The sequence below is a fragment of the Phaseolus vulgaris genome, chromosome 3 (genome assembly GCF_051622355.1).
Source record: "Phaseolus vulgaris cultivar YP4 chromosome 3, ASM5162235v1, whole genome shotgun sequence".
Classification (NCBI taxonomy): Eukaryota; Viridiplantae; Streptophyta; class Magnoliopsida; order Fabales; family Fabaceae; genus Phaseolus; species Phaseolus vulgaris.
Window position 1 is genome coordinate 44,489,103 of NC_143500.1, and position 144,179 is coordinate 44,633,281.

General features: G+C 30.4%; 18 protein-coding genes across 32 annotated transcripts; 8 read left to right on the top strand and 10 right to left on the bottom strand.

The window, feature by feature from the left end:
• The first annotated feature begins 8,050 nt into the window (after positions 1-8,050).
• Positions 8,051-9,320, top strand: LOC150028864 (uncharacterized). The gene is made up of 2 exons (XM_090299578.1): positions 8,051-8,238; positions 8,603-9,320. The coding sequence occupies exons 1-2, from the start codon at positions 8,091-8,093 to the stop codon at positions 9,151-9,153; spliced, it is 699 nt and encodes a 232-aa protein (XP_090155704.1). The 5' UTR covers positions 8,051-8,090; the 3' UTR covers positions 9,154-9,320.
• Positions 9,321-12,246: 2,926 nt separating this feature from the next.
• Positions 12,247-14,909, top strand: LOC137807914 (plant intracellular Ras-group-related LRR protein 9). Its single transcript, XM_068608765.2, has 3 exons — positions 12,247-13,220; positions 13,317-13,483; positions 13,923-14,909. The coding sequence occupies exons 1-3, from the start codon at positions 12,423-12,425 to the stop codon at positions 14,554-14,556; spliced, it is 1,599 nt and encodes a 532-aa protein (XP_068464866.2). The 5' UTR covers positions 12,247-12,422; the 3' UTR covers positions 14,557-14,909.
• A 16,759-nt stretch (positions 14,910-31,668) lies between these two features.
• On the top strand, positions 31,669-36,385 carry NBR1 (ubiquitin-associated (UBA)/TS-N domain-containing protein / octicosapeptide/Phox/Bemp1 (PB1) domain-containing protein). Of its 2 annotated transcripts, none has more exons than XM_068608766.1 (7): positions 31,669-31,968; positions 32,846-34,392; positions 34,475-34,601; positions 34,684-34,923; positions 35,057-35,203; positions 35,306-35,890; positions 36,038-36,385. In XM_068608766.1, exons 1-7 carry the CDS (start codon positions 31,945-31,947, stop codon positions 36,128-36,130), a joined length of 2,763 nt encoding a protein of 920 aa, XP_068464867.1. In that variant the 5' UTR covers positions 31,669-31,944; the 3' UTR covers positions 36,131-36,385. The 2 variants fall into 2 exon arrangements, with proteins under 2 accessions (XP_068464867.1, XP_068464868.1); XM_068608767.1 differs by having other exon boundaries at positions 31,731-31,968; positions 34,475-34,577.
• A 3,791-nt stretch (positions 36,386-40,176) lies between these two features.
• On the top strand, positions 40,177-40,722 carry LOC150028865 (uncharacterized). Its single transcript, XM_090299580.1, has one exon. It carries the CDS (start codon positions 40,271-40,273, stop codon positions 40,547-40,549), a length of 279 nt encoding a protein of 92 aa, XP_090155706.1. The 5' UTR covers positions 40,177-40,270; the 3' UTR covers positions 40,550-40,722.
• LOC137807916 (uncharacterized) lies at positions 40,218-41,483 on the bottom strand. The gene has a single exon (XM_068608768.2). The coding sequence runs from the start codon at positions 41,280-41,282 to the stop codon at positions 40,854-40,856; it is 429 nt and encodes a 142-aa protein (XP_068464869.1). The 5' UTR covers positions 41,283-41,483; the 3' UTR covers positions 40,218-40,853.
• Positions 41,484-42,738: 1,255 nt separating this feature from the next.
• On the bottom strand, positions 42,739-45,537 carry LOC137807917 (pentatricopeptide repeat-containing protein At3g48250, chloroplastic). Its single transcript, XM_090299579.1, has 2 exons — positions 43,550-45,537; positions 42,739-43,244 (listed from the first exon to the last, which is right to left on the bottom strand). Exon 1 carries the CDS (start codon positions 45,462-45,464, stop codon positions 43,569-43,571), a length of 1,896 nt encoding a protein of 631 aa, XP_090155705.1. The 5' UTR covers positions 45,465-45,537; the 3' UTR covers positions 42,739-43,244; positions 43,550-43,568.
• Positions 45,538-48,059: 2,522 nt separating this feature from the next.
• Positions 48,060-50,735, bottom strand: LOC137807918 (pentatricopeptide repeat-containing protein At3g48250, chloroplastic). The gene is made up of 2 exons (XM_068608771.1): positions 48,656-50,735; positions 48,060-48,325 (listed from the first exon to the last, which is right to left on the bottom strand). Exon 1 carries the CDS (start codon positions 50,666-50,668, stop codon positions 48,758-48,760), a length of 1,911 nt encoding a protein of 636 aa, XP_068464872.1. The 5' UTR covers positions 50,669-50,735; the 3' UTR covers positions 48,060-48,325; positions 48,656-48,757.
• Positions 50,736-56,998: 6,263 nt separating this feature from the next.
• LOC137807919 (protein DEHYDRATION-INDUCED 19 homolog 6) lies at positions 56,999-62,547 on the top strand. Its single transcript, XM_068608772.2, has 5 exons — positions 56,999-57,471; positions 59,524-59,666; positions 60,006-60,083; positions 60,760-60,971; positions 62,214-62,547. Exons 1-5 carry the CDS (start codon positions 57,396-57,398, stop codon positions 62,317-62,319), a joined length of 615 nt encoding a protein of 204 aa, XP_068464873.1. The 5' UTR covers positions 56,999-57,395; the 3' UTR covers positions 62,320-62,547.
• A 3,125-nt stretch (positions 62,548-65,672) lies between these two features.
• On the bottom strand, positions 65,673-67,549 carry LOC137807920 (elongation factor Tu, chloroplastic). The gene has a single exon (XM_068608773.1). The coding sequence runs from the start codon at positions 67,341-67,343 to the stop codon at positions 65,904-65,906; it is 1,440 nt and encodes a 479-aa protein (XP_068464874.1). The 5' UTR covers positions 67,344-67,549; the 3' UTR covers positions 65,673-65,903.
• Positions 67,550-75,432: 7,883 nt separating this feature from the next.
• On the top strand, positions 75,433-77,467 carry LOC137807922 (uncharacterized). The gene has a single exon (XM_068608775.2). The coding sequence runs from the start codon at positions 75,873-75,875 to the stop codon at positions 76,845-76,847; it is 975 nt and encodes a 324-aa protein (XP_068464876.1). The 5' UTR covers positions 75,433-75,872; the 3' UTR covers positions 76,848-77,467.
• Positions 77,468-78,332: 865 nt separating this feature from the next.
• On the bottom strand, positions 78,333-83,507 carry LOC137807921 (uncharacterized). Its single transcript, XM_068608774.2, has 9 exons — positions 82,347-83,507; positions 81,649-82,220; positions 81,375-81,565; positions 80,730-80,810; positions 80,526-80,612; positions 80,250-80,382; positions 80,081-80,152; positions 78,824-78,952; positions 78,333-78,649 (listed from the first exon to the last, which is right to left on the bottom strand). The coding sequence occupies exons 1-9, from the start codon at positions 82,763-82,765 to the stop codon at positions 78,522-78,524; spliced, it is 1,812 nt and encodes a 603-aa protein (XP_068464875.1). The 5' UTR covers positions 82,766-83,507; the 3' UTR covers positions 78,333-78,521.
• Positions 83,508-85,320: 1,813 nt separating this feature from the next.
• Positions 85,321-88,121, bottom strand: LOC150028866 (uncharacterized). Its single transcript, XM_090300158.1, has 4 exons — positions 87,225-88,121; positions 85,850-86,956; positions 85,681-85,743; positions 85,321-85,377 (listed from the first exon to the last, which is right to left on the bottom strand). The coding sequence occupies exons 1-4, from the start codon at positions 88,119-88,121 to the stop codon at positions 85,321-85,323; spliced, it is 2,124 nt and encodes a 707-aa protein (XP_090156284.1).
• Positions 88,122-89,536: 1,415 nt separating this feature from the next.
• WR3 (nitrate transmembrane transporter) lies at positions 89,537-90,813 on the top strand. Its single transcript, XM_068608788.1, has 2 exons — positions 89,537-89,877; positions 90,049-90,813. The coding sequence occupies exons 1-2, from the start codon at positions 89,748-89,750 to the stop codon at positions 90,540-90,542; spliced, it is 624 nt and encodes a 207-aa protein (XP_068464889.1). The 5' UTR covers positions 89,537-89,747; the 3' UTR covers positions 90,543-90,813.
• LOC137807928 (manganese-dependent ADP-ribose/CDP-alcohol diphosphatase) lies at positions 90,047-93,455 on the bottom strand. Its single transcript, XM_068608787.2, has 2 exons — positions 93,296-93,455; positions 90,047-92,282 (listed from the first exon to the last, which is right to left on the bottom strand). Exon 2 carries the CDS (start codon positions 92,249-92,251, stop codon positions 91,274-91,276), a length of 978 nt encoding a protein of 325 aa, XP_068464888.1. The 5' UTR covers positions 92,252-92,282; positions 93,296-93,455; the 3' UTR covers positions 90,047-91,273.
• A 15,312-nt stretch (positions 93,456-108,767) lies between these two features.
• Positions 108,768-110,805, bottom strand: LOC137807923 (phenylacetaldehyde oxime monooxygenase CYP71AN24). The gene is made up of 3 exons (XM_090300159.1): positions 110,493-110,805; positions 109,956-109,962; positions 108,768-109,477 (listed from the first exon to the last, which is right to left on the bottom strand). The coding sequence occupies exons 1-3, from the start codon at positions 110,726-110,728 to the stop codon at positions 108,869-108,871; spliced, it is 852 nt and encodes a 283-aa protein (XP_090156285.1). The 5' UTR covers positions 110,729-110,805; the 3' UTR covers positions 108,768-108,868.
• Positions 110,806-117,350: 6,545 nt separating this feature from the next.
• Positions 117,351-121,285, bottom strand: LOC137807924 (serine/threonine-protein kinase AFC2). 7 transcript variants are annotated; one of them, XM_068608778.2, is made up of 11 exons: positions 121,027-121,278; positions 119,975-120,167; positions 119,480-119,660; positions 119,328-119,376; positions 119,124-119,238; positions 118,811-118,902; positions 118,356-118,506; positions 118,187-118,251; positions 118,005-118,102; positions 117,818-117,920; positions 117,351-117,716 (listed from the first exon to the last, which is right to left on the bottom strand). In XM_068608778.2, the coding sequence occupies exons 1-11, from the start codon at positions 121,123-121,125 to the stop codon at positions 117,570-117,572; spliced, it is 1,293 nt and encodes a 430-aa protein (XP_068464879.1). In that variant the 5' UTR covers positions 121,126-121,278; the 3' UTR covers positions 117,351-117,569. The 7 variants fall into 7 exon arrangements, with proteins under 7 accessions (XP_068464879.1, XP_068464880.1, XP_068464878.1 ...); XM_068608779.2 differs by lacking the exon at positions 119,975-120,167 and having other exon boundaries at positions 121,027-121,285; XM_068608777.2 differs by having other exon boundaries at positions 118,005-118,251; positions 121,027-121,232.
• Positions 121,286-123,922: 2,637 nt separating this feature from the next.
• On the bottom strand, positions 123,923-127,681 carry LOC137807926 (serine/threonine-protein kinase AFC2). 8 transcript variants are annotated; one of them, XM_090299583.1, is made up of 11 exons: positions 127,405-127,657; positions 126,685-126,877; positions 126,158-126,338; positions 126,007-126,055; positions 125,812-125,917; positions 125,522-125,613; positions 125,134-125,284; positions 124,923-124,987; positions 124,737-124,834; positions 124,549-124,651; positions 123,923-124,450 (listed from the first exon to the last, which is right to left on the bottom strand). In XM_090299583.1, exons 1-11 carry the CDS (start codon positions 127,501-127,503, stop codon positions 124,304-124,306), a joined length of 1,284 nt encoding a protein of 427 aa, XP_090155709.1. In that variant the 5' UTR covers positions 127,504-127,657; the 3' UTR covers positions 123,923-124,303. The 8 variants fall into 8 exon arrangements, with proteins under 8 accessions (XP_090155709.1, XP_068464883.1, XP_090155710.1 ...); XM_068608782.2 differs by having other exon boundaries at positions 125,803-125,917; XM_090299584.1 differs by lacking the exon at positions 126,685-126,877.
• A 5,380-nt stretch (positions 127,682-133,061) lies between these two features.
• LOC137807927 (cytochrome P450 71A9) lies at positions 133,062-135,882 on the top strand. Its single transcript, XM_068608786.2, has 2 exons — positions 133,062-134,003; positions 134,978-135,882. The coding sequence occupies exons 1-2, from the start codon at positions 133,131-133,133 to the stop codon at positions 135,590-135,592; spliced, it is 1,488 nt and encodes a 495-aa protein (XP_068464887.2). The 5' UTR covers positions 133,062-133,130; the 3' UTR covers positions 135,593-135,882.
• The last annotated feature ends 8,297 nt before the right edge of the window (positions 135,883-144,179 follow it).

Consider the following 144,179-nt stretch of genomic DNA (forward strand, 5'->3'; position numbering starts at 1 on the left):
ATCCAGGATAGTTTCAAAGACAACATTAGTGACAATTTTCTTCTCCTATGTTCTGGAATTTCTAAATTATTTTTTTGGAAAGTATGTAGTTCATATATAATTCGTTTTATAAAAACATATGTATAAATAATTATATTTGTTTATTAATGTGCTAAGTGAAAATCAAGTATGATGTTTAGTAATGATAGAAATAAGAAAGGTTAAAGCTGACTTTATCTTAAATAATTTTAGTGTTAGTTTTAACGTTTGATTATTTGGCACAAGACTTCTAAGTAAATTAATGTTTTTATATAGCTTATTAAATTTAAACTAATAAAAAAATTAATTACTATTTTTATTCATACCTTATGTTTAACTATAATTTTTTTTATATTTATTTAAATAACGTAAAACTCAAATGACTTTGTATAATTTAGGACTTATTTTAATTAAAATTTGGAAACAAACTTAATTTAGCCGTAAGAATATGAAACTCCACGTTTTTTATCACATAAGTTATTTTAATCTTATTAATAAATAATTTATAAATATTTCTATAGGTCTTCTATATTATTTGATGTCTGTAACAAACTTTATCTAAAAAAAAATTCATAACAAAAGATAGAGAAGTTTGCTATGCAACACGACTTTCAACTTTTGATAAAAAGGAGAAAACTTTTAAAAGGTTGATTGCTGGTTCGCCATCCTAGGTTACCAGCCAAGTAAAATGAACACCTGGCAATGTGTGGCATGTCCTGTATTGCCACGTGTTGACAACCTTAGCATATTATTAATTATATAATAAATAATAAATTTTAAATAATAATTTTCCAAATTATTTGTATCTGCTCAATTTATCATAAAATATATTAATGTTGAAGTTAAATTTGTTAATTAAATAAATATACTAATATAAATATAAAAATTAATCAATATATATATATAAATAAGGATTCTCTACTTTAATCGCACTTAATTTTTTTTATCTTATATTAATATTAATATTTTATTATTATGGATATTATGTTATTTTTTATTTTTTTAAAATATTTGGTATATGTGAGATAAAAAAGTTATATTTTTTATTTTTTAAATATTTACCAAATAATTAATTATTTTTGTAATTAATTAAAAAATTATATCTCTATTTCTCTTAAAAATTATAGTTTTTAAATTATTATTTAATTTAGTTGACATTTTTTTTATCTAATTTGTAATATTAAATATATACAAATAATAAAAATAAAAAATATAAATACACATACGTTATTTTGATTTAATTTTTAATATTAAATATAATTATATATAAAAAATAGAAATAAAAAAGCGAATAACTGTGTTTCAGTTAGTATAAAATAATAGGCTTTCTTAATTATTTTACGTGTTTTTATTTTTTAATTATTAAAAATGATCTAATATTATTTGGATGAGTGAGTGTTTTGTATTTTTTCAACAAATTTGTATGAATAAAACACAAAAATAAATACCAAGACGAAACTAGTTTAAAATGATTTGATGAGGAATTGTTTAAAAATACACAAAACTTAGATTTGTGGATATACATTTATTTATCATTTGAATAATGTCTTGATTGAAAATCAGATGGCTTCAGAAAAAACTATTTTTTTTAGACAATCATGCAACAAAGTTTAAGATTACTTTTATCATTTACACATGTACTATTTTTCTTACATAGATACAGATAATAATTTTCTTTAATAATTTTTTAAAATACTTTGAATTGTTGGTAAAAAAACACGGATTATAAACATCTATACATATTTTTTATAATAATTTATATTATTATTTACTATATCATTTTATTTTTATTATATGTTTAATATAGTAGTCGAGATTAAAAATATTTTATATACATTTTTCTTTTTAAATTTTTTAAAATATCTTTTAAAAAAGCATAATAAAGTTTGAAAGATAATATGTTAAATAGGATAATTGATTTAATATTATTACCTTAACGAATTTAAGATATCTGATGAGTGACCATAATAATTTCGTGTACATCAACTTAAGTCTAACTTAAAAGTAATTAATTTATATATTTTATTATTTTTATAAAGTTATTTATTCTTTTGAAAGTGTTTAATAGAAATGCAAGTACATCCTATCCAGAAAAAAAGAAGAAAGGATAACTTAAATTGTTTGTTTGAGCCATTGGGCAACGACTTCGGATGTGCGGTCTGTTTGATGAGTGAGAATGAGAGGCATGTGAGGTGCGCCCTGAGGCAGCAGCATATGGAACCGGGTCGGTTTATATTAAATCATTAAACTACACGCGTCGCAAACACATGAAATAAGGACAAAACAAAAGCTTACACTAATGCGTGCATGCTGTGTTCAGATGTGATGACTGGTGAAGCACTCAGAAGATGTCTGAGACACCCACTGAATTTTTTAGTAATGTCGTAACACTGTTTGATTTGGTAACTCATCGTAACCATTATAACACAGTGCCTGGTTACGATGTCCACGCCTCCAAACTAATTTGGGAATTGAAAAAGGATGCGGAGACATGAAGCATCACAAAGTTTAAGATGGCTCTTTGATGTTATATGTTTCGATTTTTGTTGAACTGAGATAAGGACAACACAACGGAGGCTCTTTGCTTCAAAGGTTGTCACGCCGAGCTCATTCCAGATGTTTCTGTGTATTTATTTATGAATTATGCATTAAGTAAAAAAATAGTTAAATGAAATGTTTTTATGAAAGGTGAATTATCTTTCTTTCAAAGTGTATGCGTGAGTATTGTAAATTTTTTAAATTCTTGGTGAGACATTTTTCGAAAGAATGAAAATATTTATAAACGTTAGACATAAATAAAGGTTTAATAAAATAGTTATTTTATCATAACTGCTACATCATATTTTTATATATTATTTTAAGTATTTGACAGTTAAAGTTGGTTCACTAACAGTTATATTTTAGGTATGGATATTACATTAAGAGAAATCAAACAAAATTTCAAACATCTTTAATAAACTGTTAATGTTTTGAGTTGAAGATGTCTCTTATAACTAAATTTGTATAACACAATGCATATGTTTTGACACATCACAAATAAATAAAAGAATCTGTTTTGAGTTAGATTTCATTGTGTTTGTGGTCATGATTGAACAACGATTGAAAAGTGTGAAAATAAACAAGCATTTTTAAAGAGAGTATATAAAGTATCATCTCCGCCTAACTTAATAATAATTTCTAATAATAACTAAGCTCGAGAGAATATATGTAATCTAAGTGATATATTTAACTACCAGTATTTAACATTTATATACCAACTTACTTTTATTATTATATGAAATAATTCGTTTTTTTGACAATTTCTTTCAGGTATAATTTTCTCTGTGAGTGTTGGATTAACTTTCCTGATGTTTTTCCTCTCTCTTGTTTTCCTACTAACAAAGCAAATTAATGAATTTTTAATTTATTTGTAAAATACTTTTTTAGTTTTATTAAAAAGAGGAAAAATATAATTTTTATTTTCACTTATTTAAATATTTCATAAATTTTTATATTCTTTATTTAATATGATTTAATATAAAAGCCTTTAGTTAGAACTTGTTAATTTTAACTTTTCATGCTTAACTAATAATATATTTCAGTAAATACACATCATCTAAAACTTTTCATTTTTAAATTTGTTTTCTCACAACTAATAATAAAATATTTTAAAAGAAATATCTATTAAAAGGGAGTAAATGTTAACAAATCATGCGAATATATTTAAATATAGTAAACGGTTTTCATTTTCATATAAAAATATACTTAAATTGTACTTCTTTTAATCCTTAACAACTGATTGAATGTGAAAAATCACTTGTGAAGAGTTTAATATGGAAGTAATTCAAATGGCTATTCCACAACAAATGAAAAATTATATTAAGTTAATTATATTTCCAATACAAGTATGAATATATTACTTATATTAATAAGCATTCTCAATTGCATGTTTAATTCGATTATGGTTGTTTGAACTTAACTGATTGTTTTGAAAAGTATTTTTCACATTAAAATATTTTATAAATAAATTATTATTAAATTTAATTAAAAATTATATCTATTTGGAACTAGAAGCTTTCAAAACTTCATTCATTAAAATATTATTATAATAAATAACATGTTTTATGAATAATTTAGTACGATAATAACCTAAATAGATTTTGAATGAAAAATACTGTATTAAGCTAACTAAAAATTTAAGCGAAATTTTAAAAAGCCTTTGATCTTTAATTCCATATTTTATTTCGTATTTAGTATTTTTGAATATTTCATTTTTAAATAAATTATTTAAAAAAATTCCATATACTTAATTCCATATTTTATTCTATTATTATTTGTATTTAAAATGAATTAATTTAAAAAATATTTTTATATTAAATTATTTCACAAATAAGTGAGCATTCTACTTTTATTTCAAATTTACTTTATGTTTTAAATATATTTTCATTTGAAAACTCTTCTTAGAAAAATAATGTTACAACTCCTGGTATCTATACCTATATATATATAGGGGATTCCCCTCTTAACTGCTCTTAATTTTTTTTCCTATTTTATCCTTATATTACTATTTAATTTTATTATTGTATTATAGTCATTGTGTCATTTCTTATTTCCTTCTTAACTGCTCTTATTTTTTTTTCCATTTTATCCTTACTTAATAATTTATTGTATTAATTTATTTTGGTTATTTGGACATTTTATAATTTCAAAAATTAATAAATTAATTTTAAAATTTATTTTATTTGTTATTATTTAACTGGAGAGTGGAGAGAGTGATTAGTTACTTTTCTATTTTAAAGATCTTCTTCTCTATTAAATAAAAAAAATTAAATATATTTGTAATATTTTGTGAACCACTCTAGCGGGAGAGTGGAGATTTGTTACGTTACTTTTTTTTATTTAAACTGATATTCTCTTTTATTAAAATTGTAGAATTTTAAAATTGATTTAAGAAACGGATTTTATGATTCTCCACTACACAACATAAACCACGTATCCTACTTCTCACTCTCTCATATATACACGTACCTACTCCCCACTTTCTCTCTCCACTACACATAACACATTTTTTTTTACCATACTTCTCACTTTCTTTTCTCTTTCTTTTCACTTTCATGTAAATAAATAAATTCATTCATTATCTTTGTCATATGTAACTTTTAATTACCGCTCTCCACTATTTTATTAATATACTCTTTAACAGTATACTCTTTAACTTCTCATTTTAATGTTATTAAGAGAAATTGTTTTTGAAAAATAAAAAAAATACTAAAGAAAGAGAAATAAAAAATGCGAATACACACTACTCTTTAATGGTATACTCTTTAACTTCTCATTTTTATTTTATTAAAATAAATTATTTTTGAAAAATAAAACAAATACTAAAATAACAAAAATAAAAAATGTGGATAGACACGTGCCTGTGTTCCCGCTAGTTTATTATAATAGAAATATAACTGCACTTTGCAAATTTAATCTTGAAAATTATTTTTTCTAATTTTTTTTATAATATATTCTGGTATTCAGCAATAAGAAAAATCAAATTAAAATCTAAATGTTATTTTTTTTTTCTCCTGCACCACCTTTTGTCTTTATTTCTTATCTGATTTTTTTTTCTCATATAATACTATTTCCACTTTTAAATATTTATAAAATTATAATAAATTTAAATATTTATAAAATTAAAATAAAAAAAATTGAAAATTAAATATATAAAAAATTTATGAAAAAATTGTCAATACAAGGAGAATAAAATAAAATATTATATAGATATTTTGATGTAAGTAAATACTATGGATAAAATAAATATAAATCCTAAAATCTAAAATCCAAATCCTAAACCACAGACCCTAACCCATAAATCATCAATCATAAACCCAAATTATAAAAAATATTATATAATCATATTTCTTATTATAATTTATAACATATATTTATATATAACTCATTATTTTACCTAACCTTTCAATTTAAATATAAATTTTTAATTTTTATTTTAAAATTATAATTTATACAATTTTTTTCATTAAACCTAATAATAATTTTTTTCACTTTGCATATATTTTAAATTTCAAATGAAATGCTATCAATACACGAGTCCGCGAGCTAGTGAAAAGTCAAAAATAAGAGAGGATTTTTTTAATACAAAATAAAAGGTAAAATCAATTATGAATATAATTAATGGAGTAAAATAAGTAAAAAAAGAAAGTGGAAATCAAAATAGAATATTATGATATTATCTTTATCATTGCTGCATTTAACAAGAAGTGTGGATTGGGTTCAATTTATTCGGAACATATATTTTCTCTCAATTGAGCGTAAAACAAGTAGCTATTCATTAAGAGAATAATATATACAAAACATGCATTAAAAGTCTCAAACTAGGTATATCTGGAGTTTCTTCTTTTTGTATGAACCTTTGCATACCTGAGTCTCAGAATGTTGACAGGTAAGTGTGCTCATAATCTATCTTTGGATCCATTAATGACAATGAAGACATGAGATATGAAAGAGGAAAGATTACTTATTTTTATAATTAAGAATACGAGCTCTAATAATAAATATCGATTTAAATCATAATTTAGGTCAATAGTTAAGCTATAAAATATGTTTTTATTAAAATAACAAAACTAACCTAACAAAAAACAAATAATAAAATATAAAAAATCAAAATAATAGGATTTGATTATTGTGACCTAATTACTATCTAAAAAAAATAAAACATCATTATACATGAAAAAAACAGCACTTTAGAAAGACATAATTCTAAATACTAAATGCCCTAAAAAAATCTTAATATCTCGAGTAGAATGTTACTCAGTTAAATATTTCACCATAGATTTCCAATATTTACTTTATGTTTGAAAATGCTTTAAATATTCTAAAATCGACCACAAAAAAACTCATTTATTAGAATGTGGATTTAGTGGGTCTAAATTTTAAAACGATAAACATTACTTCTTTCCAAAAATTTAATTGTGCATTTCGAAATAAATGACACCCGAGTAAAAATAATTTCCAAATGAAGGGTTTATAAAGAGATCTGATATCAATTATATTTGGAAAAAAAGCATAGCATGTTCAGGGTATTTATAAATCGGATTCCTAGTTTTTAAGAAAAAAATGGTCGTGTTTTAAATGTTTTCCACCTTCTACTTTTGTCACCAATTATATATAAGATTCAAATTCAAACATGATATACCTATATACATTTTAAAAATCTAATATTAATGTATTGATGTCTAATAAAACAATTTGTTCATTATTAGTGGAGGCATTTACTTTAAATATAAGTGATATAATACATTTATAACAAAATTATATAATTAAAGTGAACAAAGTTTAAATTAGAAAACTAAATTCAAAATTTAAATTAAAAAAAATTAATTAATTCAATTTTTTTTATAAATTATACATGTGTGGATGTCAGGATTTTCACGTTAATACACAATTTGCTGTCGTGCTAGTAACTCCCTAATTCTTCAAACTTTTTTTTTCTTCGCGCGTACACTCGTCCGGTCGGCGGGTACCTGCGAGATTAGTTTAGTATCTTAGGATATAAAAAAACATACCTTTTCCTCTTTCAGAAGTTCCTATACGTGGGTTGGATAGTTGATTGTCAAAACATGTGTCGTGGCTAGTAGTCTCCAAGTCGTGCATAATGGTTTCAACGTGTCTTTGACTTGTTCAATGTTATCAAATGTTAAGTAGTAACTACCTTTGCCACATATTTATCATTTGATATTATTCGTTACCTATTAATAACTTCAGTCGTTCGGTATCCGATCGGTACATAAATAAATAAAATAATAAGATAAGAATATAAGAGGATAATTGAATTAGTTTTTATTAAATGTTTGAATCAAATATTGAATAGAATAAAAATCAATTTTTTATTATCACCACAAAATATTTTCCCTAAGTTTTTTTTTTAAAGTAAAAGTGAAAACGTGGGGTACGGTGTTTCCTATTTTCAATGTTCTGACTCTTCCCTGCATCTGCCTATAAATGTGGATGAAACTCACTTACAAGAGTTTTCAGGCACCACCGTTCATACACACCCAAATTACCAAACATTCTTGTAACACTCAGCCATGGGATCTAAACTCCTGCATAATAATACTATTAAGTTCCTCTGCAGCTACGGCGGCAAGATTCTTCCTCGCCGCACTGACGGCATCCTCCGATACTACGGCGGCCACACCAGAGTCCTCGCTCTCCATCCTTCCACTTCATTCTCGGGTCAGTAACTCTTAATTCGCTTCTTCAATTTCATCAAGCTCTTCTGTTATTGATAAAATATATTTTCATAAAGACTCACTCTGCTTATTAAAACTCAATTCTATCACTTGTATAAAATTAAAAAAACAATTTAGAAATATAATGTTTTTATCATTGTAATCTCGTCCTCAGAGAAAAAAACTATATTTTAAGATTTTTAAATTTTAATATTTTAAAGATTTAAATAGCAGTGAATCACATTTTTGAGAATTTAAATAATTATTTACTGTCTTCTTTTTATCTCTTAATATAATTCTAGTTTTAATTTCTATAAAATAATACGTTTTATTGGAGACGCGTGTGCTTACATTTTAGTGTTTTGTAGAGATGATGGTAAAGATTAGCGAGCTGTGCGGTTCGCCGGCGACACTCCGGTGTCCATTGCCGAATGGAGACTTGGACACCTTGATTTCTGTCAAAAACGACGAAGATTTGGCGAATATAATCGAGGTATACGATCGAGCTTCTTCGTTCTTACCTCATCGGTTGAAGATCAGAGCCATTCTTTTGCCGCTAAACATATCCTCTCCTTCTCCGTCTTCTTCGTCCAGCGCCTCTCACACTCCGACCGATTCGCCTCACTCCTCCGCCAGTTCCCCGCCGCGTTCTGAGGCTCACCGGTTTGGCTGCCGGAATTGCTCGCCAACTGCGTATTCTATAGGCCTCCGTAATGGAGCGGCAAAATCCGGCTCGCCTCACTCCTACCCCGGTTCCCCGCCGTGCCCCGCGGTGCACCGGTTCGGTTGCCGGAATTGTTCCGCGGCTGCGTATCTTACTGGCGTCGATAACGGAGCGGCAAAATCCGCCGTACTCCGTGGCCCACCGGTTCGGCTGCCAGAATTGGTCGCTGATTCGGTAGTCTATTGGCGTTGGTAACGCAGCGGCAGAAGGATGTTGGGTACATGGACTTGTTTCTACCAGTTTTGTCAATTTAAAAAAAAAATATAAAAAATAGCTTTTTTTGTATACTTAAGATGAATTTATGTATAAAGTAATAATTTAAAAAAAAAACTATATAAGAAGCTTCACTACGAATTAACTTAATTTATACGAGAAAAAAAAAACTTTTATGCATTATTTTAAAAGTTGCTTTACAAACCCGTCCAATATATTATGAAGAGGCAAGCAGTTGAACAAAAGCCCAAAATTGCTTTACCGTGGGCCTCGCTTCAATGATTATTTATTGCTACTGATCAAAGTTAATTTTGCAGAAAAAATTGAAGTAGTGGTTTAGATTTTGAAGATAGTGATAATTAAAATGACGATAAGGAATCTCAAAATGATGGATGGAAAGTTAAATCCTAAAAACATTTGCTGGAATTTTTTATATGGAGGACCTAGTTAAAAATTAAGATTTGTACGTATTACCTAAATCTATTTTTCTAATAGGATCAAGTAACCATTAGTGATTTATGAAATAATATTGTAACACATCAAAATTATTAAAATAACATAGTACATATTATATTATATTATATTATATATATAGATATATTATCCTCTTTGTGTTTATATATATATAATATTCTTTTATTTGTTTATAAAGAATTACTTCTCATGTATCAAAATGCAATTAAAGTAAGATGATAAAACACACAACAAAATAAGGATCAACTAACTATTTAATTAAACAAATAATAATATCTATCAATGAATATATTATTATAATGTCTTGTTTATTTGATGATCTATCATTTAATCTAAATAACAGCATACTTTGTCTATATGAATCAATGTATTTTAGTAATTTTTAAAATTTCATCAAATCTCTTAATTTAATATTCACACAAAACATTAACATTATTTTTTTATTACCATTTATATAATGCATGTATTTATCACTCTGTTTATTACACTAATATTATTATGATAATTACTTATAAAAACATAAAATCTTTTAATTCATGCATATAATAATAGAAAATAACACAATCAATACTCAACAAATCTTGATTAACTTAAATTTCAAATAAAGACGATTAAAGGAAAAAAGTGTATACAATTTAAATTAGATATACTCCATGTATTATATGTTTCTTTTTTATTAAAGTATTTTTATTAGGTGAAGTAAATTTCATTAAGAAAAATGTCTATTGTTTGAGTTTTGTTAAGTGAAATTAATTCAAAAATTAGTCCTTTACTTCTTGGATAATAGATATAGTCTATTTATGTATCATTTTTGTTAGTATATGAGTTTTGGTCTAATCCTCCATATTTTTATATTTTTTTAATAATATTTTTTTTGTATGTGATGACAAATGATTGTTGTTGTTTGAAGTGTCAGTCTATCTGAAATGTCAAGTTATATAATAATGTTTATCATGAAATTCTTTATAAAAAAAAAAAACTAAACCAACATTAACAAATATGTTAATACAAAACTAAAAAACTAAATCAACATTAACAAATATGTTAATACAAAACTATAGAGATTTAACTTAATTCAATACTTTTTTTACTAATTTATACACATCACCCTTTTAAATAGTCATTCAATATGAATTTGACTAATTAAAACCTTTAAATATATTCAAGATTACAATACCCAATTATATATGTAATTTCAAAATAAAATAAAAAGTACAACTTTCAATATCATCCATTAATATGGTTAATAATCTTTGATCATTAATACTACCAAAATCAATTTAGCTTCCCTTATATTTGAGTTTTGCTTTCTTTTAAACAAAAGAAATCTCTAAGATAGAAATAAAGTTTAAAATACACCAAACGTGTTAAAGAAAAAAAAAATTAACTAATTTAGATAGTACTTTTTTAATTGGTCGAAACTATGAAATATTAAAATATTCACGGAAAGAAGGAAACAAAATGGAGATACTTTAACAAAATTAAACTTATTTCAAAAGAAATTATGATAAATTAGAAATTTTCTTTACTCCACCATCATATCATTGATAGAATTCATGAAAAAAAATAAACAATCATAGCAAAATAAAGAAAATATAGAGAAATAAAAGAAAAAAAGAAAGATGCAAAAAAGAAATTTCACAAATAAAAAAAAAGAGTATAGGATGCTTACAATTTTATTTGTGCATGTATATTGAACGCATCTTATACTTAACGATCTTATAAGTTTTGGATTAAGACTAAGATTAGTGTATCTAAAATAATAATGTAATTATATTTTTTAGCATAATTCTCACTCCGCTTGTTACCCATTTTGGAGTTATAAGTAAAATGTTGCATACAAACACTTAATATTTGAGTAAATTAGATCATATAAAACTTTTATCTTCTGAAATAACCCAAAAAAATTACATTTTCTTCCATAGGGAATTCAAGAAACAAATAACATTAGTATTATTGTAGCCATTGTTTCCACTTGTGTGAAAATACCATTATTCTCTTCTTATCTGATGTACAAAATTTCTATATATTTTGGTAAAATTATTTTTAGATAAATATGCATATCTCATCTAAAAAATGTAACTTGAGTCGTTTTGAGAAGTAAGTTGATGGAATTTAAAGAGATGAAGTGCTCCCAAGATATAAATCACAAATGTTTCATTGGGCCAATTAAATTGTAAGAATTAAATTCTGGACAAAAATCAAAGCCATTGGCCCATTGGGCCTTCCAATAAAAAATAAGTCATAGTAAGAAAAAACTAAATATGCTATATGAAAGTGGTCGCACTTACCCGTAGTTTCTCTTCTGCAACATTTAAGAGAAATTGTTTGGCCAGAGGGAAATAAGAATAAAGAAGGTGAAGATTAATTGTTTTGATCAATGAAAATAAACAGATAAATTGTATGAAAATTAGTCTATTTATTAATGTAAAACTATTCATTTTTTTATTTTTCTTAAAATTAAATAACTTTTCTATTGTTTCACTTCACTTTAGATGACACAATATTTTTTGATAAATTGTCCAAAAATAGGTTCTCTTATTTTTATTTTTGTTCACCTGGAACATGAATATAATCCTTTTATCTCTCTCCTTCCTATTTAGATGTAAACGAATTTGAGCAAAAGAAATAGAGTGAGTGATTTTGTCCCACACATTCAAAGAAAATAACTAACTAACTAACTGAATCCCAGGTATGGAGGTTGATCTATATAGCGAAGCGATATCACATTGATTCACATTTTGGCTCGTGAGTTGCTCCCTCCCATTGACGCCACCATGGATCCCCACCCAGGAACCTTCCCCGTTCTCTCCTACGTCATGTCCCGTCTCCCTTCCTTCGGCCCTAGATCACCCACCTCCTCCGCCTCCGCCACCGCCACCGCCTCCTCCTCCGCCTCCACTTCCAAATCCCATCACGTCGACATCGAACAGCCATCTCCCTCCTACCCTTCCTCTTCCTCTTCCTCTTCCTCCATCGTGGGCCAAATGCCCAATCTAGCCGACCCGGCAATGCTGGCTTCCATGACCCGCGCCATTTCCGACGTCGCCCAGGCCCGATCCGTCTTCAAGGTCATGGGGCCCCGGCCCACCCATGAGGAGGTCGACGAGGCCAAGGCCAAGCTGGTGGACCTCGAAGCCCACCTGTCCCGCCAACTGGAAGAGATCGTGGGCATGCCCAGGCCCCCGGAGATCGACGAGGCCCGCTGGGTTGCCCACCTCGCGGAGAAGGAGAAGGCCACCAAGGAATCCACGGAGAAAGAGAAGCGCATTTTGAAGTCCCTCATTCAGCTCGACAACATGCACGACGCCTACGGAAAGCTCCTCAAGGACGCTGAGAAGCGCTTGGTCAAGATTTACGAGAACGCCAACAACGACGACAATGAGAACGACGAGGTCGAGGACGACAAAGAAGTTAGCCAAGTGAAAGAACAGGTTGAGGGGATTTTGCAAGAGGCCTACGGAAAAGGGGTGGAACGAATCGCTCTCTCCGGCAAGCGCCTCAAGTACCTTCCTGAAGCATTTGGCCACATTCCTGCATTGGTCGTCCTCGACGTCTCCACCAATCAACTTTCGGTAATTACGCCCCTCCATTCCCACAACCTCCGTTTCCAATTCTTTATTCACGCACATATATATGTACATGTTCCACAATTGTTTACTGCATCATAGGTGATTCCTGATTCCATATGTGGATTGGAAAATCTCGAGGAGCTTAATATCTCTTCCAATGCTCTGGAGTCTCTGCCAGATTCAATTGGCTTGTTGCAGAAGTTGAAGGTCCTCAATGTTTCCGGAAACAAGCTGTGTGCTCTTCCTGATTCCATTAGTAAGTGCAGGTAATGCAAGAAGAAACACTATTTTACATTTTTTTTTGTACACTGTATCAACTAATGTAACTAGTACAAATACTATTTTTATGATTGAACGATCTAGAAGTTTTTTACATTCTCGGTGCTACACTGTTTACTCTTGTTTCCGGTGTGTCAAGTTGGTTAATAACTCTGGTTTAGTTTGACTTCCTTGTAAAATTTATGTCCGACATCATGACAACTCTCAAGTGATGATTGTGTATATTTTGAAAGCTATACTTGATACACATGCAACACATCAAGGGAAAAACTGTTTCTGGTTTAAGTTCTTGAATATTAAGGAAAGTCTTAGCATGATTTGTGGTTTAAATCATATCATCTATGCATTTCGTGTATTTTGGAGAATATAATATTTTTTATTTATGCGCATTCTCGAAACTAAGAATGCTTTATATTTAATGATCAGTTCATTGGTGGAGCTAGATGCAAGCTTTAACAGCCTGTCGTATTTGCCAACAAACATTGGATATGAGTTGCGTAATTTACAGAAGCTTCTGATTCAGTTGAACAAGATTCGATCTTTTCCCTCATCAATCTGTGAGATGAAATCCTTGCGCTATCTGGATGCTCACTTTAACGAGCTGCGCGGGCTTCCTGTTGCGGTTGGGAAATTGACTAGTCTTCAAGTTCTAAACCTGAGCAGTAACTTCAGTGACCTCAGAGAACTTCCAGAGACATTTGGTGATTTGATCAACCTCAGGGAGTTGGATCTCAGCAACAACCAAATTCATGCACTTCCTGATTCTTTTGGTCGCCTTCATAACTTGACCAAGCTAAACTTGGATCAGAATCCTCTTGAAGTGCCACCTGTGGATCTTGTGGATCAAGGGGTCCAAGCAGTAAAGAGCTTCATGTCTCAGAGATGGATTGATATATTGGCGGAGGAAGAAAGAAAAACCACCCAGGAAATGCAAGAACAGGGAGATAATGGGTGGTTAACGCGAAGCACCTCTTGGCTGAAGAATGTTTCTGATAATGTATCTGATATGATTATGTCCCCAAAAACTCCCAAGGAAGCGTATCTTAATCAGCAGCTATGAGCCTATGGCTGGGGACTTTCTTTGATGCTTATTGTGAGAAGAAGATCATAACACGCAGACACGTACTATTCCCAGCTCATCAGTCTTCTTTGGTTGCTGCATAGCATCTTATGGAGGCTGGAAGTTAACATCATTTCCTTTTTTCGCTATAAACCATAGTTTTGTTTGCAGGCAATTGGTAAATTCAATAGAATTTACTATTTTCTATTACTTTTTTTCCTCCAATCCTCCAGTTGTTTTATACAGTTTAATCCGAATAAACTCAAAATTTGAAAAACATTCTCTACGTGTCATCTACCCGTCTAAACCCAAAGCCATATAAATTCCATTTAATAATAATAGAATAGTATGTCAAAAAAGGTGTTGATTCAGATATTATACTTCCAATATCCATGTAATTGTGGGAAAGTATAGTGTTTTAAATCAAGGAAAAAGAAAAGAAAATAATTAAAATTAAATATAATTAGTTATTTTATTTTTTTATTGAGTTTATCAGAATGTTTGTTATTATATATAGCCTCTCTCTTTTTATATGTAAACAATATATTTGACTAACTAAATTATTTTATACCAAATAAAATTGTATTTTAATGGATTTTTTTTTTCGTGAAATAGTTTTTTTTTAAAGGAAATGATTTTGTCTAGACATTTTCCTTGTTTAGTGATGATATGATAATTCCTTTGCTTATTATTGATAATTTGTCTATTGATATTTTTGTTATCCATCACTCTAATGAGTCTTATTATACATATGAAACATCAATGTCTAGTATTGATGAACTTGAAGTCTGCATTCGAAGATCATCTAGAGCACCTAAGAAACCCTTTTATTTGTGTGACTATGTGTCTTACACCCTTATCTCATTCATAGTTTTTATTTTCTGGACAAACTCAATCCAAAATACAAAACTTTTATCAATCAAAAAGAAGAGTGTCATACATTGCATATTTAAATATCAAATTTGAACACACTTTCAAGAGCTTTCCTCGCCAACATTGCTCTTACCCTCCATATTTTCGACATTGTCACTAACATTGAAAAGTTCATCTTTGCAGCTCAGGACACTTTTACTATAAACATCTATAAAACTTCATCTCTTGTCGAATAAAAGAGTTTATGTTGATCCCACGTGGAATTTTAGGATTTCCAACCCTCATCATTGGTTTGTGAAAATTTTATATGGTCCTGGTGGATCCACCACACGACAACACCTATGCTACATCTATTGATCACATGCTCTTTCATATGACTTATTGCGTACTTGCTAAGGAGGTAGAACTAGAAGTAGTACAAGACATGCAACAAGTGGCAATTGTAGTTGTAAGAGACCATAAGGGCATCAACATGGTTATGGACATACTGCATGGATTTTATTTCCTCATGGCCGTTGGTATTATTAGGCCATTTCTATGTCCTACATAATAGTTGGTCAATAAGTTGTGGGGAGCAACATGCATTTGAATCATCAGGCTCTAAACACACCAACTCTACCTCCGACTCTAAAGACAATATGGTAATAAAGAAAAAAAAACAGACAAGTAATTTTATTCATGGTTTATAAATATTATATAACACCTTCCAACATATGTGTGTAACATATTCAAATCAACAACAAACCAACATCACTTCCTAAAATTTTTTATTACACAATTTAAAAAAATACTTTAATTAATATTTTCAATACAATATCTCAACTTTTACTTTAGATAAAATGAACTCGTCAAAATAACTATATTAACTATTCTAGTATAATTTTAAGCAGATTATACTAAAATGACATAAATTTTTCTTAAAGGCTTACATGGTTTCGCTTAAGTAAATACTTAACAATATTAAAATCCATTAATCCTCATTAGATTATATAAAACAAATGAAGCACATATTAAAATCCTCTTAAGAGTGAATGCTCAAAGTGAAGCACTTTGAAAAAATTAAGTTTATATATTGTGTGTCATTGTTGAAGTGTCTACTAAGGATCACTTTAAGCAATTATTTTTCAATGTGAATTTAATCAGCTTTCATTTGTTCGCTTAAGCGTTCACAAGTATCTGCTTAAGCGTGAACGTTCAAAGTGAGACACTTAGACAATTTCAAGTGTTGTAGTGGTATCACTTGAGTGTATACAAAATGTCAATTTAAATGGTTATTTTAAAATAGGAAATTCATCAATTTACATGTGTTTGCTTTGTTGCAAATGACATCAATTATATCTTGACGTAGATCAGGTGGGTCAAGTCACAATCGAATCGTGGTGCTTAGACTATTATGCTTTAAGTAGATAGAATTGTATCATCACTATTAACTATAACTTGTTGCATGTGACATGAATTATTGCTAAGTCATAATCAAATATTGAAGCTTGAGCTGCTACGATGTTAAGTTGAAAAAATTACACCAAGATTATTATAATCATAACTTTTGGCCTAGTGATAAACATTACATGTAATACACTTAAGCGCACACATATTGTTGTCTAAGTGTGAATACTTGAATTGAAAGACTTAGAAAAATTTAAGTTTATTCTTCTGTCATTTAAAGTGTGCTCCACACCTTTTAAGCAACAATGCTTAAAATAGGAGATATGACACTTAAGCTTAAACATACGTAGAATGTCATATATTTCACTTTTAGGGTGTGCTTGGATTGGGGAGGAGATTTGAAGGAGTGGAGAAAAGTGAGGTTGTTTGGATTAGGGTATGTTAGAGTAGATTTGTGAGAAAAGTTTATTGAAGTTGGTGAGTGATAGAATGATGGTGTAATTTTTTTTAATTTTTTTAAAATATGTAAAATGTAAATTTACAAATTTATCCTTACTTTTAAAATATTTGAATAATAAAAAAATAATAAATTAATTTATATATTTATTTTTTATAATTAATAATAATATTATTATATAATAAATAATTATTTTTATTTTTATTAATAATATTATTAAATATTTGATACAAATAAAATTAAGGGTAATTTTGACTTTTTAATAATATTATGTAAATTAATTATAAAATATATATTTAATATAATATATTTAACCTTAGTTTCTTCACAAATCTTTGCATATTTGCAAAGAAAGATGAATCAACCTCCTTTACCTAGGTTTCTGGAATTTATTAATATTTTATTTCTTGATATTATCACTTTCCATGCCTTTATCCGCTTCTAAACTTTCCACGCCCGAAAACAAACATGGCATTAGCAATACACTACAATAGTAAGTGACACTACATTTTAGGTTGTTCAAAGCGAAAATTGACTCACTTAAACGATAAATCATTTTTGTGAAGTTTTTTTGTGACATACGTGATTGTCATCACAAAGTGATTGCTTTTATGCATAATTTAGTGAAAGAGTAATGGTGTCACAAACATTTTTCACTATTTACTTTTGTGATGAAGTTTTTAGGAATGACACACTTTCATAAAAAAAATTCTTCACACATATTTACTCATTTATGTTGTTACAAATTTTAACATTTTTTCACAAAATTTATCATTCTTTGTGATGAATTGTGCATAGTCAAGAATAATATCCCAACTTACTTTTATATTGAATATTTAATATGTTTTACCTATAAAGGAAACAATTTATTATAAACTCTCTAAAAATGGACTTAATCACTTATCAATACATTTTTTATGATTGTAATATTTTAATATATCACATGTGCTATCAAATAAATCGATTAAATAAGTCTCAAATACATCACATTCATTTAAATAGTTATTTACATTCAAAAGATTTAGAATATTCTATTTAGTAAGAGCAAATAATATTTGAAAATTAAAAAATAATATTAACATATATTTTTATAATATTTTTTCCCTCCTCTTTCTTGTTGTCCCTTCTTTTTATTAGTAATTAGTTGTTAATACTGTTTTATTGAACTTTCAGTATTTAATTAGAGGTTGAATCAGAGACATGAAAAATATATAAAAGTTTATCAAATTCTAGTTATTGATAATATAAAAAAGATCATATTCATAATATAGCATGTGAAAGTAAAAAGCAATCTTAATCATTTATGAATAAAATAAGAAATACAGTTATAGATAATTGAAATCCCTCATGCTTCATTCTTTAGTCTCCATTATTTATTGATGATCCACATCAATAGACGAAACTAATTAAACTAATATTTAAGATGGTCGACGTAATGAGTAACCATTTATTTACGCTCAATTTTTATGATTTGCTTAGCAGGTAAAAGAGATGAAGGTAAAAAGTGGAGTGTAGTAGCATTCCTCATAGAAAGAGTTTTAAAAAGATAATACAAGATAAATATCTTAGAAGGGTAATTTAAATGCTAATTAACATAATCTACTTGCAAGAGAGTACATAAACCAAAATAGATGGCCTAATACTTTATCATTTCCTTGTGGTGGGGTTGTTATCAGTGAGAAAATAAACCAATTCATTGTTTTTGCATATTGGGCACTTGAGGCCACCCTTATAGATCATCACATACATAAGGCAATTAGGGCACCCTACTACCATCATAGAAGTGGCTTCAAGGTGGTGCTTCTTATTATTGTCATCTTGCTTCAGCTCAATGGAAACACATGGTTCTGGTGGTGAGGTTGGTGACACCATTGTTAATTGAGTTAGGGACTCAAATCTAAGGTCACCATCCCTTGGTGGAGATAAGTTCAAATCAAAGTCAAGTTTCAAAGGGCTTCCAATTTTTCCACTCATGCTTCTGTCTCAGATATTTTTCCAAACTATGTTATCTGTTTTGACTCAATTTTTATATATAAAAAAAGTACATAAAAAAGTACCCATTAAAAAAAGATGAGTATCTATATACCTTAAAAGCCTGAAAGAACAAGGTTTGACTACAGGTAATGCAAGGAGAAAATGAGTGAGTGAATGACAACAAATTTTACCACCAACAAAGTGATTTGTGTTCAGGCTTGGACCTTAGGCCATTTTATAAGAAGAAAATGTAATGGCAGAATATGATTGCTCATTCTTCTTTGTTTATATTTGTAGTTTGAATAATATATAATTTAATATATTTTTTTTTAATAATAATTAATTAATTTAGGTTCACATGATTTATTAATGACTCTTTGACCGAGAAAACCAGTTTTCTTGTTGAATATATTTAGATGATTGACTTGATGAGACAATTATTTATTAAGCATAACGTTCTGATAAAAAAATTGACTCAAATAACTTTTCCTGATAATCCATTAAAATTTTATGAGTGTTGATTTTGCATTGTATCCATCAGGTATCAAATAGGCTTATTAAATAAGTCATACACAACATGTTACGTGATAATCATGTTATAAACCATGATTATTTTTAATTTTCTAAAAGTTGATTTATTAACATACTATTATGTGGTTAATTACAAATTTGAACCAATAGAGCATTCTAATATGTTTTGTGAATGTTTCAACTTGGAAAGGCAAAAATAGTTAAAGGTTTTCATTAAAGAAAACTCTATTTATACTTGAGTGAGATGCAATTTGAAGATGTAGAATATAAGGTTGGAATTATTTAATTGTCAAGTTTAAATGAGATTTGAAAAAAAACTAATCACTTTTTTTATTATTTAGGTCTAGTCGAGTTTTTGCTATAAATAATTTCAAAAGAAATGTTACTTTTGTCATGCACAAAAAATTCAAAATTTTTAAAGTGACGATAAGAAAACATGTCTTCGAGTTTTTATCATATAGGTTAAATATATTTATAGTTTTTGTATTCTTAACAAAATTATTTTTTGTCTTTAGTAAAAACTTTAGACTTTCTAGGTACTTGTAGTAAATAAACTATTGAATTAAGTCATTGTCAGTTTTTTTTACGTGGTAACGAATTTTTAATGTGGACTAAGACTTATTCCAAAAGTTTCCTTACTACAAATACCTTTAAATTTAAAATTTGGACTTGGAACCTAAACAAATTTCACTTTATGCCACATATTAACTTAATTGATTATCTATGTTAGTTGAATAGCTAATTTTTAAAAATTCATTGTTAGAATTGAATGTAATAAGACCAAGCACATGTAATTTTATAATTTATTTATCTAATTTTTTATTTAGTCATATTCCTCATTTTGTTAGTTTGTGACACACTTTTCATGTTTCTGGTTGAAGTTTCTATGAGCTGGACATTCCTTCAAGAGCAAAATTGACCTATACCGCACAAGGAAAGATCTCAATCGGCGTAGGGCGAGGGTCAAACTTCACTACTGGGCTGGGGAAGAGTGCGTGTAGCCGACAAAAAGGTGAATCAGTCTTCGAACGTTCAGCTCTACGAAGACAAGGTGAATCAGTCTTTGAATAGGTGAATAAGTCTTCGAACGTTCAGCTCTCTCACGTTTTTACACATTCCTCAATCTTAGAAAATCATCTTCAACCTCTTCGTTCTTCCCTTTGAAGCTTCATTTCTCACTATGTTTTTGTCCTAGAAAATCATCTTCAACTTCTCCGTTCTTCCCTCTAAATTGAAGTTTCATTTCTCACTATGATTTTATTATATTTGGTATTCATTTTCGTTTTTCCCTATTTGATTTTTCAAATTTGATTTTCATCTTCTCCATTTCTCATTTCCAGAGCTAATTTCATGTGGAGAAAGATAGAGATAATAATTTCAATAGCTTGCACATTAGTAACCTTCTTTTGTGTCTATGTAGTTAGATTTTCACCTACTTTTTTTATATATGAATTTCCTAAAAGTAACAGAGGTTTTCAAATTGCCAAAAATATTTGAAGTTTTCAAACTGTCGGGAATAGCGAGGGTTTCAAACCACAAAAAATAGCGGGAATTTTCAAACCGACGAAAATAACATGTGTTATCAAACAACCGGTAATGCCAATAATCAGTTAACGACGTTGGATCTTCCATGAAAAAAGTAAATAGCAAGTAACACACTTAATGATAGTTAAAACCAATAACACCAAATATAACTATTAAAAATATATTTTTTAGTGATAATTTTAATATGAAATCCCTGATTAAAAATAGTCAATAATATATTTAATGAGTAATATTTTATTATTTAATTCTTCTAATAAATTACTGTGAAATTTATTACACAAATAAATATATCAATAAATAGTATTTTTAATTGATTTAGTACATTAATTTCAAATACTTCAGTTTACTGTTGTTAAAAATGTTTCAACAGTTTATTAAAATTTCGTTTCTATAACCGACTATACTAATTATCTTTGTAATTGATTATAAAAATTAATGGTATATAAACTGAACTTTTTATTATATTTATTATACAGTGTGTAAATCATACACGAAAATCCACGATAAAATAAAAATAAAAAATATACACGAAAAAATCCAAAAATTAATACTCTCTTGATTACCATGTAGCTGATTATAGAAGTTGATTACATATATTAAACTGATTGTATTTAAATATTATAATCGTTTTATATATTCAATTTTAAATAATATATTATATTTATTTATACATTTAATTTTTACAATGTATATATTAACTCTATGACGAGTTAATTTCTAAATCTGTTAAACAACTATCTCACTCCAATATGTTTTAAATGTTATCTATTATGTCCATTATAGCCTATCATTATCACGTCATAAATATATTGGTATAAATTTTTTTTAGAGTAATTATGGTATAATTTCGATTATAACATAACTAATTTTTCTTTACTTGTCTTCATATATTACTAATTATTATGTTAAGTATGCAATTCCTACTGTTAATATATTAGTATTAAGAGACTAAATGTTTCTATGAAATTTTAAGTGATATATGTGCTTTAAAGGTACTAGGTTTGAAAAATGAAGAGATAGTATTATGTGAAAGATATGTTGGTATGAGGTAACATATTATGATTTAATAAATCATAAGAAGAAGGCAGAAACTAAAAGAAACATGAAGGGCCTTTTCTATATTGTTCCTAAACCTAGGAAGGTGTTAAATGTGGTGGAGTGCTTCTCTTCTCTTTATGAAATATGAATATTTAAGTACAAAATTTATAAATATAAAAATTAATTATTCAAATTTTATTTTAAAACACTTTTTTCTGTTTTTTTTTTAATTTTTAAAAGATTTATTCATCTATCACAATAAAATCACTCAATAACAACTAATTTTAAAAATAAATTTTTTTAATTACTATATTGACTAAATTAAATATTATTTTATAAAGTAAAAAATTAATTTATATTATTAATAAAATTTATAAATTAATTTATACATTAATCATCAAATATTTTAATTATTAACTATTTTAGATTTTAAATTAGTTAAAATATTATTATTTTCATTATACTAAATGCTATATCTATAAAAAAAATCTAAATGTTAATATAATAGTTGCAAAGGATTATTATTTTCAATATACTAAAAGATATATTATTTTAAAAGATGATAATATTTTAAAAATTATGACACTTATAATAATGACAGATTATTATAAATTATCATCTTTAGTAATTTAAATGATAATATATATGTGATACAAATGACACATTATATAATAATTTATAATAAAAATACTATTTTTTATAATTTTAAAAATAAACTATGACAGATTATTATACTAAAATATATGATAAATTGTTTGTAATATAAAAATGATAATTATAAAACGAAATATATGTATTAAGCTTATATACATAAAAAGTGTTTTCCTTACATTTTTGCAGTCATGCTCACACTTTGTTTTACGACCATATTTTATATGTATGGTTAAACATATAAAGGATCATAATGATAAAACTTATTTATTAAAATTTGACTAACTAATTTATAGTTTTATCATTGTTTTATAAATCCCACTATTAAATTTTTTTATTATACTTGATGGTATATAATTCATTTTATAATGTTCAAATGAGATAGAAATATATTGAATTTTTTATGGTTGAAATATTTCTGAAATGTTTTAATTTATTTATTTTATTATTTGTTGATTAAAAAATATATTAAAATTAGAGTTAGAAGAATAATTTATTGAAATTTATGAAGTTAATATCTATTTTTTTTATCGGCGTCAATATCTTGTATTATCATGTTGTTTATATTTTACTATTATTTTTATATAAAAAAAATATTTATATATATAGATATAAACATATTTTAAGTTTATGTTAAATTATATATATTAGTGTTAAATTTCTTGAAATATTTAAAACCATTTTAAATATGTGTAAGATGTGACTCAATTTTTCATATAGAACTATTTATACTCTTATTTTCTCATCCACCACCATTTTGTTTTTATTTTCCTATTAATCACACTTTTGTTTTTATTTCTCTAACATTATTTCAAAAGTAAAAAAATAAAATTAATAAATTAAAAAAATTAATAATTTTAATTTTAAATACATTAAAATAAATATTTTTAATGTTTAAAATAGTTATAAATATAATTAATGAATATAAAAATAATTTTTTACAAAATAAAAATAAAAAAGTAATAAATTAAAAATGTTATTTTATTTTTTTAAATGAAGAAAATAAAAAGTTAAACCCTACAACAACATAAAAGTTGAATCTATAAACATAAATTAGTATTTATTTTTATTATTATTGATGATATAATCATGTTAATTTGAAGTAAAAAATATATGACATAATTACAAAAAAAAAACAAAGTCAATTAGTATTAATTAGTAGTGGACACACAAATAATATTAAAGAACTAATGCAAATGTTATACTTAAGGCTTAAAAATAAGTAGACACTTCAATATTATATCTATGTCACTACTAATTAATATTAATTGACTTTGATTTTTTTATAATTGTGTCGTGTATTTTTTACTAACATGATATCAATAATAATAAATAAATAATAATTTTTGTTTATAGATTCAACTTTAAAATTGTTGTAAGATTTAATTTTTATTTTCTTCATTTAAAAAAAATTAAACTAAACATTTTTAATTTATTACTTTTATTTTGTAAAAACTCATTTCTTTCTTCATTAGTAACTATTTTAAACATTAAAAATATTTATTTTTTTAATGCATTCAAAATTAAAATTATTAATTTTTTTAATTTATTAATTTTTTTTTACTTTTGAAATGGTGTTAGATAGAAAAATAAAAATAAAAAGATGCTAAATAGAGAAATAAAAACAAAATGGTGATGGGGAAATATATATGTAAATAGTGTTATGTAACAAATTAAGTCGTAAGAGTATTTAATTTTATACTAATAATAAATATAATTGAATCATATTAATAGTTGTTTGTAAAATTAAAATTTGAATAAAAAAAATTAAAACTCGTATTGATCAATATAACTCTATTAAATATAAACAATTTAAAATGACTTATATAATTACTTTGTATGGAAAAATATATTTCACCAATTATATTCTTTCATATATATATATATATAAAGATAAAAATAAATATAATATTTTTATTTAGTTATAAATATAACATTAAAAATGAAACTCTTAATATATTAATTCCTTCTTTTTGTGGTTTGACATCATGATTCATGAATTCCTGATTTCCAATGTCATATAATGCGGTTTAAATCCTGATATTGGCCACAAGAAGGATCAATTATGACAGATGGATTCGACAATGATTGGAGGTTCTTTAGGCTTTAGGTCTAAAAACTTTTTTTCACATCCCCTTTTACACCATTATTGTTATAAAACCTCACTTACCTACCACTGGCAACCACCTCCATGTGCACCACATGCCTCTCATTATATGATTAACACACTTCATCAATCATACAATACTTAAAGCACCAGCGCTTCCTCGTATACATATTTCATGTAAACACCCAGGCTTCTGTGTTTTCTGAGAGCTTGCGGAACCATGACCAAGGCTTCCGTAATCTCAACGTTGGTGGTCGCTGTCACGGTCTCATGCTTTGTCGGTGCGTTACGTGATCCAAAAATGGAAAGGTTCTATTTGATAGTGGCGCTTCTGACCATTGCATCAGTGATGTTGTTAGCTTTCCGAGTTACAATGGTGACATTTATCACAGTGTTGGTGCTGCTGAGGTTTGCAGGTTACCGTCGCAAGCTTTTGATTCAACGAGGAGGGCTAATTACGCTTGACGTGGCGTGGTCTTTGTGCAGCGCTATCTTCAGATCACAGAAGGGACTCTTCGCTCTGGTTTGTGCTACCCTTCTCAGCTTGTTTGCCACCTATCGATGAACGAATGAAGTAGTGATTGGGGATAAAATCTTATTGTAATAATTTAGAAAACAAGCTATAGTAATTAACAAACAATATTTACTCAGTACTCACGATAAAAAGAAAACATGTAGTAGCATGCAATTGACAAATTTTTGCATCATTTTCCTTGTTTCTTTATTTTTGTTGTTGGTTCTGCAAATTGTTCCTTGATTGGAACAGAGTTTATTTATATAAGCCTTTAAAAAGACCCATAGCGTGGATTATTAGCGCATTTTGTTTGTGAATTGTAATCTGAATAGACTGCTTTGTGAAGTGTGAAGCACACAAATCAAATGCCATTGCTGTCAAATATATCAGCAATACAGTAATTGTAGGATCAAAGAGTGAGACCTATTCCAACATCTCAATACGGAATTATGGATCAATCTTCGTTTTATAAAGGATTTAAAAAAAATAAAATTAGATGCAGTATTAATAGACACAGAACATCCTGGTCCGTTTGTTAAAGAATGGTTAAAGAAGCATTTGAGACGGTATTCTCTTACCTGAATACATCATGATTCTTGACAACAAAGAATTCTTGTTAATCGTGAATATTTTTCAAAATATTTATATAACATGGAAATTAAGTTATATGATATTTTAATTATTTAACGTATTAAATAATCTAATAAGAGTGACATGATAATATATATTATTTCATTAGTATTTTTTATTTATTATAAATAATTTAAAATGAAACTTTTATTAATTAATTATGATAATATTTTTAACTAAAAGAACTATGAAACAACACAATCAATTAATTATCTTCGTAGTTGAACATTACAATATGATCAAGTGTCCCTTTCTTCTTTTTTCTATGTTTTTACAAAGAAATCCAAAGAAGTGCCCCATACACAATTTTGTTTCCTCTTCTTTTTCCATACTAATTCATTATTTTCCTTCCTTCTTACCTGTTTTTCACTGGTTCACCTCAAGTAAGCCAAGTGTAGATAAAAGAAAATATGAAATTTTGCTATATTTATAATTTTTTTAGTAAATAACTATTTTAGTATTCATTATAAAACTTTGAAGTCTTTGAAAACTAATTTAGTAAATGTGATGGGAAAAAAATTACATAAATAGCATAGTTGACACCTGAATAACTTGAAAAACGTCCATCTTGCGTCGGTCAAAAAACTTAATCTTCATGGATACGGTGATCTTTGTCTCAACTTTTAATAACAAGCATCGACTAAACTCATGCTAAGATAAACACTATATCTTAAAATATTCATTAATTATTGGAACATATCGATTTTGTTGACTAAAAAATTATAAAACTTAATTATTTATTAATAGATAATGTCTTTTAATATTAATTTAATTTGTCCATACGAAAGACATGATAATAATTAAATTTTGGAAACTATCTTCACATGTAATTAAAAAAAAATACTTTATTTAATCTAAAAGCTCGAACTTAATATTTAATTATGCTAGACACATCAACCTCTTGTGTCTACATTGTTTGAATTCATATCCATGATCACATAATTGTGGGGTGAGATGAACTTGTTAATCTAAGAATGAAATAAAAACTCATCATCTTTGGTCTGACATAGATAAGATATCTTAAAACTACCAATAAACATCCATGACTGGTCAATTTGCATCCTTAATTCTGTCAAGTAGGAGATTTTTACCATTTAGATGCAATTTCATAAGGTAATTATCAAAATGGATAAAAATTTGAAAATTTACCAAATGGATAAGTCGTACCACCTTGATACGACCTACCCATTTTGGTAATTTTTTAAAATTTTATCCATTTGATATTTAATAAGTGAAATTGCACCTCTTCGGTAAAAGCATTGTTAGGTAGTCCCACAATTGACTGCATTGAACACACAAAGACTAACACAAATTTTTGAAATTAACAAAAAAAAATCTAGAAAAAATATGTAAGATGATGCATAACATTATGCATACTAATGTAAAAAAAAAAAAAAAAAGACAACCCTTTCCTAATCTAATTAGCATATAACTCCAAAATCTATGCTTTGCACATTGCAATTAAAGACTAAATTGTCTTCCTTTATAAAACTATAATAGCCATATGATTAGAAATAGAGAAAATTTTGATGACAAAGTTAAATTAGACAATAAAATAAAGAGTATGTTGAAATAAAAGGAAAAATCTAACATTGAAGTTACAAAAGACAATAATGTAAGATAACTCATGATATTTTTTTACGTGCCAATTAGACGAATTTTTTTTAAGAATTCGACAACTTGTGGAGCATTATTCTATTTGATTTTAAGAATTTAAAGTGCAATTTTTTTTATTCAAAAAGAATAATTGGTGTTGTGATGAATATAAAAAAATAACATTTTTTTTTCAGTTTCTCTTAATTATGAGAGAAAATTCAACCTGATGACTATAGAAAAAAATTATTATTATTTATGACACAAGAGACTTAGACATTTAAATTATAATAATCTTATGTTGTTTTCTTAAAAGAATATGATTTTAAGTGCTTGTTTATAAAGATTGAAACACATTATTTAATGTTTGTTTATAAATATTGAAGTGTATTTTTTAATGCTCATGGAACTTTTAAACATTATATAAAGATTGTTGGTTAGTGCCTTATAAAGCTTAATGCACAATAATTAGTGTATAGATTGATGCATAAGGATTTGTACACAAAGATTAGTAACCATGAATATATGGGTGTAAACTTTTATCGTCTAATTAATTAGATAATGCACAATTTTTAGTGTTTAACTTAGAAGAGATGAGTGAAAACTTGTTATTGCTTAACTAATTGGGTAATACACATTATTTAATGATAAACTAAAAAAAAAATCACTACAAACTATTTATTATCATCCCAATTGGATGATGCACTTTAGTGTTAAATCAAGGAAAAGTGTGTGAATTGTTTTGGATGTATGAATTAAATTGTCTAATTTATTTAATGTTTAATCAAGAAAATTCACTTATGATTTTAATAAAACAACAATGGTTCATGTTTTCATATAGAATAAAAAGGTTGAGCTAAAGATACTCAATGTGTAAGTTAGAGCTAAAAATTCTTAACTTTAAAAAATTATGTTAGAAATGTTCGACATAAAACTGAACTAAACATATTTTCATATTTGTTAATAAAGTATTGTTCAAGGCATGAAGTTGAACTAGATATATTTAAAGATAAACGAAGCTAGAGATGCTTAAAGCACAAGTCAGGCTACAATTGCTTAAGGTGGAGCTGAACTATCAATGTTCAAGGCATGAGGTGAGATACATGTGCTCTAAGCATGGAGTCAAGTTACAAATACTTTAGACGTGGAGTCCGACTACAAATGCTTAAATCAAATATTGAATAATAAACAAGTTAACAACTTGTTAGACATAGGTCCATCTTCACAAAGTAATATACTAGTCAACATTTTTTCTTTTAAATAAATAAAATAAAAGCATAAGATAAAATATATTTTTTAATATTACTAAAATGATTTTAATATATCCATCTTAATAATTGAAAGTGATGATAAACTTGTAAAAAAAGGGAAGATTTTTTATATATATACTAGCGCAAACACATGCGTTATATCCACATTTTTTAGTTTTTATTTTTACTATTATTATAATATATATAAATATAAATTCATGTGTATTTGTATGTCTAAGAGATATGTTATTAGATTTTAAGAGATTTGAGGAAGGAGAAAGATAAAATAAGAGAGAAAAAAATTAAGAAACTACTCTACATTCAAAACTGCTCATGATAATTTTTATAAAGTAGGGATGGCAATGCGGGCTTGCCCGCCCCGCATAGGTCTGCCCCCCACTTGGCCTGCAAAAAGTGGGCCGAGTTGGCTCATCCCGCATAGAATTTGCGGGCTGATTTTTGTAGACCATTCCGCATAAGGGTTGACCTGCATAAGAAATATTTTTTTTTAAAAAAAAAAAAATTTAAATAAAAACTTTGAATTTTTATTATTTGGATGCATTAAGTAAATGGTCTTATAATATTATTTTCATGAGACATGCGTAGTAAGATGTTATTAAAAATTTTGGAATATGAAATATGAGGCTACATGAAGAAAATGGAGGTGCATAAAAAAAAATTACATTTTAAAGTTATGTGGGTTATGCGGGTCAACCTGCCCGCCCCGCACTTGGTCCGCGGACTGCGGATTATGCAGGGCGGGTCTAAGCGGGTCAACGGGCTAAAATAAGCAACTCGCCACGCGTTTTTTTCAACGGACCGCGGGCCGACCCACACGACCCGCCCCACTATGTCACCTCTATTTTAAAGAGGAGAATCAATATCTTCACTCTCTTGTGAGTTAAGTTACCACAAATCAAATAAAATTAACATACTAATCTCTCACTTTCCAGCCAGTTAAGTGAGAACAAATAAAATAAAATTTCAAAATTAAAAAACTGCTTATTTAATAAAGGAGAATATCAGTTTAAAAGAGAAAAGTAATCAATCTCTCCACTCTTCTTGCCATTATTATTCATACAGGCGCGTCTATGCATCCATATTTTTTAGTTTATTTTTACTATTATTATATATATATATATATATATATATTTAAATATAAATTCATGTGTAATTGTATATATGAGAGATATTTATTGAGTTTCAGGATATTTGAGGAAGGAGAGAGATAAAAAAAGAGAGAGAAAAAAACTACATTCAAAACTGTTTATGATAACTGTTTTAAATAGGAGAATGAATCTCTCCACACTTTCCTGCTAGTTAGGTGACCACATATAAAATAAAATTAACGTAACAATCTCTCCACTTTTCTGTCAGTTAAGTGAGAACAAATATAATAAAATTTTAAAATTTATTTAATAAAGAATCAGTTTAAAACAGAAAAGTAACAAATCTCACTTGCCAGAGTTAGGTGACAACAAAATAAAATTAACGTAACAATCTCTCCACTTTCCTGCCAAAGTGAGAACAAATATAATAAAATTTTAAAATTAAAAAACTGCTTATTTAATAAAGAAAAATATCAATTTAAAACAGAAAAGTAACAAATCTCTCCACTCTCTTATCAATTAAGTGAGAACAAATAAAATAAAATTTTAAAATTAAAAAACTGTTTCATTAATTTTTAAAATTATAAAATGTTGAAATAACCAAAATAAATTAATAAAACAAAATATTAAACAAGAATAAAATAGAAAAACAATTTAGAGCATTTAAAGTGAAAAATCCTTTTTATATATAGGTATAGATATATAACCAACTTATAAAAAAAATCAAAATAATTACGATGAAAAGTTGTTATCACAATAGTGAATATTAAGAAAATGAATTTGTAAACCATAAGAATTAGAAGAATCGTGAATTGTTGTTACCATCTAACTTATTATTTAATAATTATAGCTAGAAATGACTAAAATATAATTTGATTTGTTAGAAATATTATCTAGAATATTTAAATAGTTTTTCTAGAAATTAAAGAATAATATAATATTTTTTATCATAATTTTGATTATTTATCACATTAAATTGTTTAATAAAAAACATTATATCTGCATCACAGTATAAATAATTCAACTAGAGAAAGTTATATTTATCTGCATCACATTATATTCTTACATCTATAAAAAAATAACTTCAGAAAAAACTTAAAAACATTTTTGGCAGAAATATTCCCAACTTCAAATTACTAGAAAACTAAAACTCCTCACCAAGCGCTCTCTATAGGTTGCTCCACAAGTAATTTAATTATTTGTCTTTACTAGGATTACTCTAGCAGTAATTTAACTCCTCTAGTTATTTATATATAATATAATTACAGATTAGTTAATTTTTTTTTTTTTTTTTCAAAGTGAAATTTGAGTAATTTAATAAAATGGTTTTCGATTATTGATTATTGAATTCTAAATTTTATTTAATTTTTAGTTTTGTAAATATATTTTTCAATATTATTTGATTTGATGTTTAACAACGCTAATAAAAGAGATAAGATACGTGGGAGGATCGTACCGTTACCTTTGCCACGAAGTTATGTATGCATTTAGGAGAAAAGAAAAGTCAAAAATAAAAAAATTTCTTGTTACCAAAGTCACAATAGTGTATATATATGTCACTCTCCGGCTCGCAAAGCTTTTAAAGTGGCTAACGCTAGCCGTGCAACTCTCTCCATTTTCTGTTCCGAAGAAGAAGCTTCGTTACCCATTAGGGTTAGGGTTTCAGTGTTTTCTTTTCTGTATAACTGCCACTCCTCCCTTTGTCGTTTCTCTCTTTTGCTCCGAGAGCTATGGAGTCTGCTCTAGTGATCAAGGTTTTTATCTTAATTTTCCTTTTCCCTCATGTTTTCGTTTCAATTTTTGGTCCTGAATTGTTTTCCTTCTCTTAATCATCACTTTTGTGGTGTAATGATGCGTGTTTAGTCATCTAGATATTTCTTGGAGAAAAGGAAGACGAATCGTTTTTTTTTTTTTTGTGACGATTTTGCCAGTTGATAAAGTCTTGAGTCTGATAGTCATTATGGTGCTTTCATGTTGTTGTTGATTTTTTTACAACCGTGTTAAATTAAAATTACATACACCCCTTCTAGTTTCGCCTTTAATTTTATTATTTGAGTAATCGGAGCACGGAATTATGGTTTTATTATATGTAGTAACTTTTGGAACAACGATGTGGCTGAAACCCCAACCATTTCTTGCTGGGTTTCGGTATAAACAAATTGTTTTTTTCCTAGAAAACAATTTAGCGTGAGTTTCACGAAAATCAATTGATTCCTAGCATCCGCTAGATGTGGGTTGAATTAGTTTTATTCTTTTGGCTAGGAGTATTGTATGTAATTAGAACGATTCTCTTTTATGAGTTTGTATTGGAATTAAAACTGTTGTGCATAGTGGAAGTTTCATTTTACTGTGGCTCTGTTTTTGTTCTAGTATTGATGGTATTTTACATTTTGGTTTAATATATCAAGGATCCTGCCGAACAATATATGATTTTACATTTTGATTTAGACGATACTAACTGTAATTTTGATTATACCCTACATTAAATTTTGGTGCAAGAATCTGCTGATATTTTTTGTGGCTTTTTGACATATTATAACCCAACTTTATTTTGGTAAAGTCTTAATGTTCGGTTCTGTAATCATGCAAATCTTTGCTTATTGCATCAATACATCCCTTTTTTTTGGACAGGTGAAATATGGGGATACCCTCAGGCGCTTCACTGCCCGTGTGGACGAGATTAATCGACTGGATCTCGACATGGTTGGGTTGAGACAGAAGATATGTTCTATCTTCGGTTTCGGTGCTGATGCAAATTTAATTCTGAGATATGTTGATGAAGATGGTGACTTGGTGACTCTAGTTGATGATGATGATTTGCGTGATGTGATGAGGCAACAATTGAAATTCTTGAGAATTGAGGTACTTATGAACAATGACGACGGTGCTAAATCAAATGCTTGGTCTAGTGGAAGTGCCACCCCCTCAAAGTCTCCTGTCACAAACCCACCTCTGGGTAGAAATCCTATATTACATGCGGCTCTTTCTAAATTGTCGCTTTCAAAAGCAGCATCTTCAACACCTGTGGTTGATAATCTTGCCAATTCAATTTTGAAAATGGGACAAACTGTTCTAAATTCTCATTTCCAGCCTCGTGATGCAGCTGGTAGAAGTTCAAAAACTGGTATTCCTGAAGATCGTGTCACTTCTAAAGCAAAAGGTTCTCGATCTTCATATGTGGACTCAGCCTCCAATTCTGCTGTCCATAGTGAGAGTGCCTCTCCCTTAAGATCTCCTGTTCCAAACCCATCTTTGAGCGGAAATGCAGATAAAGTTGACATTTTATCTTCTTTGCACGAGCCAGTACATGAGCTTATTTCCAATTTATTGTATCCAAATGCTGCATCTTCTAGTCAGCTTCCCGTTAATCTTGCTGATTTAATTTCCCTAGTGGGACATTCTGTTCTAAATTCTTATTGCCAGCCTCATGTTGCAACTGGTCCATTCTCTAAAAATGGTGTTCCTGAAGAACCTATCACCGGTGAAGCAAGAGGTCTACAAATGCCATCTGTAGACTTGGCTTCCAATGCCACTCAACAGGTGGAGACTGAAAACCTAATTAGAGATGCAGCCTCTTCTTCCAATGCCAATCCACATTGTGAAGCAAGAGGTGTACAGATGCCATCTGTAGACTTGGCTTCCAATGCCACTCAACAGGTGGAGGCTGAAAACCTAATTAGAGATGTAGCCTCTGCTTCCAGTGCCAGTCAACATTTGGAAGCTGGGAATGTAATCAGTGCAACAACAGCTGCAGAATTTCCCACTGTTGATCTCAATGTCCCTCCTTGTGATCCCTATTCATCTCAGTCCACAAATGTGAATAAGGATTCACTTTCATCAGAAGTCCCTGACGATGGTGGCAGGAAGGGTAAAATGTCGAATGTCTATACTTCCGCTGGTAGGGTTGACAGCAGTGGCACATCCTCAATTCTTGCTGGTCCTAATAATGGTTCAACCGAGACAGCTTCATTAAGTGCTGGTGCTGGTGCTGTCTTTGACTGTTCGTTTTCTGGGACATATATCAATTCTTGGACACCACATGTTGGAAACTCTCAAATGCCCCCGTTTAAAAGGAGCCATCGTCACACTGAGGCAATGACTGGTATGTTCCACAAAGGTGTGCGCTGTGATGGTTGTGGTGTCTATCCAATAACTGGACCTCGTTTCAAATCCAAAGTGTAAGTACTTTGATTTGTTTAGACTTGTTTATTGTTAAATTGTTTTCAGGGGCGTTTCCATGATATTTTGTTCTTCATGCAGAAAGGAAAATTATGATCTCTGCCACATTTGTTACAACGAAATGGGTAATGGGACAGACTATATCAGAATGGACCGCCCCGCATCTGCTCGTTTCCCTCGATGTGTATATGAACAATCCAAAAACTTTGTAATCACTTTTGACTACTGCTGTCTTTTCTTTTCTCCCTATGCAAGTCATTGCATTTTCACCTGTTTTTTTTATGGTGCAGCCAACATTACCACCACATACTTTTAAGAAAAGTTCCATTTTGAAGCATGCAAGACCAAAGTTAGATAGTCGGTTCATTTTGGATGTCAATGTGATAGACGGTACAATGATGGCTCCATCTACTGCATTTACAAAGATCTGGCGAATGCGCAATAATGGCACTGTAGTATGGCCCAAGGGAACTGAACTTGTTTGGATTGGAGGAGACAAGTTTAGTGACTCTCATTCAGTTGACTTGGAGGTTTGATAAATATTCGTATTGTAGTTTAATTATTTCCTTAAGGTCTATTATCCTTTCTCTAGGTTTGTCTTGCTCATCGTAGAATCTGTGGCATGCTAGTTTCTTCAGTGCTCTCTCTTATTAAACGTTCCAGGTTCAGAATGGTGTCCCTACGGAGAAGGAACTGGACATTGCAGTTGACTTTACAGCACCTCAGATACCTGGTCGATACATATCATACTGGAGGTTGGCAACATTATCTGGACATAAATTTGGCCAACGTGTTTGGGTCCTTATACAGGTAAAATGATTGTGTTGAAGGAATATCTTTCCCCTGGGAGGGACACTAGATTTTAGTCTTAATGGTGTAATAATAAATTTGCCCGCATTATCGTACACACAGGTTGATGCCTCTCTCAAGGACTCATTTTATGATAACTCTCAAGGATTGAACTTGAATATTCCCCTTGATGTCAGTGGCTCTGAAGGACCTCTGCTTATAGATATCAATGTTCGGCCTACCGAGGATGATACTTTTCTTCAAACCCGCATTCCTAATGCTCCGATTGAACCTGCAACACAGGTTGACAAGGAACCAAAGTTGGAACTGGAAAAGGAGTTCCCTATAAATGAAGCTACATTTGTTGGCCCTGCCGCCTCAGCCCCTGCTGCAACCTCCGTGGCACCTTCATCGGTTTCTTATCCTATTATTGATTTATCTGAAACAACCGAAGCTGTTCCCTCTAATCAGCAGTCATCCACTGTAGATTTGCCATCATCATCTGTTGTAGGGACTGGTGGAATTAACTCTGTGGAGGAGAGCCTACTTAGAGAACTTGAGGAGATGGGTTTCAAGCAGGTTGATTTGAACAAAGAGATCTTGAGGATTAATGAGTACGATCTGGATCAATCCATAGACGATCTATGTAGTGTTGATGTCTATGGTATTTCTGAGTGGGGCCCTATCCTTCTAGAGTTACAAGAGATGGTAAGTTGTTCGGTTCATCTTTTATCATTAAATGCCTGCAATTTGAAGTCCTTTCTCTTCTAATCCCCCTGCTCCCATTCGGTCCTCTGACCAAGCAATATGTTGTTCAACTGGATACTGTTTTGATTAGTTATGGGGTTTATGCAGGGTTTCCTTGACAAAGAGATGAATAAGAAGTTGCTTAGGAAAAACAATGGAAGCATAAAGCGTGTTGTTATGGATTTAATCCAAGGAGAGTAGAATTTGTTGAAATGTCGGTTAATGGTTAGTGTAAAGTTGGCGACTTGTGCTTCTCTGGGTGCTTCACATAATTATCTACCAGGTAGACATAATTATCTAAATTCCTATCTATCCCGATCTTTGTGTTTTTTTGGTGATATTGCCATCATAATTCAACAACTTTAACAATCCAGTGTCGGATTTAAGCATGTATCAACTACTATGCTTGTGTATGTAATTAATTCTATTGCCAAATCGCCATCCTGCACTTTTTAATCCTTGTTGTTTTTTCTCTGAAACAAATTTTAGTAACAATTTTCATTAAGAAATAAATTTTCCTACATTTGACTACGTAATACTAAAATATTTAATGGGATATTTATAAAATTATAGCCAAAAATGTTAAATGGATGGTAAGATAATTGCTTTATATGGGTAGTTCCAGTCCAACTATAAAAAATTGTGCTATGACTAATTTTGTTTTCTGCCAATGAGTTCGAACGTGGTTTCTTCGTTATATATGGAAAATCTGCATAATATGTGGACATAACATTGTTATATTGTCTTGCGATTTATTAAATAACATCAACATTGCATACTGCACTTTTATCGTATTTATTTTTCTTATACAAACCTAACACAATAACATTCCCGATACTAAGCATTTTAAGAATCAAACTAGCCCTTATTTTTATTATAATATGCCTAATAAAACAAGTAGGCTCAATTATACTTTTCATTCTTATATTTTTGAAAACTTCGTTATTTTAGTGCTTAATTTTTTATATGATTTTCATCTTTATTTTTTTAGTTGTTCAAAATTTTGTTTAATTTTTTAATCTAAAAATGGCTGTCGTTATATTTACGGTTGACCAACTTAATAATAAAATTAATAGATTTTTTAATTGATTAAAATATAAAAATATTTGAAAACTAATTATTTTTATGTATAGATTGTTTTCTCACTTCAGTCAGTTCACCATATTTTTCGTTCTCACTTAGCTTAGGCAAAACTATCATTAAAAAAACAATTGATTTCGAAATAATTCATAATTTGCTAAGGTAAAAAAAGGTTAATTAAATGTTTTAACAAATTATCTTTTTCAACTGCAATGCAATTTAATTCACTTACATATAAATTTCATTTTTATTTTTAAGATAATATTTCATTTTCAATCTCATAACGAATGAATAATTCTAATTGATTAAACAAATAATGTAAGAGTTCGTTAATTTGAAAAACTATTTCAACAAAAGCATTTGTTTTAATTTTAATTTTAGTTTAAAAACTAGTTAAAAATTAAAAATGTCAAATTATGCTAGTTTGTTAAATTATAAGTGTTTATACGATATAAATTTTCTTTTATCGATAAAAGATTATTTTGAAGTTGTCTATAGTTTTAAATTCTTTTATTGATCAATTATTTTAATTATATTTTTTTTATTTTCAATTGATATATATATATATATATATATATATTAGAATATGCTTATTTTTTTATCAAAAAATTTAAAATAAAATAAAAAATATCATACTTTTAAATAAACGTGACACTTAATGGTTGAAATCTCTAAAAGTTTTATGTTCAAACAATATAATATATATCGTATTTAAAATACAGTAATATAAAAATATTTAAAATAAATTTTATTTATCAATATTAATGTTTTGAGAGTAAAATAAAAAGTTATAATAATATAATAATTTAAATCAAAATATAATATAATATATTCAAACAATAATAATAACTACAATATAACATAAATTCATTTTTTTCTATGCTTTTTGATACTTTATGTAATAATAATAAGAATACTCAATCTTACATGTGACTAAAAATTGATATATGAGTATTCTAAATAAATTCATATATATATATATATATATATATATGGGCACGAGAATGGAAGAGTTCTTAAATTTTAAAATCACAGGCACGAGAATGGAAGAGTACTTAAATTTTAAAATCAGCTATGTGAAGGATATGCACTCTCAAAGTTTTATATTATTAAAATACCTTTAGTTTGTTAGTTAATTTAAAAATTTATTTTTATTTTTTATCTATTATATTTAATTGTTGGTTTCATTTTATTTTATATTTTTAAAATATATTTTCTTGTCACAGCCTTGATTATATTTTAGTTTTTTTTTTATTGTATGGTTTCATTTAAATGATGTATGAAAACATAAATCACAATTTTATTTAATTAAATCTCTATAAAATATATATTTAATCATTTATATTTATTTTTAATATTTTTATTGTTATTTGTGAAGTATGAGAGTATTTAATTCTCAATTTCTGAATATTCATTTGTCGAAATCTTTAGTTTATAAGATAACATTTTGTCTTTTCTCTTTGTTTTATAGTTTCATTTTATTTAAGTAATATTTTTTTATATATTATTTTATTATCTCTTAATAGTTTGACTAGTTGAATATCACGAATTTCACTTGATTATCATGGCATTTTTACTCTCGAGATTTGCAAGAGTACAATAATGTCTAGTTTTGCAAGAGTACAATAATGTCTAGTTGTCATAGAATTTTAATTATGTATATTTTTTTTTATAACTACCATATTTATATAATTGTAATTGTTATTAAAAAAGAAATTGCATGTCTTCTTACATTGAATCATATTATATATATATATATATTATGATCTTCATTATTTTTAAAAAAATTATTTGATATTTAGGATAGTACTATGATATTCTTAGTACTCAATTGAAATGAAAATGAAACACAAATTTCATATAAAAAAATTATGTGTATGAATTTTTATTTTTAAAACATATAAAAATGAGTTTCATTCTCATCTCTATTCATAAATAAGACAATAAAAAAAATTTGATTATTATATATTGTTCTTGAATAATTCGAGTTGGTGGTCGAGCTAATCATTTTAGTCTTTTGAACTTTGATAAGTCTTATCGCGCTAAACAGTTTAAGATTGAGAGTTGTAAATTATCTGGTTTGTGATGTACTAATCATCAAGTGATGCAAAGATTGTAGTCGAGGAACGTGTGTATCCAACATTAAGGGAGATCGCGAGAGTCCTAAAATATCATAATTGTAAATATCTTCGATCTTCTTATGTATTAATATAAAATTTTTGTATTAACTTTTATAATCCAATGGTTTATTTTCTTAATATAAATGAATCAATAATTCTTTTGATATCGATAAATAATTTATAAATTATTTGACAATCAAATTTAATGATGCAATAATAAACAATAAAAAAAATTGTATCCAAACCACAACTGTGAACAAATACATCCTTAATAAGAAGATTAATAGTTAAAAAGGATAAGAGAGTCATTCTAGAGGACAGAATACTAATGGACTAAGGACTCAAAGATTCTTAGATCATATCAGTTCTTAATGGTGTGTGTTGTGTTGTGTTCTCACTTCCCAAAATAGCCGTTCTTTTATGACAGTAAGACGCCAATTGTGGCTAAACAGTGTTCTTATGTGATGGAATCATGTTAGTGCTTACAGGAATTTTAAAAGATTAGTGTGAACTGACATCCAAATTAAAAAGTTATCGGAAAGGAATTTCTCCAACTCTAAATAACTTTCTACTTGTTTGGCCCAAAATATGTCTCTCCAACGTGCAGCTACTTTCAATTTTTCTCATGTCATTCTGGCCGTATATCAGAACCATTATCTATTTTCTTTTTCATTACAGTACCAGAGGTATATTATTAACCATTTGGTCGTGTAACTTTAACTCCAACTTTCTATAGTCTGCATCTTTCTACTCTTTCTCCCAAATGAAAATCTTTATTAATGCACTGTTAGGTTATGAATCCTTGTTCATAATTTTGTTATTTTTAATGAACTTTAACTAATAAAAGTGAGTGTATTTAAAAAGTGGGTCGGAGAGTACTTCCCCCTAATGTGGCTTGCTTGCTTGCCATGGAATTAGATTCCCTGGAGGAATGGAATCGAGATTAGAGGTAGAATCTGCTTCCTGCTTTTGGAGATGATAAATGTAAAAGGAATTCGATTCAAAGCAATCAATTTAAGAATAAACAGAGGTTGTTATACCTGCCATTCTGTCTATAAATTGCAGTGGTGTGATAACAGATGAATCGTGTAATTGTGCTTATTATATAGCTGTCCTTGTGAGAAAAAAACATCAGAAAACAATGCTGCGATCGGAGGACTACCACGCCCACATAACAAAAGTTCACAGGTCAGAGAGTGTTCTCACCGATGTCCCTCACTACCCCAATGCTCACCTGGCCTTCAACAACGCCCATAACAACCCACATTCTAATGAGAGGGTGGAGATGGTAGAGCATGATCAGACTGAGGATGATGAAGCCATTTTCCAAGAAAGAGTGGATGTTAACAGGGCTCAGCGCAACCCCGGGAAGAACAAGGCTCATTTTGAATTGCACAAGTGGAAGACCTACAGGCCTTAAGAAGATCATGAGCAAGAACCTAGTTTGCTACAAAAACTACCTAATACATCAAAATCAGCAGTATGTATGATTGTGAAATAAATGTCTGCTTAGCAGGCTATTGTGTTTTATATCAGTATTGAACAACACCATGTATGAATGAACTATTAATGAAGCATATTTGAATTATAGCATGATATGGTTTATGATTTGTTTATTCCAACTTGACTTCTTCCGACTTATGAGTAATACATATATTAAACAGAAGTAAATGAGTGAGTAAATGAAAGAGGGGGTTATATTAAAAGAGAAAAGAAGATAAAAGTCAAGTATGATTTTGGTGTGGAATATTGGGGGCATTAAAGCGCCTAGAAGACATAAGATTGAACAGATTCCTGAGGCTATTCTTACTCTCAGGCTTGGGGTTGGGTTGGATTGGAATGGAACCACATAAGTCATGAAAAGGGTTATCTAACGTTAACCCTGTCTCTATCCTTCTGGAGACTGTGACAAGCTCATAGGAGTCCCAGAGAGATTGCTGAAAGTCCCAATAACTGTCTTGAGAAGAAGTTGGAGGCTTGTTCAAAGCTTCGAGCTTAAATCTTGAAGGCCTGCCTCTGAAATTTCTTGGATGAGCGTCAAATTCGTTCATGGGCTTGGAAGTGGCGGAGTGGCTGTACCAGGCCTGTGCAACGGCTTTCAAAACTTCCAAGTCTTGGGGTTCCTGTTGCTCCAGCTCTGCCCTCTTCTTCATGGCACTGAGACAACATTTTCTTCAAGAGGCCATCTTCCTGCTCTTGCTCATGCTCACTTTCGTGGAAACCACGGCCTCACATATGCCATATGAAAAGGGATAAGCTGATGCTGATGCTGATGCAATTTTTTTTTATTTTTTTTTATTTTTTTTTCTGGTTACTGAGAATGCATTTCGTCTCTTTATCCTAATTTCTGTGAACAATAGTTTATTTCCGTCTCAATGAATGAACGTTAATTCGTGACGAATTTATCGAGTATGTATGATAAAGAATTCTTCTGAGTCTTGAATTTATAATAAAAATGAGTGGAGTATGATTTTGGTACTCTTAAATATCATTAATTCATTTTCAGATTTTTAATTTTTTTGTTCATTTTTTTGTATTTATTAAATTAATTTTTTATAACTTTATTAAAAAAAATCAAATGTGTAAAAATTATTTAAAATAAAATATGTTTTTATCCCTATGTAGGTTTGATCTCTCAACTATATTTTATTTATTTTTATTCTTGTAAAATTAAAATGTGTCAAATTCGGTTTGGATTAACAACTCTTTGCAATAATAATTGTATGCATGACAATCTGTCCAAAATATGTATTTAATTACTTACTATTTTGGTCTATATTATTGATTAGTTAATGAGATAGGTTGAGATATAATGTTTTTTTTTTTTTTTTTTAACATTGCTTTATTTACTTTCTGTTTAACATTACTTTATAAATAGGATTGAGTAGGAAACCTAGTTTAGACATCTTATTTCTTCTCATAAACAAGTTTGAAATTGTTCGCATGTTTATCTTCCAAAAGCTCTAGGGTTTGGTAGCAGAAGAACATTATTCTCAAGTAATTTTAGAAATTCTATTTTTTAATAAAGAAAAAATATTCTATTTTCAATATTTGATATTTGAAATCCTTCAATTTTATTAGTGATTTTCCCTTCAGTTTTGAGAGGCTAAAAATTAACCTCTTATATTATAGAATTAAAAGTAATTTACTCATAGTTTACATATATAACTATGTTTGTCACAGATCCTTATTTAAGGAGTGTAACATGATTTAACAAAGTTATTGACAAAAACTAAATTTAGCACATTTTATTTTTATAAAAGCAAAAAAGATGAACAAAAAATTTTAAAGGGACCAAAATCATATTTTACCTAAAATAATATCACAAGAACAAAGCTAAATCCATGAAATTTTCATCAACTCATAAAGAAACTTTTTAAGCTCAAAAGATCACTCCTAATATTATCATCTTTTTCAAGAGCCGAAGTCCTAGACAACTTCACTCATCTATAACTATTTGATTTGTACCTTAATTCAATCTATAAATAACCCTCTCTGTGACACAACATTCAACAAAACACCAAATTGTTAGAGTAAAATTACCTTGATTCGAGGTCAAGGAACGTCGTAAGAAAAGGTAATGGGGAAGAAGGGAACAACTTCTTGATTAGTTCATTAATCACTCGAAAGAGATATATAACGAAACCACAACCACCAATATTCAGCACTCTGCACCATCGGCAACTAATAATAAACTCCTACAATCAGTAATAAATCTTCAAAAATTGGACACATCACACTTCAACATACATGGGTAAAATATGCTAAATTACAAGGGATGCTTGCAGACTGTTCTAGATTTTTCTTTACACAAACATGCTTCAGCTCCTCACTGAACTCTTCTTGGGACTCCTCATTGGGCTCTTTGATGGAATGCAGACTAAAAGTAGCTGAATTTCTTACACTATCAACTTCAGTCAATAATTCTGACATCTTTAATAACATTGCCGCTTACCGGCATAAGTAATTTAAGACGGCAATGAGAAAAGATGCAATAGAAAGTTATGAAAGGCCATGGTTCATTAAAAATGATTCGATAATAACATTCTTGTTCCAAGGTGCATAGTCAAGCATTTGTCTCAACACGGTTGAAATTCAAAATTGAAATTACAAACCTGGAGTCGACATAATAAACAATGAACTAACTTAGCAGCCAACACAACCTTCCCCTCAAATATTTTCCATGTTATGAATTGTCAAGCATGTACATCCATCTCCGTTAGAAAAAAAAAAACAAACTAGAAGCTACAATAAGAATCTTCTGAAAAATAGCCATTGATAATAACTTTACGGTTCATAGATGAAAATTTGTTATAATTTAAAAATAACCTGACATCACGTCTTGTGTCCAGTGTTTCCACCGGCTAATGATCAAACTTGATAGTATCAATCTTTTGAATTTAGGAGAAAGAGGAGATACCTACTGAGAGAAAAACGTTCTAGGGATCAGGCAGCAGCTGAGTCTGATTGACCCTTTCAGATGAACCAAAAAGTTTAGAGATTTTACTATGTGTACGGATATGGTGAGGAGTCTTGTACAATAGATCTTTGGCCTCAGAGAGTCTACCCTCTTGGAATAAGGATTCAAAAACCTGAACGTAAACAACATGGGATGGGTAACTCTTTGCACTCAGTGCCTTCAGGAACGCCTCAGCATCTTCCACAGACCCAAACTTTGAAATATAAGGCACAAAGGGTAGATGATATGGAGGGTAGTTGTGGGTCTTCATCAAACGAAGAAGTTCAAGTGCTTCCTCAAACTTCATGACTTCCAAAAGCTTTTCAATAAGTTTTTTATATGTAGCTTGCCATGGAGATATACGACACTTCCTACTAATCTCTATAAAAACCTCGTACGCACCTTGTATTCTCTTTTGACTAAAAAACCCGTCAACCAGAACATCCAATAAATCAGCATCCGGATTGCAGTCCTTTTCAATCATCTTAGAAAAACAAAGTAACGCTTTTTCTAATTCATTGGCATCGCAATGCCCTTGGATCAAGATGGTCCACGTCTTAATATCAGGGATGCATCCACAAGATTCCATCTCCTCCAGCACTTTACATGCTTCTTCAAACCTTCTCATCTTGCAAAGTCCATAAACCACTTGACTGTAGGTGATGTTATCAGGCTTATGACCAGCATTTCTCATAGTCCTAACAATATTTTCAGCTTCATCAAATTTCCCAGCACCCGTCAAAGACCTGTGGATTCCATCATAGATAGCCTTGGAGAGAGTGTGCCCTGTCGACTCATATTTCCTAGCAACCCTGAAAACTAAATCCAAATTTGGCTTATCACTTGCGGAGATACTCTTCAAAAGGAGACTGCAATCCTGAACCAATGGCTTATATGAACCATCCATCATATGCTCATAAAGCTTGACAGCATCCTCCATCATCCTATTCTTTTGAAGCTGCCTCGATATCTTTATGTAAGTATCAATATCCAATTCATGACCCACACTCTTCAACTCCTCAATAACACTCCAAAACTCCTGAATTGAGTCATTCCTCGCGAGAACACTTGCAACTGCATTGTAAGTGACAGTATTATGCTCATAACCAGGTTGTGTCCCAACCCAATGAAAGAACTTGTAAGACTTTAGAGGAGTATTTCGAAGATCTTTCAAAACCCTTATTACAAAATTATCCGACAGCTGAATTTTAAGCTTTGCAAGTTCACCCATAACCTCCTCACCCCATTCAGACACTGAAATGATACCAACCACCTTGGTGACAACACTTTGCATTGCATTCTCCTCTAGCATCCGATTATAGAAGTGGGTCAAAGCAACGGAGTCACTGTTCATCTTTTCCCTTTTAAAGCGAACATAAATTGTGAGATATGTTTCTTCGTTGAGGTAAAACCCCTGATCCTTCATCATCCTTAAAGTAATCCAAAATTGCTTCATAGTATCCTTGGTGGCCAAGATCCTAATAATTAAGCTAAACACTGAAGAGCTTGGCCTAAACCAGTCTTTCTTAATGACCCAATTGAAAAAGCACGAAGCTTTTTCTGGGTTTTTATCCAACCGCTTTATGACGTAAATAACGGTTTCATGGGACATTGATGGGCAGCTATTTTCTAAATTGAGCTCTAACGCTTGGGACCAATCGTTGGTCGAAACAAGCTCCACAATAGAACTCGGATTGGTAGAAAAGTGGAGGCTACGGTGAGTGATGGGAAATTGTAAAAAATGAGACGAATCCAAACGGGGTAATGGATTATGGAGAGAGAAGCGAGTCACCTGATTCCGAGTCACCAGAACTCGGGTAGCGAGTGAAGACTCGAGCACTCTGAGAGAAGCGGCAACTGCTTTCACGCGGTTCATCGTAACGCCGAAATGGGTAGTGTTGCTCTAAGGGTTAGAGAGGGTTTAAGGTAACCACTGTCCACTGCCACTTTGTATTCCAAGGTAGTTAATTACTGAATTCACAAAAAATAATAGTCATTTTATTTTTTAAGTTGATTTGTAAAATAAAATTTATAGAAATAAACAAATTGCTTCTTTGAAATTAATTCGCATTTTTTACTGTATATTATACATAATACATATTTATTTTATGTAATTAAAATCATAATAAATAAATATTATTGAATTTAATTCATATATATATATAATATTCAAATAAATTTTATTATTAATTATTTACAATTTCTTTTAAAAATATTAAATTTCAAATTAGAACTTAATATATTAAAAACTGATCAATTGAAATTTTTTGCCCAAAATAAATGTCTCCAGACTAAACTCTTTGCCACATTTTTTATAGAAGTCTATACATTTAATATAACAAACCAGAATTTTTGAAGAAGTTGAATTCTTAATCAGTCTGAATTAGGATTTTTTCTTAATCAACTGGAAACAAAAAAAAAATGGCTTAGTGGGATCCCTTCTCATTCTATTCACCAAACTAAATTTGTGTCTTTTTTGGGAAGAAAAACACTTTCTAGGCACACCAGTTCCCAAGAGCTAGTTCAGTAATTTTGTATGAGAAAAAATTTATTTCACACTACTTTTTTTTATCTACGTCCATTTGAAATCATTATTATTTATAATAAAATATTATATTATAATAATAGAAATAAATATAAATAAAATATTATAAAAAAATAATAGTTATTGAAGTTGTAAGTTGTAGGTATTTTTTAAATATTTATACAAGTATTTTGATAATTTTGAAATAAATATTTTGAAAATTAAACTTATTTAATAAATTATCTTTTTATGATTATTAAAAATATGTATAATTACTTTAAAATGTATTTATAAATTATAAAAATATATTAATTAATATAATATAATACAACAAAACAAAAATATATATATTGACTAAAATAAAATCCTTTTATTATTAATTTATAAGTTTTGAATTTTTTCTAAATAATATTAATTTTTAAAAAATAATTACATAATATAACTTAATAAACAAAATTAGTGTATAACTAAAGATAAATTAAATGACATGTATATAAATAAATAAATAAATAAGATCAATATATAATTAGAGATAAATTAGATAATAAAAATATAAAGAATTAACAATACAAATGTAAGAAGGTCATGGACAAGTGTCACCCAATTAATAAAAAAACTAAAAACTAAAAGGTAGGGTCTTGATTAAAAAATATATAATTTAATAAGAACTTAGTTGAAAATACTCAAATTTATCCGTAACTTACAACTTAAATAATTTTTTAAAAATTTATTATTATTTCTTCTTCTTATTATCATTATTTTTTATTTTATTTTCATTTTATTTTATTATATTACTTCTTAAAACAACTTGTTTTGTTTTCAATATTGGACTTTATCTGGTTATAGATAATAGTTTTAGAATATGAATTTAATCATACGAGTTAAGTTCTAAGATTTTTTAACACTTATTTTTAAAGTAAGGATAAAATAAATAATATAATTATTTAAAATTAAAGATGTTACAACCTTAGAGTAAATAATTACAAATAAGGAAAGTTAATTTATGTTTTTTTATAGAATATTAGGATAAATAATCTGGATTTGAAAGTGATTTGATCACAGTATCTTAATTTTGTATAAGGATTATGTTTTGTTTGAACACAATTTAAAAGTATAAAGTTGAGTGAGAATGTTATTTGTGTTTTTGGTTAATAGAGGATTTAAAATGTTTTAATTTTGATTTTCTTGTTGATATATTAATATAGTGGTTAGATTTATACATGTTAAGATATAAAGTTTCTTAAACCGAATTCTGAATATGTTTTAGATAAGTAGAATTTGTTTCTTATAATTTTTACATATTAATATATATATATATATAAAGTATATGATTTTGTATGTTTGTGTTCTTACGAAAATAATTGTTTGTGTATTATTAATTAAAATGTTTCATTTTATATATATTTTTCTCATGAAAAATTATTTCAATAATTTATCCTTATAATTGTTCATGATAATATGCTATTAGTACTTATACAAGGAGAGTATAGGTGCATGAGCACTACATGAAAGATATTAGAGATTTACTTTTTACTTTCTTTTTGTAAATATTCGTGAATGTGTATTGTTTATATTTAAATTATATTTTGAAATACAAAAACTCTTCATAAAAATATACTAGAAAGTATTTTAATTCTTTGGATTATTTACTAAATAAAAATAACTTATCTACATTTTGTCCATTCGATATTTTTATCATTTTTTAAAACTTTTGCATATAAGGTATTTTCTTAACAAATTTAAACTTGAATTGGTTTAAATTTTAATGTGGTAGTAAAAGAAATAGATTACCCGACCTACAAGACCTTGAATGCACTTTATTTACTGATCCAAATTTCTAATCTCCAAAACCTTACTAAAGCAATTATTGTTGGCACAAAATTTAATAATTTTTTATCATGATATTGACATGAATTAATTATTCATCACAAAAAATAACAGTTAATATTGTGGAAAACATTCAAAATTATTTTAAAGATTAAAAATTAAGAACTGGACAAAGTATTATTCATAAACATCACGTAATTACAGTCCAGAGTAGAATTTCTTCAGCCAATTTGGTTCCTTTATATTACTGTAGCTCAAAGCTCATCAGAGTGTCCTTCCTCTCAACATGAGCTTTTATTTTCCCTCTTCAAATTAACTTCAAGACCTCCTATGCAACTAGATATCTTGTAATTGCAGCAGTAAATTCCAGAACATCAAATCATGTACTGTACAAAGTTAGAAAAAAAAAAATTAATCCCCTAACAAACTCGTCTAAACATTAGCATTTGCAAAAACAATGAGCTAAAGTTAGCATTAGCAAAGATGGAAATCTTCTAAACAAAACAAAAACAATAACAATGAAGAGCTTAATATACATTAGAAGATCATCATTGGAAATAATAACAACATTCTTTTTCCAAATTGTGTAGTCAACTCAGGCCCTTGTCGAAACACATTTGAATATGACTATAAAGTTAAAACATTACGTGCTAAAAAAGATATCAATGGAACATAAGAAAATGAACAAATATTGGAAGCCAAAACAGTAATTCTACCTCAGTTTTCATTCTATAAATTGCCAAGCATGTATATATCCATCTCTGTTAAATGAACAGAGAAAGGAAAATAGCAAGTAGAACCCTTCTTAAATAATGACATTACTGACTGCTATTGCCGAGGCTGTGCACCGTGCAATTCTCCATTGAATTGAAGAATTCAAGGATTTCTTTGCGTTTACTTATATAGGAGGGTATCTTGCTCAACAGATCTTCAGCGTCTGAGAGTCTACCTTTTCCAAGTAAAGATTTAAAAACACGAAGGTAGATCAAATACGACCGGGAACTTCCCTTACTCTTCAGGAATTTCACAGCATCTTCAACAGACCCAAAATTAGAAATATACTGCACAAAGGGTTCAAGAATTGGTGTGCATTTGTGTTTCCTAGTCAAACAAAGAAGGTTAAGAGCCTCCTCAAATTTCTCAATTTCCAATAGATTTACAATCAGTTTCTTATATGTACCGTGAGACGGAGATGCACCGTGTTTAGTAACAACCTTTACAAGCAACTTGTATGCATCATCTATTCGCTTCTGACCAAGAAAACTGTCTGTTAGAACACTTAAAACAGTAGCATCCAGATTGCATCCCTTTTCAATCATCTTATGTAAACATAGTAATGCCTTGTCAACTTCACTCGCAACACAATACCCTTGGACCAACAGGGTCCAAGTCTTGGTATCAGGGATGCAACCACAAGATTCCATGTCCTCCAGTACTTTACATGCTTCTTCAAGCCTCCTCATCTTACAAAATCCAACAATCACTTGACCATATGTGATGTTATCAGGTTCATGACCAGCATTTCTCATACGATTAACAATATCCTCAGCTTCGTCAAGTTTCCCAGAACTTGCCAAAGACCTGTGGATCCCATCATAGATTGCCTTGGAGAGAGTGTGCCCTGTTGACTCGTATTTCTTAGAAACCCTGAAAACTAAATCCAAATTTGGCTTATCACTTTCAGAGATACTATTCAAAAGAAAGCAGCAATCCTCAACTGAAGGCTTATATGAACTATCCATCATAAGCTCATAAAGCTTGACAGCATCTTCCATCATCCTATTCCTTTGAAGTATTCTTGATATCTTTAGGTAAGTATCAATATCCAATTCATGATCCACACTCTTCATCTCCTCGATGACACTCCAAAACTTCTCAATTGAATCTGTCCTCGCCAGAACTCTTGCAAATGCATTATAAGTTATTGTATTATGCTCATAACCAGATTGTCTCCCAACCCAACGAAAGAACTCGTAAGCCTTTAAAGGAGTGTTTCGAAGCTCTCTCAAAACCCTTATTATAAAATTATCCGAGAGCTGAATATTAACCTTTGCAAGTTCACCCTTAACACCATCACCCCATTTAGACACTGAAATGATGTCAACCACATTGGCAACAACACTTTGCATTGCATCTTCCCGGATACTTCGATTATAGAAGTGGATAAGAGACGACCGATCCTTGTCCATCTTTTTCCTTTTAAAACCGGCTAAAATTGGAAAATACATTTCTTCGTAAAAATAAAACCCCTTTCTCTTCATAGTCCATAGAGTAATCCAAAACTGTTTTATCGTCTCCTCAGTGGCCAAGACCCTAAGAATTAAACCATATAGTGTAGAACTTGCTCTAAACCATTTTTTCGTACTGACCCAATCGAAAAAGCACCATGCTTTTTCTGGGTTTGCTTCCAACCGCTTCAAAATGTAAACAACAGTTTCATGGGTCAGGGATGGGTAGCATTTTTCTAGCTCATGCTCTAACCCCTTGGACCAATGGCTGGTAAAAATAAGCTCGGGAATGGGATTTGGTTTCGAAGAAAAGTAGAGCTTCCGATGAATGTTGGGAAAGGGAAAATTGTGAGAATGATCCAAAAGGGGAGATGGAGTGTAAAGAGAGAAATGAGTCACCTGATTCTGAGTGAGTTGGATAGACCGAGTTGCAATGAGTCCCCTGGCGAGTGGCGAGTCGACGGATCTGAGGTTAGCAACAATTGCCTTCAAACGGTTCATAGTATATCAGATTCAGTTCAGAGGGACAGCGCGGACTTTGGAGCATTGCATTACGGGCAGCTTAGGCGAAATTCAAAATGGGTTATGTAGGGTTTAACATTAGCCACTTTTTTCGGGAACGGGTCCGGGTCCGGGTCCGGGTCCATCCACGGGTTGCCATAACCGGATTTTGCTAATCTTATTTATTCCGGGTCCATTTTTATAACAATTTATTATTTATTATTATCATAATAAAAGGGGAAAGAGTTCATAGAAAAATATATTAAAAGAATAATCCACTAAAGGGGTTCCGGAAACAGAAAAAAAAAAGTCTTAATCAATTTTGAAAAATTAATTTTAGTTTAAAGATAAATAAATTTAGTACTTCCTTTTATCCCAAATCATTATAAACTTGTTTTGCAATAGTAATGTTTAAAACTATTTTCAGAGTAATTTATAATATGTTTCTTTATTATCATATTTTAAGAATATTTTTATTTTTAATTGTCTAACTTTAAACAAAAATTAAGATTATATTAATTACATTTTTATTAACTATATCTTTATTTTCTTTCTTTAGTTAATTTAAACTCATAAAGAGGATACAAAAAAAAACTGCATTGCTATTTTATAAAGATTGAGAAAAAATATTTAGTTTCTACATAAAAATCTTGGAAGTCGTATAGGAAAAAAACGCATAAATAGTTTTTTAGCTTTTAAACCCAAAAAACCACAACATCTTTAAGTTTGTTTTTGTTACTTCCATTTTTTTTATTACTCGTTATTCCATGCTTTGTAATATCTTTCTCTCTTCATCTTCCCTTCCAAATTTTTTGAATAGTTTAAAGCTTATAAAACAAAAACAGAATCAAAGACAGCCTACATTTTTTTATTGTATAATTTATCTGTTTGCTTTGAAGTTTATCGACAATGACATGATATGTCGATATATAAATAAGACGAATGTTGTGCTTAATTTTGACTTTTAGTTAAAAAGTCATTGAATTATTTTAATTATTTTTAAAAGAATAGATTCTAGATATAACTGAATTATTTTAATTATTTTTAAAAGAATAGATTCTAGATATAATTGAATTTCATAAGATTGATATTCAAAATTTATATTGATTATATTTTTAATTTTTAACCATTTTTTCCCATGGTGATATTTTTTTTTATAGTTTAACATTTAATAGGTATTAATGACAAGTTTCTCAACCTATTTCTCATTCTAGGTCGAGTACAAAACATGTTTCTTATGTTAGGTTGAGTCACTACACCATTTTTTACCTTAGATAACACCTAGAAAACGTTATCTTAACTTTAGACAATGTTTTGTCAGGTGTGGAATATGCAACCGTGAGTTTAGGTTTAGACAATTTTTTTTGCAGTCATAGCCTTATACTGGTAAAATAGACAACGTTTTTGAGAAAAAAATTTAGACAACGCATTTTTAATGTTACCTATTGTTTAGGCAACATTTTTTTAAATGTTGTCATTGGTAAAGGCAACACTTATTTACATGTCGTCTATCTTTTTAGGCAACACTTATTTACATGTTGTCTTTTATACAACATATTTACGGATTTTTTTTTCATAATGTTTAAGCAACACTTATTTACTCGTTGTCTGTCTTTTTAAATAATATTTTTGTACATGTCGTAAGTATTTTTGGACAATTTTGGACAACACTTTTTTAACGTGAAAAATTATGAAATACAACTTGATTTATAAAATTACACAATATGCAACATTTTCAAACTACTTTAAATGTGCAAGTTGCATTTTCCATTGTATACCAAAATAGTATAAGTTGTAATCATTACAACTAATTAGAGTTAGGGAATCTCTCAAAATTTCTACATTTCTTCAATCGATCATAAATTTTTCTCATGTGCAATGTTAGTATTATCTTAACGTCCATCCTTGAACAATTAAACAAAATGTACAAACTTTTTAAAATATTATTAAGCTTATAAATAAAATAAGATAAATACAAATTGAATGCAAATTATATGTCAATACCTGATCCAAATAAGGATCATGAGTGGAAGTAGATGAACCTGGAACAACTACACTGTTTTCTTTCCTTAAAACCCGTGACATCATATGTTCTATATCCCCTCTTTCAAATTTAGGTTTTGTTGCTTAAGCACAAATTTCACAACTTCTTCTAAACCCTCAACCTTTTGAGTCAGAGAGTTCACTTCAATAGCATACCTTTTATGGATAACGACAATTTCTTAATTCCTTTTTAATATTGGTGGTGTCACAGTCCTTCCATAGCAACGAACTTGATCAATCCTTTCTTTTCCAAACATTGATTCAAATGTTTTTTTTTTTCATATTTCACTTTATGCGTTTTGCATGGAACCTTCAAGCATAGACTGAAATATATGTACATATATCGAAGTTAATGATTAAAAAAAGAAGCACATAGACACGTTTTATAAATTAAAATAAACTTACAGTGATATCTAGTGTTTCTTCATCCACTGCTTTTCCTTTCGTAGTAGGACGACTTTGACGTGTTTTTATAAACATTTTAGCTCTAGTGACTTCTTCACCGTCCTTTTTTGCAGCACTCTATAAGAATTGAAAATTAATAGTAGGCATTTGCCATTTTAAGCTGCAAAAAATAATGATATAACTAGATTTATACGATGAGAGAGAAACAATTAAAACAATACCGATTGAGCTCGAACTCTAGCAAAGTTTATTGGTCCTATTCGGTGCATATTCTTTTGTGTTTGTCTATTCATTGCGTTTTTTTTCACTAATGTTCTATATTTTGGGACAAGAAAAATTATCAGTATACTAAACAAGAGTTCTAAACAGAAACAAAAACAAAAACAACAATAGCAACAGAAACAAAAACAACGACAAAAACAAACAAAACAGAAACGTAAAAGAAAACGAATATGCGATAACAACATTATAACACCTGGATAACAACATTTTCCCGATATGCAATCAAATTCTTGAAATGATGTTCAGGAACGAATGGTGGTCGATGTTTCAGTCGTTCCTTCATGGTGAGATATTTAAAAAAATATTGTCTCTTGATATAACATTTGTATTGTCTCCATGCATCATTTATGCCACAAAATATTGTTTTCTCTCCGTTCTTAGAAATATAAGTTGTCTTCCACAACTACGCATACAAATCCCAATTCAGTAATTATTTGGAACCATAAAATATAAAATTGGTATTCTGACTCAGGTTTAACATCAACAACAACATCAAGTCATTCTCTCTCATGATGAAATGAAATTTTGTAATATAATAATTGTGATTTTATAGGACTACATAATTTTGTAATGTGATAATTGTGATTTTATACCACTACATAATTTATGACGAATTAAAAAATTCCAAAATGCATACCTAGGTAGTCCATCTTGTAACTTCCCTTTCAAGATGGAGATTGTTAGCTTTTGATAGTTAAAACAAAAGCATTTAATAATCTTCTTCTTACATGTTTATTGAAATAATTAAGAACTTGAATCAAAATTAGAACAATAAAAAGTATACCAAGAACATCTGACTTTAACCTAAAAGAAAGAAAGAAAAATCTAAAGGCAAAATAAAAAGTGGGCCGTTTAGGCTTAACGTGTACTGATGTACTCTTCTTGGGCTATAAAAATATTATAATGCCTGGATTTTAGTCTGGGGACACCTGCGCGACACATCCATACCCACTCATTCTTATTCCTATTCAAAGATGGTGATGGCTCACTGCATTATTTTCCCATATTTCTAATTTCCACCATTTTCTAAAAGGTTAGTTTGTCTCATTATTAATTAAATTTTTTAATAATTATTTTTTTATTAAATTTGTCTTAAATAGAATTTCCTTATTTAATTGTGTTTTCTATTCATAAGATTTAAATTAAAAATGTTTAAATTGCTCTCAGATAAACCTAAACATTGTGGTCTCTTCCTCTAAAAGGGTTGACATAACATGTCATGAAAAACGCAGTGTAAAAAAGGCTGAAAAACTATCATAAATTTAGGCTTTGCCGTGTTTTCCATTGCACATAACAAAACCTATCAAACTAGCTTTTGGTATGTTTCTAGCAAAAGACCACCTTAAAGTTGAGAAAGCTTTTTAAGGTTGGGTATTTTGGCCACTTGATGCATAGTCCCTATGTGATAAATTGTCACTGCCACGCATTACCTAGTTTCCTCCATACTAAAGTACCTTTTTTCTCCAACTCCTTAACTCACAAGTTCTTATATTCTTTCTCCTACTTTTACTTCTCTCATCCCATTGCCTCTTTTTCTTAGATCCACTTCACACGGCTTTATCCGTACACATAATTTTCAAGTATATTCTGCTGTTTCTCTTTTCACTTAAATACCTAAAGTAGTGGATGAAATATTAAATGTATTTACTATCTTAATCCTCCTATGCTTAACATACATAGTGTTATTAAAAAATACAAAAGAATTTCAAATTATTTAAGGTATGCATTTTTTTTTATCTTAGTCTGCATTCCTCTAGAGAATGGTATCTTAAATTAAGCATTCGATTACTTTCTGGACCACTTTCACTGACTAAGAAGTATCGAATTTTTTAAAGTTACACAGACAGTGAAAGGAAATGCCGGAAAACGTTACTGGGGAAGATTAAAAAATATGATTAGACACGTTGAATTTGTCTTTACAGTTTTTGTAAAAAATAACGAAACACATTACAGCCTCGAAGCTCAAATCTGTGTACATTTGGATTCACCTTTGTTTTTTATGCACCTAATGACTTAGAAGCAAAGTTTTCTCAGTTTTAGACAAAATCAATGTCTGAAAAGTCATTAGGTTAAAAATGGCGTTAAAAGTGGACAAAAATTGGAGTGGGTAAATTAACTGCTCCAAGTTATACGTGATACAACATTAGCTAAAAAATTATACTCACGGGTAAGTTTAAGGACATAGGGTTTAACTTTTCTTTCTTTCATTAAAAAATATATATTAAAAGATTAATTTACAGTAATCATGTTAATAAGCCAGAAAATACACAAATTTATTTCATGATTTTTTTGTTAAGAAATGTTTTGAAATACTCCCGTAATTTATTTTAGCTGGAATATATTAACATACAAAAACTTTGTATGACTCTCGTATCTTAGTTACTTTGTTCAGCCAGTAATTTAGTATTTTTCAATAATTTTATAATAAAAAATAACAATTAGGTTAACTCTATTTTCTTAAGAAATATCTTATTAATTATATAATAAGTGCTTGATTCCACAAATTTGAACCCCATAAACACAGCATCACAATTCATAACCGTATCTTAAAAACCGAAGATATAAATAGGAAAGCAAAATTATACAAAGAAGCGTGACAAAAAAAAAGAGAGAAAATATTTGTTAATATATATCAAACTTTAAATTATCTAACATCTATATAACGTTTGTAACTAAACTTAGCATAGACAAAAATGAAAATAAATATTTTTCAATTTTCAAATAAATCATAATAATAAAATTATAGAATGTACAAACACTAATAAAACATTGTAAATGTATTTTTTTTATAATTCTTAAATTAACATGCAATAATCATTAAAAAAAATAAAAGATATTTATTTTTTAAATATAAATTAATATAGTTTTATTTTATAATAAAACTACAAAATTAAATTGAATATTTTTGTAAAAGGATAAACACACTATTATTATTTCATAATAACAAGAATAAAATATTCTATAAAAGATAAATAAAATTTAATTATAATTATTTGATTTCAAAATACAAATAATTTTCTAACATTAAAATTTTAAATATGTTAAATTTATAAAATTTTAACAAAATCAAGGTACTTCCGTCTCTGTCTAAAGATACACTTGATTCTTACAACATCAGATTCTGATTTATAATATAGTTTCTCAATATTCACAATAGACATTACATTATTTAAAATATTTTTTAAATGTTGATTTGACCCATAAATAAAGATATTTATTTTAAAGTTAAGACACTAAAGTGATATTTAATTTTTCTTAAAGTTGACCTTTTCTATTTTGTATCTTTTAATTAGTGATTTAAGTACTAAATTTGATGGCATGTATTTGAAAGAAGTCCCATGTTTTAGGACTTTCTTGCATTACGGAAAATGTGGAGAATTTGGGTAGCGAAATAATTAGCCAATAAAAGGACAAAATTATGGTAGGCTACAATTAAAAATATCAAGAATGAACAGAAGTGGCAGCTGTAAAGTAGTGGACGAATATATTGTACCATTAATTAATTAATAATATAAAATTGATAAAGCATATGTTGTTTTTTCTGGGATCTATGATATTACTCTCTACAACTTCAAAATAATCATTTCATGAAAAGTTACTGAAGATGGGTCTCGTGTGTTGGGCTTTCTTGTCTTCTGGTTACAAATAATGCAGTTATTCAATTATTAGAAAATGGAAAAAATAAAAGAAAAATAATCATTAAAAATGCCAAGTGTAAGCCATCATGTTGATCTTTTTGTGTGTCGGAAAAGCATCCATTGTCAGAAGCCAAACATGACTCAGCAAGACTTCGCAACTTCACAAAGCCGGTGGTGATAAATAACTGATGGGAAAGCAAAGCCTTTATTTATCTCCTTAGACTTCACACCCCAAAACATTTTCCTCTCTCTCATCTCCTTCATCACCACCACCGCCACCATCTCCTCAACCATCAGCTACTTCACAACTTCTACTGAAACATCACAGTTTTTGTTTGGTTCAACAAGCTGCTGACATCATGGACTTCGACTTCAGGGCTAGTTTTCATTCTGTCAAACACCTCTCTGCTGTGCAAGCTGCTAGACTTCACTCTGGTACTTCATTTCTCACTCTCTCTATTTCCCTTTCTTGTTTCCTTGTTTTGTCTGAGCTATCCATTTTCTGTTTTTTTCTTTTCTTTTTTCCCTTTTATTTTCCTGTCCTGTTTGAGCTATTTTTTGTTTTTTAAAGTTCTTAGTATTCATGAACCCCACTACTTGCTTTTCATCTTGCCTCTTGATGTGAAATCCTAAGATTTTTTCTTTAGTGGGTTGAACTGGGGGAAACCATTTGGGTTGGAATTGTGTAGTCTGATTTTTTCTTTTGTGCCACTTTTTGATGAATTGGACATAAAGTCCCATTTCTTGGTGTGAGTGATTTTTGGGTAACCGTGTAAACGCGTTTATTTCATTACATTTGATTTCAATATTCTGTCAGGCTTTCCTTGTCGCAAGCACGTGCAAGTGTGATTATTAGAATAAGTGTTTTAGGTTTTGCTTAGGCTACTGTCATAATTTTTCAGAAGCATATCTTCATTATGTGACTGAATTTGAAGTGATTCACCACGCTCTAAGCCCTAGTGTGCATTAACTTCTTGTTTCTTATGAGAGCCTTTAAATTGTAAAACCCCTAGTGTTAAGACTTCTCTGAGGCAGGAAGGATAACTTCACAGGTGCTTATGAAGAAGTTAGATAAGAATGCGTATGGAAAAGTTTATTTTAATTCATTACCTCATTAATTTTTTTTCTTCTAGGTGCATATGAAGAATCTTAACAAACTCTAAAATAGTAGTAAGTTGCAATTGCACGAAAGTCAGTGTTTTGCTCTACTGTGGCATGTAATTTTTTTTCCAATGTTAATTTCGATGCCGATGAAAGGGACATCAGCCATGTCTTTTATGCGTAGAAATGATTAACTGGTGATAAAAGTGTCAATTTTATTTTCGTGCTTTAGATGTATGAACTCTACGATCTGTTTATCAGAAGTGCAATTTAATTAAAAGATTAAAAAACACAACAAAGCTTCCATGTGCTTATGGTACCATAAAACGTCGTTAAACTTGACTTGCTGTAAGACCCCTTTGTATATAACTATTAGTCTATCCTCTTTAATCTTACAACCTAACAGGATTCTTTTCTTATTATGATGATGGAAAAAGTTGAATGAATTGGAGGCTGGTCGATGTAAGTCATAAGGATGAAAAATTACACTGAAATAATGAGCCATTAACATAATAGATAGACTGTCTGAAGCTGATTGCTTTTCTGCATGTTCTGCATAGGCTCAATCTGGAATTGGCCTCCAACTATGAAGGATTTCAATTGTATGAATTCAGAATTGTTAGAGTTCCAATATGAGTGAGAGTTCCACATTATGTAGAAATAGATAAGTTGAGTAACATATAAGAAAACCTGCAAACCTATTGTCTTTAAGGTTTTAGGTTAAGTGTAATGTTATGTTCTTTTATGTAGTTGACTCAGGAAGGACCTATTGGTGAAGATCTCTCCGTATTTCTCCCTCTTGGATTTTCCAACATGAATCAAATTTGTTAGTGTTTAAGTAGAGGGAAAGAGAGAAACCAGAATGTGACTTTTTTTCTAGGTTAAGCATACAAAAAGCCTCTTAGCAAGTAGTAAGGAAATATATTGTTATGGTGAGACTTATAATTGACCTATCAATGATAGACTATCATCAATTGTCAAACTCCACCTTTACTTCAATTTAGTTTGATCCCAGATTTATGGGAAACTGCATCTATCAATTGTCATGTAAATGACTGAAGTGTATGTACAATATAGGTTTACGCTTAATGATTTGATGGTAGGTAATTTGGGTCGGTATATTTGATCATATGGCAAAGTTTTCATTTACGCTCAGAGCTATACCAAGTATTGACATGTGCCTGGAAGTTAGAAAAGATTATAAGTAAGTTCTGCTTGTGCTTATCTTTCTTGTTTGGTATTTTGGGAGCTTGTGATTATGTGCTGTTCATTCATTTTCCTATTGCTTTTTTATCTCGAGACATTGAGATGCTCCTTCTATAACATGCCCTGTGAAGTTCTTGTACTTGTCCTAGAAATAACTCACTGACCCCTTTTAAACTACAGATAATTATTCAGTGATCCACTACACAGATGTGGAAAATGATGGCCGGTGCGATTTCCGATGTCCTTCTTGTGATTTTGAAATTGAAGTTCCTCTACTCTGCTCTAATTTGGAGGAGGATCATTGCTATGCCCTAAAAAATGTGGTATGCCTTTTATGTTTCTTAAAATTTGTGTTTGGCAGAAATGACCTCTAAGTGCTAACATAACATGGTTACAGTTAAATTCGTTTTCTTTTTCCTTGATTACTTAGTATCTGTCCAACCACTTCATTATAGATTATAAATGTAGTTATATACATCTAAACAGAAATTTTCATGTATGCTTAATACGGTACAACACTGTCCTGATCTGGATCAAGTAGATAAAGGATCCAGGGATCCAGCAACCATTATATTTAACAACTGGGAAAAATGAAATAGGGACATTTCTATTTGGGTAAGTAAATCATGATTGAAAACTCTGCTTCAATTTTCTTTTATCAGGTTTGTCCCGTGTGTGAAGAAAATTTAGGGAAGGATGCAATCATGCAATTTACACATTCAAATTCAAACTCTCGAAAGGTACATATGCTTTACTTGTCTCAAATGTTTTGTGTTCTAAAATATAATCTAGCGCTTGTTTTTATGAGTGTAACACTCTTGACAGGTATTACCGTCCTTATATATATGAAATGCGGAGTTAAAATAAAAATTCAATATAATATAAGACCATAACTTCTCAATATTGAGCACAATGATGCATTATAGTCCTTAAAATCCAAGAAGTAAAATCTTAAAAGACTCTAAAATCTTTAAAAAAAGTAAATATCATTGTGAAATAGTTAAGCTTTGATAGGGATACTTGTCTTTTTTTCTTTACGTCCTGCATGATATGAAACATTTTAATTTAAACTATTGAGATAAAAGATCTCAAGGAACGTACATTTCATGCATAAACAATTAGAGGTAGGTGCCAAAATATAGTATCTAAGTGAGGGTAATCCTCATCAAGTTTTGTAGAATTAAGTTAAGCATAAACCACTTTGTAAGATGATATAAGAGTCTTAGATCCCCTAAAAGAGTCACTCGTTATGTTATACATGTACCAAACCCAATAATACTAGAGGTGAGGGGGGTGTATTATCTCGTATTCTAATCACTTTAATATTTTTATTTATTTATTTATTTTGGTGGATGTTATAACGAGCATTTGGTTTTTGTCTAACTCAATTGAATATATTGGTTTTCTTATCTAAAGTGGGCGTGGAAGCCTGAGAAATCTAGCATCTGGTCTGGTAACGCAGCAATGCTTGGCAAGAAGCTGGCTACCAGGGGGAACAAACAAGAATCAATAACGGATCCACTCTTGACACCATTCATCTGCAACTCTATTCCAAACTTAAGCAATTTCCATCCAGATGAAAACTCCAGCTCCAGCAGCAAAGATATAAACACTCCTGATGCAAAAAGGTATGCTTCTTTTTCCATCAAAGTTTGTAGCGGTGTCAATTTTGCAAAGCATGAGAAAACTTGAGAAATTTAGTGCAGAGTGCATGACATATAAAATGATTTCCTCCAAAATAAACTTTGATAGTTGTAATGAATAATAATGCATTATTACCAGGAGCAGCTCAGTTTACACTCTTTTCTCAGGACATGATGGTCCTTATCGCCTCAAGATTTTTTGTGTGTTTTCTAGTATTTAGTTAGAACGGATATGATTTGCCCCAATACTAAATTTCAATGCAGAAAATAAAAATTAAACTTGATTAAGCTACTCACAGACAATGTATTCTGTTACGGTATCAAGCTAATGTTAACTGATTCTGTTTGTTTGGTCTGGACGGAAATTAATGAAGTTGATGAGTTATAGATTAATAGAATGCTGGTTAATGATACTGTTACTAATTATGTATAACTCAGTAACTCAGTGGTTGCAGAACTTGAATTTTACATAGCAATGAAATCATTAATCAAGATATACCATTGCACAATCAGATTATTCACACTTAAATAGCTTGTATTTTGTTACGAAGGATGATTGAGATGTTTTCTCTCAAGGTTTGCCTGTAATTTTGTATTAGCATGCTACTTTGACGATCATTTTACATTCTCGGTTTTGAGGAAAATTTAGAAGAATTTGTTGTTTCTGTAACAAAAAATCAATGTTTAATTTTGTTAAGTTGTGTCATACGCTGAGTCATTGACTATACGAGACACCTGCTGAAATATCTGTATGTTTTTCACATTTCCCGAGCATGTGCTCCTCAGCAATCATACTTTGATTAATTAAATATTTGTGACGTGTAGAAAAGATTAATATATCATGGGTGGTTAATACCAATTTCTTCAATAGAGTCCAATATTTTGCATTAAATATTTCTAGTACACTTCACAGATTATAAATGGTTTTAAGTGTCAGAGCCAGCATGAAGAAGAAAATTGAGTCTGACTCCAGTCCTGACATATGCTCATGACTGAAAATTTTCAGATTTTTCCATGCATTCGTTCAATCCTTAGCAAAAAACTTACGTAGCAAATTTATTGAAAACCATAAATGAAAATGTTCTCGTTTTACCATATTATGCCTTCGAGCTTTGTAATAAGAAGCAATCTTCTATCCTGGTTATAAAAAGAGGAAGAGAGAAGTCTTCTGAAAAGTGTCCCCTTAAATCCAATGCTGAACTATTGTTTATGGTTCTGTTTTTGCAGGTCTGGCAAAGATGAAGCAGATATAGGTGATGAGCAGGATCAGCAAGAGAAAAGGCTGAGGGCAGCTTTTGTTCAGCAGTTGTTATTCTCAACTATATTGGAGTAAATGTGTTACCAGAATTTACGGTCACACGCAGCATGGATTGGTAGCAGCTCCTTTCAGATTGCCTCATGCTGATTCAACAGGCACTGAGTTTTATTGTGCTGTATGGGTTTAGGGGATGTGAAGTAGTCTAAGCCATAGTTATATGTATTTAACTATATTTCATATCTTTCAATTGAAGTTTGCCGTTTGGTATACTATATAAAAATTCGTCAATCTGCTTTAACTTTACCTTATTGTTGGTGCCAACTGATATTAGTCTGAGATTAGTTTCTTATTTTAGTCATCTCCTAGTTACTAGTTAGGCGTTTATATGGAATGGGAAAAAAGGTTAAACCCTGATAGATCTAAATCAAATAACTATCACTGTATAAGATTATGTTGATTCTGTCCAACCTATCGACAGTTTAGGAAATAAGCAAGCTTCAAGTAACAGATGTACTATTACAAATCCGTATGATCTGTTTTTTTTTTTATCTTTCACATCTTAGATGGATACTGAAAAAACAAATAAATAAAACCGATGTTGAAAGTAAAATATTGAAGTGTACTTGCGCTTTATCCATTTTGAAAATCCTTTTACTTAAAAAAAACACTCATCATATTCTTTTTAAATAGTAGTATTAAGTAACATCTTTTTATGAACACCGATAGCAGAGAGTAAACCAGTTATTTTGTGATTAGTGCCGAAACATCTTTTAAAGATTAATATTAGTTTTAATAGGTAGAGAATAAGAGTTCTTCTTGTATCATTGTTTCATACTTTTGATTGAATGAAATTTCTTTGTGAAATTCTGAGCTCATTATTCGCGAAGGTGTGATACTCTCTCACTCATTGAGTTTTATGTAAAATGTAAAATCTTAAGAATTCAAGTGATGATTATCTTTCTCACTTGCCTTGAATCAATCTCAAGTAACATGTTCTTCATTTCTCATCTTATTCCCTCTTTTACTTTGCCTTTCAGTTTTTGTCATACTTATGTTTATGTATTCTTGAATCTATGACTCAAGCTTAAACATGAGTAAATCTCGTGAACAATGAACAGAGAAAATTCATGTTTTGATTATGACTTTACAAGAAGTTGAGCTAATTGATTCAATCCCTAAACCAACTGAATTTAATGAATTGTTGGTGAGATGTCACTATGTTAAAGATCACTCTTTCATCCCATTCATTAGGTTTCATCATTTTGTGAGGTTACTATAAGATTTTGTTCAAGAATAAAAAAAGTTACAAATAATGTATTGCCAATAATTTTTATTTTTTTTATTTTCACCATAGGTTGGTTAAAACAACATACAATACGTTCAATTTCTACTAATTAAAATAAATAAATACATCTCCAATTCATTTTTTTATTTTACATTGGTTCATTCCAGGCATTAAAAAAAGTTACAAATCATATGCCAGAAACAATGACAGGGTTTAAATAACATGTAAATTTAGTTAGCACTTTAAACTTTTAATCATTCCATGCAACAAAAATAAAAAGAGGTGTGTGCTGATATTAAAGATCAATCATGATGCGAGATTCACATGTAAAAAATATAATTGTGTCCTTTTAGAATCTAACTGTGTCATTTCACTTCTGTATTTAATTCCCAGGGAAATTGAATTGGCATGAAAAGAGGAGGAAGGAACCTATTTTATAATCGGAGATCAATAACAGAAGTTGTACTTGTACAACAGAAGAATTCTCTCGGCATCATCCAAATATTTCTGAGACCTAGTTCTCTTCCTTTCAATTTCACTATCATAGTAGTCCCCATTGTCTTATTTTTCCTGTCTGATTTTGCTAAAAAAAACAACTATTAAGTCTCTTCGATGCTGAAGAGCAGAATACAATAGGTCTCCTAAGTGCAGAAGGCCAATAGGATCAATTGTCTGGCCCTGTTTCATTGTATGAGACATATTTTTAATTAGATCGTTTCAGTAACCAATCGACAAAAAAAGGACAGAGGCGTCATGCCATAAAAGGAAACTAATAGGCAGTTACCACATGATTGATCACTATCCAATCTTATATTCCACAAGTTTGTCCCTTCTCATCCATCTATCATTCAACAAGTATTTTGCTAAGCACAGTTTGAGTTCTGCTGAAAACTACTCGTCAAAGCCATTCAAGAAACTCCTTTTAGGCATTTTTTGTTAAGTGCACTTCAGCAGGTCAGCGTACAACTTACATTACTCCCTGAAATACTCCATGTGATAGTTTTCTTCAAACTGAAAAGGAATTCCAAATGTGTTTCTGATCATGTAAGGCTGAAATTGCCTCATCACTGTTATTCAGAACCCTCCAACGAAGGACTCTGTCAGTCAAATGACATTCCCACCATCAAAACCAACCAAGAGCCTTCCCCTCTATAGTCACCATCTCATTTGGAACATTTCTCCCTCAATTCTCTCCCTCTCCTTGACCTTGGTATTCAAGACACCCAGTTCTCTCCGTTTCAATTCACTTCTAATTGACTGTAACCAACTCCTCCTATCCCCCTGTATCATATCAGTACAAGTACGTATTCTCTTAAAAACAAAATCGAATCCTCATTCCCCCCTGTTGTGTGTGTTGGGAGGAAGGGGGAGATTTGTCAACTGAACCTATTAACGTAATACATATTAAAATCCACACATACAAGTGCAAGAGAACTGAGATCGTTTACAGTTTATCTCTTACAATTTGTCATGCAATATCTTACATAAATATGACAAGGAAACATCTTCTATTGACTCTGGATATGAATGTGATCAAGATTAAGATTACATTGGTAACTACTCTGAACATAAACATGGCATAATCTGATATAGCCAAGCCAAGATAAGTAGTTAACTTGTCCTTTGCTTTGCATATTTATTTTCAATAAAGACCTATGCATCCAAAATAAAATTTCAGTAAGACTTCTACCACACAAAATGAACACGCATGAGTATCAAGTATCTCGGAATATTGCAAGACCAATTATTTTATTTCTACATATCTAATGATAAAAAAATGGGTAACCACATTACTGTAATTGTTGCATTACAGTAGATTACTATAACTGTTATGGAAGAATTTAAGTGCGGGATGCCTCCTCAACCCCTTAAAAAAAACCCTTACCCATTGTATTGGGGCTAAAAGGGAGAAGGGGTGTATTATAGTTTAAACTAAATAAGAGAAAATACCTTCTTATTCCCTTTAACTGCAGCTCCTATTCAAGGGCTAAGGGGTTCCCCTCTTACATCCAAACAAGTGAAGTGGATTCACCCTCCACCCATACATAACATGACTGTATTAAAGAGAAACACTGATAAACTTTTGTAAGACAAATCTAATGATTTCAGGCAAGCAGAAATTTGTGGAATCTTGCTCAAGCACTTAAAATATGAATTATAACAATAAAAAAAGATGGAAGTCAAACAAGCCATTGGTAATTCATTGTCCAACTTGACTAAACATCATCTAGATACCTACAAAATATAACAAAATGGATATAACAGCAGTTGTGTAAAATGACAAAACTCAATTGCACAAGCCCATGGTCGACGACAGATACTTTCTTGGCCTACAAATGTAAGAGTCAAGTGGTTGGGATGCCAATCTCACAATTTACTCAATGATAGATTGGATAACACCAGCTCCAACAGTTTTGCCTCCTTCTCTGATAGCAAACCTCATTCCTTGTTCACAGGCCACAGGAACAATAAGTTCAACAATCATCTTAACACGGTCACCGGGCATCACCATCTTGGACTCCTCATCCTTGTCATTCATAATGGAAGTTACTTTGCCAGTAACATCAGTGGTCCTCATGTAGAACTGAGGCCTGTAACCAGCGAAGAAGGGAGAGTGCCTGCCACCCTCTTCCTTCTTCAAGACATACACAATTGCAGAAAACTTGGTGTGAGGGGTAATGCTTCCAGGCTTAGACAAAACCATCCCTCTCTGAATATCCATCTTCTGAATACCCCTAAGCAACAACCCCACATTGTCCCCAGCCAAAGCCTCGTCCAGAATCTTCTGAAACATTTCCACCCCAGTCACAGTGGTGTTCCTAGTTTCCCTCACACCAACAATGTCAACCGTCTCTCCAACCTTAATGGTACCTCGCTCAACACGGCCAGTAGCCACGGTTCCACGTCCAGTGATAGTAAACACATCCTCAATGGCCAACAAAAAGGGAAGTTCAGTTTGGCGCTGAGGGATGGGAATGTAGTTATCCACAGCTTCCATGAGCTCGTAAATCTTATCAACCCATTGGTTTTCGCCGCGCTTGATGGAAGGGTTGGCCATCAAAGCTTCCAAAGCCAACAATGCAGAACCAGAAACAATGGGAACATCGTCACCAGGGAACTCGTACGAAGAAAGAAGCTCGCGAACCTCCAATTCTACCAACTGCAGAAGCTCCTCGTCATCAACCTGGTCCTGCTTGTTGAGGAAGACCACAATGTTGGGGACACCGACTTGTTTGGCCAAAAGGATGTGTTCTTTGGTCTGCGGCATTGGGCCGTCGGCGCCGGACACGACGAGGATGGCTCCGTCCATCTGGGCGGCGCCGGTGATCATGTTCTTGACGTAGTCAGCGTGGCCGGGGCAGTCGACGTGAGCGTAGTGACGGTTCTCGGTCTCGTACTCGACGGTGGCAGTGTTGATGGTGATGCCTCGGGCACGCTCCTCGGGGGCAGCATCGATTTCGTCGTATTTCTTGGGGGCGCTGTTGCCGAGGGAGGCGAGGGCCATGGTGAGGGCAGCGGTGAGGGTGGTCTTGCCGTGGTCGACGTGACCGATGGTGCCGATGTTGACGTGGGGCTTCTTGCGCTCGAACTTGCCGCGGGCAGCGCGAACGGTGAAGGAGCGGCGGCGAAGGGCGGCGGGGGTGGGGGCGAGGTGGAGGACCGTGGAGGGGTGGATGAAGGAGGAGGAAAGGTGGGTGGTGGAGGGTGCGTGGGTTTTGAGAAAGAGGGAATTGGAGGAGGGTGAAGAAGAGGGGTAGACATGAGGGTATGCGAGCTTTGAGGTTGCTCCTGCCGCCGCCGAAGAAATTGCCATTGGGAGTGGTGGTGGAAGGTGGAGAATGAGGTTTTGGGTCTGAGGAAGAATAGTGAGAGTGAGAGTGTGAGTGTGAGTGTGATTACGAAGAAGAAAGAAGAAGAGGATAGGGAAAGGGTTTGGCAAATTGTTATGCTATCTGCTATGGACGAAAGAGGACCTCATGTTAAGTTTTATCCCTTCTTTCTTCTTTTCTGCATCTTATTTTCCAGGACCATTTTTACTCTCTCACCTATTATTATTGCTATAATTTCAAAAATAATTCATTTCTATAATATATAATTATTTCTAATTAATAACAACATATATTTTCTTTGATGTATGATTTTCACACAATTCAATTAATTCTATTTTAAAAAGTTAATTTGTTGAAATTTTAAGGGAGTCCCGTTGATAAACTATTTTGCTTATTGCTCTCTTGTTTTCTAAACTTTTTACAAATTTTGTTATGTGAGATTTTTTTTAATTTTTATTTATTCATTAACAAATTATATATAATGTTGATATTAACAGTTTATTAATTTGTCACCTCATTTAAGTCTCGAACTGTCACATTTTTTATATAATTTTTAAAATTATTTGGGAACATTAGATTACCATATTAAACTACTTTATATGTATTATATAACAAAAAAAACATTTGGATTTAAGAATGAGACCTAATTTACTCTTTTCCCTTAATCATAATTAATAAACATATTTCAATACCAAGAAAGTTTCACATTGTTTTAGAATTAATATCAAGAGTAATTTATAAAAATAAAAAATTGGAACCAAGGCAGTTTTTAAATAATTGAAACAAAGTCATTTAGCAATGAAGTGATTAATATCTCTTACACGATAATCCTAACTATATTAATGAAATTAAGATGTTTAATGTAATTTTTAAAATAATAAATATACGGTGTAGATTAAATGTTAAAATTATGGAGTGTGAAGATTAAAGGGGAATATATTAAAAATGAAGATTAAAAAAATTATTAAGACATAGTGGATAGTTATGGTTAGTGTTCTATAGATATTATATTTATATTTTATAAGTTGAAATATGTAAATTATCGTAAATACTACATTTTAATTAATTATATTTAAGTATTCTCTTTTTTTCTTCTAATTTTTATAATTGATTTATTACAGTATTTTATTTTGGACATTTTATTAATTTCATTTATTTTCATGCATAATTTAATCAATACATTTTTTATTTCTTTTTTACTGCAATTTTTAAATAAATCTCATTTTGAATGTATTTTTATTTATAAATATAGTTGTGAATATCCACGTCTAATTTATAAAATTTAATAGATCATGACAAAGAATTTCTTTCTCCACAGAATTACATTTTAAAATGAGAAATGTGTTTAATGAAAAATAATGTATGTAATAGGAATGCCAAATGTTTAGTCTATGTGTTAAGACTAAGATTGAATAATATTTTTAATGAGAATGAAGTAGATTGAGAAGTATTTGGAAACAACACTTAACTTTTTTTTTTGTTGTTGTAGGATATCGTCTAAGAAACAAATGTGGTTACAAAATGATATGATAATAAATGAAATCATCAAGTCGATTAACAAAATAATAAAGTAAGAGTGTTTTCAATAACCCTTCAATCTTATGAGGAAGGATCATAAATGAGTGTAATAATATGCTACACCATTTGAACAATTGGAGCTTGGGACAATCAAATTGTTCTTCACCAATAATTAAAAAGGCAACGTAAATAGCAATTTAATAGACCTCATCATGTAAAAGTTAGACATGGACAACTCTTAAAAAGGCACCATGATGATTTTCTGCATATTGAAAATGAAATAATACAATAAATATTGTTTATAATGAAAATAAGGCAGTAAGAGTATTATAGCTATCAAACTTTTAAAAAATCAACTTCCCTTATATTAAGTAAAACAATTATGGATAACACTTCAATTGAAATTGAAAGGAGAGTCGATTTAAGAAACATGTGAAATATTTTTAACACTATATAATTATTATTATATTTTGTGTTGTTCATTGTGGAATATGAAAATATTTGTCAAATGTTTAAGGTTGACAATAATATATTTCATGTCTCTTGCATGAACCATCTAATGCCAATTGTACTTTAAAATAATTTTTTTTTATGATAAACAAAGTTAAATGTTACGTAAAACATGTATAAGAAAACAAAGTAGACACATTACATAACGACATTGAAATATTTTTATAACTTTCACTCCTTTTCTATCCATAATCACATTAATATATAATCATCTTAATCTTAAAAACATACAACATTTGATGTATGTGAATGATATTTAGAATAAAATTGTGTCTATCGTTATTAATATCTAAATCACCATCAAACCATTAAAGTATTCTTTCAACAACATTTTCTCAACATTTTTAATCATGACAAGAATTTTCATTTTCACTTGAGAGGGTGTTTTGGCTTGATTTTGTGGCTTGGTGGTGATTTTGGTGAAAAACGAAAATCTTGGTTTTCCAAAACTGGCCGGACTCAATCCTCACAAATGCTTCCAAAGTGATGTGGGAGAAGTTTGGGATCAAAAGGAATTGATCTTGACATGGTTGGTGCATAGCCAAGTTCCATGATTTTGGTGTTTTGGCTTGATTTTGTGGCTTGGTAGTGATTTTGGTGAAAAACGAAAATCATCTCACATATGATGTTAAGTTTTTCTTTTTTAATTTTTAACTCAAGCAATAAATTTAAATTGGAATTTTGTAACCTAAGACAAGACAATTGATTTCTTTTGCAATAATAAGGACAAAAAGGTATATGTAAATTGTGCATGCAAATAATATTTGTAAAATTGGTGCGGATATTGTGAAAAAAAATTGTGATTGAAGTATATAACCATATTATGAAAAGGGATATTTTTTAAACCCGTGTCAAATTGCAATGTTTCATAATGTATGTAGAAACAAAAGTGACAATAGAACAATCGAAACATATCCATACTTATTGGTCAAATTGGCTAACGAGTTAGAAATGAAAATATTTTTATAATAAGTTAATAAATTAGATCGAATCTATCTGTATTGAATTTGTGTTGGATTTGATTGACCCATCAACTAATTAAAATGCAAATAAATAAATAAATCACGCGATTGTATGATAACGTTGAATTAACATTTATTCTTTTAATTAACTCTAAAACTGAAATTGATGGACAAAAAATAATGCAAAAACTTGTAAAACTTGAAGTTCAAGAGACTTGAAGAGTATGGTTGCATGATATTTTTAATTCTATAATTTATTATCTATTAATAATATGAAATATATAATTCTCAATTATAGACTTTTATTTTTCATAAATTATGTGTTGTTTAATATAAGTAAAAACTAAAGAAGTAGATTTTTTTAAAATAATTATTTAAAAATTGAAGTGGTCTAATCCCTTTTAACCAAACAACACATAGTTAACTGAACTAATACTTTCTTTCTTTCGAGTTACATTTTAAGTGAGTTAGACGAAGCAACCTGTTTATAAAATTATTTTGACAACTATAAGTGAGAGACATTTCTAAACAAGGAGGTGCAAATTAGAAAAAAGTGGGCGTACAGAAAACAATTATCCACGTTTAAAATTTTTCTTAATTTGTGTTTCGGCAAATTTTTTCTAGGTTTCCTTGTCCACAGGCCTTGGCATTGGGTGGGACCTTCTAAGAACTGTCCAATTGTTCCAATTGGGCCATTAAAGTAAATCCCAGAAATCGAAAGAAATAATTGAACACCTAGACTTAGTAAACTAAGACATTGTAATAAATACTGCACCAAAAGAAAAAGGAAAACCCAGATAACAAATGGTTACGGTTTTCTAAGAATTTACAAAGAAAACTAGAGAGATTAATTAAAAACAAAATGTATATTTTTTTATATTATTGTCCAATAATATTTTTAGCTTATTATTAAGTCCTTTTTTATTTAATAAAAAATAAAACACATTATTATGTTTGAATATATATATTTATATATGTATGTATTAAAGAAAATATATATAAAGTCATTTTAAAAAAATCTTGATAATGTACATAATATTTATGATCTTATAAATTAACTCCTTTTCACTTTTATAGAAAAACTAGAGTCTAGTTGCAAAGTTAGCAACATGTCAGTAGAGTATTTGCGAGTACAATTATTACTTTAATATGACTACTATTATAATAAAAAATAATTATTAAAATGTGAAAGGTAAGATTATAGTAAAATATGTACATAAAATAATTATTTATATTTTTCTTATTTATCTATATTTTTTTTATTAAAGTACAAGAAAATGTATGTCTTTTTCTTGTTTTTAAATTTTTTTAAAACAAATATACACAGGGCTAGATAAATAAAAGTTTAATTTTCATAATTACTTAAGAAAGCAGTTAAATTATTATATTAATGGAATTTATTAATAAAATTTAATTATTTATTTAATACATTAAATAATTTAATAAGAATGATATGTAATAGAGCATTTTTTGTCGGCAAAGTTAAATATGGAAGTAAAAAACTTAGATAATCACTGTAAGACAATTATTAAATATCAATTAATTTATATAAAAAAAATTATAATAATTAAATTATATATTATTTTATAAATTAAAAAATTATTGATATTTAAAATAATTTTTATTATTAATAAAAAATTATAAAGTATTTTATAAACTGACATTTAATATTAACTATCAAGTTTTAATAATTAATTATCTAAATTTTAAATTAATTAGTCTTTATTTAAATTAGTGATTAATTTAAAATTTAAAATAGTCAATAACTAAAAATTTTATAATTAATGTTATATATCAGTTTATAAATTATTTTACAAGTTTTTACTAATAATAAAAAAAAATAGATGTTAATAATTTTTTAATTCGTAAAACAATATCTAACATAATGTATAATTATTTTTATATTTGATATTCAATTATTTTTGTTTAGTGAATAAAGATATTGACGAAAAATGTTTTTCAACATTCCCAGTTTATTAAACATAGAAAACATAATATTGTCAGCTTCAAAATGTTGATAAACTTTTAATGTTCCAAACGTTTCCTTAAATATGGATCAATGTTGTTTAAAATGGTGATTGTTTCCAATTTTGTGATACAACTTAAAAGCATACTTTTGAGTAATTGAGATGAAAAAATTATAAGACTTTTTTTTGAATAATATTTTAGGATTCCCGTGTTACCTTTTTTTTAGCATATAACGTCACATAATTTATAAAAAAATATATACTCAATTTTGTTCTAAAACATTTTAAGAAACTCAAGAACTTCATACTTTTATATGTATTTATTTTTATTTAATAACATTTCATTAAATAAGTGATTTAACTTTACTTCAAAAACTGTATATATTTTTTTCTCTAAAGGAACTATTTGTTGTAAAAAAAAAAGGTGTTTATGTTGAAAAACCAGATATTGAACACAATATCTCTTTCATGACAATTTTTTTTAAGATTTTATTTCTTCAAATAAACGAACTTATTAAAAAACTACTACTAGAAACGTTCATAAAAATAATAAAAACAATATTTAAATATATATTTTTGTTTTAATTACTGAATATCTTTTTCAAATGTAGTAAATTATTTAAATTTTGAATTAATATTTATTTATATTGTATCTCTACTTATATTAACTCTTCTAAGTAGTTTTAAATATATATTATATAGATAATATCACTATCATTCTTAAATTTTGGGTGACTACATTGTCTACAGCAAATCATGCATGATTTGTTTTGTTCTTTTATTTTTAATTTTTATGGATGGAGATGTAAGGTTGAAAAAAACCCTCATCTCACATCTACATGAATCCTTACATTCATCATAAAAGATAAGGTAATATTTAAACATGTCATTTATCAAGCATTTAGATGTTGTCTTTTTCTACTTGGCCAATCATATTCAATTTTAATGCATATTTTGGCTTCACATTTGATCGAGTATATATTTTGTTTGAAGTTCTTGAGTTTCATATCCACATATGGAAAGTATATTTATTTTCATCAACTAACTAGTGCACTGAAATGCCACACCTAAATTGAAACTGCTTTAAATAGTTTTTATTTTCAAGCTTCAAATACCAAATCAAATGTACATTTATTGTACTAGAAATATATCTTTTTGTTATATATATAAAGTTACTAAAAGTTGTTTCATATTTCTAAAATAAAGCGACAAATTAACTTTAAATCCTGTTTAGTCTAATCCATTTGTTTACGAGTGTTTCACTACTTTGTGTTTGTGATGAAATGTAGTTTCTACTTTTGATGTACCTTATCTTTTGAAAAGGAGTGCAAGAATGGTTATAGTTGAAGACTAGGTTTTTTATAACCAAATATTCTTTTAGTTTAGTAGAACAAAATAAATACGTTCTCTTTTTTTAAGTGTATCACTCTAAAAAAATAGCAACTCCCAGTAAGAAAATTACCTATTTTTATATGCATGTTTCATAAATGAAAATACCCTCAAAAGTTTGCTCAGAACTAAAACTATATGTAAAAGAGATAAAAAAAAAAAGGTCAGATAAGAGAAAGAAGAAATAAAGTTTTAGCATAATATTGACGGACATGATAATAAAAATAATAAATAAAGCTTCACATGATGATCAGAAAGATGATATCATCGAGAGTAAAAAACTTTACCAGAGTATAATGATGTTACGATCTCTTTTTTGATAATGGTGAATTAAATTTGATTGTAAAAGTTAACAGTGGTTAATGTTATAATGGTAAAACTATTAAAGCATACTTAATAAAATGAGGGCCATAGATCATCATTTTTTTCATTGCTAATCCAATCTATTTTTTAGCATAATCATAGACTACTCATATCTATATACTAACTTGCTTTAGGGACCACGTTTTCAATTATTTACATCTAATTTCTTAAAAAACAAATTATTAGATCCATCAATTTTTTTAAGCTCAAAATTTTACATCAGAGCAAAACAAAAAATATATATTACATTTCATAACATATTTTTATGTTATATATATATTTTTTTAATTTAAGTACCTCACATTTCTGGAAACATAAAATGCAACAAAAGGAATATGAGGTACTTAAACAAAAGTTGATCCATTACCTGACAGTTATAAAACCATCAACTAATGGATGTTAATTATGTGAAATAGAAACAAAGGCGTAAAGTTATTTAGGAAAACTTAATTATAGTGCACAATAATGTAAATTAAGATTAGATGGAGATTATTTATTATGTGTAGGTAGTTGCTGTGTTTTTGTTTTGGGGGAGCTAGCTATCTTTTTCTTTTGAGTGTAAGGTGTTAGGTCTGAAGCAGTTGGAAAGTGTTGGACCCTCGCAAAAAGAAAAAACAATAAAATAAAAAAAATATAAGGACAGTTGGGACCTTATCCAATTGCATGTGGACAGTTCAGTTTGCTAAATTACCTAAAACCATTACACAGGTAAAATGAAATTACTAGAATCTACCTCTTATTGTCTATTTCATCTTTCACTTTTACCCCTGCATTACAAAGCTAAATCAATTTAGCCTGCAATTTTTCAGACGCTTCCTTACTACAAAAACCACCCACAAGCAAAAATATGCTGATCTCTGCCCATAAGACCAGATATGCAACTTCAATGTAGATTCCTCAGATTTTTTCTGCACCTACCTGCTGACCTTAGATTCCCTCTCAAACCCTTCTTTCAAGTAAAAAGTTCTGATAAAAACTTTTTAGAAACTCAGTTCACAAGCCTTGCAATTGAAGAACCTTTTAGTTTTAATGGTTTAATGTGATGTTAGATAAATTAAAAGTAAGCACGATTTGATTAAAAACATCTTCATTTCGTTTTAATGAAAAAAAAATTCGTGCTTAATAAGGAAAATTGCTAGCTTATAATTAAAAGGTCACATGCAAGAGTCATACGAAGATCCTTTCAAACAAGGAAGAAATATGATGAGTCTTACATCGGAAAGCTAACCCTCACCACTACAGTTGTTCTTTTGACCTATCATAGTCCCATGTCATGTGGTGTTATGAATATAGATGAGTCCCAAGTTAGTAAAAATCTATACACCAAATCTGATGAAAAATACAAGCTGGGTCCTCTGCATCTAACTGTGCCTGGAAGTAAGCACTTTTGAATATAGTAAAATTTTAACAACTTTGGATTCGAAAAAGTTTGTGTAGGCTCAACTTTGTGCTTTAAAAGGTAAACACAAACCGAAATAAAATAATAATAACAACAATAATTATAAAGGAGGTGACAAGTAAGTGAGAGAGGTGCAGAATATAAAAAGGGTTGTTCCTCACTCACTCTCACTCACAGCCAGTCCATATGCCAGTTTGGAAATATTCTTCCCATATCCATTTAATGCTGCCATTAACACCTCTGGCAGCGTCTAGCATTCATTGAGCTTCTGACACTAACTTCTTTAATTAGGCCTTTCACTCCTTTCAAATTTCTTATTAAAACCCCTCCCGTCCATTTTCCTCTTGTTTCTTCTGGTCTTGCTACCCCCACCAGATTTTGCTCTTGAAACCTCACAGTCAAAAAATGATGCAGGACTCAATTGGGATCAATATTCCTGCTTGCTTTTCTTCTTCAGCAGAGAAGCAGCATGGTGATGATCATGGAGCTGTGACCCGTTCAGGCCAGAGCGTCTACATGTCTGTGTACAGAACAAAGGTTGCTGACCACTGCCGTTTGATCACCATCACATGGTGCAAAAACCTCTTGCTTCATGGGCTTTCGGTGTCAGTGGAAGGCCCTGAAGGAGAAGAACAGTACACCTGCAAGGTGGAGGTGAAGCCATGGTACTTTTGGAGGAAGCAAGGCTCCAAACGCTTCATAGTGGATGGTAAAGCCGTTGATATTTTCTGGGACCTTAAGGCTGCGAAATTTAACGGTGAAACGGAACCAACCTCGGAGTACTATGTGGCAGTGGTTTGTGATGAAGAGGTTGTTCTGCTCCTCGGTGATCTAAAGAAAGAGGCATACAGAAGGACGGGGTGCAGGCCAGCACTTATTGACCCCATTTTGGTTTCAAAAAAAGAACATATTTTTGGGAAGAAAAAGTTCTCCACTAGAGCCAAGTTTCATGAGAAGGGTAGGTGGCACGAGATTTCAATTGAGTGTAAGAACAAGGGAAATAATGGGGACTCTCTGAGTGGGGTTCAGCCAGAGATGGAGATAAGGATTGATGGGCACTTGGTGATTCATGTGAAGCACTTGCAGTGGAAGTTTAGGGGCAACGAGTCAATTCATCTCAGCAAAATGAGAGTAGAGGTATATTGGGATGTTCATGATTGGCTATTTAGTCCTGGTTTAAAGCATGCTTTATTCATTTTTAAGCCAATTTTATCATCTAGTACTACTGCTTCTTCTATGTCATCTTCCTCACCTTCATTAACCTCCTCCTCACCTCCGTTATCTACTGATCAGACAAGGAGTTCTGGATCAGTAGAGGGATTTAGTGTGAGTGGGTCATCAGAGTTTTGCTTGTTTCTTTATGCTTGGAAGGTTGAATGAAGGAGCCATGCCAACTTAATGGCATATATGACCCATCAACACCGGCAAAATAAGGCTGAAAATGGACTTGGTCTCCTAGTCATAATGGAAAGGTGAAGATGCAGGTGTAGATTGGGTTGAGAGAGAAAGATGGAGATGGGTTTGGTTCAGATGGAGAAAGGAAGTGGGGCCAAACAGTGGCTTGGGAGTTAGTTACAGCTGGGGTTGAGCAAATGCGCATAATTGTGGACAAGACAGATTGTATCACATTCACAATCACACACATGCCCAATAATTCTCCATCCAGAGGCATCTACGTCTCCACCTACATTTTACCACACTGGAAAATGCTCTTTCTTGATCCGATCTTGGTATGTGTATGTTTCCTCCAAAATCTATCAACCAAAGGTACATCTTACCTAAATTTTGTATCACAAAAAAATATATGTAGACAGAAGATTAATGAACTGAATGTTTGTATTGGCCCATATATTATAATGTTCATGCATGTGACGGAAAATGGTAACCCGCAAAGAGAGGATGGGTGTTTGCTGATGATGTAGAAACAAGAGTACAATAATCCGATTATGTGCACCTCACGCACATTAATACACATGCTTCTCTTTCCAGTTGTTCGATTATCAGTATCATCCTCATCATTACTGCCTAAGTTCGTTACTCTATTAATTCCTTATTCATTCGGAAACTCTGTATAAAAATTATAGTACAAATAGCCAGGTAGGTGAAGCATTGCAGAAAATGAATAACGACCCTTAGAAAACGTTTGTTAAGGCCTAAAATATATGATTCTGATTTTGGTCCAAGGGTAGGACTTTTTATGTTCATTTTATTTCTTCTACCTCACAGGGCTTATTATACTTATACACCCACGAGAAGGGATATTATTAGAAATTTACAAAACGATGCATGTAGCAAAAACAGTGTATTAAAATGATTGCAGCATTTGTTGCAAGATAAAAAAAATAGTAGATTTGTTCTTTGGGGGTCAAAAGAAACGAGAAGTGAACTACAAAGTTCGTCCTTTTTGGGAAGCAGTTGAAGTTTTTTTTGACCAAGGAGATTATTAATTCACGTCAACGTCGCAAACAATGATAACGAGGTCACACTGAAAGATTCAAAAGTATGCGGCCAGTGACTAGGCTGATTTATAGAAGAAAAATATTGGTAGGCCCAGATGTTACTGTTTAACACAGGTAATAGTTTAACCCGCAAAGTGACCACAACGCCATAATTAAACATAAAGCATAAATTTATGGCAGTTATTGAGAGATTCCTAAGTTCTAATTCAACCACTTTGAAAGATGTTAATATGGCTTCTGCTGTAACTCAACCATTTTTTCTGTAAAAGTTTGGTTCTTATGATTAAAATATATATTCGTGAGATGAAGCACATGTAGATAAAGCACTGAATCCAAAGTTGTATTATTTGGAAATGGTCGAAATTAATTTTTGACCAAACTTTATTTATTTTCATGCCAAGCCAAATTAGGATGAAGTGAAGTATGTTGATGAAAAAGATATAGTAGTCATTTAAAGTTCTTTCACAATTGCCCATTAGAGTAAAAAATGATTAATAAAAATTGAAAAGATAATAGGACATAGTAGAAGCACTGTGTATTTGAAGAATTTGCAAAAATTAAGTTGGCAATGGCATACATGGATGATGAGATGTATTCATTTTGAACCAAAACCAAACCACCTTGCCAAGAAGAACTTGTTTTTCCCACGTGGGACCTCCTTTTCCGCATGTTGTGGTGTTGGTGGCAGAGAAGGAGATAGCAAAGGTGGCGTAACGAGTTTGACTGCAAGAATAGTTTATGTCATCATATTCATAGATGGAAAAGGCCAATTACTGAGTATGTGTTCATTAAGTAGCGGAACTTCATTGATGAAATCAGGAGTTCAAAATATGTAAACATAACTAAAAAGCCATAATGGGAATAAAGGGAATATAAGGAAAGAGAATGAAATGTAACCTGGATTTGGGGAAACCTTGCAAGCTTTAGAACTTCTTGTGTCGAAGGAATTTGTTTTTGAACTTGATATAGAGCTTGACTTTCTCTCGCCAACTTTATTCTTCATGTTTCCTTCACTGTTTTCTTCACCTATAATTTACGAAGGATAAAAAAACTACTCTTAACTGTTGAGAGAATCGATTGCAAAATATCAGTAGCATTTCAACCAGATATATCGCTCTGTAGCTACATATTATAATGCTCAAACTATGAAAAACCGCTGTTATTATCTTCATTAACAGGGTAATTACTAGTGTATATATAATATTGTAGCCCTGTTTATAAAATAATCAAGGTTCCATATCCATGGTATTAAAAGCCTTGTCCAAATTAATCCTTTTGTAGTCGAAAAGTAGGAGATGGAAAAGTATTAATTAGCATGAACATCTCAAAAGAACTGGACAACACTGGTTTCCTCCTTGTGACATTCCACATAAATCTTTTATGTTTTTTTAGCTTCAGGTTCCAGGAACAGATCAGATAGGATTTTTGTGATTTAGATTAGCTAATTTGTAAAGAAAAGAAAAGGGAAGGTATCACAGATAAGTTTTTTTCCGGCATTGTTGAGTAAAAATTTGCTTACAAAATAAACATAATAGATTATATTGCACAAGATAATAAGTGTTTTATTGGGTTTGTCAATAATTAATTATGTAACTCTGATTATACGTGTTTATTTTTTCTATTATAAATAAATGACATTAAAAATAATAAATACAACTACTAATAATAGATAAAAATCATCACTTTTTTTTACTATTTTTTACTTTTTTTCAACTAGTACAAATAACGTTATTTTCTATTTTAAAATCACCTTCATAATTTTTTTTTACTTCTTCACTTTCGATCACCAATTTAAAAAAAATATATCAGTATAAAAATCCCGTTTAGTCCTAATGTAGATCTATGCAGCATTGTGAGTGGAATTGACATTATTGAGAATTGAAATCACATTGTCACATTCTTAATTCCATTGGCTTGTCAAAATCATACTCAGTCTCTATCCAACAACTTGACAAGATAATTCTTGTACCAAAAAAATATAGCGTAGTCCATCAATTGCACTTACTACTGAAGATTTCAGGTCATAAAGAAGTTTCACAGTTTCTTGAATTTTGCAATTTCAAAAACAGGAAGACCAAAAGGTCATGCTTATACATTTTGGAATTTAGAAAAGCAGCCAATACTGTGTATGAAAATGTTAGAATAGATACTTACTTTCATCAGGAGACTTGCCGTAGTTATGGTTCAAAGCTTCGACAAAAGAAGCCGTTTTCTGGTCTTGCATCACTTCAAGGAACCAAAAACAACTTTATTCATTGAACTTAATAATCAATAAAATCACAATAACTCAATTTTAATACAGAGAAGAGAAACATGAACTGACATTGATCAAATAATGCATATCTGTAATTTGGGGCTGAGCCAGCCAATAACAACTGGACTGCCTCTGCATCTCTTGTCATCGATATTGCCGCAGATGATTTTAGATTCTGTGTGTCCAGCAGAATACCGGCAAGCTGCAAAATAAATACAAGCAATGTTCAACACCAAAGCCACTTCAAACTAAACCAGTCTTTAATAATTTTCAGAAGCATCTTTTGATAAAGTAAATCAGTGGTGCCACAAATTTGGCTGGAAACTAAGATCACCATAAATTTACCAATAGTTTCTTCAGCACAGGGTTTTCAAGTAAATCATAGGCATCCTCACAGTAATTATCAGTAACAACCGTGCATTGGGATCCAACCTTGAAAATCAAAATAACAGATAAAATTAATTCTAAAATTCATCTGGGCACATTGCCTTGGGATCAAACTTGATTTTAAAATTGATTTTTAGATTCATCAATAATTGATAATCCAACCTCGCCAGTAGTGCTCAAGACATCTTGTCCAACCACGAGGACGCTCAGTTGGCCAGTCATCAAAAGGCTTTCCATGTCCACCTGCAAACAAATTCAGTGTCAGTTCACCAAACTAAGAAAAACACATCAAGCTTGAACCTACTAATCATACGTACAATGTCCTCCAGAGTCCAAACATCTTTAATTATCAAATAATATATCAAGTTTGAGATAATTTCAGTAGTGATGTCTAATCTAAATAATTATCAAATAATATATCAAATAAACAAAGAGAAGAGCTGCAGTTACTTTGTGTGGAGGAATATAAATCGTACATGCATCTGACAAATAAAAGCTAAAAAGTATGGAACATATGTATGAATTCATCACACACTGTCAAAGTCTTGTCCATGCAAAAACAACTTTGATATATTTTCATATTATTTGAAATTTTACTCTCTATTTTCATAGCCCAGAAAACTTAGGCCTACATGGGACTAAAACTTACATCTTTTCATGTAAGAGCCCAAACTTAAGATAAGGATAAGGAAAATAACCTTTACTTTTATGCATATTCTGTACCATATATATTTTAAGTCGAATAAACTTTTTCATGCCAAAACTAACGAAAAGACGGATAAAATCTGAATCAATTTTGAACGGAACCTCATCAGTGAAAAGCAACGAGGTGGCATCAAGACCAGCATGGTGAAATAGCCACGCAGCCTGCTTCAGCTTCCACATGGAGCCACGCTTCACATTCATGACAGGCGCTACCACCACGCCACCTTCCTTCTCTCTCTGCCGGTAATCCAAGACCCAGGCGTGGCAAATGGCAGCCACCATCGACGCCGTGCCTGCACCGCCCCAAGACAAAGTCAATCACTCTCCAAAGCAAAGCTCCCACGTCACAAAAAAAAAAAACACGCTCATCACCAACCGTTGGAAGGCCCAGAAAGCACGATTTGCGCGTTTGCATGGCACTCTCCCGTGGAGATTTTCTGCAGCAAGGTCCTCTGGTCTTTGAGAAAGCCGTTGAGGCATGCTTCCTCTCCCTTGGTGACAACATGCCTCGACGCCATCCTCTCCCGCGAGCACGTCGAAGACAATATGGTCCTCCGGTGAGCGGACTCGACGAGGTTCCTGGGCGGCGAAAGAGGAATGGAATCCTCCCTCGGATTCTCCGGCGCAGAAGTCTTGAAGGTTCGCCTGGAGTTGGGAGGTTGGATCCCCTGCGAGTGAGGAGCAGCAGAGGGCTCGGTTTGGAAGCGTGACTTTCGAGAATGATGCTGACGTGGAGGGAGAGATGTTAAAAGGGTAGAATCTGGAGGAGAAGGAGGTGGTTGTGTGTTATTGTTGTTGGTCGGTTTGAGGATGTTGGAGAACCAGTTGTGGACGGCCGTTGCAGGGGATCCATCCGATGAAGGTTGAGCGAAAGTGTCGGATTTGTTACGAGTGTGTCTTGCTGTTTTCGACAGTATCTCATCACTGATCCCTACCCCTGTTCTGTATCTGCTTCATTCACATTATCATCTATCATTATTACCATTATTATTTTGCGCCATTGATCTAAAATATTATTCTTCAGTGAAACATTTATAACTGAGTCTTACGATTTTGCTTAAATATTCTGATTACCTTCGTGCAGACCTAGTTCTAGAGAGAGAGTCTCTGTGGTCCAACGAGGAAAGGGGTGAGGGTGGTTGTGCTGCTGCAAACCTTGGGGACCCTGAAAGACGACCCGGAGAGCCACAGCGGTTAGGAGAGGAACCCATGACTAGTCGTGCCTCTTGTAGCCACTCTTGCGTCAACCTTGCACTGTTGCTTCTAGTGCTGTCGTCGAACCCTTCGTCCTCCTCCTCATCCTCCTCCACGCTCACTCCTTTATTACCTGTGAGGTCGTAGGCTTTGTCGTCCACGTGATCCACTGTCCCGAAAAACATGTCGTTCATGAAGTCGCTGAGGTCCGGCGCCGTGTTCTCCCTACGCCGTGCCTCCGCCATCTTTTTTTGTAGGCTTAGAGACCCTTTGGTTTCTCTGCCCAACCTTCGATCCATTAATTCTGAGCCACCCACTAGTACGTGCTGCCTTAAGATTAACTATGAGAAGACTAAAAAATTGCTTATAATTTTCTGTCAGATTTGGGGATTTTGGGGTGTTGAGTTTTAAAGATGGACAGAAACATAGTGGTAACATAGAAAACATCAGTTTTGACTGTGGATGCAAAGAATTGGCCGGCGCTGGGGCTGTCTTGTATATATTTATATTTTATTTTATGGATAAGAGATAGAAAGAGAGTAGAAGGAGAAGAGCTCAATTCCAACTTCAGCTTCTATTTTGTCCAACCCAAGCTTGAGTAAAGTTTCATGGTGTAGCTCTCAGATACCGGCTTAACTAGGTAGACGGCATCATTATTGTTAATTATATTGGATAAGTGATAACTGAATTTGCATGAACAATTAATGTAGTAAAAAGCAGAAGTTTTAGAAAATTAGAGTTCAGGAAAAGACAGTGCTAATCAGTAGGTCAAAGGAATCAAGAGATTGGAGTAAAATTTATTGTTCATGGTGAGTCCAGGTGCATCACTCACCCACCTTCTTTTCTTGTTTCTCCATCAAATCCTAGACTTCAAGCCAATCGTTACATTGAAGAGATCCATCTTCTTGATTATGAAATAGTCAGCTCTTCGCATCTGTAAACCGATCATTGTTGCCTAGTTTTGTCCATTATTGACAGGCTTCCTTCACCTTGTTTTTTTTAGCAAAACCATACAAAGAATATTGCTTGAAAACTGTCTACAAAAAAGTTAAATACAATAACCTCGATCTTATGAGCAAAATATGATTAAATTTTTTATTTGAGCAACATTAACATATGTTCTTCAGTAGTGTTTGATAAAATAATCATGATGAAAAGCATTTGTCAATTTTTTTTATTATAACTCCCTTTTTTTTTATATTAATTCATTCATTATCCAACCGTATAGGTCATAGGTTAGCAAAGTTATAGTTCTAACTTGTTGTATAAGTATACAAAATTGTGTATATATTGCCCAGTTTAAAATCAATATTGAAAAACAAATAAAATAAGAATTTTCGGTATGAATTTAATTATTAAAGGACATTAGTTTTTTCTTTTCTTTTCTGATGTTAGGACCAATTTTTACTTATTTGTAAGTCATGCTTCTAAAAATTATGCATTGAAATCAGAGAGGAATGATCTCTAAATAAAAATTATGTATTTTTCTATGGGTGTCATTCCTTTTATTTTTCGATAAGAAAGAGGTACCTTGGCTAAAAAACATGTTACATGTTTAAGTATAGGCCTATTTTCTTAAAACCCACTTACAAACTCCAAGCAAATATTTGGCAATTTCTTACTGTAACATATCAATTCTTACCTACACCCTATCATTTTTCTAAATTTCCAAAATTATCCTTATTCCGGATTTAAAATTTCAGAATATTAAAAAATAAAAAAAATACATTATGGATAAAAAAATCCAAAATATAAAATTGAAATACATTCTGGTTAAAAATTTCTGGAATTCAAAAATGTATTCTAGATATCTAAATAAAAGGTTTTGAAAGTAATTTTTATTTACACTTTTTTTTAATGTTATTTTTTAAGGGTATTTTTATCATTTTCAATAAAAGGTTGGTTACAGGGAACATTTGCCCGAATATTTTCAGTGGATTTTTTCTTAATTTAATTTGGACAATTACTCTCTACACCCAATAAATTGTAATATGCACCCAATTCTTATATGAATTGACAAAAATACCCTTATATGATATTTTTTTTCATAATATGTTCCTTGATTTGAATTTATGGAATAATTTTCTAAATTTTTGAATCCGTTTTCCAAATATATCACATTTTGTTTTCCGAAATGTATTTTTTATTCAATAATTGCTTTTTCAAAATGAATTTTTTTTTTCCAATTCTATTTTAGAATTTTATTTTCAAAATATAAAAATCTATTTCAAATTTTCTTTTCCAAAATGTATCTTTTTGTGTTTAAGATTTTCAATTCCACAAGACAATTTTGAAAATTTAGAAGTGGATGGGTTGGGTGCAGGAAGAATTAGCCTTTAATTTGTCAGAAAAAAAACATGTTTGAGGCCTTCAATACTTATATGAAAAGAACCCAATGGACCAGAAAAATATAGCATCGACACAAGCCCAACAAAAACATATTACCATGTAGACTCTTTCTTCCTACACCTCCATACCTTTTTCTGCCACCCCCATACTAAATGTGAAAATACCATTCTATCTTTTTTTTTCCATCCCTTGGATTTGAAATAATAAGCCTATCGATTATGTAATCCGGATATATTCTAGATTACATAATCCGGAAGTCAATTTCATATTTAGAAAAGACTTCCGGATTATGTAATCCAGAAGCTAATAACACATCTGAAAAAAAAGCTTTCGGATTACATAATCCGGAAGCTAATCTTATGTATAGAAAAGACTTCCGGATTATGTAATCTGGAAGCTAATCACAAAAAGACTTCCGGATTACATAATCTGGAAGCTAATTTTGGAGACTTCCAGATTATGTAATCCAGAATATTGAGAAGGATATTTTTGGAATATGAAAAACTTATGGGGGTGACACAAGAAGGTATGGACGTGCAGGAAGAAGCACCCTGTTATGTATCTTCACAGAATGTGCAATGGAAATACGTTTTCATTACGTAAATAAAAAGCATTTCATTAAAGTATGCAATAGAATGAATAGATATATATATATTTTAATTATGTTTATCAAATTTTTTGAAAAAGTTTTTTCTACAAGGACTTCTAAAATAAAAAGAATAATAAAAAAGAGATGAATTTAAATATTTGTCTCTCCTTACATAATAAAATTATATTCAGAAACTTTTTTTTTATCAGCAATAAAATAAATAAATAAATAAATAGGGACCACTTCAGGGGTGGTCCAACCCTTATACATAAATACCTGACAATAACTCCTATTAGAACGCCTGTCTACCAGTTTGTCAAATGGACTACCAGACCAACACTACCCAACATTACATAATCAACCTCATACAATCCAAAGGATTTAAAACCCAACTAGAATATGGGAAATAAGAAAAACGAGATTTCGCATGAATCCAAGACCATACCTTAACTTGCACTGAAGTGAACACCTCAGACACATCTGCCACTCCACTTTTAAAGATGACCGAGTTCCTAATATTCCAAATTTCGCTCACAATGCCAACCCAAATTGAACCCCAAACGTCGTTAACCGAAACAGAAGTCTGACTCATCCTGAATTGTGCCAAATTTGACTTAGGGTCCTTGTGAAAAACAAACGACACTCCAAGCCACTCAAAGCACAAACACCAGATACGCCAAGCAAACCTGCAAACAAAGAACAAGTGACACGACGACTCCTCCTCCTCCCCGCACAAACAACACAAGGAATTTTCCACCGTCACTCCACGCCTTACCAAATTAACCCTTGAGGTAATCTTATTCTCCACCACCCTCCAAGCAGTGAACAAAGCAGAAGACAAGACTTTACACCTCCACAACTTACTGTGCTTAGGAGAAAATTCCCCTCCTCTACCCCGCCTTACCTGAACATAGGCACAGTTGACTGAGAAAATTTGACTTTCCCCAACCTTCCTAACCCAACAGTCTGCCTCCCCCAGAGTCAACTTCACCTCTTGCAATAACTGAACTAGTTGTTCCACCAAAGACTTCTCCCGGTCGAAAAAGGATCTGCACCATTCCAGATTCCACACCCAAACACTATTATACCAATAACCAAGCTCAGCCACTTTTGCGTCTTTGGCTGAACTTATAGAGAAAAGTCTTGGAAAAACTCCCTTCAAATTACCGCAACCCAACCAATTTTCCTCCCAGAAAGATATCTCCTTACCGTCCCCCACTTTCCACTTAACCCCATCTTCAAAACTTCCGCCCCAACCCTCTGAATTCCACACCTCCTTCAGATCTTTCCACCAGAGAGAACCCCTATTAGACCTACTATCTTCTCTCAGACTTCTCCAACCTCCGTACTTAGAAACGAGGATCTCTTTCCACAAACCTCCATTATCCGTCCCCAGTCTCCAAATCCACTTTCCTAACAACGCCAAGTTAAAAATCCTAAGAGCAATGATTCCAAGACCTCCAAAATCCCGAGGCTCGCACTCCTTATCCCAAGAAGCCCAAGCAATCTTCCTTCCATCAGAGCCCCACCCCCAAAGGAAATTCCTTTGGATCTGAACTAACTTGTCAACCACCAAAGAATTTGATCAAACAAATTCTCCCTGCAATCGACAAGCACCTGCCTTACCACCTAGCTAGTTTACTCTGGACTTTCTCAACCACCCCGTTCCAACAAGCGCCGCGCTTATGACACCCTCCTACTAGTAAACCCAAGTAAACAAAGGGAGTTACCATCACATTACAATTAAGAATAGCCGCGAAACGTTGTAGCGAGCTCGAATCCAACCCCAATCAGCCCAATCTGCTTTTCAAGAAATTCACCTTAAGCCCAGAAGCAAGCTCAAAACAGAGCAAAATCGCCTTAATGTTGAAGATACTTTTGGTGTTAGCTTCACAAAAGAATAAAGTATCATCAGCATATTGCAACATATTCACCTTCACTCTAGCTCTTCCGACCTCCAAACTATCAATCAAACTCTTCTCCTCTGCCATCCTAGAGACTCCAGCCAACCCTTCTGCTACTAAAAGGAAGAGAAACGGAGCTAGCGGATCACCCTGGCGAAGTCCCTTCCTAGGAGTAAATTCCCTAGTTGGGCTACCATTCACCAACACAGAAACTGAAGCGGATTCTAAGCAACATTTTATCCACCGAATCCATTTAGCACAGAAACCCAACCAATCAAGCATATAATAAATAAAATCCCAACTAACCGAGTCATACGCCTTCTCATAGTCGACTTTGAAGAACACACAACTCTTCCTCTTTCTTTTATATTTCTCCAGCACCTCATTAGCTACTAACACACTGTCCAACAAACCCCTACCTTCAAGGAAAGCCGACTGTCTCATATCGATAACTTTACTAATTACCTTTTTCAAGCGTAGAGACAATGCTTTTGAGATAATTTTATACAGACAACCCACTAACGAGATAGGTCTGAATTCGCCGAGTTGCTGAGGGTTTTCTACTTTCGGGACAAGACAGAGAAAAGAAGCGTTTGAACCCCTAGGCCAATGACTTTTGGAGGCGAAATCCTTCACTGCTGACACCACATCCAACTTTAAAATTTCCCAGCAGAACTTTAAGAAACCAAAATTGAATCCGTCAGGACCAGGACTCTTTGAACTGTCACAATTCCACACCGCAACTCTTATTTCTTCTTCAGTGAAGTCACCAACCAACAACTCGTTATCAGCTTCAGAAATAGAATTAAACATTACATTGTCCAATCTAACCGTACAAGCTTCGTTCCTGACGAACCTGTCTTCGAAGTAATCCCTGACTTTGTCCTTGATTACAACCTTATCCTCGCACCACCTTCCATAAAAAAACAACCCATGTAACTCATTCCTCGCCCTTCTCCAATTTACAACTTATATAAATATCATAATACCACTTTCTATCGAAAACTTTAATTTCAACCTAATGAATTTATGAGTTTTCTTTTTTATATCTTGTTTAATTTTTTTCTTTTTAGAATTATGTATCTCAATATATGTATGTGGTACATAAGATATAAAAAAAATAAAAATTGTATTAATTTATATTTGAAAAACTAAAGTATTATTGTAAAGATATAAAGATTTGAGTAAAAAAGAATGTATTTTGAATTTAAAAGGATGGGAATAGGACGTAGCCTGATTGGGATTTTTTCAATTCGCTCAATTCATGTAAAGCTATGAATCAAAGTGAAATGTCAACCTTCTCAGATATAAGTAAAAGAGAGAGAGTTGGAGAAATAATTGTACAAATTGTTAATTCTGGGTATTCTATTGGCTTTTCCATAGGTGAATAGCTCTCACTTTGCTTACGTTAAGTTCGCAATCCCAATATTCAATACCAACTTCTTATTTTTGCATGCCCCTTCTCACACGTTAGGGGACAAACACAAATATTAAACATTATTCTCATTCTAAAGGAGCAATAGTTTTTCTTCTTAAATATATTTTTCGTCTTATTTAAATGTAAAATTTGTTTTTATTTTTAATTTAAATTTTAGATTTTCTAATATTTGTAATAAATAAAATGGTTGAAATGGACTTTGTGAGAATTTTTACGTGTTAAAACAAATTTTTAATGTAGATTAAAATATTTTATATTCATTCATCGCTAACATGAATTATAATAAGTCAAATTAGTTGTTTTTCTTTCTTAAATAATACTAGATTTAGGTATTTTTTATATTTTTAAAAATTTAAATATAAAGAGCAGTTCGAAGTTCACAGAGGATTTTTCAAGAAGAAAAAGTGATATCAGATAATGTGGTGGGCACTGATATTTGGTTTTTGTAAGAAGTTGGAACTGAACATGCTGGGAATATAGGGCAAAACTTTTATACAATATATTCCTAGTTTTGAGATGTAAATGCATTATATTATGTACTTCCGTGTGTTCATCATAAACTCCAAGTAGTTGGGTAGTAGAAGAAAAAATAAAAGATAAATGACAAAGTCAACTAATAAAAGGCATACTAAATTTTGCTAATGGCCAAATACACTCGTCTTAACCAACTATATCAGTACGATCACCTGCTGCAGCATCTCAATGGCCTTTCAAACTGTTCAAAGGATATTATTTTTTTTGAAAATTCAAATGATATCTTCACCACTTGCTTGTTTCCCCTATTGTTTTTATGCTATAGTTTGACTTGTCCTCACCATTTATCAAAATTCAACTTGTTTTGATTTCCCATTATTTTATGGAATTGGGTTTTATATAAAGGCTTTCAAGTCAGTTCATCCCCACACATTCTAAGAATATCTCTCCAATATTTCTTAGCTCTTCTCTCAAGTCCCAACTCTCTACACTATCAGAAAAGCTTGTTTGTGGAAACTCAGAAAAAAATGGCAGCACATGGGCTTGTGGTAGCATCACTTCTAATTTTCTGTTTGGCTGGAAGTTGCTATGGAAAGGTTCACTTTTCTTCCCTCAAAAACACCCTTGATGTCACAGCTTCCCCCAAGCAGGGACAAGGTCAGTAAAATCATCCCTTCTCAGATACCCCCCACCATCAAACTATATGTTTTTATCAAGAAAAACTTTCAAATTGTTAAATTTCATTCCTTTATGGATTTTACGAATTGGGTTGTGAAATTCACTCTCCTTTATGTTAAACTCAATCTGACGGTGTTAATCATTATACAGTTCTGGAGGCTGGAACAGACAAAATCACCGTGACATGGGCTCTGAACAAGACCGTATCAACTGGAGCAGACTCTGCCTACAAAACCATTAAGGTGAAGCTGTGCTACGCGCCCATTAGCCAAAAGGACCGCGCGTGGAGAAAGACCGAGGAGGAGCTCTCCAGGGACAAGACATGCCAGCACAAGATCGTGGCCAAACCCTACGACGCTTCCAACAAAACCGTGCAGAGGTTCGAGTGGGTGATCGAGAAGGACATACCCAAAGCCACGTACTTCGTACGCGCCTACGCGTTTAACTCTAACGACGAGGAAGTGGCTTTTGGGCAGACGACGGACGCGAAGAAGAGCAGCAACTTGTTTGATATCAACTCAATCAGCGGGCGCCACGCGTCCCTTGATATCTGCTCCATTTGCTTCAGTGCTTTCTCCGTCGTGTCTCTCTTTGTGTTCTTCTATATTGAGAAGCGACAGGGAAAGGCTTCTTCCCGGAAGTGATTGAGTCAACACACACACACGAGAAAAACGTGTCAGGTTTACATATTTCATCGTGGTCATTAATAAATCGTGAGGGACCTGTTTTTCCCTCTCAATAGTCAGTTATCTTTAGTGCAACTAAGTTTCACCACAATGAGGAGCGTGATTCCCCCTAAGCTTGTAATATGAAGAAGAGGGCATGATCATTTTATGTATGTGATTAGGATATGGTCATTTTAGTAGCATACTACCAAAGTAAAAAAAATAATGAAAGTCAAATTACATGGCCCCAGAGTTAGACTTTACTCTTTTTTTTTAAGTATTATGTGAAGTAAGTAGGGTGAGAAGTTACATAGGAAGCAGTCAAATTTGCAGTTTCATTGTACAAAAGTACTAAAAAAGTATAACTATTACAGTAAGTTAAAGGGATTTTCACTTTACTTCATCGAGAAAAACATCCTAATAGTTATACAAAAGCAATAAAAAATTTCATAGATAAATCATTTATGAGGAAAGCTCCAGCGTTTGTTCATGCTTTTAGAATCTTTGTCTGTTCCAGAAGGGAGGGAAACACTCAAGTAGAACGTGGTTGATGGGTGAACTTTCTATGAGGTTAGCTAACTCAGCCAAGTAATTCCACTTCCGTTACTTAGAAAGTTAATTCCACGTGGATTGAATTGGATTTGCGCGAGGACCACAGTATTCTCCACTATCAATAAATGATTAGGTGTCTCACAAACATCAACATCTTGTCATCTCAAATCTGCTGAAGAGTGAAAATAAATGTCTGTACTTAGCATTCTGCCCGTACCATAAAGTGATATTCTGTCGTCAAAAACTTCAGCATATCCAAACGCGTCCGTTCCAGCTGGACATTCCAGGGCAGCTTCAATAACTCTATGGTGAATTCCATGGGAATCGATGGAATATCCTCCTTTGTGATCATGTCCAGATAGACACAACTTCACACAAGTGTATCTGTGTATCAAATTCATCACTTCATCATAATTCCATAACAATGCCTCATTGGATGATGCAACAGGATCTAGAGGCATATGGCAACATATCACTACCTTCTGTTCCAATTTTGTTGCTTCCTGAAGAACACTACTCAACCATTCCATTTGTTCCTTTCCAACAGCCCCATTGAACATAAGAAACCTTCTTTCAAGGCCCACCAAACCTGTTGGACTGTTCTTGTCATCGTTCGGATTCTTTTGCCGCAGGAATTTCAAGGCCTCCAACGTTTTTGGATGATCTTGAGGCCAGCCAATTGCACTTATGTCATAGCCATCAAGGACTACAAATCTATATTCTGGAACTGGCGAGAAGTCATAGTAAGCATGGCTTCCAAAACTCTGGATCTTCAATAATGGAAGCAACTTACTCCGAGGCAGATTGTAAAGGCAGTGATTGCCAATCAAATGATACACCGGTCCATTGAACATCTCAAATTCATCCACAATTTTCTTTACAGTGCTAAGAGATTGATCTTTTGGACAGTATCCATCAACAATATCTCCCAAATTTATCACAAACTTGTGTTTCTTATTAGCATTCCATTCTTTTACTGCTCTCTGTAACACAAGAATGCTGTGCCTATAGTAACGTGGAACACCAAGAAATGACCTACCATCAGGAATGTCAGCATACTGCACGTCAGATATCAATCCAAAAGAAAATAGAGGCTGTTTCCCCTTTGCGGCAACCAGTCCGTTAGTAGAACCCATAGTGTATGTTTATACTCTCCACCACAGGCTCCTATCGAAGATACAGCATAAATAATTTCATCAAAATAGGATTTTCGATCCACAGTATACGATGAAGTAATGAGTATGCATAATCTCAAATAGAAAATTCATTTCATATGCAAAACCTTTTTGAAATGATATTAATTTAACAACTTTAATCATTTACAAGATACTACTTTTGATAGGATTTGCAAATCAAGTGTCAAAGGGGATACAGAAACCAATCATCTCAACCTGTTAGTAAACTGGTCTATGATTAGCCCTTTAAGTTTCAAATTTTCTTGGTATTAGATATTATATCAGTGTCAGAAAATTCGCAATGATGGAGTGAAACTATAGAAAGAAACACAATCAACCATAAATCTTGATTTGCTAACATGACCTGCCTTAAAAGGGTCTGGAATTTCCTAAAAGGAAAAAACAAGATTCCTCAACTCTATATGTTCACACTCGAATTTTAAAATCTATCACCCTTCATCCTATTTTCTCTCTCTCTCTCTCTCTGTTTTGTCACAAGGTGTATACAGTCTAAAGAGCCTGAAAAAAATATCATTTTTCATCATTCCCTCTATACAAGCCCACCGGTTTGAGACAAGAGCAAATGCAATCTCAAATTCAGGCATAATAAGTACAGATGCACCCTCTGGCAACAAGTTTCAGAACCATAGAAAAAGAAGAAGAGATATGGTCTAAACAGATCATAGTGTAGAAGCTAAAAAAAAAAAACAAACAGAGAAATTGGTTTAACCCGATAACACACTCGGTTTTTATGATCTCACATTACAGATTCCATATAGTCACCTAAAGAATTGTAATTGTATGTATATGAATACAACAGGCAATGTAACAGAAGAAATGACCAAAATGGAATGGAGCCCCCGAAATATTTTGATGTTAACTTTGTATAAATAGCCCATTTTGCAGGTAAGATACGTGAAGAAGATGAGAAATATGCATTAGAAGAAGAAAATAAGAGCGAAAGAAATGGTTTGAAATGAAGAGAAGAGAAGAGAGGGAGCGTACTTGAGATAGGAAGGGGAAAAAGTGAAAGAGAGGTAGTAGGATGGAATGTGGAGGTTGGAGAGATTGTTTGGAAGTGAAATGAAGGAAGAAGATCGGAAGTCCTAACTCTCTGGGGTGTGAAAAGAGAGAGACAGAGTCAAGAACTCGCGTTATTGGAAATCGGAAAGTTAATGCAATATAAGGGCTACAATTGTCGTTTGCAGTTGTCACAAACACGGGACTGCCACCGTTTCCACCTCTCTCTCTCTTCTTCTCTCCCAACCCATTCATGCCACCTCTCCTCCTAACTATAAAATCTAATATTACCAAATACTTACATTATTTTATTTCTAATTATAGTTCCTAAAACCTATTGTTACCTATTCTTCAACTCACATATTATATATTATCACGTTTATCACATTCAAAACTCAATTTTTAAATATTTCTTTTTTAATTATAAAACTACAAAATGTGTTTCATTTATAAATTATAACTTCGACATATTTATATTTTTTTAAATAAAAACATAATAGTTGTGTTAATAAAACAATTTCTCGTCAGGATTTCACAACAACCTATTTTCCTAGTTTATTTATTTTATTCATGTAAATAAATAATACTGTATATCCCTCTAATTAATTACCTATATTTACTTAGAGTGTCTTGAAAAGGTAGTTGCCAATTTTTCACCATCATTTTTTCAAATAAAATTTTCAAAATAGGATACATCCAATAAAAATGAAAATAAATTATTTTTTAAATTATATTTATTTTAAAAATAAAGGAAAATTTTTTAATTTCATTTTGAATTAAAAATTATAATTTCATTATCTTTGATAAGGATGTTTCTACCATTATCATCACAATTTTTGTTTATATCATTATCATTACCATAATATCAACACTACCATTGTTGTAATTATTTATATTCTTCTTCTTCTTCTTCTTCTTCTTCTTATTATTATTATTATTATTATTATTAATCTAATTTGTACAAACACTGTCATAGTCATAACACTATTATTTGTATAGTTATCCCTGTTATCAGATTTATTATTAGTTTTAGTACTACTACTATTTCATATTTCCTCTTTCCTCATTGTTACACTCTATTGTTTTCACTTCTATTATTATCAACAGCTTAATATTATTATTACTATTATTGTCACCACATAAACATTCTCTTAAACTAATCTTAACAAGATATAAATATTTTAAATTGGTTTATTTTAAAACTAAAAATTAGAAAAATGTAGTTTTCAAAATTAAAAATTACCCAAAAATATGTTTTCACTACAAGAAAATCATGAAATAGAAATCAATTTGTAGAAACCAAAATAATTAGTTTCAATAGTAACTAAATTAGAGACCATTTTAGAAACTAAAAAAAAAATTAGTTTCTAAATTAGTTTATGTTATTTTCTATTATTATTAAATAGTTTCTAAGTTGGTATCTAATTAGCAACCAAGATTTTTGCTACCAAATTTAGAAACTAAATAATTGGTAGTTAAACCTTAGTTACTAATTAGATACCAATTTAGAAACTATTTAATAATAATACAAAATAATATAAATTAATTTAGAAATCAATTTTTTTTTAAAATGGTCTCTATTTTAATTTCTATTATAACTAATTATTTTGATCAATAAAAATTGATTTCTATTTCATAATTTTTTTTTAGTATTTAATATATTTTTGAAAACTAAAAGTATTTATAGGCACTACAATCTTTTAAAACTTACACTTTAAACCATATTAAATGAAGCTTTATAGTTTTTAGGTTTTGGATATAAAAGGTAGAATAATTTTCTATATTGATTTTTTTTAATATAATTTTAACTCATAACAGAATTTTAGGTTTATTTGCTCTCTAATCAAACATCAGGTAAACAACAAGTAATATTAGATTAATTTATCTTTCAACTCTGGCAAAGATGTTAATGTAAACAAGAAAAATGTTACAGACCACATGTATCCAATATTGTGGGATTACACCGGATGAAATTAGAACTTAATTTGAATTTAAATTTATGACTTGATCTAAATTAATTGAGATGAAATTTTAATTAATTGCAATGGTAAATAGTGTAGTGCATGCAGAGCATGATTGTTGGCAGATATTGGTTTGTAGATACTGACAAATACAGACACCTCTTAAAAGAAAGGGAACCTGCGTTGCAACGTGCTTCCAACTTCTAAACACGCACTACATTATCGATTACTATAATATATTTATTTTATTATTTTAGTTTCTAATTTTTTATTATTATAATGTAAAATTTACTATTTAATTTTTTGTATTGAGATTTCATTGTTAAATGATAACCTGACAAATAAAGTGTCACCTCATAAAGATATATAATTACATATTAAAGAGATATGCAACATTTTACATGCTAAATTATCGCTTTAAGAAATAAGACATTAGCCTTAAAATAATGGTGAATGGTGTGTGTTGTGAAAAGTGCATGATGGTGTAGTGACATATAATGACAATATTCAGTTGTGTAAAATAGTGCAAGCAAAACAACAATAATTTAGTGGAGACGCATGAAATCCAATGTGAATTTAGAGTGAAATTTATGTGAAAATTTATTTAAAGTCACTAGTACAGAAATGTAAAACAATGATCCTTTATTTAGTGCGGCTTAGTGTTTAAACGTATTTATAAAAAACGCGGTGACATTTTTGAAATTAAATTGTTTTACAAATGCGGTTGTAGGGTAAGACCGCATTTGTAAATCATTTGAATGATTTACAAATGCGGTCTTACCCTACAACCGCATTTGTAAAATAATTTTACCCTAAAAATTTGAAGCGCGCCACTAGTTTCACTTTCACTTTCACTTTCCTCTTCTCCGCTCTTCGTTTCAACGTTTTCCGCTCAGTTCAGTTTCTTCTCTCTGTGTTTTGTAAGTTTCATCACTCATTCGTTTTCGTTTTCGCATTATTCATTATTCACTTCGTTGCCATTGTCATTTTCGTTTCCTTACTTTGTTTGTGGCACTTAAGTTACTGTTTTCGGTGCTGTTTTCCTGCTCCGCCACCGCCACAGCTTCCGCCGCCGCCTTCGCCATTGTCTTCCACTCCGATCACCATCAATCTTCTTGACGACGGAAAGGTTGGTTTTGTATTTAATATTTTGAATTTATATTTAATATTTTGAATTTTTATTTAGTATTTTGAATTTTGAATTTTTTGTATTATAATATATATTTAATTAATAACTAATACAACTTGGAATTTATAGCTAATAACTAATAGTTTATATATTTCTGTGTATTTTGAATTTTTGTTTATTATAATTTATATATAATTTAATAAATTAGTTACGGAAACAATTAATTTATATATTATTATATATAAATTTGTATTATATAATTTGTATTATATAATTTGTATTTTCTTAAATTTATATTATATATATTTAGTTAGTTGTTAATTACATTTTAATAAAATTTTTATGTTATGTTAGTTATTGTTACTTTTAGAATAGAATTATCGTGTTTGGATTGAGTCCGGGGGTGTTCGACCCTCGGCAAATGTGTGAGATAGAATAGAATACTAATTATTAGAAAATCCTAACTATTCCAGAATATATAATGGATCGAGGTTGGATTAATGTTGTTCGTATAAGTGATGAGTACGAAAGGGGAGTAGAGGAATTTATACAATTTGCGCAGCGTAACGCGATTATTAGTGGTCATGATGGAGCAAAGATCAGGTGTCCGTGCGTTAACTGTTTGAATGGAAGGATACTGGATGTGAATATCATGAGGGAACACCTGCTATGTGATGGGTTTCTTCGATCTTATACAACTTGGACATGGCATGGTGAATTATTAAATTTACCACGTGTTTCCGTAACTGAAGAATATGTGGGTTCTACCATGGATGAAGCAGTACACGATGATGGAGATGATGATCGATTGGAGGACATGATTCGTGATGTGGGAGCTGAGTGTTTTGCAAAAGCGCATGGATATGAAAGTATGTCAAAAGATGCAGAGACTCCTTTGTATCCTGGATCAACTAACTTCACACGGTTGTTGACGGTGTTAAGATTGATGAATTTGAAGGCAATAAACGGATGGATTGATAAAAACTTCACGGAAATGCTCCAGTTGTTGAAGGATATGCTTCCAGAGGGAAATAGTCTACCTAATTACGATTAGGAGGCCAAAAAGATTCTTTGTCCAATGGGTATGGAGTACAAAAAGATACATGCATGTCCTAATGATTGTATATTATACCGGAAAGATTTTGAATTGTTGAAAAGTTGTCCGAGGTGTGGGTTATCACGTTATAAGTTGAAACAAAAAGATGATGATTCTATTGATGACATGGAAAAGCATGGACCCCCAATGAAGGTTATGTGGTATCTTCTCATCATTCCAAGGATGAAGCGTTTGTTTGCAAACCCAAACGATGCTAAGAATCTTAGATGGCATGCAGATGAGAGGAAATGCGATGGCATGTACCGACATCCAGCTGATTCTATTCAATGGAAGAAATTTGATGATGACTTTCCAGAATTTGGTAAAGAATCAAGAAATATCCGACTTGGTTTAGCTACCGACGGAATGGATCCGTTTGGTAATATGAGTACAAATCACAGTTCATGGCCTGTATTACTAGTTATTTACAACTTACCTCCTGGATTGTGCTTGAAGCGAAAATACATGATGTTGTCTATGATGATATCCGGTCCGAAACAACCAGGGAATGATATTGATGTTTATCTAAGTCCCCTAATTGAAGATTTGAAGTTAATGTGGGACCAGGGTGTCGAAGTATTAGACGGATTTGCTAATGAAACTTTCAAGCTTCATGCCATGTTATTTTGCACCATCAATGACTTTCTGGCATATGGTAACTTATCAGGTTATAGTGTTAAGGGTCACAAAGCGTGTCCAATATGCGAAGAAGACACTGCTTCTCAACAATTGAAACATGGAAGGAAAACAATATATCTTCGGCATCGAAGGTTTCTTAGAAGTCATCATCCTTACCGGATGTTGAAAAAAGCCTTTAATGGACACCAAGAGGGTAGTGGTCCACCAACTCCATTAACCGGTGTTTAGGTTTACGAAAAGGTAAATAACATAGACCACACCTTCGGTAAGTAAAAAAAAAAGTCATCTGTGACAAATATTTGGAAGAAGAAATCAATCTTCTTTGATCTTCCGTACTGGTCGAGGTTAGAAGTCAGACATTGTATAGATGTAATGCATGTTGAGAAGAATGTGTGTGATAGCTTAATTGGTACACTTCTTAACATTAACGGGAAGACGAAGGATGGTCTAAATGCTCGTTTAGATTTGATTGAGATGAACATACGCGACGAGTTGGCACTCATAGAAATGGGTAAGCGTACATATTTGCTCCCAGCCTGTTACACAATGTCAAAAGATGAAAAAATTAGTTTTTGTCAATGTCTAAAAGGTGTGAAAGTGCCACAAGGACATTCCTCAAATGTGAAGAGCCTAGTGCCAATGCAAGATTTGAAGTTAATTGGGTTGAAGTCTCATGATTGTCACATCTTGATGCAACAGTTGTTGCCGGTAGCTATCCGTGGGATCTTACCAAAAAATGTTAGACATACCATAACCCGTTTGTGCTCATTCTTCTCTTCCATCTATTGTAAAGTCATTGATCCCTCAAAACTAGATGAACTTCAAAATGAAATTGTTGTTATCTTGTGTGAATTGGAGATGTTTTTTCCTCCGTCTTTTTTTGACATCATGGTTCATCTAGTTGTGCATCTAGTAAGAGAGGTTAGATTGCGTGGACCAGTGTACTTAAGATGGATGTATCCTGTTGAGCGGTATATGAAAATTTTGAAAGGTTATGTGAAAAATCATTATCGTCCAGAGGCTTCAATGATTGAAAGGTACATAGCTGAAGAAAGTATTGAATTTTGTTCAGAGTACATGACAAAAGCAAATCCAATAGGTGTTCCAGCTAATTCATGGCACCACAGGCGTTCTACAAGTAAATGTTTACATGGTGTGAATATTGTAAGCAAATCTCGATCAGAAGTCTTGCAAGCACATTTGTACATATTGAATAACACAGATAAAGTTGTACCATACATAGAAGCTCATAAAGCCATTGTGAAGGCAAATAACCCAAGACAAGCAGATAAATGGGTCTTGATGGAACATAATAGAACTTTCATGCCTTGGTTTAAAGACGAGGTGTTCAAGGATTCAACGGCATCAAAGACCTTGACCTGGTTGGCTGCTGGATTGAAGTTTGATGTCATCTCATGTACAGCGTACGAAGTGAATAATTGTATATTTTACACGAAGTCCATGGATGAAAAGAGTACAGTTCAAAATTATGGTGTTACTCTTGAAGCCGAGTCAATGCAGTTTTCGACTTCGAAAGATACAAATCCAGTACTTGGATCAATGGCATACTATGGGTTTATAGAAGAGATATGGGAGATTGACTACACTAAGTTTTTCGTTCCAGTTTTCAAGTGTAAATGGGTTGACAATAAAAGTGGGGTTAAAATTGATGATTCAGGATTCACACTAGTGGACTTTCGAAAGATAGGGTATCGAGATGAGCCATTTATAATGGTTCAACAAGCATCTCAAGTTTTCTACGTGAAAGATCCTACGTCAGAACATTGGTATGTCGTTTTACACGGCAAAAAACAAGGGGAAACCATAGATGATATTGAAAATGGTGACCCTTGTTCATTCACACCAAAGATAATTAATAAAGATGACGATGTAGTTGATGATGTACATGCAACCCGTAAAGACCACAGTGAAGGAATTTACATATGAACTTTCAACCTCCATGCAACCTGTAAATAAGCATTTTTTATTTACATTTTTATGTATTATTTTTATAAGATTTTAATTCGATGCAGATTAACTAATGTTTGTTACCTAATTTTTTTAACAGAGACATGGATGACGATCAGACCCCAATCAAACCTCGATCCGGACGAGGCAGCAGAGGACCTACTAGATTGAAGCGTCTCGCTTTGAGACGTGCTGCTGGTGAGAAGACACGTGTTGACATTGACGTCAACACTGGAGTGGCTTTTGGTCCTAAGGCATATGAGTTTATGAGCTATCTTGGAGTTGTTTCTCGTGAGAGGCTCTCCATTCTGATTAATTCATGGGATGAGGTGTCAGAGGTCGACCGGAACATGATCTGGGAGGATGTTCTGGTAAGCTTTACATTTTGATATAATGCTTTTTAATATTCATTGATTAATTTTAATTTGCTGATGTTATTTTGCAGGCAAACTTTGAAATTCCTGATGTGGAACCGCTTCGATCAAAGATTATATCCAATATCGGACTCAAATTTCATACCTTTAAGTCAAGACTGACTTCGAGATACATTTTTGGCGACCTTAAAGACAAAAATCCATGTTTAAAGTACCAACATATTGATGAAGAGACATGGCGTCTTTTTAGAGAAAGCCGTGAAAATGAGGCTTGGATGGTAAGTGAAGTAACTTTTTTGTTTATATAACATTAATAAGTTTATCTTATTTACTTCAGTTTGTTTATTTCAATTATGACAGGATAGTCAGAAGAAAGCTCAAGAGATAGCTTTGAAGAATCTTACCCCGCACGTTATGTCTCGTTCGGGGTATCGAAAACTTGAGCAAACACTGATGGTGGAAAAGGAGAAATCTCAACAGGGGACGCTGAGAATGTGGAAACAGGGGTTACTTCTCCTCCATCACCACCTTTTCGCCATGTAAAATGGAAGAGGGCCTGAATTAAAAAGTCGAGTGCACCAAGTTCTGAGCAATCCGGGGTTATAATCGAAAAAATTGTAAGTTATTTTTGTTATTTTCATTTTTTTAAAGCATTAATTATATTAATGATTGAAAATATGATTTTTGTGTACTCTTGCAGGATTCTTTGGAATCCGACGGTAAATTTGTTGCTGAAGGTCGTCACGATATCTTGGTTGAAGCAATTGGACGACCTGAACACTCTGTTCGTGTTCGTGCAGCGGGACAAGGGGTCGGAATTAAACGACAGCCATCCTCCTCCTCCAAGAACGAAACTCAACTGAAGACTAAGTTACGTGAAGAAATAATGGAGGAGATGAGAAAGGAGACTGATTTGATGTGGCTGGAGATGAAAAAGGAGAATGATCGAATGCGACAAGAGTTTCTATCGCAACAAGTTTGTGCTGAGCCGATTGAACCCCTTGTTAGTCCCACTCCCAAGAGCACAAAGGGGAGTTGTGCGGCTCTTCCAACATCAGGGGATGATATCAATGGGCAGACAGAGGATTGTGAGCTACTGGTAGTGGGCGGCAAACTTCCTTGGGTGGTGGCACTTGGAAAAGTCTATAAAAACGTCACCACCTTACATAACGTTCCTCTCTCCCCTGATGTGGCGAAGGTAACAGTTGAAATAGTACGATTTCCTGATGCTCGTGTTCCACTACCTTCAGATGAGGTAACCACTGTGGCCGATGCATTTCAGACATTCGTTGCCTGGCCCAGAGAGCTCATTCGATCTATGCCCGAACCTCATGTAATAATTTCGTTTCATTATATTATTTTTTATTTATATTTATATATTACATATAATTTAATACAAATGTTGTTTATTGATAAGTGTCTAATTTCAGTAATATTTCATATTAAAATATAGGCACTTATGAGGATTTATTGCTAATTTACATATAAAATAATCCCTAATTTATGAATTTATACATTTTTACATTTTTTATGATCTTTATTTGAATAAGAGTATTTTATTCCCAAATTTGGTGTTAATTGCAGATTTCTAAGGAAGATTGGAGATTTGGATTAAAGATGAATGATTTGAGCTAAAAAGATAAAGATAGAAGGTCCCAGAATGGAAAAAGATGCAAAGGAAGATTGGACCTTTTTTTTATGTTTTATCATTTAGCCCATTAGCGCGACACAATAAACAACCTAACCCTAGAAAATTAGGATAAATAGAGGGCTAGAGGCTCAACCTTAGTGTGCCAGATTGAGAGGAAAACACCATAGAGTGAGTTGTAACCCAATTGGGAGAATGGAAGGTGATAGAAGTATGCGTGGCTAATTCTACCCTTTGGGATTGAGAGTAATCTACTCAAACTCTTATGTATTGAGGTGATATTTTATATATTAATATTCAGTTCTTGATTGATTATTGGTATTGTTGTTTTACTTTTAATTTTCCGTGACAAATTGAGAATCTTAAATATGACCGGGAGGTATTTTTAGGGTTCGGACCTAAACAACAATACTTAACATATTTTAGTGCTAGGAATAGACTTGAAATGTTAATTGCTATTAAACGTCTGAGCTTCGTTCTAAGTTGTTCTTATAATTATGCGAGGGATCGATAGTTAGGGGACATTCTTAAGGATTTTATATGCGAGGAATCGATATAAATGATTTTTATACGGGCATCAATTTCAATCAAAGAACTTAATATTAACATGCTAATCAAAATACTTGAGAGTGAGAGAGATGAAACTAATCCTTATTTTTCCAATTGAAACAACTAATTCTTTGTTTGTTTTCTTATTGATCAGTGCCAACACAATTAATTCAAAACTCTTTTAATTGTTCTGTTTTTATATTTAGCGATTATTGTACTCGATAATTCACTGTTCCTTGTGGGATCGATATCCGTCCTTAGGGACAATTATTACTTTTGACAAACACGGTGCACTTGCCGTAAAAAGTCATCATTTATCTTGTAGAAACCTTTTCAGCCACCAAGTCCGGAAAAGAAGCGTGAGGTTCCAGTTGACGATCCTATAGCTTCCCTACGTCTCATTGCTAGTCAGATTGGCAATGATCCTTTTCCAGTTCCGTGGGATAATACATTTTTTCAAATAAACACTGAACTGTCACTGATGATTTACAACACAGATTTATCAGAATTTATATCTGGGAAATAGGAGGTCAATATAAGTATAATTCAATTTTTTATGATGTAAGTATCTTTACCTATTATTCAATTTACTTTATGTTAAATTATTATTGATTATGCTTTAACTAAAAACTTGTAGGTTTTTGCATAGAGTCTGTATCACTGAGGGGAAGGAAAATATGTATGGATTCTTAGATCCTGCATATACTAATCCCGTTGGACCAAACTCAACTGAGACTCAAGCATACATCACATCACTAACACCCTGGAAAAAGAGGGAAAACAAATTTATTTATGCCCTTATATTAATGAGTAAGTTTAATTATATGTCATCAATTATTATTATTTCATGTTTTAAATATTTACTAACTCTTTTCATTGATCATATAGGCATCATTGGCAGTTACTTGTCTTATCAATGGTTGATAAGACTGCTGTGTGGTTCTGTTCCCTACACAAGAAGATTCCCACAAAATTTAAGGATATCATTGATACGTAAGTATAGTATAAACTTAACTTTGTATGTTACTAATTAACCATCTACTAACGAGGTTTTTTGTATTAACCAGTTCATGGCGTGGATATAACATCCTAAAAGGTCAATCCAATTCAAATAATTTGAACTACATAAGAGTAAAGGTTTGTAATTTTTTTTCTTTCTCTATTATCATTGTTTATCAATATACTAACATGTTACTTTTTATTGAATTATAGTGTAATAAACAACCAGGAAGCTATGAGTGTGGCTACTACATTAAAACTGGTTGGAAAGAGGTACTATATATGTTAAATCATTTTTATAATTCTTGAACATATATATATCTAAAAACTAATTTATGTCAACTTTGCAATGCAGTTATTCACAGAAGAAACACCAATGAATGAGGAAGGCATTTCATATGTTAGAGATTCTTGGTCCACATATTTCATTAATTTTTATAACTCTAGCATAGGTAAACAATAGTGGTTTTATTATATGTAATTTGATCACTTGTAAATGTACATTTTGATGATTTCAATTGATTACTATATTTCTGTATTTGTCTGGCTGGGTTTGATCATTATGCAGGTTATTAAAATATATGGTTTCTGCACAAAACAAACTGCACTTAAAAAAAAAAACACTATTTACAAATGCGGTGCGGTTTTACCAAGACCGCATTCATAAATCCTAAACTCCAAGCCCACATCCCTCATTCAGAATAATATACAAATGCGGTTACTTAAAATAACCGCATTTGTAAATGTGATTTATGAATGCGGTCCTATGACCGCATTTGTAAATGCCAGATTTACGAATACGTGCTGATCAAATGCAGTTCTATGACCGCATTTGTAAATTTAAAATAACCGCATTTGTTTTACATTTCTGCACTAGTGAATGATGTTATTTTTTTTGTGGTTGTTGTTGTTAAATCTGCTTCTAATAGAACTGTCTCTATATTCAGATTGTGAAGTTTAAGTTGATTCTGAAGTTGTAAAGTGCTACTCTATTTTTAATTATATAAGTTGTAAAAATCAAATTCAATGTGATGATATCATGAACAAACACATTAAATAATAAAACGCGATGATATCATATTTTTTTTGTCATAATTTGATTCTATATTAGACCTATCAACCATCTTTAATCTAATTGAAAATTAAAAGAAGAGTTACAGCATTTTTATAAAAATATTATAGTATATCATTATTAAAAAAAATGTTAAGTTTATTATCTGATAACTAGATGCATGATATAACAATATACATCTTAATTTAGATAAATGGGTCAATTCAATATTTTATTGGCCAACCCAATCTTAATGTTGCAGTTCTTCCTGCACCCTATGTTTTTTCCTGCACCCCCATCATGTTTTGTAAAGACAAAACGGTCCCTACTATTTTTTAAAAACTCTAAATACACTTAAGCCCTACACTATTCTTTTATTCTTTCTTTATTCTTTCTTTGCGCATAGATTGCACAGCCACACTTCACGGACTTCATTCCTCTCTTGGCAGCATCGTTTAGGGATGGCAAAGCGGGGCCGGCCGTGCGGGTCGGCCCGCGGTCCGCAGGTAAAAAACGCGGGGCGGAATGATCTTTTCAACCTGCTAACCCGCATTAGCCCGCTCCGCATTAGCCCGCAACCCGCTCGGGCCAGTTGCGGGGCGGGGCGGGCTGGCCCACAAACCCGCAAAAAAAATATTGACACTTAGTAGCAGCAGGGCAACCTAAACTGGGTCATGCCAATTAAATCAATTTCAAACACGATAAATGAGCAAGACACCAGTTAGAGAAGGAGAAGTAAGCAGAGGGTATTTTAGAAGTTACCCATGACCAAACCATCAATTGAGCCAAAAGTTATCTTATTTTTATTGTATTATTTTTATGAAAAATTAATTAATTAATTGTCATTGTTTTAATATATGCAAATGACGGGGAAGATTATAATTATGAATAAGTGGATGAAGGTTCTACTAAGGTGGCATCCAATGGTATTGAAATGGAAGAATGTCAATAATGTTTATGTTTAATGTTTTTGAATTAATGTTTATGTTTAATGTTTTGGAATTAGGTATTTTTAATGTTTTGGAAGTGGAAGAATAGTGATATTTGATATTTATCTTAATGTTTTGATGTTTGACTATATTTGAAAAGGAAGGAAAAAAAATTAGGTTTGATAATAATAAATATATAGGTTTAATTTGACAATTTTTTAATAACAAAATGTAAAAAAAATAAATATTTAATTTTTAAAAAAAAGAACGCGAGCTGGCCCGCAAACCTGCGGGCCAGCTCTTATGCGGGGCGGGCTGGCCCGCTTTGCCATCCCTAGCGTCGTTCCATTTTGCGTTTTTGTTGGTGATTTAGGGTGGTGTCTTGACAACTTGGTGGGAGAATGATGGTTTCTCTTTATAGTTCCCTGGATAAGAAGGTAAGTAATATTTTTTAATTTCAAATCTCTAGTTCCGCTTTTTCTTCAGATTTTTGTTTCCACAATTCATATGTATTATTCCAAACAATGCAATCTGATAGTTTTATGGAATAAAGAATCCATATTTATTTTTTCGCATTCTAGATTATGAAATCCGCAAAAATCCCAGATTATGAAATCCACAAAAATTTCAAATCCATGAATCCATAAGTCAAACAATTCATTATGGATCCAACAATCCATAATTCAAAAAAATCATTATGGATCCACCAATACGTAACAAAAACTAGGCTTCTAGATTCAGCAATCTAGAAATCAACAATTTATGAAAAAATTGTTTTCGGAACACCCCCCTCATCCAAAAAACAAAATGATTCACTTCCCGATTGATGAATCTGTAATACATTCCTGGATCCCAATTTTCAGTAACCATAAAAACTCCACAACCACCAGTGCTCATAAAAAAAATTAATTCTTTCCTCTAGAAACCAAGCAACACTTCGCCAACGACCTACTCCTCCACCTTGTTCCGTACAGCTAAAATGACCCTCTATTAGTATCTAAGATGAATGAAGAAGATGAACAGTGTCAAACAAACTTCACCACAGTTCCTTTTTTAAATAAAAGGTCAAGACCAGTTTTGGAATTTACAAAATTGTTAGGATACAAGAAGAAAAACGAGGGTGCAGGAAGAAGAAACCTCTTAATGTATATGAAAATTCGATAGAATGGATCAGACTAAAAACATATTTTTATTTTAATCACTATTTTTAACTTAATCAGACCTAAATCATAAAGTCACACAAACTAATTTGCCGAACTGGATCCATTTTATGAGCTGTCACCATAAGAGTAGTTTACTAATTACGTGACCTTTATTTATAAAATTATAGAGTTTCATATTCGAAGGATTCAAATTCATTTTTTAATTAAGCATCCAAGTTAATCGATTACCTAACATAAACGTGACCTGTTCAGTGTTTAATTAAATATAATTATATGAATGTAGCAAAAACTAAGTAAGTTCTTCTTATCATGCTCCTCCATATTAATAATGGAAAGTCAATTTTAACTTTTTTTAAAAATTTAAATAATTTTAGAAAAGAATGTAATTTCACTTTTTTTAATAATTTCAGTTGTATTCTCACTCACATACTTTTTTTCTTAGTCACAAAACTTTTATTTTTTCGAACAGTTTAAGAGAATAATTGCATCATTTTAGTGTGCATGAGGGTTGACATGATATTTTTTTTAATTTTGTACTACGCTGATTTTTTTTCTTGATTTTATGGTTTCCAGAATGATTAAATGTTTTTTAAAAAAAACGTTATTTTCACTCAAACTAATAATAAAAATAAATATATTTTTTAAATATATTTATATTTTATTTTATACAACTTTTTCATTATTTAAAGATGAATAATTTAATAATTGTTAACTTATATTTTGGTGACACAAATTAGTTCAAAAAAATTAATACTCTTATTTAAATTTTTTTAACATTTAAAAATAAACAACATCAAAGAGATCTTTTAAAATAAAATAAAAATCAATTCACTACAAGAAATATTCAATTTATCTACGGAAGAAATCCGTAGATAACAGCCAAAATCCGTAAGTAAATTAACATTATCTACGGATTACCTACGGAAAAAAATATGTATGTAATGTGGGCGTCAGTAATTTACCTACGAAAAACAGTAGTTACCCACCTATTGTGGTCCATAGGTAATACCCACTGACTCCAAGTCCGTAGGTCATGTTAATATATTTTATTTTTAAAATTTTAATTATTATTCTTAAAATTATAATATATTCTTAGTATTATTAATTATTATTAAATATTATTAATATTATTAAATATTATTAATATTATTAAATATTATTAATTTTATTAAATATTATGAATTATGATTTTATAATTCTTCATATTATATTAATATTTTTAATATTATGTATATAATTATTATGATAATAGGTGGTTGATAAATGAGATTCGTAGATGATAGTTCGTAGGTAATAGAGATTCGTGGGTAATAGTTGGTAGGTAATAGAGATCCGTAGGTAAAAGTTGGTAGGTAATAGAGTTCGTAGGTAAAAGTTGATAGGTAATAAGATCTATCGGTAATAGTTGGTAGGTAATGTTGAATTTACCTACGGATTCAGAATCTGTGGGTAATGTCTGTAGGTAATGTTGTTCGTAGGTAATGCTGAATTTACCTACGGACTCAGATCCGTGGATAAAAATTTGTAGATAATACGAATTTGTTTTTTAGTGATTTAAACGTAACATTTTACTAACTTTGTTTTATAGAAAATTTTATCTGATTCATCTTGAGTTTTTAATATCTTTTTATTTATATGTATGTTTATTAAAAATAAGTTAATGTACATTAGAGATTTTGTTAATTTTAAAGAATTAAAAAAAATATAGATGTGCGGGAACAATGTATAGGAAGAATTTACCAGAATTTTGGTTAAAAGTAGCAAAATAGGTCGTTATATGTCATTTAATATTCTTTTTTATTTATTGATGTTGTTCTAGATTTTTTTTGTCAACATTTATTTTTTAGTGGCTAGTTTCTCTTATTTGTTTGATACTATTTGTATAAACTCCTAAAACATTCTATTTTTTGTTTGATACTGATTTTCATTATGTTTCTAATGAAGACTTGAGTATAACAAATTATACATACACGTATATACGTAGCTAGAATAACAATCATGGGTTACAATAATGAGTTGAAGAAAACAAAATCATATATAGTAGAAGTTGACTTAAGATGAAAAGGTTGTCGGTTTAAGGAGCAGTGGTAGTTTCTTTGAGACAACAAGTCCAAATATCTCGGTCATATCAATGTCGGTAGCAGTTCCAGGCAACTTCCAATCGAACCAATAAAGAAGATTAGCAAGCACATACTCAATTGAAGTAATTGCAAAGTTCGTTCCAGGACACCCTCTTCTTCCAAAACCAAATGGAATAAACAGGAAGTTTTCTTGGATTTTAAAATCAACTTCAATATTTTCAAATCTCTCTGGCAGAAACTCTTGAGGACGTTCCCATAATTTAGGATCCATTTGCATTGCCCATGCATTGATATATACATTTGTTTTCTCAGGAATATCGTACCCATTTACTTTTACACCAGACCTTGTTACTCGAGGAGCCAAAAGAGGAGTTGGAGGGTGTATTCTTAGAGTTTCTTTCATCACGCACTTTAAGTACTGCATTTTATTAACATCACTTTCTTCAACCTTTGATTTATGGCCTACAACTGTTCTCACTTCTTCTTGTGCTTTTTTCATTATCATTGGATTTCTCACAAGCTCACACATAGCCCATTCTAACGCCGATGAAGTTGTGTCAGTGCCTCCCAGAAACATGTCCTAAAAATAACAAATCAAATTTTCATCTAACTTTTAACAACCCATTTATCTGTCAAGGAAGAAATAAATATTTTCAATTGTAAACTAAAAGCCTCTTTTTATTTATCAACTTGAAAATTACCATAACTTTTATCTTTTAACACTTACAATGACTAAATTTAAAATAATGCTTAACCGTTTTTAATCCTAATAAAATCTATCTTTTAATTATATAAATCATATTATCTTAAATTTTAAAGACTAAAATTATAATTAACTTTTCATTAAAAGAAAAATGAAAAGTATTCACTTGATGAACAAAGATCTAAAATATGTCATGATTAATATAAAAGTTGAAGGCCTATATGATAAAGACAATGAAAGTGACAATGAAAATGACAGAGAAAATGGACTGATATAGTTTCAACTGGCTTTGTAACTATATATATTTATTAAATGCTAGAAGTGAGTCCACGAAAATTAAATATTGTTGGATCACAATAAACCTATCAAATTATAGACATATATGTTAGAGTAGACAATTTTCTTTTAAATATAATATATTATTATAGAACTAAATATATTCTTCGTCTTTTTTATATAACAAAATTAATTTTTGTTATTGATTCAAACTATAAAATTTTTCAATATTTTTACTATTGAAATAAGTTATTATATATATTTATTTTTAAATGAATTTTCAGTATAAATTGTATTATAATATTACACGATAATGAGATGTAAAAAAAATATTTTAACATTTTAATCCATACTAATGAAATAAAAAAAATTAACAATTTATTCCAACAATTTTTTTATTATAAATATCTAAAAGTTCTTTAATTGAGAAAAAATTATTTTAATGTATAATTAACTTTGTTAATTAGATGTAATGATGTAAAGATACTTTAACTCTTGTTTTAAATTAGATTTAAGGTATTATTTTATATATATTATGGTGCCAGTGTGCCATAATATATCAATATGGATAATATATCAATATGGTGCCAGTGTGCCTAAACCCTAAATCCTAAACATCAATATATCACCATATTTGAGAGAGAGGTCTCGAAGAGATCGGTGTGGCAGTGTGCCAAACTGATGCAGATTGCCTATGAATGGGAGCTTTGGGGGAGATGGAGGCAGATTCAGATTGGTTTTGGGTTTCGACCTTCTTGCGAGCTTAAACAGTAACAGAACACTCATGAAAAAGGAAAGAGAAAGATAGAAGGATCCTTCCATTTTGTCCAAAGGCCATTGTTTGAGACCCATCTCTTTTTCTCACAATATCTGCTCTTGTCAGGCTACATTTATAGCATACATGGAACATATTTTCACTGGGATATGATACTTTCACAAACTAAGAAATGAATTGCTATACAATTATATACGATTATTATTGATGTGATAGGTTTGTAATAAATACGTATAATAATAAAGGATAAATTTAAATTTAAATAATATAAAAAAATATATTAAAATAATAATATTAGAAATAATGTGATTGAACCATTACTTTTTTTTTTAACTCTATAAATCATTAAAAGATAAAGTATTTTCTAATATATAAATGGATGTAAAATTTATAAACCAAATTTATATAAGTGGCTTAAATAAATATTCTGATAAAAATCAAGGCTCAGTGATAAGGTTGGAGGGTAGAGTTTTTGTCCGGTGGACGTGCAATGTTTGAATTTTGTTAGTGATCACTAGATATTCTAGACCAAACGTTAGCTAGAAAGATAATTTATTTTAAAACTATTCTTACAGACATATACTTTGACTTTTTTCATTAATTAAAATAATATTTTAATATAAATTTTGTAAAATCAATTCAATTATTTGTATAAATAATTTAAAGAAAAATTATGTTCACAAGATTTATATTAAAATATTTTCTTATAAAAAATTGGTGCAACAAATTTATTGAAGATGTTTCTTAAATATCTTTCTTACTTTTACATGAATTAATAATAATTTAATTTTATTAAAAAATAATTGAAGGTTTTTAGTTAAAGTATAAATTTGATTAAAACATTATAGGAATGGATCATTTTTAAGTTTACTGTAGATCAATATGGCATTTGACATAAAAATCTTCATCACATAATAAATGTGGCATTACCTACCTGAGATAGAGATAGAGGCCATTTGAGATAAAAAATCTTCATCACATAAATGTGGCATCACCTACATGAGATAGAGACCATTTCTTCATCACATAATTGTGGCATCACCTACATAATGACTATTTGACACAAAAATCTTTATCACCATCACCTACATGAGATTGAGACCATGTGACATATGTACTGTAAATCCTCCCATTCCATCCTCTTCCCTTTTCACACATGATAATTGATTGCCTTGGATTTTAAATATTTTCATAAATTAAACTTAGAAAATTGATTTTTAAGAGATTATATTTTGGATTTATTCATCTACTTTACTAAATTTTAAAAACGTTTTTTCATCATTTCCCTCTTCATAGTTAAGAGCATTGAAATAAATCCTTGTAAGCATGAGTCAAGACGCAACTCAAAAGTTAGTTTGAATTGTATTTCAATAATTGATGATCTTTTCAATTCGCAAACTACATACATATATATATTTAATATTACTTTAGGTCTATTTAACAAAACAATATTGACTATTATGTGTTTTTAAGATGCTTCTTTATTGTTTTAGTCTTATCATCACATGGTTGCGTACATTCCGTCATTCATTAAGATTCTAGAGTCTCAACTATTTGGTTATATCTTGGTTTCAATTTCAACATTTTAGCTCTGATACTTATTTTTAAATATATTTCTGTGCGTAAAACTGTCGATTCTGAGTGACTCAACTTCCTACAGTCAAACGAATACGTCTTGAGTTTAAATTTCCAATTTACTTAAATGTGTTCTATCACGTAAAGCATCTGCATCCTTCTTCTTTATTTTAATTTGTCGATCGGTGTAATTTTACTTTATTGTTTTCTTTTTTGAAAAAACATATACCACTTCTTTATATAAAACTCTCAAAAATAAAAAAATTTAAGGATTCAAATAATATTTACAAATTCTCAATAATAAATATATAATAAAAAATTTAAATGAAGAAATAAATAATCATTGAGTCTCAGGGTCAGAACATTTCATAGAATAAAAAACGGATACTTTAAGTTTTCTTCACCCATAATATTTTCTTGTTCACCAAAATTACATTCACTTACCAAGATGTTCAACTTAAACAAAACAAAAAAAAAACGAAACAGTTCCAGGCAGATTATAAAAATATATAAGAAAAATAGAATATAACTAATCACAGATAAACATCACATGTGCCGACATATACTCGTTAACAAACTCATTTAATCATTAAATAAAAAATAATTTTATAGATTAAAAATAATTAGTTAATATATTAATTAAATTAGATATTATTTTTTAAATTAAAAAATTATTTGTTAGAGATCTCAAACTAGATATTAGGACATTTCATACTTTATAACTGGATGCAAATCTCATCTTATAAGTCGATTTTATGAGATTGAGTTAAATTTAAAATTCATTTCTTGATATGATATCAGAACCATTTAAAGTCTATTCTAACTAATGTCCATTTTCCTAAGGTGACAAAAAGTGGTTTGTTCTAGCCATTTAGAAATTATATACAACTCTTGATGTGATGGATCTAGAAATAAATATATATAATAAATGATAAATTTGTAATTAAATGATATGAAAAATATTAAAATAATAGTATTAGGAGTTGTAATGTAGTTGTATTAAAATTAGGGGTTGTTAACTCTTGCAGGTTCCTATCTCATCACGAAGGGAGGTCATGATAAAAGTTGTGACTCAAGCGATACTGACTATTACAAGGTTCCTTTATAAATTCACATGTGTTATCTTTTCTTCATGTCTTTGAAAAACTATCTAGGAATTTCTCAAAAAGAAATATGATAAAAATATCAAATTAAAGGCATGCAAGTGTTGAATCTTATTAGAGATTTTAATTACAAGAGATAAAGGATCAAAAAGTATTCTAAAAGACTTTTAAGCATAACAAACAAAGTAAGATTGTTTGGTACTAAATGCTCTTATTATTGAAAATAAATGATTATTATACATGAAAGATTTTAGACTGCCATAACCACGTTGGGAACACCAAGGACCTATCCGAGATGACCTTTGTACAGGTGTTGAATTCTTTGCATCCACAAAAACGACGAAAGGCTTAAGAGAATAAATCTTTGTTAAGGAAGCATTGTCAACCAAACATGAAGAATGTGAAAGATATTAAAAAAGAACATGAATAAGCAACAAGGAAATAAAAACTTCAAAAACAAAAAAACAAAGTTGGAAGTTTTAAGGGAAGGTATCCTCTTTGCAAGCATTGAAATAAGATGAGTCATCCAATGGAGAAGGCCTGATGTTAAGTGTACTAAATGCAATAAACTTAGGCATCAAGTTTTCATTACAAAACCCAACCCAACAAGAAGAAAATAAAATGCTAGAATTGCAAATGAAAAAAAAAAATACCAACTTTTTTATTGCAACTTATTTTTTAAGCAATGTTTCAAGTGAATCCAAGCTAATTAATAGGGCATGCACCAACCACATGACTCGTAATAAAGAAATTTAAGCTTTCAAAAATTTCAAAAGTCAAGGTTGGTCATGGCAATTATACATTACTAAAAGAAATAGGAATCATCGACATAACAACACATGCGAGTACTAAATCAATTTCTAATGTACCCAACCTAGACCAAAAGTTTTTTAGTGTCAATCAAGTATTAGAAAAAGGCTTTGAGATGTTTTTTTGAATAGTTGTTCCTTAATCAATATGTCAATATTTTTTTTTTCAAGGTGAAATTGGCGGACAAAAAGATTTTCATTCAATCCAACTCATGAGGAGGAAGAGCAAGTAATTTTTTCAAAAAATTTCTTTTTGTTATTACAAAAGAATTATCACTATCAAGTGTTTCTCTAAATGAATAAATATAAAATCATCAGAGATTTACCAAATTTTGATGTAATTTATGTATATTTTCCTATTTGTCAATATAGAAATCAAAATGTACTTTCACTCCCAACAACCACTTGAAAAGCCAAAAAGATGTTGTAGTTAATTCACATGTTGTAAAAGGACCTCAAATTTTCTCTTAAAGGTAGTCATTATTATATTACTTATAAATTATTTGATCTGAATGTATTGGATTTAATTTCTAAACTTCAAATAAGAAGTTTGAAGCATTTTCTAGAAGTTTAAAGCAAGGGCGGAAAATGGAAATTAGTGTAAAATTTAGACTTTAAGGTCTAGTGATGACAAGAAGCATACCTCACACCATTTTAATTCATTTTTTGTTGAGGCTTGAATTGGACATCAATTTACCTTATATGCCAAAACAAAATAAATCAGTGAAAGAAGGAATATATATATTATAGAGATGATCATATGTGTTATATGAAAAGAATTTGTCATAAGAGTTTTAAGCAAAGTTAGAAAATACAATTGTACTCTTACAAAATAGACTTCCTACAAAGGTGATAAAATATTAAACATGACATAGATAGAAGCATTAAATGTATTTTCATAAAGTGTTTAGTTGTCTTTGTTTTACTTATATTCCACATGTTAAAATAGATAAGTTAGACAAAAAAGTTATTATTGAAATCATTATTCGATACAATCAAGGTTTTCAAATCCTAGGGTTAACTCGTAAATCCTTACGAGTTTAAGAGTCCACTGAAGGTCACGAGTTGACTCGTGAGTATCTTGTATTAAGATTTTCTAGATATCCAAAGCATTGTCCATATATTATACTTTGTCGGATCAAGACAAAGACCAAGTGACCAACCACAAGACTACTACGTTGTTATAATGATTTCAATGCTCTTCTACTACAATAGACAAACAAAAACAAGATCGAGATGACACCACAATGAAAGCTTGTAAAAGAGACAACCATAGCAAGAGAAGAACAATCTATAATTAAAAACTCTAAAAGAATAGTGTAGAAGAAATGGTGACAATGTGGAATGAACCATGTGAATTGACTCGTAACCACTTATTAAAAACACAAAGTTGGTTCTTTGGTATAATGACCTGTTTAGGCTCGTCCCATATAACTTACAACCCACACAGGAGAAATTGGATCAGCCAACAAACCCATATAAAATAAAAAGATTTTTTTTCACTCCAAAATCATTTTGATTTTTTTTCTTTTAATTTTTATTTTTAAAATTGACTTTTATGTTATAGAAATTAGTGAGTTGCAAAAATAAATTATTTAAGGAGTGCAGAAAGAAATATCCTATTAAAAAATAAAAATAAAATATATTTTTTAACTTTTATTTTCTATATATATATATATATATATTACATAAATTAATATTATGTCATTTTTAATAGTTTAATTTCTATGCATGTTGATTCATTGAACCACGAACCATTCCTTATTGAAGCATTGACCAATACATTAAGTTCGTATTATTCGTATTATTTAAGGAGAGCAAACCAATCCAATCGTCCTTTTGTAGACCAATGTGGGTCAGGCTAATGTGGGACGTGCAGCCCGCATTACGATATATCTGAAAGAAACATAGCCACACTGAAAAAGAAAAAGGTCGAAAAAATTGTTCAATACGATATATCTTGAAATATAGAAGATCCCTGTAAAATTAAGCAAAGAAAAAAAAACAGAAAATAAGCAGACCTAAAGAGAAAAAATACAAACAAAACAACGAGTTTATCACACATAAACGTAAAAAAATATTTCTTCTAAATTCGTTAGATATAAAATGAAAGTAAAGAAAAAAAACACGCGTGAAATAACAAGTACTTCTGATTAAAGAATGAAATATGATAATTAATCCTTCTGATAAAATTTTCTTTCTTAAAATAATACTTCGTATATTTTTAAAAAATGGTGCACGAACCATTTTTTTATTTTAATCAGCAGCAAGAATCCATTTAATAATCTCTAGAACATGAAAGAGGTAATACGATAAATTTGAAATGACAAAATTAAACAAGTCAACAACATAATAACATGATACACGGTTAAGTTATGAAAATTCAAACCTAAACTTACCATAATGGATCTAATCCAACCAAATTTTTTTAAGAGCAAAGTCAAAATAGATTTTAAAAATTTAGACTACCTTATTGGCTTAATTTATTTTCATTAATAATATCTCAAGCACATTAAATTTTCTTAAATTTTTATAACTTGTTTATTATTAAAAAATTTACAACTGATAAATATCACACATTCGTGTGTTGAATTCAAATTATTAAAATGTAAACTCAAAAAATAACTATTTATTGAATTTCAAAAAATATTTATTGGAAATATAAAACCGTAACGGCAAAAAATTATACATATTTAAAGACAGGTATCATTGTTACATTGTAAACAATCACTTCTATTATTGTGCGTTGCATTGAATATATAAAACATCAATTTAAAACAAACTATCAAATATACTTTCTATTCTTTCTACTTTATTTTATGTTTAAAACTATTTTACCGTACTCTTATAAATTCTAGTAAGTCTAAATTTTCCGCAAACTGATACCTAATTCATCACGAAATAATAAAACAACACAATATAAAATAGTTTAAACATTTAATTCATAAAAAACTAAAAAAGATGGAATTTAAATTAATTCTTTAAAATTAATGATAATAATATCCTAAGTCTAAATTTTGTTTCTGTTATACATAGCCATAATAATCAAGTGCTCAGTTCACGATATAAAAAAAACCTCGCCTCCAATCACCTGTCATTACCTAAACTTCCTGCCTTTCCTAAGTTTCAGGAGATCCAAGTAACTTCATGTCCAAAAACACCATCCTGACTATAATACAAATCGGTGACCGATGAAGTTTGACAGTAACATCTAATAATGTAAGGACAAGTTAAATTCACGAACACAGGTCAAGGTACCAATACATCTCCAACTTTTCACCATAATATTAGAACATTTTTTTCTTCTGTACATTGAATTCAAATTGATTCAAAAATCCCTTAATAAGGAGATCACAGCTGCAGAATAACCAAACATCACACAAATGTACATTCCTTAGGAAGGTCAATGAAACAATATCTTAGGAGAAGTATTATCTCCTAAAGTGATCTCTCATAAAGAAGGGATATCTAAGGGCTTCCTTGGCTGTAAGTCTTTCAGAGGGATCAAATCTAAGTAATCCTTGCAACAGATGTATGAGATCGCCTGCTGAATGATCTACATGTTGCATTACAAGGTTCTGCAAATATTTGTGGACAAAAAAGTGTTGACTAGTATCAGTATAAATTGTTCAAAATGCTTTTTATATAGTAGAACGAGATAATGAACAATTAAACAAACCTGAAGCCTAGGAAGCTTCATTACAGCTTTGATACTCTCCCTCGAGGTTGCACCCTCGGGCCAGTCTAATCTACCCCTCCTAACATACTTGTCGGCATTTCGGCTAAACATTTGCGCAACAAAATACACATAAATAATTAAATTAAGATTGGGGATCAATTGAAAGTTACAATGGTAAGTCACTTACTCGACTCTCTTCAACATGTGCTGTGGTAAAGGGCCAAGTACCCTTTCCATCATAGCAAGATGTTCTAAATTTTCATGAGTCTGAAATAAAGCTTCGCCCTGTAAAAGAAATTTACAAGTTATAGTATAAAATAAAAGGATAATCAATCTACGTATAAATGGTTTTGAAAGGTCCAAACATACCGTGCATAATTCAACCAATATACATCCTACACTCCATATATCACATGGATAGCTCCAGCCAAGTCCTAAAACACCAATGAAAAAATTAACTATTTTTAAGACATAATAGTGTTATACCAAACACACAGTTAAGGCAGGCATTCTTTCCACAGCTTTCAATATAACATACCGAGGATAACTTCAGGAGCTCTATAATGACGAGTTGATACAATGTAAGTCTGATCTTCTCGCTCGTAAGTGGTGCTGCCAAAATCAATAACCTTTATGGCACTAGATTTGGGAACCCTCTTGAAATAGGTACTTGGTGATCTAGATGAACTCTGTAAAAAAAATGGAATTCCATTGACTGATCAACCGATATAAGCAAGGAAATACGGCACTACAATATCTTAACCATAAAACAAACAATCGTTATTACAAATTACCAACTATCACGAATACTTCTACTAAATCCCATTTCAACCAGATGCTTCTCTTTTAAAGTAATGTTACGCAGTGCACTTTGAAGGTCATTATTAAGATTAAGTCCAATATCCAATATAAATTAACAATTGCAAGGTTACGTGTCCAAGATTTGTGTAAGTGAAAACAATTAAGAACCACGTGCGTGAAAAAGAAAAGTACCTTGTAGTCAGGCACTTTGACATACTCTGGTGAAACTAGTAATATGTTTTCAGGCTTCAGATCAGTATGAATCATACGCAAATCATGCATGACTGCAAAGTCATAAAATTATATGATTAGAAAGTTAACAGGGCAACAAAAACAACACAGTCTACGAATATTCAAAATTACAAAATATATTGTCATTAGCAGTTAATTATATATAAAAAAATAAAGATCATTAGAAGTTAAAAATATAATAATAATAAGAAAGCAATGCGAAACATGGGAAAAAAATAGCTCAAAAGGAAGCTAGTTCAAGTAAACTACACACATGCTATACATTCCAATAGTTGTCTGCCAATCTCGCGGACAAGATCAATGGGAAATGAGCGATAATTGTTTTTCCGAAGAAAATCGTATAAGCTTGGTCCAAGTTTCTCAAACACCTGTTAAAACCATTTAAATTCATCGTTGTCTTAACCCCCAAATTATTTGTAAATTGGGGAAATCATTCCATCACAAATTAAATACTTACAATACAGATATGATTACGATAGTCAAACCAGTTCCGTATTTGCACACAACTGCAAGGAATAAGCTCATTTAACCAAAGCATTGGAATCAAGGATTTTACACTGTATTTTGCTTGTACTAGCATAGATGACAAATTAAATTAAATCTACTTACCGATTGCCCCCTTTGTCATGTTTACCAAGCTGCTGCAACACCTCAATTTCTATCATGGCTGCTTCTCGATACTTCTTTATCCCACGAACAATTTTAATTGCAACCATTTCCTTCCTTTCTCGGTCCCAGCATTCTAAGACCTGCCCAAAAGTTCCTTCGCCCATTTTGCTATGGATCTTATCTGCAAACATATTACATAAAAATATAAACAATGCAAGCCTAGCCAATGCAGTGACCTGTAACATCCATTTGAACATATACCGCCCAAATGTTTATCCACCCTAGGAAATAAAAACTTAACAAGATAAAAAGTTAAAGTTGAAACAGGAATAATTGGTTAATGTATTAAAAAAAACATAAAAGATGTCCACAATTAAAAGGTAATATGCAATGCTGAATTTCGCAATCAAATTAACACATCTCTGAAAATATTAACTAAGACTTGACCCATATATATATGAATGTAAATTTCTTAATGGTGGTAAGTGTAATTACAGCGAGAAGTTAAATTTTCTCCAAGCGCAAACATGTAATGTCCATCTTTGTCATCATCTCGCCAAGGGGGAGAACCATTTTGAGCAACAGCCTTAACAAATAGGGAACAAGTGGTATGTTCTGAGGGACCCCTTGAAGGAGCATAGCTTGAAATAGCCCCAACATCTTGTCCACAAAACAATCCTACCTGAGCCTACACACAGCCATCCATTCATGCACCACTCAATAGTTAAAAAAAAAAGTTCATCCCACTGCAATCAACGCAACCTACACTCTCACCACCAACTGAATATAACCAAAAAAAATATGACATTATTCAAATAAGCAATGGAGAACCAGTACACGCAAAATTAATTATCCAGGGCAATTAAAAAAGAAGAGACAAGTACTGAAAAACATTTCTATAACTCACTATAGAACAAAATAGACAAGTAATTAATTATACAAAATCCCCTGGTGTAAGGTTTCAAATATAAGATCTTAAATGACAGAAACCCTATTTACAAAAGATAATTTCCAAAACTATTTTACATTACCCGAAAACGAATGATCTGATGATGTAAATCACAACATATATCAAATCTAGAGAAATATGTGAACACAAACAGATAATTGCGTCAATAAAAGTCATACAGCAAGAACAGAAACTATAAAAAGGATATCAACCTCCGTTCTTAAAAGCGATAATGAACATCTCTATTTATCAATACCAGATCTATGCGCATATAAATCATAAATAAAACCGATTTGCCACAGAGACCACATAACATTACTTAATCAAACGGAAATAAAGTCAAAGGATTAAAATAACAAAGATCAACTTGTTTACCGATACAGAGTCACGTAATATTGAGAATAAGGGCAAAACCTCATAGATCCATTAAATAAAACAGAAAAAATCGTCACACAACCCTGTGAGACAAAAGGAAACATCACCTGGTCCAAACATACCTAATCTACACATATTCCACCAGATCTACAAGCAGAAAAGATAAAAGAACAAGAAAAGAAAAGGAATTATCAGATCCGAAATTTTAGGATGAACAAGCTACCTTAGGGACCTCAGGAATGTCCCAGCCCAACCTCGCTCTCTTTCTCGGTCGCCGATCCATGTGAGAGTGAGGAAATTCGAAGACGCGTTCCATCTCCATGATTCGAAGCAGTACGAAAACTTCAAAGAAGAGAAAAACTAAGATGAAAGAGAAAATATGCTTGTGTGAAGATAGAGCCTCGGCTTGTGAAACCCTAATCTCGATGTTAGCCCAATAATAACGACCGTGGAGGCGGTTCAGACGAAATCTTACCGTCCACGTGTCCACCCAATTGAGCATCTTGATTAAAGGGTTGGATCGGGCTATCAAAGTAAACTATGGTTGAACTAGGGTCAGCCTTTTAACCATGATTTGGTCAGGATTGGTGGACCTGTGGAATGGAATAAATATAAATAATTGCAAACATTTAGGTATAAAAAAATTTACAAAACTCAAAAATTTGTTTAGGGCTTAAGATGAAATATTTACAAAAGTATTACTATTTTTGTTTTGAGTTCTAAATCCAACTTTGTTTTTGCACACCCTCTTTAGAAATTAGTTAAAATTCGAACTTTCAAGGACTAAATTTTGACCACATTTATCTTTTTTTACGAAAAATATATTTAAAATATATTAATTATTTTTTTATTATGTTAATTTTACTAGCACTAAAATCCTTTATTATAATTGAAATAAGACTTAAATTATTTTGTTATTGATGTAAATTTATGTTAGTATACAATTAATAGGTGTAAAATATTAATAACAATTTTAATGTTGTATTAAAATTAATAAAAATCAGTAAAATTAATATTATTAAATTTAAAAATACTTTTATATTAATTTTATTATATATATTATTTTATTTAAATTGTATTGGGAATTTTGAGATAAGACAAATAAGTAATAGTATTTATAAATATTGGTGACTCTTGTAAGAAGGTAATATATAATTAAATTAAATGTATAAATATTAATTTTATTTTGTATTGGTCAAGTAAATATTTCTTTGTATAAATATTCTCTTCCGATGATGAATTGTTGCAAAAAGTTTAAAAAATGAATGCTATTCTTTTTAAGTGTTTATTACAATGATGATTATATTAGGATTACTAATTTTATATAAATAGGAATTTTTATGTAATTAAACACAGTAACTTTTTAGTAAAGTATAGAATTATATGTATACAATATTAAGATTTTATTTGAAAATATCTAATTCAAATTTTTATTTGTCATATGCAAGGAAGAGTAGTGAAGTGATTAAATCAACCAATTTTTTCTTAAAAAAAAACAACTTCTATGTCAATAGCCTAATGCACATAGAAACTTGAAAAATGTGTACTTGACATCTTTTTAAGGCTTTTCTATAATAAGTCTCTAGAACTCACATAGAAAATTGACTTTTTTTAAAAATAGTTGTTTAATCAATATAAAAAATAGAATTTTTTATATCGTTTATATCTATAAACTGATAAAAATATATATATATATATTACAACGGTGAAATAAGTTATTATTATTGAGCTGCCAAAAATAAAATGAAGGGATTTGTCTACCATAGTTAGGAAGTAGTGTTGCATTTTTCCAATTACTTTTTTTTCTTCTAAAGTTAAATTCTACCTACAAATGAAGATATTTTTAATAAAAAAAGGATTTTTGAGTCATCTTTATTATAATGAGATATATTTTACATATCTTAGTTGTTTGGTATGTTCTAAATTTTAATTAATATTATTTAATTTTTAAAATTTGTACATGTCCTACTTAGTTGTCTAGTATTATCTAAATCTTAATTAATATTATATAATTCTTAAAATTTGTGTGTTATCTAATATTCTTTAAATTTTAAATAATATTATTTAATTATTAGATTTTGTGTTGATTATCTAATATTTTCTAAATCTTAACAAATTTGTCTAATGTTAGAGTTTAAATCTTCTTCAACCAATTTTAAATACCACTAATAAATATTTATTTGTTTTTCTTAAAATTTTATATAACTTTATTAAATCTCTCATTAATATTAATGAGCACTATAACCAACTTTAAATAAATTACATTATGAATTAAGGTATACGATCCAAAATTGACCTGTAAAAAAAGTTAGAGATATGATTATGTGATTCTAAATTTAGGAGAAACACATAAACTATTTCATATCTATCAAGTAATTATTGTGAATAAAAAATCACAAATTTGAGATATATAAAGCTTGACTCAAATTTGATTGACAAAAAGTATTCATAAAAATATTTATATAAAATTATTTGCAAAATAAAATGGTAACAGGATATATTTATCATAAAATTGATTATTTGTCTCATTAAATAATAAGAGTAATCAGTACTTTCAGCATTTAAAAATTCAACTCGTGAAAGTTAAATTCTTTTATCTAAGCAAGCTTTTTCACGAAAAACTTATCTTCAAAAAATATTACTCATTAAAAGGGGCAACATTCCCGCCTTTAATTTTAGGAAACTAGAAATTAGTTTGGCAGATGACGATATTCTGAACTTTTTCCTTTGTCATTGTTAAATTCAAGGAAAAGGTTTACCAGTTCTGTTTTTATTTTTATTATTATTATTATATAAAATCTATCCTTAAAAATACTTATAATTTTTGAAATCATAATTATGTACTCTTGTAGACATAATTACTTTTATTATGTATTCAGTTTTTAAACAAGTATAACAGAAAAAATAGCAGATAGATTAATGTCACGGTCACAAATTCATATTTAATAGCAAGACGTTATACTCCGTAACCTTGAACACGTCCAGAAGGTTTCCTCATATTTGAACTTTTATTTTTAATTAAATCATTCAGCTAGTAATTTTATTACTGCATTGAATTTTTAATTTTGATTATTCCCAATTAGCAATAATGATATCTACAAACACCATCACGAACTCAGTTTACGATATAATCAACTCAAGTCTTATCCTGATCTTGCCATTAAAGCTTAATTAGAATCGAAAATCACAGCCTGCTTTCGGTGTTTCAAAGTCCGCAAACCTTCACAACCAGGGTGACGCGGGAAGAAAGAAACAAGTTATTTCCCCTCGTATGAAAACTTTTAAGTCGCGCAGAGGTCAGGAATAATATAACTTCATCCCCCATAATATGCATATTTTTCTTCTGTACATTGAATTCAGATTCTTTCCAAATTCCCTAAATTAGGATTTTTCAGCATAGCCTTGGAGTGAGGAAGGCTGTAGAAAAACCAGCCATCACACAGATGTGAGTTCCTTTGTGCACATCCTTGAGAAGGTGAATGATGCTGTTAGAAAGTGAATTATCTCCTAAAGTGATCTCTCATAAAGAAGGAGTGTCTAAGAGCTTCCTTGGCTGTAAGTCTTTCAGAAGGGTCAAATCTAAGTAACCCCTGCAAGAGATGTATGAGATCGCCGGCTGAATGATCTACATGATGCATTATAAGGTTCTGCATATATTTGCAGAGAAAAATTGCTGATTAACGTCAATATAAATAATTCAAACTGCTTTATACAGTTAAATCAAAAACTTAAAAATTAAACAAACCTGTAGCCTTGGTAGCTTCATTACAGCTTTGATACTCTCCCTTGAAGTCGCACCATCAGGCCAGTGTAATCTACCCCTTCTAACATACTTCTCAGCATGTCGGCTAATCATGTGGAAAACAAAATACAAACTCAATAATCAAAATTTAAGTATCAACCAATTGAAAGTTCACATGGTAAGTCACTTACTCGACTCTCTTCAACATGTGCAGTGGTAATGGACCAAGTACCCTTTCCATCATTGCAAGATGTTCTAAATTTTCATGAGTCTGAAATAAAGCTTCGCCCTGTAAAAGAAAGTCACAATTTAAAAATAGAAACTATAGAGATGGATAGGTGCAACAAGTGTAAAGGTTTTGAAAGAGACAAACATACCGTGCATAACTCAACCAATATACATCCCGCACTCCAAATATCACATGGGTAGCTCCAGCCAAGTCCTAAATCAAAATTACAAAAATCAACTATTTAGCAGATACAAAGCCATAATCACAGTTGTGGTCAACATACAAACACGCAATTTAGGAAAGCATTATTTCCACAACGTTACACTATGTATATGCATTTGTGTGTGTGTGTGTTATACCAAGGATAACTTCAGGAGCTCTATAATGACGAGTTGATACAATGTAATTCTGATCTTCTCGCTCATAAGTGGTGCTGCCAAAATCAATAACCTTTATAGCACTTGATTTGGGAACCTTCTTGAAATAGGAACCCGGAGATCTAGATGAGCTCTGTTAATAGAACAATGGATGTCAATGATTCGCCAACCAATCTAAACAAGAAAAACTATGTTCTCAAGGTCCAACTCGTTCCAGACCGAAATTAAAGATTCGATCTTGTAAAAATCAAAATTTCCAAGGTACACAGACATGCATGAAATGCACCCTTATAGTGCAAACAGTTCCAGGAACAAAAGGTGCAGGAAGTCTAAAACAAAAAAGAATCACATGTATGGAAAAGGAAAATACCTTGTAGTCGGGAACTTTAACATACTCTGGCGACACTAGTAGTATGTTTTCCGGCTTCAGGTCAGTATGAATCATCCGCAAGTCATGCATGACTGCAATTCATAAAATGATTCTATTAGAAAGTTATTCAAGCGACACAAACATTACATTCCACGAGTATACTAAATCTACAGTATGTATTGCCATTACAAGTTAAAAGATATAACGTAATAGTATGTACAAAGTGAAAGATGTGGAAGAAAAAGCTCAAAACGAAGCTAGTTCAAGTAAATACTACAAACATGCTATACATTCCAATAGTTGTCTGCCAATCTCACGGACAAGATCAATGGGAAATGAGCGATAATTGTTTTTCCGAAGAAAATCGTATAAGCTTGGTCCAAGTTTCTCAAACACCTGTTAAAACCATTTAAATTCACCATTGTCTTAACCCCCAAATTATTTGTAAATTGGGGAAATCATTCCATCACAAATTAAATACTTACAATACAGATATGATTACGATAGTCAAACCAGTTCCGTATTTGCACACAACTGCAAGGAATAAACGCATTTAACCATCTCAATGTATTCAAGGACTTTACATTTGGTTTGCTTGGACTAGCATAGAAGACAGATTAGATGAAATATACTTACCGATTGCCTCCTTTGTCATGTTTACCAAGCTGTTGCAACACCTCAATTTCTATCATGGCAGCTTCTCGATACTTCTTTATCCCTCGGATTATTTTTATTGCAACCATTTCCTTCCTTTCTCTGTCCCAACATTCTAAGACCTTCCCAAAAGTTCCTTCACCCATTTTGCTATGGATCCTATCTGCAAACATAATAAAGTAGTATCAATAGTGAAAGCCTTAGGACATAAAGTAGTTTTTTTTCTTCCAAAATGTCCATGAAATAAAATGTTCCTTCATCAATTTGAACATATAATTTCAAAATATTTTCCCACCTTGGACCACCAAGATATAAAAATCTTACAGAAACTTGATTAGTTAAGGTATTAGATATAAAATAAATTAAATCCACATTTAAAAGTTAAAGATGTGAATATTAGAATGCTAAGTTTTTCAAGCAAATTATTACAGCTACGAAATACATAAACTATCATTTGACCATGGTATATATGAATGTAAATTTCTTAATGATGGTAAAAGTGTAATTACAGCGAGAAGTTAAATTTTCTCCAAGCGCAAACATGTAATGTCCATCTTTGTCATCGTCTCGCCAAGAGGGAGAACCATTTTGAGCAACTGCCTTAACAATTAGAGAACTAGTGGTATGTTCTGAGGGACCACTTGAAGGAGCATAGCTGGAAATAGTCTCAACATCTTGTCCACAAAACAATTCTACCTGAGCCTACACACAGTCATCCATTCATGCACCACTTAATACTTAAAAAAACAAAACTTCATTCCGTTGTTATCAATTCAACTAAGCTCTCACAACCACCTTAGAATATTACAAAAAATACAATCAGTTTAGTATCGAAACAAAATAAGACGAGCAATTCACAAGATTGGATCTTACATAAAGGATTCCCTCTTTATAAATAATAACATCAAAAAGTTAATGAATTATTAAGAAAACGAACGATCCAATGATATAAATAAAAAAAATGTAAATTGATGACAAATTATAGATACATGTGTAAATACGAAAAATGATTCACGTCAACAAAAGTCACAGAACAAGAACAAATGGAAACAATAAAGGGGGCAAAACAAAACAAATCCTCACAGAAATCCTATGAGACAAATGAAAACGTTACCGACCCAAACATACCTAATCTGCACATATTCCACTAGATCAACAGGCAGAGAGATTGAAGCACGATAAAAAGAAAGAGCGTTATCAGATCCGAGATTTTACGAAGAAGAAGGTACCTTAGGAGCCTCAGGGATGTCCCAGCCCAATCGTGCTCTCTTTCTCGGGCGTCGATCCATGTGAGTGTGAGGAAATTCGAAGACGCGTTCCATCTCCATAATTCAGAGAACTATGAAAAGTTCAAAGAAGCTGAAAATTAAGATGAAGGAGAAATAAATGTTTTTGTGAAGACAGAGAGCCTCATCTTCAGCAACCCTAATCTTGATGATAGCCTAAAAATAACGTCCATGGAGGAGGTTGGGATGAAATCTCACCTTCCACGTGTCCAACGCATTTGGGTAAAGGGGGGTTCTGTTGCCAACTATACACTACAGTTAAATATGAGACAGACTTTTAACCATGATTTAGTATGGATAGGTGGATTCTTTTTTCCAATAATTCACTACTTCAATACTTTATCTCAAAATAGCAGAAAACTTAAATAAAGTATAATTAATAATTATTTTTATAAGAAAATTTTAAGGGTGTGTTTTAATTTGGGAAGAGAATGTATGATGATTTAAGACAAGAATGTGAGAGGAAAGTAAGAATGTTTGGATTAAGGTATTTTAAAGTGAATGTATGAATAAAGTTTATGAAAATTTGTGAGTTATGTGAGTTTGTAAAATGTTACTTTACAAATTTGTCTTTGTCTATTAAAAAATTTAATAATAAAATTGAGTTATTTTTGTTTAGAAATAAACAATTTTTACATAGTAGATCTAAAAATTAAAATTAAAAAATACATATATACTAAATATAAATAGGTATAATTTAAAAAAATATATGTATTTAATAAATTAAATAATAACAAAACTTCAAGTAATATATTAAAATATTAAACATATACTATAAAATTGGAAAAGAAATTAGATCTTATATAAATAAATAAAATATTACTTTTTAATATTAAAAACCCAATAAAAAATAAAAAATATTACAATAATAAAAATATAACATAATGAATAATATAAAATAATTTTATAACAAATTATAACTCATAAACATAATAATTATACATAAAAATATATTAGTATAAACACAACAACAAATTAAATAAAAATATAACTTCAATTTCTTAAAATATTAAACATATATTGTAAAATCGAAAAATAAATCACATCTTATATAAATAAATAAAAATAATATTTTTTAATATTAAAAAACCTTCAATAATGGAAAATAAAAAAAAATACTATAACACTAGAATAAATGATGGTAAATTTGAAAATAATAGAGACGTGATTTTCTCTCTACATCGAAGATAATATTTACTATATATCATCTCACTTCTTTACTTGTGAACCGTACATCCACATAAGCAAACATACCCTAATAGTATCATACAGACTCGGTTCAACAGATTAAAATAAATAACTACAAATATTGAGTGCATATTTTTTAGTTAAATTAATATTTTCAATTTATATTTATATTTTAAATAATACAAATTACATAATTATTAATATTAGTATTAATAATAAAGTTTATAATTAAAATAATGTAATTTTAAAATTTGGAATATATATATATATATATATTATTTTATCTTAATATTAAAAATAAAAAATTCTGGAATAGAAATATCATATTTATAGAAATTGTTTGTAAAAGATATTAAATGACCAATTAAATTGTGATTTTCACTCTTATCAATTAATTGAGTAATGCAAAACTTCAACTTATTATTTGTGACCATTTTGGTCAATATACTAGTTAGATTTTCAATAAGAATAAATCTCTATCACTTATGAAATTTATAATAAATGATACTTTAATTTAATGTGCTTGGATTTAGAATAAAATATTAGAATTTTTGTAAGACACATAACATTGTGATTATCACTAACTAATGTTTCTTTCCTATAACTCTTTGGAACAGTTTTTCAATTATATAATTTAGTGGTATGGTTTTGAGATAGATACATATTAAACTTTAGTGGTTAAGAGGAAACTCTACCTTGGAGTTTATATAGTTCCAACTCACAACAATATTACTCAATGAAAAAGTGTAACATGTTGTGTTCATTGTACTATCCACATCTATTCCCAAATATACATTATAAAACCCTTATCAAGTGATGTTGCTTCTTTTAAAAGACAAACACATCCTTGAAGTGTCATTCAGATATCTTAATATTCATTTTACACATTCACAATGTTTGTCTACATAATTCCATAGAAACATGCTCACAAGTCTCATTTTGCATGTGCTATGTGGATTTAGTACATACTATACATCAAGTTCCCTATTAGAAACATATGTGATACTTTGGACATGTAACTTTCTTCTCTAATTCAAACAAAGAGTACCTCAAAGACACAGTTAATAAATGAATGTAAAACACCAACTTTAATTGACTTCAAATAAAATCTGCACCAAGACTTGCAATAAGAGAAGAAAAATCAATGCCAACCAATAAAATTCTGCACCAAAAGAAAAAAAAAATTCTCTAGTAATTGCTTTCCAAACTGAATCTGTAGCTGCTTCGACAAATCAGCAAGAGCTGTTTCAACTATTTAAAACAAATTTACATAACAGCAGTACACATCATTTTCTGAAATTACAAAGAAATTTCTGAAGTAACTACACGATTCGCACAGTCACCTTTTTCGATCAAACTCGTTTTTCATCTTCAGTTTTCAGTTTCGCACCAAACTCAGGTCACACGTTTTCAATATCACTCCAAAAAGAATGAAGAACAGTATGAAGAACACAGATGAAAACGCACAACAAACTCAACAGAATTCAACGTGAAAATTTCACCATTCACCAATTTCACCGAAACTGTTATTGATTTCGTCATAGAATTCTTTCATGAAGGCGCAACAAAAATTTCATGAAATTTCAAAAACAAATACGGATTACTGTTCACACACTGAAATTTTTTTCTGCTCCACGGAAATTTTTAGGAAAATTTTCAAGAATTTTCGAAAAAGAATTTAGAAAGAAGATTAATAATGGAAACCAGATTTTAAAAAAATCTAATGATCTATTATTAATTTATGAACTAAAAAATGAAAAACAAAAACACATCTATGAAAAAATTTGAGAAAAAATAAAAAATAATTAACTAATGAAGTTTATGACAATTTTTTACTAAACATAAAATACTTATGATTATAAAATTAAAATGATTAAATTATAAGAAAATTTCACAAAATAAATTTGAAGAAAACTCAAAAAAAATTGAAAAGAACATACGAACATAAACATAATAATACCTGAAAACATAATGAATTTGAATCAAACAAAAAATAAAAAGAAAACCACAAAATCAACCAATAAACATTTGAGACAATTAAGAAAAAATATGAATAACACGGAAATTAGAAAAAAAAATCGAAGAAGAAGGTACTTAGATGTTAAATCAAAACTCTTGATATCAAACGATGTAATCCTAGCTTGCATATTCATTTGTAGATATCCCTTTTCATTTTTTTTTATTTGAATTTCTTCAACAGAAGATGATTGATAGCCGAAGCTTAAAGAATTGTAAATATTTTGAAAGAGGTAAAAATTATGATGGTGAATCTAAGTGAAGTTAGATCAACATTTAGTTTCTAAAGTGAGGTTGAGTCAATACTACTTGGAAGAGTCTATAAATTTATCTATTAAGAAGACAACTCTAAAGAGAACTTTAAACAAATAAAAATGTCTCAAGAATTGGACAACATTTTATATTTGTAGGAGAAAGTCTCTCAAAATCTCTCAAATGAAAGTGTGACAAGTGTCACCACCTTATTGGTGTAAATCCTCTCTATTGAGAGAGTGACAAGTGATATGACTTCATTGGAGTAAATTCCTCTCCAATGAGAAGACATGTTCTTTGCCTACATTTCTATTTATATCATACTCTTACATTTCTATTTACATCATACTCTACTTTGTATGTCATCACAAGATCCACATTTGACTAAGTGTTTATCCATTTAATTTCATCAATGTTTATATTATCCAATGTGGTGTATTTACTTTCTAAACATAAAATAAAATTTCAATTATGCTTCACTAAATATTGATTTTTTTTAGTTAGACATAAATTAATTTTTTATTTACTTATTCATACAATGATGATAGTAAAAATAAGTGATAAAAAATAAGAATAATGTTAATTCAAAAATTTATTTCTATAAATTATTTTTTTTCGTTTGCATAATTATTTAAAATATACATTTTTAATTTATGAATATATTATTTATAATATCCATTATTCAGAACTCAATAATTTCAAATAAATAAAAAAAACTTTCGATTAACTTTTTACAATTCTTTCTTTCTTCTTTTTCCATAAAACCTTTTATTTACATATTTTCTAATATATAATTCCTCTAAATATATGTATTTCTAAATAATTAACTTTTAAATATTCACTTGTCTAAGTTATTATATTCTATACTTTCTCAACTAATTATTTTTACAACTGTTCCGAATCAATTATATTTTAGAAAAAATAATAATTTCTTCAATATATTAAATAACTTTTGGACATGTACAGTTTATTAAGAATAAAATTAAGTAATTTAAATTAATTTTATTATATATTGTAGTGAAAACGAAAGTTTGTAAGTGTTTATTTGACTTTTTCTTCTTTCAATGTCTCTCTTTAATAATGTAAAGCACAAAAAATTAATATTTTTTTCCGCACCCTTCTTCCTCATACTCAGTTGATGTAAATGCACTCTCACATTTGTGGTGGGCATTACATCCCTAATCCAAAGGCACCATTTTTAATATTTTTCATATTATTTAATTATAACTATTATCTTTATTATATATATATATATTTAAATCCATCATAGAACTGTACAAAATTAGATAAACTGGTCTGTACTGCTGTGATACTGTTAAAGGATAATTTTCCTTTAAAATAATACATTGATAGTGTCAAGAACTGAACAAGTACATATGATTCAGGGCTAAGATACCTTGACACTGTAAACAGTAGAAATATATCCTTTAACAAACAAATAAATTAATATTTTAATTATTTTTATTTTTATTTTTAATGTCAAGAACTGAACAAGTACATAATTTAAAAAAAAATAGATAAACGGGTCGTACTTTTGTGGCGCTATGATACTGTTTTCCTTACAATAATACATTTATATGTCAAGAACTGACCAAGTACATATGATAATTTAAAACAATAGATAAACGGGTCCTACTTTTATGCTGCTGTGATATTTTCTTACAGGGTTACTGGATCTTCAGATTTCCTTTTCTAATTTACATTCACTTTCCAACTATATAGAAGATATTATTTTATTACAATATAATATTTAATTAGAAAAAGCATTTGTAAGATAACGATCGATAGAAGATATTATTTTATTAGAAAAAAGTTGTAAGATTACTATAGAAGATATTCTTTATTATAATATAATATCTTATTAGAAAATAGTTGTAAGATAGAAATAATTTATGAACTGTGTTTTAAAAAATAATCTTTTGCTTCAAGTTTACATATAGTCATCTGTTTTAATAAATAGGAAAATAATAATTTTACAACTCTTAAAAGTTGTAAACAACTATTTATATAATAGATTTAAAAATAAATATATAATAAAAAATAAATTTATAATTAAATGATATAAAAAAATATTAAAATAATAGTGTTGAGAGTTGAAACTTCATTATATAAAAAATTGGTTTTCCGTCTTAATAAATATTATTTCTATAGCGAGTCTTGGCTTCGCTATATATATATATAAGCGTTGGTGGCAACTTGCAGTAGCAAAAACAATGATGTTTTTCATAGTGTTTGTGTTCCTCACCCTTCTCTTCACCTTCTCATTTGTCAAACATTTGAGAAAGCCGTCTGCAGAAAAGCGACGGCGGCTACCTCCAGGACCAAGGAAACTACCCTTCATTGGCAACCTCCACCAGCTCGGAACGTTGCCCCATCAATCCCTTCAACGACTTTCACGTGAGCATGGACCTCTCATGTTGTTGCAGTTGGGTTCCATACCCACCTTGGTAGTCTCTTCTGCTGACATGGCTAAAGAGATCTTCACAAACTATGACTCAGTTTTCTCCGGGAGGCCTCTACTGCACGCTGCGAACCGCTTAGGATACGGTTCAGGCGTGAGTTTTTCACCGTACGGTGAGTACTGGAGGGAAATGAGGAAAATCATGGTGTCACGGTTGCTGAGTCCGAAAAGGGTTGAATCGTTTGAAGGTGTGAGATCTGACGAGGTAAAACTCATGCTTGAGGCTGTTGCTCTGTCTCCTGGTCCTGTCAATCTTACTGAACTGACGCTTTTGTTGACCAACAACGTTGTATGTCGGGTTGCTCTCGGAAAAAGGGACAGGGGTACAAATAAAGTTTACAAAACGCTTAAAGAAACGCAGCAGATGTTGGGAGGGTTCTTTGTGGATGACTTCTTTCCACGGTTGGGGTGGCTCAACAAGTTCACTGGCTTTCAAAGCAGACTAGAGAAGAATTTCAGAGACATGGATAGCTTTTATGACCAAGTGATTAAGGAGCATATAGATGAGTCTTCTGACAGAGCAAGAGCAGATCATGAAGATGTTGTGGATGTGCTACTTCAACTTCAGAAGGATTCGAGTCAACCCATTGCCATCACTGACCGCCAAATCAAGGGTGTACTAGTGGTGCGTTTTTTAATTATTATTATAGAACTAATGGAAGAAACAATCTCAATCCATTGCCCTATATTTGAATAGTTTTTTATAAAAAAAGCTGATATCTCCATATTTAATTGTTTTAAAAGAGTTAGTTTTTAAAATTGAAATCAAGTTGAACGTTTAATTTTCTTTTACTAACAATAAACTTTTTTAAAATATAGAGGATGGAATTCTAAAAGAGGAATTAAGTACTTATTTTTTACATGTGAAAATGATGATGTTCACCTGTCATTATCAGAGTTATTATTAAATAGATATTTGTTGGTAGGTGCAACAAAACTAGGAATATTAAGGGATATATGATTTAAAAAAAAACATAAAAGAAATTTTAGATTATTGAATAATGAAAAATAAAATATTTTCCTTGCAATAAAAAAGGAATATAATATATCTGTAAAATATTAAAAAAATAATTACTTATTTTCATTGTACAAAATCAACTTTATTTTCTCCATTTGAAAGTACAAGTGGAGAAAGAATCAATAATATATGATCAATAGAAGAGAGGTAAGAGGCAAATAACTTAAAAAAAAATAATAGCATCATTGTATTATTCATTTTTTTTACCTCATCAGCTGACCTCAATTTTTATTTTACTAATTTATTTTCATCTAACCTTTTCTCTCATCTAAAAGAAAAATACGAAAGTGTCGGCGTTGATATTTATGCCTCCTTCTCTTTCAAAGGAATGCTGTGGAAAGATTTGACTCCACTCTTTTTGTGATTTTGTCTGTCCTTTCCTAGAGTGGGCGCTGTTTTTTGTAAAACAGTTTCAATAATTGAGTCGGTTTTCACATTCTAGCCATCAAATCAAGTTGACTTAAGTTAATTTTAAATATTTGTCAAAATATCATTTCTCTAATTAGAATTGAGAAAGAAGATTACTCATTACTCATTGATATGATATAAATGATGATTTTTCTGATTGGAAATGTGTGTAGGACATCTTTGTAGCAGGAACTGACACTTCTGCCGCAACAATGATATGGATAATGTCTGAGTTGATTAGGAACCCGAAAGCAATGAAAAGAGCACAAGAAGAAGTAAGAGAGATTATGAAGGGAAAGGAAATGGTAAAAGAGATTGACCTCTCAAAGCTCGTGTACCTCAAGTCAGCTGTGAAGGAGGCAATGAGACTCCATCCACCTGCGCCATTGCTTGTGCCAAGAGAGACTACAGAGTCCTGCATGATCAAAGGGTTTGAAATCCCTGCCAAAACGAGGGTGCTTGTTAATGCAAAATCAATAGCAATGGATCCAACTTGTTGGGAGAATCCAAATGAATTCTTACCAGAGAGGTTCTTGGATAGCTCAATAGATTATAATAAAGGACAACACTTTGAGATGTTGCCATTTGGAGTAGGGCGAAGGGGTTGCCCTGGAGTCAACTTTGCCATGCCTCTTGTTGAGTTAGCACTTGCAAATCTTCTGTTTCGTTTTGACTGGAAACTGCCTCATGGAATTGAAATAGAAGACTTGAATATGGATGAAGCTATTGGCATAACCATACACAAGAAAGAACATCTTTGGCTGAACGCCACTCCCTTTCACGAGTAGCGCTTTTCTTCTTTTCGTTCGATGTTCAGCTTTAAAAAAGGTGTGATGTTTATGTTACAATTTAGGAAATTAATAAATTTGAATTTATCGTTAAGAAGTATGATAAACTTTTTAGCGTAAGTTTGTTGAAAAGTGGATGGAAGAGTTTAGGTGGAAGACAGTGTAATGTGGAAAAGTTAACATTTAGATGTGACTCTCTTGATCATATATGGGTGTAAACATGTATGTTTGTTGAAACAGCTTGTCAAGTAAAGATATATATGGTTAATTGAGGTTGATTATGATTTTCATCCTTCTTGTCTCTTAAATATTCGGAGGATTGTTAAGAGTGGTGATCTGACCAAGTTTTGGTTGGACTGTTTGATAGGTTATACTCTCTTACTCCTACAAGTGTTTTGTAGGTTGTTTATGATTTTTGAAATACAAGAATGCTCTTGTTGTTGATGTGGGGGGAAAGTGAATAGATTATGCCTAAAGGTGTTGTTCCTGCTAGGGAGATGGGACCTAGAGAACTGTTGAAGTCTTCTTCTCCTTCCTTCAGTCGGGCAGGTGGCTGAGTGATGAACTGGGATCCTTCTCTTCCTTCTGCTTATCTTTCAGCACTCGGGACTCGGTCGTCGGGTGTACACCGGATGGTGGGGGTACCTGCGAAGGCACTCCGACGCTCAAGTCAGTAAAGCGGGCGGTTAGCTCTCAGGTAGGTGAACAGTAATAATGACATACCTTACTCCTTGAAATGCGTGCTATTTATATTATTCTAGTGGGCCTACCTTGTTGGGCCCGTTTATCGAGGTGGATACTGCTTAGGGTTGCATTACCTAATTCTTGATGATGGATTAGCTTCACTGATCTCGGTCTGAGCGTTAATTGTAATGGGGTTCGGCCATCGGCCAAATTCCTGTGGTCTTTGGCGGTTTCGGCCAAGCCTTCTAAGGCCTCGGCCTCTCAGCATAAGTCCTCAAAGGCTTCGGCCTCTCGGCACAAGTCTTCAAAGGCTTCGGCCTCTCGGCACAAGTCTTCAAAGGTTTCTGCTCCGGCCGTTCGGCAAAGTCTTCAAAGGTTTCGGCCCCGGCCGTTCGGCCAAGTCTTCAAAGGTTTCGGCCCCGGCCGGTTGGCCAAATCTTCAAAGGTTTCGGCCCCCCGGACGGTCGTACCAGGTTCTCATGGTCTCGGTCAGGCTGACACGGCATCGGGCAGCCGGGGTGGGTCCCGATCTCTCCCCCGTACCGGTACAGGTGTAAATAGAGTTGAAGTAGAGCTTTATTTATCACAGATGAGGATATTCTTGGGATGTCGTGGCTATGGTTTCTCATACTAACTTACATGTAACTTACATGGGTCGAGATAAAAAAAACTCACTTAAAAGTCTCATAGGTTAGGTCTAACTCATCAAATAATTTTTAAAGAAAAAAAATTTATTTAAAAAAAAATAAAAAAATGCCTAATTTTTTTTATACTTTACTCAAAAAAATCAAGTTAAATTTGACCAAAGTCGTGCTAGTCTGATTGAGCACATGCTAGGAAAAATTAGGTCACAACTATCACATTACTTAAAAATTTTAATAAACTATTATAAAATTTCATAAATTTAGTCTAATATACTCAAATTCAAATGGTCTCACTTTCTTCACATTTTCCTATCAAATCACTTATTTAAATCTACTTTCTCAAATCATCTTCTCAATCCAAACACACCATTAGAAAAATATTGAAAAAAAAAAAAACCTGTTGAAAAAGTATATCGGTTTGCAATGATTCCATTAAATGGATTTTACCAATAAATTCCAGCACCATTAGTCCAATTAATTGCACCCAACTAATTTGCACATGCAATTGCTTTTAGTTTCCAAAATTATCCAAGAAACATTTATATTCCCGTGATTATTAACAAACAATAAAACCATTCTCATCCATGGCAGCTCGCAATGGCTTCATTAGGCAAAAAATCTTACAGAAGACTGAAAAATGAAGAAGAATTGGACCAAGTGAAAAAAGCAAGGGCGTGGCTTAAGTTTAGGGCTCTAGCGGGTAGAAGAAGGCCAAGAATTCGTGTTGCAGCATTGAGAAGATTTCTTAGAAAAAGAATCAAATTTCTCTCTAATTTCAGGGTGCCGTGGCGCAAGGCCTTGAAGAGATTGAAGAATGGACAGAGTCACGTGAATGATCTCTTTGGAGGAAATTTCTTGTTAATGCAAGGAAATCGTGCTCCTTTCGATTGCGGTAAGAAACCTTACATGCCTCATGCCCTTCAACCATCACCCAGGACCATCCTTTAAGATTTTTTGTTTTCATGTCTGCTACTATTTTCTATGCCTATTTCTGCAAACACATCATCTGTAAAAATAATTCTATAAATCGTTTTCTCTTAGGGTAGAGGGTTTTATGCCATCTGCTTTTGTTGTTTTCCCTTAACATCCACAAATGGAACCACAACAGTAAGAATAACTCACTTCAATTCATCTTAAGAATAAATCACTTTAGAACCGACAACTTGTTATGTGAGAATCATATGTATTAAACTATTTCTTTATTTTTACTTATTTATGGGAGTATGGTAGAAAAGAAAAAGAGATTTCATGCTTAAGCTAGTTTATAAATTAATTAGTAGATAATTATTAGACTTTTAGTTTATAAATTTTAAGTTAATGAATCAACTTACTATATTATAATTTTTTTAAAATAATTATATTTTTATTAAAAAATTTAAGACTTCTATTTAATTTTTAAAAGCTGTGTATTATTTTTTATAACAAGTTGTTTTATTTAAGTGAGTTGTATATTTTTGTATAATTTTTATTATGTCTAATTTTCACATAACAACTTTATATAATGAAATGTTTATTTATTTATTTTAAAATGTTAATCTTTTAATTTTAACTGCATGAAATTTAAAAAGTAATCCAAAAAATACAATGAAAAATATTGTAGTAATTAATTGTTTTTACAAAATTAAAAAAATTTGTAATAAAAGTAAAACCAAATAATGAAAATATGTAAAATATAGGAGATAGTATAAATACATTAAAGTTAGCTAAAACTACTTTGAAGTATGTATCAAACACTCTTAAATTGTTCAAACTAGCTTCCAAAATATTTTTACTATTGAGGAGACGATTTGTAGGGAAGAGAAATAGTGGATTTGTGAGGATTAAAGAACATATGTGAGAATATGTGAGATTGTTTTGATTGAGGGTGGATAGAGTAAATTTATGAAGATATTTTATTGAAATTTGTGATTGATGTAATACTTGAGAGATAATCTTTAAATTATTTTAAAGATGTAAAATGTATATTTACAAATTTATCTTTCTTATTAAAAAATATTTGAATAATGAATTATGATATATTTTTTAAAATTTGAATTAATTAAATTTTTTTAATATATAATATCCATAATTTATTGTATTTTTTAATAAAAAAAATATTTTTGTGTTAAATTGAAATAAATTTATTAAATATATTAAAAATTAAAAAAAAAAATTATTATATATATTTATTATTTTATGTAACTATATATGTGTTGTTGATGTTATAATTTTATTTCATTATTTTTATTATTTATAATTATATATTTTTATTAATAGTATAATTAAATATTTTTAAAATTATCAAATAAATTTATGTAATATTTAATTTTATATATTATAATAAAATACATGTAGAAACGTTATTTTGAGTAAAATGTAATAATCCTACCTAAAATCAACACAAGTTTCTCATTTGTGTAAATATTAAAAGAACAGTCTCACATTCTCTCTCAATCTCAAAACCACTAAAACAAACTGAAAAAATGCACCTTTCTCCCCAACTCCTCTTACCTAGAAACAATAAGAATATGATTATGGAACATTGAAAAAGACACTTTGTGCTTCTATATTTTTTAAGAAAGTAAAATTAATAATGATATTCACATAAAAAAAATAAAAATAGTGGGTGGTTTGCCTATTGATAAAGTACACATTGAAAGGAGCAAATTACCTACCCTACCTACTATTGCCTACCTACTATTGGGCTAACTTTATTTATCTGAGATTAAATATCTTAATTACATATTTTATTGCTAAATGTTTATATTTTTATAAAATGTATTACATTTTTTATTTTGTTAGTTTTACCATATAAAATTATATATATTTGACATTTTCTTGAATTGATTATAAAATTACTAATGATTTTATAATATTTCTAATGTAAGGTGATATCCAAATAAAGTTAAATATTCATTATATTTTAAATTAAACATTTATCATTGAACTTTTATAATCTTACAAATTTCACCATTGAACTTCCAATTTTACAAATTTCACAAGTTCAATATTTCAATTTTACTGAACTTTTAGTTTTTCAAATTTTACCATTGAGTTTTCGATGTTGCCAATTTTACCAATTGAATTTTAAAATTGTAGAAGTTTTACATTTTAAATCCATTCGGTGTCAATTTACTAAAATTGTGACCAATAAAAATGTGCTTTTGTAATCTAATATGGATTTAAAGTAAAATAATAATGTTATTTTTTGGAATAGAAACTTAAGTAAATGTGAAAAATAATTTTGTATTCAAAATTTATTAAAATGGTTACTACAAGAAATTTGTTACTTGCTGAACTTTATTTACGGATTCCACACATAGATAAAATGCGATTTATATATGAATATTAGATATGGATTTATTTTTATACGTAAGTTTGTGATATGTACTTATTTTTTCATAGGTAACACTATAATAGATTGGTGATAGGTGTCTATAGGAAAAATCTGTATAAATAAACTTGGTGCGTTGGGTAAGAATATTTTTTTTTAATGAAATAATATGTACATTAATTCTACATCAATCTAATAAATATTTTTTATGACAGTTAGAATATATATTTTTATATTATTTTAAAAATGTCTTAGATATAAATGACATAAAATATATTTTTTTATGACGATTTTATAACTATTATAAAAAAATATTTTGTATGTTAAATATAAAACAATCGTTATACTAAACCCATTAAAAAGTTAAGAAAATATTATTTTTATGATAGACAATGTTTTACTGTCATAATATATATTACTTTTTATAATACTTACAGGGAAACTATTCATAACAAATAATATTTTTAAAATAAAATCTTAACAATCTATTACATAAATAATTATTAATTTTACTAAGAGTTAATATGTTGAAATTTATACTGTTAACTAGTTTTAACATAATCATTTACAATAAATTCTTAATATAAATGATGTTCACTCTCCTTAAACTTCTTGTAATACAAAATATTACTAATACACATATCATATCAGTATCGGTCAGAATATCAAAGACATCCCTTTAACACAAAAAAAAATGTATGCTTTTAGTTTTTGCCTACAACTTCTTTTTCTTTTTTAGTATTATTCCATGCATATATAAAAAAATTAAATAACATTTGTAAATATCAATTTAATTAATTATAATACCTATAAAAGACATGTGCATAATTAAAACAAGTAAAGAAAATTACTCTCAATACAAACAATAATCTAACTGCCCAAAGAATAAAATTCTCAGGGGCCTATTCCACTGTCTCAACCTCTTCAGTGGGTAGAGGGATTCGAGCAACAACATCTCAAATATTTACAACCACCACTTTTATCATATCATGTGCAATTGTCAAGTGGTGGATGATTGATCATAACGTATACATTTTACTTAACAACCGAATAATGTAATTGAAAGAAAATAAACAATACAATTAGGCTAAAACATATGTGTTAAACAATATCATTAAAATAAAAATTATCCAAGACCACAAATTACTCGAGAGATCATCAATGTCTTCACTCATTCAAACAATTCACACCCGGGGACAATAGAATCTTCCATTATTATTCGAAACATTCACCTTTCTAAATTCAAAAAAAATGTTGTATTCCATTCACATATTCATTTGTTATGTGTTTGTAATTGATTCAACTCCGATCCATTTTTATGTTCTCTAACATAACACAACGTATATAAATATATATTTATAAATTTATTAATACAAATATGAAACCTAATAATTATTTTAATTGTATGGATACTAGTGTATTTAAAAATCATAGTATATATAGTATATATCATTACAAGAGAACAATATTTAAAAAAGGGTAAAAAAAAGTGATAAATTCAAAGAATGAAAAATAAACATAAAAAAAAATAAAAATAAAATTGATATAAACATAATAATTTACATCTTACAACATTAGAATCCATAACATCTTACCTACAAAACAAAATTTAAAAGAAAACAAAGCACAGTGGTTCCTATTCCTGTGTGAAGTTGTAATCAATTTCATTATTCGTTATTAATTTTACGTCATTTTTACTTAGTCTACACTTTTTTTATATAGTTATAATTACATGTATCGTTGACTTTATTCAAACGATGAAGAATTTTGATACTCAACGAACCGAAAACGCCTCATAGCATTAAATTATAAGTAAAATAATTGAGAAAAGTATCAAAATAAATAAGAAAGGTATACATTGATGCCTAAAAGTCATTATATATATTTAAAATAGTAAAAGATATAAAGCTAATTTAAGAATAAAATCAATGATAGCAATTATTTTAAGTTGATTACTGAATTTATCCCATTATTTTGAGACACATCCTAAAATTGATAGTGTATTCATATATATTATTAATATTGTAAAAAAAGGAATGATGATGATTATTTTAGTGGTTAGAAAGTGAGTGAATAATAGTGTGATTGGCATGCTAAAGAATCATTTGATTGTGACCCAAAGAATATGCACGACTGACGGTGCATGCATTATGCGGAGTGTGTTTGTCTTGTGTAAAGTAATAATTTCACACTCGATCCAAAATCCAAAATCAAATTCGACTTCTCTTCTAAATGTTTTTCAAAATCTTAGAGATAATCCGTATCTTCTATATCTATCTATATAGGGAATTTATCTATATATATCTATATATAGAGGATTCCCTTTTTAACTTTTTTTTTTATTTATTTTATTTTTATATTAATATTTAATTTTATTATTGTATTATGATCATTGTGTCATTTATTATTTTCCTCTTAATTGCTCTTAATTTTTTTTTTCATTTTTTTACTTAATAATTTATTGTATTAATTTATTTTGGTTATTTTGACATTTTATAATTTCAAAAATTAATAAAATAATTTTTTAATTTTAAAATTTATTTTATTTGTTATTATTTAGCAGGAGAGTGGATATTTGGTACGTTACTTTTCTGAATTAAACTGATATTTTATGATTCTCTACTACACATAACCCACTTATCCTACTTCCCACTTTCTCTCTCCAATATAGGTACCTACTTCTCACTTTCTCTCTCCACTACACATAACACATTCTTTTTTTACCATACTTCTCACTTTCTTTTCTCTTTCCTTTTCACCATGTAAAATCATACTTTCATTTCTTTGATTAATCTTTCTGAAACCCCAATTTGACATTTGTTTCATGAAATTGTAATTGAAGTTTGTGACTAGAGGGAACGAAAAGACTCAAAAGTTGCGCGCATTTCAATTTATAATACACTAATTTGTCTTCTGAGATTGTGATTGAAACATGAGACTAGAGGGATAAGAATGACTCAACAAGAGGAGAAAGAGGTACATGATGAAAGTCATCATAAGACCCTTTTTGGTAACAATTTTATGGATTTAAATGAAATCATACAGAGCATTAACTAAACTATATTCTCATTTCTTTACGGAAAAGTTACTTCCAATTTGATTTTTAAGTTTTTTGTCATCACCATTTCTTTATCTTTGCTCTTCCTCTATATTTTCTTCTTTTAGGTTTTGATTTTTGAAATCATCTTAACTTTTCATAAAGTTGTGATTTTAGATACCACCTTCAAAATAGGTTCTCTCACTGGAGAGCATTATGTAGAGAAAACATTATGTAGAGAATGTATGTCATCGTATTCTTAAATCTATGTTTTACATGTTATACTAATATTTTGTTTTGTTTTCTATTTGTTAATTGTAGAGAGTTAATATTCATAGCAAAATAGAGGAATCAGAGAAGGATTGTCGCGCTCACTCCCCCAATCGTAAGGTTCTAACACGAAGGAACATTAGATTTAGGTGCGAAAGATGAGAACAATTTAAACGAGTCTCTATACAGGTCTAAGGGTCCAAGGTGAAGAAACGAGAAACAGATTTCATTGCATTTTCTTCTTTTGTATATAATATTTTTCAAACAATTGAGGATGAATTTTTGGTTTATTGTTTAATGGTGTCATATGTATTGTAATGATTGTCATATATTATTGGTTGTTTATAGACCTAATGAAAAATATTGGTTTAATTCCTATAATAATAAAATATTAAAAATTATTAAAAGAAAAATGAAACTCAAATTCTATTTAATTATTTTTTCGATTGAGTTTGTAGTTTTAAATACTATTTAACTGTATAATCTTTAACTTCTCATTTTAATGTTATTAAGAGAAATTATTTTTGAAAAATAAATAAAAAATGCGGATACACAGTTACAATATCTAACATATTGATACCTAATAATTTTCCCCAAAGACGACGAAGGGTATAACTTTGTGTTCCCGCTACTATTAAA

Coding starts and splice junctions, on each gene's coding strand:
- LOC150028864 (XM_090299578.1), top strand. CDS start 8,091: ATGGGATCTAAACTCCTGCATAATAATACTATTAAGTTCCTCTGCAGC. Junction 8,239..8,602: donor TCCTTCCACTTCATTCTCGG/GTCAGTAACTCT, acceptor AGTGTTTTGTAG/AGATGATGGTAAAGATTAGC.
- LOC137807914 (XM_068608765.2), top strand. CDS start 12,423: ATGGATCCCCACCCAGGAACCTTCCCCGTTCTCTCCTACGTCATGTCC. Junction 13,221..13,316: donor TCTCCACCAATCAACTTTCG/GTAATTACGCCC, acceptor ACTGCATCATAG/GTGATTCCTGATTCCATATG. Junction 13,484..13,922: donor GATTCCATTAGTAAGTGCAG/GTAATGCAAGAA, acceptor TTTAATGATCAG/TTCATTGGTGGAGCTAGATG.
- NBR1 (XM_068608766.1), top strand. CDS start 31,945: ATGGAGTCTGCTCTAGTGATCAAG. Junction 34,602..34,683: donor ATGAACAATCCAAAAACTTT/GTAATCACTTTT, acceptor TTTATGGTGCAG/CCAACATTACCACCACATAC. Junction 35,891..36,037: donor TTCTAGAGTTACAAGAGATG/GTAAGTTGTTCG, acceptor GGGTTTATGCAG/GGTTTCCTTGACAAAGAGAT.
- LOC150028865 (XM_090299580.1), top strand. CDS start 40,271: ATGCTGCGATCGGAGGACTACCACGCCCACATAACAAAAGTTCACAGG.
- LOC137807916 (XM_068608768.2), bottom strand. CDS start 41,282: ATGAAGAAGAGGGCAGAGCTGGAGCAACAGGAACCCCAAGACTTGGAA.
- LOC137807917 (XM_090299579.1), bottom strand. CDS start 45,464: ATGAACCGCGTGAAAGCAGTTGCCGCTTCTCTCAGAGTGCTCGAGTCT.
- LOC137807918 (XM_068608771.1), bottom strand. CDS start 50,668: ATGAACCGTTTGAAGGCAATTGTTGCTAACCTCAGATCCGTCGACTCG.
- LOC137807919 (XM_068608772.2), top strand. CDS start 57,396: ATGGACTTCGACTTCAGGGCTAGTTTTCATTCTGTCAAACACCTCTCT. Junction 60,084..60,759: donor CAAATTCAAACTCTCGAAAG/GTACATATGCTT, acceptor TCTTATCTAAAG/TGGGCGTGGAAGCCTGAGAA. Junction 60,972..62,213: donor AACACTCCTGATGCAAAAAG/GTATGCTTCTTT, acceptor CTGTTTTTGCAG/GTCTGGCAAAGATGAAGCAG.
- LOC137807920 (XM_068608773.1), bottom strand. CDS start 67,343: ATGGCAATTTCTTCGGCGGCGGCAGGAGCAACCTCAAAGCTCGCATAC.
- LOC137807922 (XM_068608775.2), top strand. CDS start 75,873: ATGATGCAGGACTCAATTGGGATCAATATTCCTGCTTGCTTTTCTTCT.
- LOC137807921 (XM_068608774.2), bottom strand. CDS start 82,765: ATGGATCGAAGGTTGGGCAGAGAAACCAAAGGGTCTCTAAGCCTACAA. Junction 82,221..82,346: donor AGAACTAGGTCTGCACGAAG/GTAATCAGAATA, acceptor TGAATGAAGCAG/ATACAGAACAGGGGTAGGGA. Junction 80,811..81,374: donor CGTTGCTTTTCACTGATGAG/GTTCCGTTCAAA, acceptor ATTTGTTTGCAG/GTGGACATGGAAAGCCTTTT.
- LOC150028866 (XM_090300158.1), bottom strand. CDS start 88,121: ATGTTTAATTCTATTTCTGAAGCTGATAACGAGTTGTTGGTTGGTGAC. Junction 85,744..85,849: donor TCACTTCAGTGCAAGTTAAG/GTATGGTCTTGG, acceptor AATGTTGGGTAG/TGTTGGTCTGGTAGTCCATT. Junction 85,378..85,680: donor CTAATAGGAGTTATTGTCAG/GTATTTATGTAT, acceptor CATTCTGTGAAG/ATACATAACAGGGTGCTTCT.
- WR3 (XM_068608788.1), top strand. CDS start 89,748: ATGGCAGCACATGGGCTTGTGGTAGCATCACTTCTAATTTTCTGTTTG. Junction 89,878..90,048: donor TTCCCCCAAGCAGGGACAAG/GTCAGTAAAATC, acceptor ATCATTATACAG/TTCTGGAGGCTGGAACAGAC.
- LOC137807928 (XM_068608787.2), bottom strand. CDS start 92,251: ATGGGTTCTACTAACGGACTGGTTGCCGCAAAGGGGAAACAGCCTCTA.
- LOC137807923 (XM_090300159.1), bottom strand. CDS start 110,728: ATGGGTCTCAAACAATGGCCTTTGGACAAAATGGAAGGATCCTTCTAT.
- LOC137807924 (XM_068608777.2), bottom strand. CDS start 121,125: ATGGAGATGGAACGCGTCTTCGAATTTCCTCACTCTCACATGGATCGG. Junction 118,252..118,355: donor AGCTCCTGAAGTTATCCTCG/GTATGTTATATT, acceptor TTGGTGTTTTAG/GACTTGGCTGGAGCTATCCA. Junction 117,717..117,817: donor TGAAGCTTCCTAGGCTTCAG/GTTTGTTTAATT, acceptor AAATATTTGCAG/AACCTTGTAATGCAACATGT.
- LOC137807926 (XM_068608782.2), bottom strand. CDS start 127,503: ATGGAGATGGAACGCGTCTTCGAATTTCCTCACACTCACATGGATCGA. Junction 126,339..126,684: donor AGAAAATTTAACTTCTCGCT/GTAATTACACTT, acceptor TTATGTTTGCAG/ATAGGATCCATAGCAAAATG. Junction 124,835..124,922: donor TATTGGTTGAGTTATGCACG/GTATGTTTGTCT, acceptor TTTCTTTTACAG/GGCGAAGCTTTATTTCAGAC.
- LOC137807927 (XM_068608786.2), top strand. CDS start 133,131: ATGATGTTTTTCATAGTGTTTGTGTTCCTCACCCTTCTCTTCACCTTC. Junction 134,004..134,977: donor AAATCAAGGGTGTACTAGTG/GTGCGTTTTTTA, acceptor AAATGTGTGTAG/GACATCTTTGTAGCAGGAAC.